We start from the raw sequence: 144,179 nt of genomic DNA, 5'->3' as shown, positions 1-144,179 counted from the left end.
TTTGTATATATAGTCACTCCATATACAAATGTCATTTTGTATATATAGTCACTCCATATACAAATGAAAGATATCAAAAATAAATTAAAAAACTAAATATCACAGGCACTAATGTAAGTACATGTACAGTAATTCCGTCACCTCGCCTCCATAGTTACTGCCATACGGCGTTCAATTTCGTTTTGGCACTCAACTGACCAACAATTTAGCCTTGTGTTATAGATAATTGGTTGTTTACTATCATATTAACAGTAAAGGCCATGCAAGCATCTCCTGTTTTGCGAGACTGTTTTATATAAGTGTTGTTTTTTAGTTTATAGTGCTAACCCACTGAAGCATGCCACCAACGATACCAAACAACACACCCCTCTAGGTCACGTTATACTGCCAACGGACAGTCACTTTTTGTCAAAAAGCAATTATTTGTCACCTCTGAAATAAGTTTCTTTAAGACAATGAGTACTCGTGTTCAAATGCCTGGCTTCACTGATGTAACTCTTTTTTGAAAACGATCTCAATGGCATACTGTGCCAAATAGTAAGACATTTCATTAACATGTTTAAAACCCAGTTATCATGTGCCGTTTTATAGCGACTAGTTCGGAGTCAGTATCGGTTAAGTTACATCGGACTTGAAAAAGCAGATTGCTATAAAATATTTCTTTTTTTTGTCAATGATGTTATATTTATTTGAAAATCAACATTAATTTCAAAGGATATGTCCTGTAGTGTGTGTGAAGTGTGTGGTGCGTGTTTTGGGAAAAGAAAAGAAAGAAAGACTGCGGTATATTCATGTTATTCTTGTATAGTGGAACTCTTTCCCTTTTATACTGCTATATCACTGAAGCTTGCCACCAAAGCACTCACACACCCAGCCCGGTCATATTATACTGACCGCTAAACATGAGTTGAAACTATCAATTTTATAAATGGTGGTGTGTCTCGGCCAGAACCCAGAGCCTACCCACAGGGCGAACGCTCAACAGAATGCCAAAGTGAAAGGATGTTAAGAGAAATGTAAGAAAGAAGAAAGTTAGTTAGGAAAAGGAAAGATATTTAGTCGCCTTTTACGATCAATCAATAGGGGCCGCAGGTACCATTCTAAAGCTCTACCTGCAGGGCCAATAGAGGGGGTCATCCTGAAATGACATATCGCTCTTTCCTCATCAAAGTGATATCAGTCTGTTACAGTATCGAGCTATTAAATGTAACTGATGGATATGATTTTTGGTTTCAAAGAAACATTATTGGTCTGCAAGAAGGTATTTACCAATCTTTACCTTGATGATTGGCTTTTTATTTTCCAGAAAGGTATCAAAAGAACATTAATTATCGGAGAATCAGAACAATTTAAATCAGTTTCTGTGCATTGAGATACTACATGTATATCATCATATGACTATTACAAGATTTACGCATACTTTTAATCACCTGTTGACCATATGCTGTTGTGAGTTGTTATCAAACTAATTAGCATTAGTCATGGAAGGTTATAAGCCCGAGGCATTCCATTGTACATACTTTATCATATGTACATATGTACATGTATATTAATTCGACTCCAAACCTGAACTTGTGTTCACCGTTGTTTACATTACAAATGTAAGCATGTATTGTAGGTTCCTATAGCAATACTATTTATAATTTATTAATACTTACCTTATTTCTTCATACATTGTATCAATGTTTTCGTAGCGTTTAGCTCAATGTTCTTTACAATCATAATTTGATGTTTTATCGTTGTCAACTACGGACACCTGTTGATTTTGATGTATCTTTATGGACACAACCGCAAAATACTTTCTTTGTTTATTTGTAAATTGAGTCATACTTTACGTGTTATTAATTTTATTACTATTTTGAAAGATGCACAATTATCTTTAATGATTGAAAATACAATTTTAGCAGTTGGCATCTCACCACAATGAAATATCTGCCTGTGAGTGTCATATACAACACGAATATACCACAACCTCCCTAAACATACAGACATCCACACCGCAATGCACATATGGGAAGCTGTCCTTAAAAGACCCAGGCTGTTAAAAGTACTAACCAACTAACGGACACAGTGACCTAAAGTAACGCATAGAGCGGAAATGCAATAAAACCGCGTCATATCTAATCCTTTTTGGACACCCTTATAGCAGACATGCCCATAGAAAACGTATGTGTTGTCTTAAAGTGGCAGCCTCATAGCATGTCCCCGTGAATCAATATTCTTTTCTAGATTGATATCCATTTTAGTCATTTTCAACGTTTTCTAAACCAAAAGTCATTTTAGGTAAATTCGCCCCATAAATAAAACTCTTAAACAACATGTCCTATGACACATGTATAATTCAACATATATCATAAGACTCTTTCATACAAAAAATTATGTATATGGGCGTTAGAATTGTACCTGCTGCCCCTATTGCATGATCGTAAAAGGCGACTAAATTTAGGATCTTATCTTTTCTTTTCTTCCTAACTGACTTTATCTTTCCTAATGCCTCCTTTGGCACCGCCTCACTTTTGGCCTTGAGTTGAGCGTTCGCCCCTGTGAGGAAGGCTCTGGGTTCTGTCCCCTGGCCGAGACACCAAAGTCAATAAAATTGGTTGTTTCTGCTCCTGTTTAGAGCTCAGCAGGGTTCACCCTTGACCTTAGGCTCAATGAGAGAAAAAATCTCCCTCTCCTTGTTTCAATGAGATTTTTCAGATGTGGATGGGATTTTTTTTCTCACTCCGCTATTTATCTTTTTTTTTTTTTTTTTTTTTGCAAGAGATCTTCAATGTTAATTGTTATGTCCTCTTATTAAAGATTGATTATGACAAGCGTGTCATAGTTTTATGTCAATAAAATAAATAACAAGGTATATGCAAATTGTTTGTTATTGTCTGCGGTTTGTATGTATACTGTATATTCTGCAAATATTGTTCATGAAAGAAAGTTTAGCTGGTTTCCTGCTGAATTTCTGGTCTTATCAATTATTAGTTAACCCACAGTCTATATGCATCTGTATTATGTACCACATATAATCTCTATCTAAGCTGATGTTATCTTTAAAAAGTATTTTTAATTAGCTCAGGTCAAATGCATAAGTAATTACAATATTATTATGTACGCAGGTAAGTCATTGTCAGTCAGGTGAATGGCAAGAAAATCTCACTAGAAAACGATCCTGATTAAACAATTTCTGAAAAAAATGTGTTTCAAGTGCATTACCATTTGACCAACGGTGGTGGATTTTGGATAAAACTAACCACAGTCGTTGTAAAAGAAACGCCTGCATGATGCATAGATCTCATTTAACGTGACATATTGCCATTTTTCATCCGTCGGTTTTCTTTCAACAGGCCGATCATTGACGGTAATCTTCAATATCTTTCAAGTATATTACAGTGTATTTTGTTTGAACAATTATATTATCGACTTCAATTTAAGCTTTCAAAAGGTGCTTCTGAAAATCAATTTATTTAAAACTGTTCATTCATGGATTAATTTCAACTTGCCTGGAAGTTAATTTCGTCGTCTGTTAACACGGCAGCCGGTCGCGTGGTTGTCTGCCTCATGTTCTGGACATACAATTATTCATAGGAATATTTTATGTAATGATGTCATCTATTAGTTCCCAATCTAAAGTATCTGACCCCTCAAAATTACTTTCGACATCTGACACATCGTTAGCAAAGAACTGTTCTGCATGTATCATCACTTCGATAGTCATGTACTGTAGCAGTATAGGGTTAATAAAGCGTTTGAATTAATTGGGAGAATGCAGAGGCAAGCGCCGCGGAGACACTGATTGGGACTCACTATCATTAGGAACTAAAACAGGATTAGATTATATTTCCGGAACTGCGATCGGTAAATATTATGTTATTTTTGACTGCGCGTTTTTTTCTCACATTATGTCAGACTTTAATGCGATTTTTATGAAAATAATGCGAGAATATCGCGAAATCGCGCCCAAAAGTGAACCCTGGCTCAGCATACAGGAAGTGGGACGACTGGTTCGCCCGTTGTCAGTATAATGTGACTGGGTTGGGTGTGTTGCTTGGTGTCTTCGGCGGCATGCTTCAGTGATATAGCACTATAAAATGGGCAACAGTTCCACTATACAAGAAGACATAACATGAATATACCGCAGTCTCTTAAAACACGCACCTCGCACAACATACACCCAACACACCACATACATGGGAGGCCGTCCTTACATGACCATAGCTGTTAATAGGACGTTAATTAATCAAACAAACAAACAAACAAGGATATGGATATTCTTCCTGAGGGTCACAAAATGTTGTGAACCCCGAGTCTTGCCGAGGTTTTACAACATTTTGTGATCCCGTGGGTAGAATATCTCTATCCTTCATATCGACTTATGAAGAGTATTTTGCTCTCATACCTCAACGTTTTATTGCAATTTTACCACAATGCTTTTCCGCCATTTTTAAATCAATTGGAAAAAAACGAGACTGCAAGTTAATTCTCCACTTATGGAAAATGCGTAATCTTTTAAACGCAAATCCCGTTGTTTGTATCTTTTAAAGTAAATCCAGCTTGGTATCTGAAAGAAATTGTTAAAACTGTACCGAGAAAATAGTAATTTTGTGGACAACATGACGTCACGAGGCTTTATTGAACGGGTAGCCATACTAAACAGCCTCAGGCGACATGGGTGTATTGCCTTAGACCAACCAGTATTACACGTGTGAGAGAAAGATATATCAATGTATTAAGAAAAGAAAAAGTCTTTATAAACTAGTAAAATCTTATTTTTTTATTTTTAGGATGTTCTTTGCTACTTATATCCGGTATATGCCTGGCATTATTCCAGAGATACTACTTTGATCCATTGACGGAAAGTTGCAATCTATTCGTGTATGGTGTATGTATGGGCAACTCCAATAATTTCGAGACCAAAGAAGATTGTGAACTTATGTGTCAATAAATTGAAAATATGAAATAGACATGAATTGGTTCATGTATTGTTGTAAGAGACTATGCTACAATGTATCGAGCATTTCACTCTTTTATGTGATGTCAAACATCATTTAAATGTAACCTACAAACGTAAATGGGGAAAAAGACGGAACAGAAAGGCTGCACAAATACGCGGCACTTGAGAGTCGGTCACATAATATTCAGGAGATGAAACCAATTTTATTCAAAGAACACTGATGTAATCGGTACTTGTAAACTAACTGAAAACGACACAGAAAGATAGATAAAGCGTTAGAAATCAAGAAAGGTCTGCTCATTTAGGTGATATCAATTAAATCAGTAATTTACGGAAATTATTTTTAAAAAAATGAATTGAGATAAGAAATTAAAAAATAAACAGGTATGATGTTTTATATGTATACATGCACTTTCATACTTAGTTTGTTCACGCTTTATGTATGTTTAGATGAAAGCATATCAGGAGAAGTCATTTTGAAACTACTAATATCATGATTATAAAATGTGAAATGAAATGATAGACCAATGCTTGGTTTAAATATGTGTACACATTTCACTCATTGTAGACGCCAATATCATGCATAGTGGTAATTAATTTTGAACTTTTCTATAACTTAATAAAATAAAAACCTATGCATTTTAAGTATTGTTATTCACAAAATTGATAAAATATGGTGATACATAACTTAAAATTTCACATTTGATTATTACGTAAGACAAATACGGTGCATTTAACTTAACGTGTTCAAAAACTTGTCTGACGAAACCTCCCCATAATTCATGTGTCTACTGTTCTGATATTGTTAATGTGGCAACGTTCGAAAAAGATCTGTATTCATTCAATTTCGGTTCTATATATTACACTTTAATGTAATAATCATAATAATACGGTGTGAGGTGGAAGAAGGCCGACATCCCACATTATTTCTCTAACAGGAGATGTTTTGTAATGTGGTAGGGGTAAATGATAATGGACTAGCAATAAATGAAATGATAAATATTGTCTTTTTGGCACAATTACTTCCAGCAATTGCCTTTTAGAAGTCGCCTTCTGTTTGTGGTCTTCCGATTTTTTCCCGCCGTTAACAATTCTTACTACCACAATTTTCATACAGTACAAAAGATATCTTTCTAAAATTCCTGTATATGTTCACCTATTACACTTATGGTGAATATTGAGTTTTGCGACCGATCGGTCAACAAGATGGCCGATAGGAAGCCATTTTTAATTTTGTACCGCTATTTTTCAAATAGAACTAAAAGGATATATCTCGAATTTTAAAGTGTGTTGTGCATTTTGGTACCGATCAATCAACAAGATGGCCGACAGGCAGCCATCTTGAATTTTGTTAAGGCTTTTGCTCGGAGAGTACATATGAATCTGTCTCAAATTTTATATCTACGCTCCCCTTGACTTGAATTAATATGTTGGAACCGATCAGACCTCCGAAAGATTGAAAGGCAGTCATCTTTGATTTGACCGTTGAAGTTTGTCATTACTCTTTCTGAAAAAAGTTCTGAAATATTCTGTGAAACTCTATAGTTCTGCCAGGTGCATTTTCCCGGTATGTATTCAATATATATCTTGAAAGAGGGAAAAGCGAGAAAAAATATGACTCTCCATAGCATAGATACTTGATAAGTTGACACTAAGAACCCTCTGGGAGTAAAAGATAAATTACATGTATTAAATTTAATAATGGTTAAGATTAGGCCAATTCTTTCACATGACCACGAAGAAAAAAGTGACGTAAAATATTGTTCAACAATCCGTATGATGCAAAGCAAATTACGTGGCGATATTGATAACTAATTCAATTGATACCGTTGGAATTCCAAATTATATAATAGCTATAAGATTAAGCGTATACAATGTGTACGATATACCCATACACGACCTGGCGTCACATAAGTATAACAAATGCAATATATTCACCGATGAATTTAAAAGATGGTCTTTCGGTCAAGATTGTGACCCTTAAAAGGTGAACACGTTACTGCAAGAGCAATTTGAGTGTTGCTAGACAAACGTCGCTTGCGGGTCTAGGGTTCGGCATAGTTTCAACATTTCGTATACTGACCGCGCAGTGGACATTACGTTGATGACAGCTTCTCCATCTTTCATTACAACTGGTTTGTTTCCAATATATATGTAAATTTCACTGCGCTATTAGACTGAATTGCCACTTTAATGAAACTAGAATCTGGACGTTGAATTAGTACTCACAGCGTTTTACGGGGTTAGTTATTACAGAAGTTTTGGCACATTGATCGTAGGCATTTAATCATTATGTTGTGATATGTACAAGATCGTATACCTGTCCATGACCTTAATGAAGAACTACAATAGCTAAATAGCCGAATGGTCAATTGGTGCATCCGCCAACACTAAAATAGCGGCCAAAGATGATAAACATGTGTGGTCATCACTCAAGGACGTATTATACACCGAGGATTATTCACTATAACGTTAACTGCAACTAAGTTTTTTAATAAATAAAGATTTTTAAAAGCAGCAGACAATTCGGATGGAAACCATGAAATGATGATTTGTAACATCAAAGCAAAATAAAGTAAAACACGTTTGAGATAATAATAAATGTTACCCATTGGCCAAATGGCATAACCGCCTTTAGCACCAATGAAACATACCATCATCCGTTGGCGGCAGACGTCCTTGAACTGTGCTACTACGCACAACCCAATGTTATATTGGGTCAATGATGGTAAAGAATTGTGTTCTTGACCTTAGACAAAAGTCCAATACGTTTTTTATTTTGTAATTTTGTCCAATGAAATGAAACGTAAAATTCACCTTAAACGCATTTAGATTAATATTCCTTTGAAAAAGATCACTGTCAATCTATTTTATCTTCTGGTGTGTTATATTCACGATAAATACAGCTCTAGATGATAGATGGCTCTTCAATATAATGAGAATTGTGTATTAGAAAAGTGAACATGACCTATGGATGGTTTACAGTGAAGTAAAATTAATGTAATATATTGTACTATATAATCACATACTTAACGAGACGGAATTTATTCACACATTTGAGTTTTGAATCATTATAACGCAGGTAAAATCGAACCATATGTAATATTTTCATTTTCTGCGTTCACGATATAATCGGTAAATTATTGACAGATTTTACTTTCAATACATGACTATACATTAATGTCAAAACTTATATGTTCGAAAATGGCGTGTACCAACACCATAAAAACAATATAAGCTGTAAGTAGGGCGTTAAGTACCACTATCGATTTATAATCATGCAACCAAAGTAGTTTCATTTGAGCAAATGAAGCAGTGATTGGTATTACGATTGAAATGGTGTTTAAGTCTATGTTTAATATGATGCATGTGTAAACATGTATTATTATATATACAATACAACACTAACAGAGGTAAAACTAATATACTGCAGACTCCCAAAACATGCATATTCCACACGAAACACAGCACAAGATGCCGTCCCTAAATTTTACAGAATTTTGATAGAGAGTCATGGATGATTAATCAACTAATATGTATAATTAGTTAGCTGATTGGCCATAACGTTCTGTTAAAAAAACAAGTTCCCTTTTTTTCAAAAAAAATATTCAATGAAACAAATGATTTGCAATATACTTCCCTTTCGCAGAAGGGCTCTCACTCCATTTTCCATATTTTTCAATCACAAACTTATACCAATCTTACTTCATTAAAAATTTCTTACGCTTTTACACTTGTACACATGTCAATCATTCAAGTCGATTCAAAATAGATAAATATATACTTAATTGAGCTTAATTTCAACAAATCAAATTTATATCACAATGAAACACATCTTGTATTATAACAATCAGTAGGGAGACAACTCTCGAGTTCATTTGAGGACGGCTTTATTGTACTGTGTGTGGATCTGAAACCATTTAAATAGGATTAATTTTGAAGAACGAAATGTCAACTTCGAGCATGTAACGCAAAGATAAATTTGCAGGATCAGGTTGTTTGCAATGGCAAACTTATTAAAGAAGGTGCATATAACGTAATCTTTATGCGCAACATTCCTAAGGTATTATCTTATGTGAAAGTGAATCCATATAGAGTAATAGTAATCTAATTACCATGGTCACTAGGGAGTGAGTCAATTTTACTACCGAAACAATAACACTTTTTGTGCAATATCTGATCATACACTTCCTATTAGTTAAATGTGTTTGAACTATCTGAATTAGATAGAATGTGCAACGTATGTGGAAATTTTAAGTCTAAAGCTTAAAAAACACAAATAATGTGTCGATACTTAAGTGATGATAATACATCAAAATACCTAGAGGACTTGACGATCACCTGTATGTTGACTCATGATCATCAGCAATAGCAAACGTGCATAAAGCATAATTATCATACAGTATTAAACAGTCCCTAGCTATTATCAAGCAAAATACAGGCTACAAGAGTCCAGTTGCAATATATTTTCACATACAATCTTTTACCGTTAGTTCATATCATGTTTGACACAAAGGTGGGGTAACAAAGTCTACCCAAGCTTTCAAGCAAAATATTTCAAATATTTGATTGGATAAGTTTGCTTCAAACATTTGGTATGTTATTGTTTTTTGTCCACACAGCGTAAAAGAAACCCGAGGACAGTATTCTGTATTTGCATATTACAAAGTTATCTGCCCTTGCGGGTAGGTATCGATTGTTACGTCATGTGTTTACGAGTGTAACGTACTTTTCGAAGAAAACGACGTGAATTGCTCTCACAAAATACTGACGTAACAATCGATACCTACCCGCAAGGGAGCTAACTCTATAATATGCAAAGACGGAATAATGTGATCAGGTGGTGCGTGTTGTTTGTGTGTTCGCCGTATACTTTAGTGGGATTATCAAAAGGACGACAGTCCCACAAGTACAAGGAGACACAACACGAATGTACAACAGCCTTCCAAAACTTAAAAACATTAAACCATGCAGCGCATCACAAAGGAGGAAGGGCCGACCTTATAGATGGCCTTAGGGTGTCGATAGGACTTTAATTTACGTAATAACCTAACTAACCAAAATATAGATAGTAACAGTGATATATAGAATAGCAAAAATTTACGGGGTTCTTATTATTTTACATTGATATGTTAAGAATTGCTTCAGTAGCTATATATAGGTTTTAATTATCCCGTTTGTTCATTTATGCTTTTCAATTGTTAACGTGACGCTTCCCATATTGAAACGCTACCAAAAATGTAATACTTTAAATATGTGACACAGAATTTTCAGTTTATAATATGAACTTACAATAACGCTTCTGAATAAAAATGAAGGTGTTGAATGGTAACTGTGACGATTGATCAGCCCTTTTTTTCCCTGTTGCTTATCATATCAAGCGTAAAAATAATGATATAGTTAAACAAAATCCGGGAGACGACACCGTGTGACAACGTTACAAACTCTGTAGCTTTTAAAACAAGAAAAGCAATTGCTGAATGAGATTTTTTTTAATAAATATGTGACTTAAATTTATGGAGTCCTTAATTTCTTAATAATTGAATTCGAACATATTTTATCTTGTCTGTACAAAATTATTAAACAGACTCTACTTAGGAAGTGTTGTTCCATTTGAGGTCCTCGAACCTACTGAAACACAGGACTGAACCAGATCTAGACCTGCTTCAAAGCTCTCTATTTAAAGATTAATGCACAGAGAAGTGAAAAGAACAATAAATTCAAATTGAGGGCATCATTTGGTGGAATTTTATGAGAATAATCTGGATTCAAGCACATGGTAAAAATGTTTGACAATTATTTTTAACCAGTGTTTCAATTTGGGAAACGTCACATTCATGGTAAAAACATAATCTAAAAACTAGATTGAATTCCAATGTAAATAAGTCGCCGGAAGAATATGATAACCATAGCAATACATAACCCACATAGCCGAAACAATTAGTAATATCACTTCTAAAACATAAAAGCAAAACGTTTTGTTTTTTCAAATGTTAAGGATTTAAAAATTTAGTATATATAGGCTTAATCTGTCCGACTACATTGTTTATAAACAGGAAAGGGACATGATCTTGCGCGGCACATGATCTTGCGCACACGCGATTTCGGCTAATTTTGTTAAAACAAAAAAAATTATACAAACGTGAAACGTACAGAATGGCAATGCAAATTTTAATACAATTTCAGTTTTTAGTCTAAGATGCAGACGTACAGTGTTACAACGGTGCGATAGTGGAAGAATGGTTGAAAGTGACGTCTGATTTTAGAAGTCGTCAACATTTTTTATTTGACATTTGTAAAAATTGAAAACTGATTTATACAATTATTTAGTTTTTATTGAAATTTAAATTGTCAGCTAAATAAATTGAATATCATAATATGAAAAAAATGGACTATATAGTGAAGTGCGCAAGATAATGTGCCATGTTTACTTCCAGTTCCAACATGGGGTATGGTCAATGTTTTTCGTTTATTTTTGGTAAACTGAAAAAATGCCATTTATGTTTGGAAGGTACTGAAACACAAATATTTGGTCCTTGCTGCCACAATTATATAACAATAATTAAATATCAAATTAATTATCTATCGGCTACGAAACTCTTGGTGCGCAAGATCATGTGCCGGCATTGTATCAAAATAAATGAAATATTAAAATTGATTTCATTTATAAATAGACAATTAAATAAATTGAAATAACTGAAATGTAAAAAAAAAAAAAAAAAAGCAAAAAAAACCCAAGTCAGCGGGCTAAACAAAAACTCTAATATTCGAATACTATGATAGTTACTTTAGAAGTAATAGTATTGATGTAATTGGTCACCGTGTAAATGTAAATATATAGAGGATATCCCTTGTTTCCTGACGTTTACAAATTATATTTCATCGAGTGAATTGGAAACTTTCGCACTCGTGAAAAAAAATCAAAATTGCCACCTCACGAGATAAAACATTACTGGTATTCATCACGAAATAAGCAATATTCTATTTATAATTTTTGTTTACTCGCTCCTATTTACAGAAGACCATCACTCCTCATTCCGCTAAAGGATATTCCGCCTTTTCATTGTACAGAGCTATTTGTCTTTGCCATTATTACGTCGTATTTTGTGAGCATAACATTATATTTCTACGCAAAATATGACGTATTTTTTGTGCACAAATTAATGACGTAACAATTAAACTTATATTTTCACTGTCAATGCTACATTCCGACTGGTCAAAAGCGAGTGAATATAACAATTTTGATATTTTTATTGGAGTGAAGTTTATCGCTTTTATTTTCACCGTATAACCTTTTATTAAATATCCTCTGATTTTCCACAGTTATCATTGGCCAATAACACGGTCACGTGACGTGCAACATACAGCATATTTACTTTGTGTTTTCATTTTTAGAAACACCGTGTTAAGATATTTTTGAGAACTTCTTTGAGCAAACGCTGTATTATTCAGGGTGGAGATCTTTGACCAATGTTTTTCTTGTAATTAATATACACATTAGAGATAGTTTTTGACATTTGCTAAAGTAACGACATATCTTACATTTGTTAATAAAAATTAAGGACCTTTGTTTATGTTCATATGGGGTTATATCGCCCATGTAGAATTTTAAATAATGACCTTGGGGCTATCAAATCGTGGTGTTTTTATGTAATTAAAAGAAATAGGCTTATCTCATAAGTTTCGAATCTTAGTATGATGTGACGTTATCTCATTATATCGCCTTGGATATTATTTATATGGTTGTTATTTTATCTTTACTGAAAAAATAATTTACAATTCACAACTTATCAAACGCTCATAGAAACACCATTTTTAGAAGACACATACCTATTTTTTATCTTACTGTGTTTTAAAAATTACATTTTTTTAAGATTTATTTTAAGTTTGACTCTCAATGACCTTGGCTGTCGATTGGCCGTTAAAATTTTAAAAAAATTAGAAGATATTTGTATTCTGTAACATTTAATTGAATGTCTGAAAGCAACCGTCTATATTACATTTATCTTATATAATTTCAATTGATATTTATCATTTTTCATACGCATTGTAGTACAACTGTTTATAAATATGAATATATTATGCGATAATAATGTCGACTGATATAGGTAAATATATACATACATGGACAACATGATCAAAATTGATTTATCGCCAGTGGCTAACGTGTCCGAATTTAACAACAACTGTTGCACGTGGAACCATACTAATAAAATAGCAGTAACATATGTTATCCGTCAGTGGTCAAGGACGCATACACTCATATCTATTTACGTTGACATAGAAATATTAGAAAACAAAACAAAAAACGACAGAATACAATAAGTATTTTAAAACCCGTGTTGGTTATACAACAATTACCGTTTAAACAATAACTTTTAATAATGTCATGAATTGTATTCGAATTGGGACAAAATGTTTCTACTGAACAATTTGTATCACAGCCTACATCTTGTGTATGGATCGGTGGATCATATATACATGTACATTATTTGGTGACTTTCGACGTCCTTGAATTGTGTTACGACTGATAGCTGAAATCGGTCATTATAAGTAATGTGAACTTACAATCTAAAAATCCGCAGAAAGTTCTGAGGATTATCTGAGGATTACACATTTGAGATTACGACGGTTATTCTGAATGTAAAAAAAAAAAAAAAAAAAAAAAAATCCCGATTCAAAATAATTCTATTATTCAAAACCATACCAAGAAATGCACTACTGTGTACTCACACAAGGGGAAATTCCTTCAACATACATAATTGACACCACATAATTTACCGTTTTTTATTGTAGTTTTTATGTATATCTTTCCTTCTAATTGGACATTTGTTTTAACAACATGCTTCAATAGAAAGTGTACCTCCCAGATACAATGTACTGGCTGATGACTTTGTCTCAACTAATATGTTATTTTCTATAGTGAGAATTAATGCTATAATAATTACTTATTTTTTTATTCAGTCAAATGTGAATCTAAAGTGTATGTTATTGTACTGTTATTCTGTTTATATTTGTGTATTGTATGTTGCTTTAATAGTAGTTCCATACACATTTCTACAGTATCTCGTCTGGCCAGTTAAATGGACGGGCCATCATTATAATGAGCATTAATGGTATTATACAAAAGTGACAATGATGTATATTTAGCCCGTGGTCTGGTGAAATTAATGATGCAGATACTACTATAAAAACAAGTATCAATGACATGATTTTATTCACGATTCTGGAATCATCGTATTCAGGTAAGGTTGAAACGCTTTCTTTAAATATAATTTAGGTAAATTTTTTGGCGGTTAAATCATGCTTTTTTTAGTAATAATTACCTGTGTTTCGAAATTCTTTCTTGTACGAAATTAAGTTGTTTATTTATTATTTTTGCAGTCTATGCAGTTTTTGCAGGCTGTGTAACCTTCTTGTTTAATACTTCGAAAATACGTACCTTATACTTTTTACATGCAACACATCGCATACATGAGAGGCTGTACTTACACGACCCTTCATGTTAATATTACTTAAATATAATCAACCAAACAAGATTATCATCGATACATAACTAAACGATTTTACGAATACATAAATTACATTATTGTATTAGATTTTTTTATTCATGTATATGTCTTTATACATAGATACAAACTATTATATTAAACAATAAAATATATAATATACGATGTGAGTAACGATTTTAAATTCAAAGGAGTCTGCGATATTCTATTTTATTTTTTTTATTTTCTTGGTGATACTCAATACATCACGCTATTCACAATTAAAGGTGCTATAACAGTTTACTTTAGATATCGCCGAATAAGATGAGACATGACGATATAGAAAATGATGAATGTTATTTATTTCCATTTCAGAGTTAACATTGAAATGAGGACCGCTCTTTTTGTTGTTGTTTTAGTCCTTGTGATGGTAGACCTGACAGTCGCCAGACGTCCAGCTCGTAAGTGGTACTAAAATAGGCTTCTTCAAAATGCTTACGTTGACAGCAATTTGTAAAGTATGTTTTAATGTATTTATCTTTTTTTTAAATATTGGTATATAATATATATTTGCACGTCAGATTTATCCCAGTAGTGTTTTGCTTGCCATGCAGGTAGGCCGTTAGAATTGTACCTGCTGTCCCTACTGCATGATCGTAAAAAGTGACTTGATTTAGGATCTATCTTTTCTCTTTTTCCTTATATTACTGACCTTAATCTTTCCTGATGCCTCCCTTGGCACCGCCTCAATTTTTGGCCTTGCGTTGAGTGTTCGCCCCTGTTAGAAAGGCTCTGGGTTCTGCCCCCTGGCCGAGACACACCGAAGTCTATAAAAGTGGTAGTTTTCGGCTCCTGCTTAGCGCTCACCATAACGGGAGTGGGACGACTAGTTCGCCCGTTGTCAGTAAAATGTGACCGGGTTGGGTGTGTTGCTTGGTATTTTCGGCGGCATACTTCAATGATATAGCACTATAAAAAAGGCAACAATTCCAATATACAATAAGACACAACACGAACAAACCGCATCTCCCAAAACACGCACTTCGTACTTTACACACGCTACACACTGCATACGTTGGAGGCCGTCCTAACATTACCCTTACTGTTAATAGGACGTTACGATAATCAAACAAACAAACAAACAGTTTTTGTTTGATCACGTACAGGTAATGTTCAAATAACACCCACTGATTGATAATGACCATCTGAAATGTGTTCACACAATTTGTTAAAAATCGCTTTTGTCTTGTAAAATATTCTGTATGTACAATATTCAGGCATAAGTCTGTCTTTCTCTTCCTCACTTTGTATGTGAATTGGTATTTTGAGGTAAATGACGCATCATACCTCTAAACACTAAATCTCATAAAAGCTGCCAATTGTACTTCTTGTTTCATTGCTTCATTATGTTCGTTTATTTGGTTCTGAAATTCACATCATTTACAGTTACAGTTGTCCCGTATTCGTTATTTGCATCCAATAAAACAAATTAGATCATGTTGACCGAACGAAAAAATAAAACTTAATACATTGGTATAGCAGTTTTATTTGAACAGGAACATTGATTATATGTTAACGATTTTAATACTCATTATTAAATTAAAGAAATATATCAGCTTGTATTAACATATAACATAAATCTGTTGCAGACTGTAGACTACCTGTCGACCACGGGTTTAAGTGCGCAAAGCACAGTCCAAAAGCACGTGTTTACTTTGATAAGCACACAAATACCTGTAAACCTTTTAATTACCGAGGATGTGGCGGAAATCGGAACAGGTTCAGGTCTAACCAAGCTTGTCGCCAGGAGTGTAAATAAGACAGATAATGATGTGTTTTCTTTGACCGTTTTTGCCATAAAGTTGGTTTCATCATAAAGAACACTTTCCGATTTCTTATCTTATTTGATGCAGTGATCGTCCTTAAAGGGTCGTTTAATTCAATAAAAGTCTAATATCTAACAAATCCTTGTATTTGTCTTTATATTCTGAGAGTCTAGATGTTAGTCTAAATTAATTGTGAATATCAACATGCTATCTAATGTATATGTTAATTACTAGACCAGTGGCCATAAAATGCCACCCTGACGAACTCAACATTTGGATACAAGTTCACAAGAGCAATATCAACCCTGTCTTGACGTCACGATCATTTTAGCAACTTGATAACTCAAAAATGGTTAATATGACCTCCACGTCATCATTTATTAGCTAAGACAATAGTTTCAATGACGCTTATTTAGTTATTTAAAAAGATTTTTCTTGTGACAGAAAGAAAGACAGACAGGCAAGTCAATTCGGTAATCTTCGTTGTGCGTGGTGGAGTGGGGTATAACAATATTTCAATTGTATTATATTTTCAAAAGGCATAATTCTGAAGTTTGTTGAGAACGAACAAAGTTTGTATGTGAGCCAACATAGAAATATTTATAAAACCTTTTGAGGAAAGGACCGATTTAATACTATTAATCAACTTTTCATGTGTATATCTAAGGTCATGCCTGTTTCCCTAAGCTTTCTCTAAAATGACCAAAATTGATTTGTTTAGCGATATTTTGACAAAACATCTATCTAAAAGTATTATAAAGCATTCTGCTATAAATAAATAGCGTACTAATGCTAAAAATAAAAGGAATTAAAAGGCGATCTACTTTTAAACTTGAAGGTCTGGCTATTAAAGGAGGTACATGTGTTATTGCATATTTGACCACATGACCTTTGACCCTTAACTTTGACCCCGCTGCATGGTCAAAACAATTGACACCATTTTTTTTTCAAAAAAGCATGATCTACTGAACATATGGCGTCAAGCTTCATCAAAAAAATGCCCACATAGCCCCCAAAATCTCAGATAAGTCGCCAGACGGAGATGAGAATAGACGAAATTGGAGCATAGACAAATACATCGTAGAAAAATGACCACATGGCAAATCACAAACGTTTTATTCTATGATGTCATTCTGATGAAGTTTGCGGAAGTTTTGAATGTCAAAGTATGGTGTTACTATTAATTATTTAATTTTATTTTCTCTAATGGATTTCGTAATGGATCGAGGAAATGGTCTCGAACCATAATCCTACTGTTGGTGTCACTGTAGTGTGGGAGAAAAGACATTGTTAACATGAACATGCTAAGTTGCTCACTCGGAATCATTCAAATCCTCTCGAATAAACAAAGAATTACTAACTTTAATGTTAACGATTATATATCCTAGCGCATGATGTAACTATCAACTATCAACACAGATACCCAGGGGCTATATTCTTTATTTGTCAATACTACTGATTTACAATCACACACATATGTGACGTCATGATCGCAGTCGCATGCTTTGTATGTAGAAATTCAAGACAAATTAATGCTGAAGCCGTCTGCTGTGGACACTAGTTAACGTAATCACATGGTTATATGGTGAACGAAATATGATTTAAACGTGATCAGTCAACAACTGTCTATCCGGATTAGACTACATGAACGAAGTTCTACTTCCTTTCCGAAACAAAAATTATAAATACAATAGTACATGTAACATAAGAATAAAATGTGATATGAAATTTGTCATTAAATTTATTTGCGTCTCTACAAAAATACCAATTTTGTTAAGTTTCCTATTTTAAAAGATAAAAGCCGTTTAGGAAAGAAACCGGCCTTTAAGAGTAATACCAATAAACTTTTCAAATCAATGTATCTTCCCCGCCATTGCTGAAATTTCCTCAATATAAAACGTTTCATGTCCTATTGATACGCAACATGCCATCAAGTTGTAAGATCAATCATATACAATCAAATATCAGCTCTAGAAAGAGAAATATAAGAAAACATATACCTCAATGTTCATATAGCAATTTGCATACTTTCGGATTTTTTTTAAACTCACTGACCGTGCATTTTCCTTTGTTATATCAATTTATATTTTGAATTATGAATGTTATATGGTCGCACGTAATCCGTGACTCATGACCTGTTTATAAATTACCTTCTGAACGTGTCATACATTTCTAGCAAGGTAAATCCTATCAATAATATATGTAATCGCATTCACAGGTGTTGGAATGTTCTTAAGGTTAGGTGTATGTTATACGTGTATTCGCTCTCGGATCTGTGGACATTTTGAAATAATTATGTAAAGAAGCGAAAATCAACCAGATGGCACGATATTGAAAGTATCAGAAAACTTCGGTTTAAAATAATCAGCCTGTTTCCTTCACCGTTTTTTGGCTTCTGTGACCTTGATGGAAATCAAGATGTCATTTAAAACAAATGCATAATACATCAACACTGTATACCATTAAAGCTCTTAAACTATTGATTGATTATCAAGTAGTCTTAATAAGTTTGTTTAAGTTTGTTTAAAGTTATCAAAGCTTGTTTTGTGAGATAATCTCATGTAACACCTTCACCGAAAGGAAATGTTAGAACTGTACTTACTGTCCCATTGCATGATCGTTAAGGCCGATTCAATTTGGAATCTTAATGTCATGGTTACCTGGATCAAATCCGAGATCTTTCATGTGGCTCGCAAAATAGACCATGTATTGAACATTAAGTGTACAGTGCTGACAGAAAAGTCTTCCTGAGAACGAAATCTTATCTAAACTGTTTGTTTGGCAAATTCAATATATTTGTGGATGAAAGTAGATGCAAGATCGATATCATATTTTATCGCCTTTTACGATCATGCAACTGGGCAGCAAATATAATTCTTTAACATCCTATTTGTAATATAGGTGATGCTCCTCGAGATTCTTTTCAAAAAATAATCCTAATCAGGTCATGTCAAAATCCACATGTTGTACAAAACATCAAATCGTTGCAAAATGAATGTATTCAGCAAAATAATTACAGTTTTTAATGCTTAAATAAAAGAAATACAACGTCTGGTTTATAAACTGGAATTCACAAACCTCAAACATGTAGTTTCTCCTATAATACTTGATTATCAGTTTTCCCTCTTTGACCTCTGCAACTACCATGTGTCCTTAAACCATCGAATGTTCTTATTAGCGCATACAATATGCAACTGACCTCTAATATATTATTATATATTTTGCTTATTACCGTTAAACGGCAAAATGTATCGCTCCTTTGAAACTTTGTTTTGTTTTGTGCATTTTATATAATTATGGGAGTTCTCTGCATTTGCTTGTTTATTCTTTTTCATTAAGGATTAACTTGAATAGATCTTTTATGTTATGGCGATATAACACAAAAATCTGAGTGTACTCTAAATAAACCACGAAGCGGTTTATGATGAGAGTACACTCAGATTTTTGTGTTTTATCTCCATAACATCAAAAATCGATTCAAATTAATCCTTCTAATACAATTTACTAAAGATACTCCTAATCTCTTTTTGGGACTCTTTTGTCTATGAAATTATTACGCGGTCATCTCAGCCAATCAGAAGTAACGTTACAAACGACCTCATTTTTTTCCTTTATGGGCTGATAAAGTAAATTTTTAAGCCAATGAAAATGCTCGTTACAAACAAATAACTCTACTTAAGTACAAACGTTTTTCAGCATAGATGAATAAATTACAGTCGTACATATATTTATAGTTGTATATACATATCGGTTGAGAACACAATTTTGAAGGGGATATTTTGCAGGATTAACAGGTGCAGAAAATGTATTAAATCTTGTCTTTGAACTTATACACGGTAACAGCTGGGTAAATGCATACAGTACTCATTTACCTGAAGGAGGCGCTTTTTAATATTAAATTGACGGAATAATAAACATAGTATTAGAATAACCATGTAAGCAGTCGTATAACAGCTGTATGATATTTACGTTTCAATGACTTCAAAATTATTAAAAAAACAGCTGCTCAACTTTAAAGGGAAATAATACATAAACTTGCAGACGTAGGTATAATAGTTAGTTGTATTAGTACTTTATTTTGATCTTTGATGTCCTGCCCGCCTTCACAGACTGTATATAACACTTGTAATCCTATTACCTATAGAAGATGTAATTTTTTATTTTTACGGCACTGATCGATAGATTTATTGGTATAAATATAACGGTTCCAACGGTTGTCAAATCATCTTCAACACTGTTCAAGATGATCCACAACCTACAAGCACTTGGTGCTTGCTTCGCGATCTGCGTCTTGACGCTGATCGGGACAACACGTAAGTATACTATAATGAAGCCGTAGCCTTTAACAGAGTTTTCACTAATATTGTGTTATAAACATGCATTATTCGCGGAATTAGTAGACGGATTTTTTTGGCGATATTTCCACTTGTTAAATTAATACATTGAAACGGCTTTTATTTATCCTTAACTACTTATTTATTTATATTTTTATTTCTAGAGGGAACCAGTTATCCAGCGCCCAAATGCTGTTCCATAGCTATCCCTATCGAAGGATTATGTATTTGTAAGCCTGGTTACCATGACGACGGTATTCGTCATTGTGTCGGTAAGGCTAATATCGGAAATCCATAGATATTTAATTAGTAACCTCTGTGGTCAAGTATTACAGCCAGATCATACAAAATTCAAACAAATTTAATGTTCCAGCACAGGCCAGGCTACATTCTGCCTATCAACAGCCAGGGTCATTTAGTTCCAACCTTAAGAGTAAAATAAAACAAACAAATCATTTCAAAGATATATTTTGGTAAAAAATAGGCAATGGTGTTCAAAAAAGACGATGTTTAAATGGGTTTTTGAAAAAAAAAATTAGATAATTTTTCAGTTTCAACTAAATTAAACATATTTATGAGAAATGGAAAAGCGGTAAACAGATAATGTCCGAATTCGATGTTTTTCTAGAAAAGGCAAAATTCCAATTTGCACGTTCAAGCTACATTGTCAAGGAAAACAGTGTAACAGTGAAACTCCAAGTGGATAGACTTCGTGGGGGACACTCTGGCCCCGTGAAGATCAACTGGAGAGCTACTGGTATCACGGCTACAGCCAACCAAGACTTCCGTGATTTGGCTGGTACACTTGAATTCAAAGCAAACGAAAACTGGAAGGTTATCAGCATTACGATTGTCGATGACAGGGTAACTAGCTCCAATTATGTTATTCATAAATATGAATATAACAATATTTCTAATACCTTGCTATCATTGAAAGATATTATTTCCCCAGAGAACAAATAACTACGATGTTAAGTAACAAAAAGGATTACCTAACCAATTAATATTACATAATTCTGAATATATAACCAAATGTGGTTATCATTTATATTTTTTCTGCTATTCAAAACCTTTACCATGCTTAAAATATTACAAATGTCACATGTGTTTTATGGTTCATTGACGCTTCTTTATTGATCATATTGTGACGAAACATAAGAATATAAATATCAATTTAATTAGTTTCGAATATCTAATTACTCTTGGTGTGAACTTTGTTTTATACCATATGAAATACTCACTTATTACAGCCCATAATTTATGTTATCAGATAGCAAGTCGAGTAATCGAGTAATTAATTGCTTTTATACAGATTTATGAACTAACCGAAAAATTCAAAGTAACACTTACCTCAACAAGCGCCACAGGAGAACTCGGTCCCAGAAGCTTCACTTTTGTTTCCATTCTGAATAATGATCGTAAGTTTTAATCTTACCTCTTAATGTTCAACATGGTAGTTTAAATAACGTCTTTTTATTTATTTCATGTTTCATAAACAAATCCTATATTTCAATCTGATTTGTCTTTTTGTAGCAAAACCCAAATTCCAATTTAAACTGACAAGTGTGCAGGCTAGGGAAAATTGCAAAACTCTTAAACTCCAAGTGGATAGGATTGCTGGAGGATCCACCGGACCTGCAACGGTGATCTGGAAAGCCACAGGCATCACGGCTACACCCGGCAAGGACTTTCTTGATTTAAGTGGGAAACTTTACTTTAAAGCTAATGAAAACTGGAAAGTAATCAGCATAAGGATTGTCGATGACAGGGTAACTCAGCTTCGTTATTACTACACTCATCAAAATCGTATAGCGGCACTTCAAATGGCCTTTTTCAATACTGTAAACCAAATAAGCGTGAAATTAAAATACGCGAATTCCAAGTATTTATTTTTTTAAATAGCAAAAATGTTTTAAATAAGGGTGCAGTTGAACCAAATAAGATTACATCGCAGAATCTAATCGCCGTGAACAAGTCGTTCGACCCGAAAATGTGCAACTTATACTGTGACACTTGAAATAGTACTTCTAGTTTGTCAGGCAATGGCTCTATCTGGAATTCCACTGACATTGGATAATGTATACACTTCATATTAACATTAGATATATAGCATCTTAAATGAGTTTTTATTTCATATGCGAATGTATAAAACGAGTCTGAAAAGTTTTATTTTTGCGAACCTATGCGAGAAAAACTTCAAACTTATTAAACAAAGGATGCCCTGTAAAATTTTGATTAATTTACTTGTAAAATATAAACCATTTGTCATTTGTACAGATTACCGAACCAACTGAACGATTCAGAGTAACACTTTTCTCTAGTTCGACGGTAGAAATCGGTCCGAACAGATTTGCTGACGTGTCTATTCTGGATAATGATCGTACGTTTTTACTATTACATGTCAATTAATAGTCAAGTTAAATGCAGACGGTATCACAGCTCTGTCATGTCAATGCTTTTGTTATGAATATCAAAACTTTAAAGGGACCATTAATGATTAGTATTCTTAGAGACCTAATTATTATAAATGTTTGTTTTTAATAATTGTCTTTAAAATGATAATATAACGATTACTTTCCTTTTTTTCTTTCGTTTTTTTAATCAATCGGGGATCCCTCTAGTCACAATTTTCGTTTTGAAGACAGGTTATGTTTTGTTTTACACAAAATATCATCAATAAAAAATGCACTATTATATTTTCAGCAATAGCCAAATTCCAGTTCGCACGGATAAGCCAACAGGTAAAAGAGAATGGTGTAACGGTGAAACTCCAGGTAGACAGGGTTCCAGGAGGAAACGCCGGAGCTGTTGATGTATACTGGAAAGCTGATGGTCTATCAGCTACATTTGGCAAGGACTTCAGTTTCACGAAGGCACCTCTTAAGTTCAAAGCTGGTGAAAACTGGAAATCAATCGTCATCAATATAATCGACGACAAGGTAGCTCAAGTTATATTCTACATGAATATTCAACAAACTCAATTAGCTAGAGCCTTTCCATCTTATAACTAATGATATGTTCACAATTAGACATAATAGATTCATACTTTTGAAGTAGCAAAAAGATTATTGATAAGATATATCCTATGGTTATTATACAGGGGAATAATTTTGGCGAATCAAACGTTGTTTTCAGAAAAGTTTGCATCAACGTATTTCAAATTATTTTCCAACGAAAGAATATTCGCGGAATGGTTGAATATGCTCAATACACTATTTATATCCAAGATGTGTTTTCTGTCTCATCTGGCCGTATGATTCAGTAACATAACGCTATTGTATCCAACATAAAGATTCACCTATTATGATACAGATACATGAAAACACAGAGCAATTTAAAGTCACCCTCACCGGTACAAGTGCAGGTGGAGGAGTTGATTCCAGAAGGGTAACTACAGTCTCGATTCTGGATAACGACCGTAAGTGTCACTTAATTGTTTTTAACAATATATAACTTATTATGTTAATCAATACTTGATTAGTTTAGTCATAGCATTTTTTTATATAATATTTATTTAGATAATGGCAGTTGTATTCCTCAAGAGAAATTGTATTAATATATATATTAAAAACATAAGGAAACAACTCTAATTGTCGAACCCGAATCTTTTCTCCAGTTTGACAGTACAAATCGGTCCGAAAAGATTTGCTAACGTGTCTATTCTGGATAATGATCGTACGTTTTATTATTACATGTCAATTATTGGTAATGGTCAAGTTTAAATACAGACGGTATATAACAGCTGCCATGTCAATGCTTTTGTTACATGTATGAATATCAAAACGTTAAAGGGACCACTAATGTTTAGTATTCTTAGAAACCTTATTATTATAAATGTTAAGTTTTAATGTTTGTCTTTAAAATGATAATATTACGATTACTTTTTTTCCTTCGCTTTTTAAGTATTGGAAATCCAACTATTCACAATTTTGGTTTTGAAGACAGGTTATGTTTTGTTTTAAACAAAATATCACAAATAAAAAATGCAATAATATGTTTTCAGCAATAGCCAAATTCCAGTTCGCACGGACAAGCCAACAGGTACAAGAGAATGGTGTAACGGTGAAACTCCAGGTAGACAGGGTTCCAGGAGGAAACGCCGGAGCTGTTGATGTATACTGGAAAGCTGATGGTCTATCAGCTACATTTGGCAAGGACTTCAGTTTCACGAAGGCACCTCTTAAGTTCAAAGCTGGTGAAAACTGGAAATCAATTGTCATCAATATAATCGACGACAAGGTAGCTCAAGTTATATTCTACATGAATATTCAACAAACTCAATTAGCTAGAGCCTTTCCATCTTATAACTAATGATATGTTCACAATTAGACATAATAGATTCATACTTTTGAAGTAGCAAAAAGATTATTGATAAGATATATCCTATGGTTATTATACAGGGGAATAATTTTGGCGAATCAAACGTTGTTTTCAGAAAAGTTTGCATCAACGTATTTCAAATTATTTTCCAACGAAAGAATATTCGCGGAATGGTTGAATATGCTCAATACACTATTTATATCCAAGATGTGTTTTCTGTCTTCTGGCCGTATGATTCAGTAACATAACGCTATTGTATCCAACATAAAGATTCACCTATTATGATACAGATACATGAAAACACAGAGCAATTTAAAGTCACCCTCACCGGTACAAGTGCAGGTGGAGGAGTTGATTCCAGAAGGGTAACTACAGTCTCGATTCTGGATAACGACCGTAAGTGTCACTTAATTGTTTTTAACAATATATAATTTATTATGTTAATCAATACTTGATTAGTTTAGTCATAGCATTTTTTGATATAATATTTATTTAGATAATGGCAGTTGTATTCCTCAAGAGAAATTGTATTAATATATATATATTAAAAACATAAGGAAACAACTCTAATTGTCGAACCCGAATCTTTTCTCCAGTTTCACAGTACAAATCGGTCCAAAAAGATTTGTTAACGTGTCTATTCTGGATAATGATCGTACGTTTTATTATTACATGTCAATTATTGGTAATGGTCAAGTTTAAATACAGACGGTATATAACAGCTGCCATGTCAATGCTTTTGTTACATGTATGAATATCAAAACGTTAAAGGGACCACTAATGTTTAGTATTCTTTGAAACCTTATTACTATAAATGTTAAGTTTTAATGTTTGTCTTTAAAATGATAATATTATGATTACTTTACTTTTTTCTTTCTTTTTTTAAGCTATTGGAAATCCAACTATTCACAATTTTGGTTTTGAAGACAGGTTATGTTTTGTTTTACTCAAAATATCACAAATAAAAATTGCAATAATATATTTTCAGCAATAGCCAAATTCCAGTTCGCACGGATAAGCCAACAGGTACAAGAGAATGGTGTAACGGTGAAACTCCAGGTAGACAGGATTCCAGGAGGAAACTCCGGAGCTGTTGATGTATACTGGAAAGCTGATGGTCTATCAGCTACATTTGGCAAGGACTTCAGTTTCACGAAGTCACCTCTTAAGTTCAATGCTGGTGAAAACTGGAAATCAATCGTCATCAATATAATCGACGACAATGTAACTCAATTTATATTCTTAATGAATATTTAACAAATTCAAATAGCTAGACCCTTACCATCTTATACTAAACAGCATCATATGTTCACAATTATACATAATAATCTAATACTTTCGAAGTAACAAAAAATATCGATTCATATATCCTATGCTTGTAATAACAGGGGAATGCTTTTGTAAAATCGAACGGTTTTAAAAAAACGTTTATATCAATGTATTTAAAATTATTTTCCAACGGAAGAATATTCGTGGGATAGTTATTTGATTTAATATGCTTAACACACTATCCATAGATAAGATGCGTTTATGTCTTGGGTTGTATGATTCAGTAACATAACGTTATAACAAAGATAACCATTTCTACTTTTTCGTAAAACACCACCTGCCATTCTTACAAGTATCTAACATACAGATTCAACAGGAATCGTGTAACATTAAAACGATATGTCGTAAAACACATTACAGTAACCGGTACATTGCATCTCCCATATTAGTATATATGAATACTCAAATGACTCAAAGGGAAGGGAATCATTATCAATAACATTTATCTATCAATATGGACCAATCCCCCATATAAGGAAGGTCGTTACTGGTGATTATCATTAAAATGTAAAAAAAAAATTACAAAAAATATTTTGATAAAGATACACTCAATATTAATGTGTATCGTAGATTGACCACCAGACCCCAAGTTGTTTATAAAATTTCATAGGCAAAGTTTTAATACTAGATTATCTTCCCTCTAGTTTGACAAAAAACTTCTAAAATCAGGTCTGTCGCAGAGACAAAAATATTATGCAAAATATTAGTTATTGTTTTAATATTCTAGAGACTGGTGGCCAGTCTATGTCTATTGATAAGGTAATACTAAATTAATGGATGGATAATACCTATTTTGCTACAGTTACATGAAAACACAGAGCAATTTAAAGTCACCCTCACTGGAGCAAGTGCAGGTGGAGGAGTTGGTCCAAGAAAGGAAACAACTGTCTCAATTCTGGATAACGATTGTAAGTGTCACTATGTTGATTTTAACAATATATAACTATATACTTTAATTAATAAATAATCAATGACTACAATAAGTTTAGTCATAGCCTTTTTATATAATATTTACATGTATTTAAATAATTGTGCTATAATTATTGAACTTACACGTTTGGAAATTGTTTCAATTTGATGTAAGAAGACCAGATGCATACAGTTTTCTACAGATGTAAAGAACCAATCGTTTGCTGCGATCATGATCCAAAATATGAAAATAAAATCATCATGACATTGAATAAGTTAGATATTTTCCCGGAATATGGAAGGCGAGAAAACCAACCACAGGGATATATAACCCTTGATGGAAATAAACCCTTAGAAGTCCCGCACATGACCGGAAGTAGACGTCATATGCAACGTCAATCAACAATAGCAACGATGTTGCTTATATTTTTGCAGCTTGACGCATTTAGCAACGTTGTTTGGAAATATCTTCATGGGTTCTTTTTTTCTTTTACTTGTATTCGGTGTAATAAAATGATTATGTCCCTATGTGTTGGGATACATCTAAAACTTTCAATTAAGATAAATCGAGATGTATCCCTCCACAGAGAGCCGTTATTGTATATTCTTTAATATTTATTATAACAATATCACCTTTTGTTATTACTAGTACCTTGTGGTGGAAAGTGCCATTTATACAAGAATTCTATCTGCGACGAACCCAGCAACAGATGTGTATGTAAGGAAAACTTCTATGGAAACCCCTACGCTGGCGGATGTAGATGTGGTGGTGGCGGCGGATATTAGCCCTACTGAAGCCTTCAATATTACGACAGTTATTGTTATACAGAAAATATACCAATAAACATATAGCAAATTTGGGCATTTTTTTCTTTCTGATAATTTATCTTGGATATTAGGCATTATTAAATTGTCGTTCTAGTAACCATCTTGGTCAGAGTTCTTAAGTTACCAAAAGCCAGTCATATTTTTCGAAAAACCATCATTCTGCATTTACATTTTACAGAGTTATCTGCCCATGCAGGTGGGTATTTTGGGATATTATATGTACCTACCTGCAATGGATATAATTCTGTAGTATGCACAGTGGATTTCCTGCTGGTACAGACATTGAAAATTGCTTTAGGGCATATATCATTAGTGACGTATACAAACTTATTACACGGGCGAAATCACTGGATAACAGGCGGATTATGTGATAGATCTAAATTAATATATTTTTTGGTTTAAAATGTTTTCCCGTTAGAAAAAAATAGCATTCCAAATGAATTATAGAACAAATTATACAATCGTTTTTTATAAAGATGAAGAATAAACATCTATGAATCTATTATTTCACAGGCAAATATCTTCAAAAATCAATACAAAAAAAATATAGATTGAACTGAACGGATTCAATAAAGTCACGCCTTGTTGGCATAAAGATATTTTACAAGTTTTAACTCCCAAACGAGTCTCTGTCCGAGATATACTATAGTCTATAAAAGTAGTAGTGTCTACACACTGGAAGACCATAAAGGCCTTTTTTTAAATTGCCCTAATTTTCAAAATAGCCCTAATATTGATAGAAAATTACATAATAACCAGAAAAAAGTCTAATTCTGAGCAAACTGGTTCTAAAAATAACCACCGTGGTACTAATTTCCGTCACCCCGGTCTAATATTTCAGCAGCGGTCTAATTTTCAGTGATGGGTCTAATTTTCAGTGATCGGGTCTAATTTTCAGTGATGGGTCTAATTTTCATTGATCGGTCTAATTATCAGTTATAGGTCTAATTTTCAGTGACCGGTCTAATTTCAGTGACCACAGTCTAATATTGCAGCGGTGATCTAATTTTCAGTGGCGGGTCTAATTTTTAGCGACTGGGTCAAATTGTGATGGCCTCAGTCTAAAATTACAGCAATGATCTAATTTAAGCGACCGGGTCGAATTTTGATGACCTCAGTCTAATTTTATAGTGGTGGTCAAATTTTCAGTGACCGGGAGTAATGTTGGTGACATCAGTCAAATACACAATTACGGTCTAGGGTCAAATATTGAAGGACCACGTACTACATCTGTCTAATTATTCAAAGGAGTTCACTGAAATTTCCTTATCTTGTGTCTTAAAGTTTCTCTACTAGTTTGAATTTTGACACCATTTTCTAAAAAATATCACTTATCATCTATGTTTTAAATATATTTGACGGCCGAATAACGACGACCTTATCTAAACTTACCGTCATTAGCTTGCATAGTCTATTTCATCGTGCACATGTCTTAAATTATAGCCAGGTCTAAATAAAATAATTGGTGGTCGATAACTAATTTGTTGTGACTTGCGTATTCATAAGACCGGTCGTGTGTACGTATAGTGTATCGTCTCTAATCAAGGATTTATAAGTGAGACAAACGTCCTTGTCTCTAATGTAGCTTACGACCGCTTTATAGCTATACTAATTTAGTTCCAAGAATTCATATGTTTACAACAAGAAATAATCGGTTTCTCAGTATGAGTTTCATACTCATTGTGTAATGAAGATGACCTTTATTTTAAGCTATTAAAAAGTGTGCAACCCTCATCCGCAGACTACACTCTTCAGCATCCCGCTGTGATAGACAGATTTACCTGTGCCCGGCCGGCTAATTATAACCGGTCATCGGAAGCAAGGACGAATAAATCCTTGTCGGAAGAGATTATCCAGAAGCCGTCAGTAGTATCTGTATGGCGTTTAAGTTATACGTAATGTTGTTCATTAATAAAATTCTTGCAATATTCCGGACGAATTTTACAATGTCGCGGTGGCCGAGTGGTTAAGATGTCCCGACATATTACCACAAGCCCTCCACCTCTGGGATGCGGGTTCGAATCCCATGTGGGGCAGTTGCCAGGTACTGACCGCTGGCCGGTGGTTTTTCTCCGGGTACTCCGGCTTTCCTCCACCAACAAACCTGGCACGTCCTTACATGACCCTGGCTGTTAATAGGACGTAAAACTAAACAAACTAAACAAACAATGTCGCCACGTGCCGAAAAATGTTCAAATATAACCACTACAGCTTGACAGGTATGTGTTGTCATAGCGACGGCTGCCCCAGATCATAGCCACGGGCGTTTACCTATAGACTTTTGTCAAAATGTACTCGTGTGCAGTCAGTTATGGTACATCGGTTTTCGGTAGAAGATCGAACTTACAGTTGGTAGTAGACTAAAGGTTACACCCTTGTGCACACGGAGTGCACACGGAGTGCACTACGTTTAGACTACAGGTAGACACGGAGTGCACTACGTTTAGACTACAGGTAGACACGGAGTGCACAAGATTTAGACTACAGGTAGACACGGAGTGCACAAGATTTAGACTACAGGTAGACACGGAGTGCACTACGTGTGAACACGGTATCCACTCCAGGTGGACATCGTGTCCAGGTACTTTCAGACCTAGACAGACAAGAATTATGGTGATGTGTTACAGCAAGGACGTATATGAATATACTTATAAATCCTTGGTTACAGTTAGGGATCGGGGAAGAATACGTTCTTCAATTTTTTTTTTAATTACAACATCTACAATTTAATATACAGTATGTATAACTATATAATACGATATTTATTTAGTATACATGAATAAAACCTTCTCACTGCAAAAGTTTAAGTATATCTATTTAGTTTTTAGGTCACCTGAGACGAAGTCTCAAGTGACCTATTCTAATCGCCTTTTGTCCGTCGTCGTCCGTCGTCCGTCGTCCGTCGTGCGTCGTGCGTCGTGCGTCGTGCGTCGTATGTCCGTAAACAATTTACATTTTCGACTTCTTCTCCAGAACTGCTGAAGCAATTTCAATGAAATTTTGCACAAACCTTCTAAGGCATAAGGCCAATCAAAATTGTGAATTATATGGTCCCCACCCCCCAGGGGGCTGTGGGAGGGGCCAAAAGGGGTAAAATTGAGTAAAATTTCAAAAATCTTCTTCTCTACTCACAGATGTGGTAGAATCAAATACTTTTCATAAATAGAAAGGTCTTAAGGTCCTTTACAAAAATTGTGAATTATATGACCCTGGGGTCTCACGTTTCCCCCTGGGGAGGGGGTCAAGTTTACTATAGTTTATATAGGGAAAACACATTTATGAGCATTTTTTGCTCAATTTTCATTGGAAACGAGTCAAACTTGGTTAAAATTTATGAGCCTGAGATAGTATTTTAATATCATATCCACTTTGGTTCTGGCCGACCCCCTGGGGGCAGAGGGGCGGGGCTAAAAAAGGGTCAAATAGGCTAAAACTTCAAAAATCTTCTTCTGAAATTCTGGAAATGGTAGAAACAAATACTTTTCATAAATAGAAAGGTCTTAAGGTCCTTTACAAAAATTGTGAATTATATGACCCTGGGGTCTCACATTTCCCCCTGGGGAGGGGGTCAAGTTTACTATAGTTTATATAGGGAAAACACATTTATGAGCTTTTTTTGTTCAATTTTCATTTGAAACGAGTCAAACTTGGTTAGAATTATTAGTCTGAGATAGCATTTTAATATCATATCCATATTGGTCCAGGCCGACCCCCTGGGGGCAGAGGGGCGGGGCCAAAAAAGGTCAAATAGGCTAAAACTTCAAAAATATTCTTTTTAAATTATGAAAATGGTATAATCAAATACACTTTATAGATAAAAAGGTCTTAAAGTTTGTTTATAAAAATTGTAAATTATATGACCCTGGGATCTCCTTTTCCCCTTGGGGAGGGGGTCAAGTTTACTATAGTTTATATAGGAAAAACACATTAATGGGCATTTTTTGCTGAATTTTCATAGGAAATGAGTCAAACTTGGTTAGAATTATTAGTCTGAGATAGCATTTTAATATCATATCCACATTGGTCCTGGCCGACCCCCTGGGGGTAGAGGGGCGGGGCTAAAAAAGGGTCAAATAGGCTAAAACTTCAAAAATCTTCTAAAATTCTGGATATAGCAGAATCAAATAATTATAGATGGAAAGGTCTTCAGGTGTTTTATAAAAAATGTGAATTATATGACCTTGGGGTCTTACTTTACCCCCTGGGGAGGGGTCAAGTTTACTTTAGTTTATATAGGAAAAAAATATTTGTGAACATTATTTGCCCAATTTTCGTAGGAAATTAGTCAAACTTGATTAGAATTATTAGCCTAAGATATAGCATTTTAACATCAATATCCGTCCTCGATGACCCCCTGGGGGACCAGAGGGGCAGGACCAAACAGGGTCAAATTGATTAAAATTTCAAAAAATACCTCTAAGTTCACAGGTTTGATGGAAGCAAATACTCTTCATAGTCTAAAAAGGTCAAATTTATAAATCACTGACCAACTTCAAGGCCCAGCAATAGAGCATATAGTGTTTTTATGTCTTTCATTTGTTTTATTATTTGTTTCATTATATATTCTAACTCAGGTGACCGTTAAGGCCCATGGGCCTCTTGTTTATCAGTAGTTTCCATTTCATATCTTAAATAGTCTATATTACGTTTTCAAAAGTCAATGTTTTATGGGTAGATAGCATTATATATATATATATATATATCATTTACATGAAATAGTAAATACAAGCATTTTCACAAGTCAAAAACAACTTTGAGTTGCAGCAAAAACCAGTCCTATTGTGCCTTTAAGACACTTTTTCTTTTATAATAAGCTATCAGTAATACGATCATATACTTGGTAATACATAGCTTTTAAATAAAAAGATTTGGTGCCTATCAATCCGTTGTCTAGCGATACCCTTGTAGATCGTCTTGCATTAAAATACATACACTTTTATAATACTTTTCTTTGCTATTTTAAGTTCTAAAAGTAGTGTACGTAAAAATAGCTCAATTACATATCCTTTATTAAAAACTGAACGTCTTTAAAAGATCATGCAGAAATTTGAATTAAATTGTCTTCAAACGACACTTATTATTGGCTAGTCTACCTACAAGTACTCAATTCATTTTGTTTTTATTCTTAATTACCGGTAAACATAATATGTTTATGATCCCAACCCCGCAAGTTATCTTGACCGTATATTGCGTCATGGTCAAATAATTATAACTTGTCAAACATACAGGTAAGCCACAGTATAATCCAGCTATACAGGTACCTCAAGGTGACCATCGATAGATGGCCAGAGGGCAGAATCGTTGCCTTCTGTGTTTGCACGGCTTTATGAGAATGGGGGCAGTATCATTGTACATGTGATAATAAACTTACCGAACGTATAAAAATAATCTTGTTCCGAAACCATATGTGACGTTAATAATGAACTATAAACATCGACAAACCTTAGCCAAATTTCGTTGCGGGAACTTGAAACTTTAAGTAGAGATGGGACGGTATTCTCATCCTGTTATACCTTTACAGGAGAGAAAATGTACTTTGTGCAATTCAGGCTCTATAGAAGATGAGACTCATTTTCTGATCGATTGTGACTTTTATTCAGATTTGAATCTTTCTCTATACAACGAAGCATCTTTTTATTTACTAAACTTCACAAACCTTGAGTCTTCTCTTAAATTACAATTTCTTATGCAGAATACGAACCTACAATCCACGTTAGCGTCCACATTATATAACATGTACAGACGAAGATTATGTTTTGATTTTGTTTAATAATAATATTTACTAATACATGCTTTTAAGAATCCCAACCTAGATAATAATACTGATCATGTATCTCCTTACTGATTTACGATAGAACTGATACCATTTTACGATTTTAGATACAGTGAAGTGAAGCTGTGCTCTTAACCCGTGACGAATTTTTTAACTGGATAATTTGATACTTTTTATATATATATATATTTATTAAGTGTCTCGTAAGTCAGTTCTGGCTGGGCATTTTTACTCTAATTGGTAAATTATTTATCATGGCTTTTTTTTACCCTGTTGTAAAAATTTGTGACACTCTAATAAATAAAATATTGTATTGTATTGTGATTTTAGAATTGTTTCAATGGAAGTTTGTTAAGACACATAAATACCATTCTTATTAGATACATGTACATGCATGTTGCAGAGCCTGGGTAAACATGTACACCGTTTCCCGGGCGTAAATCATGCATGTCTGTCACAATATTGAATTTACCAATAATACATGTGTATATTATAATCAAAATTAATTTAGATTAGGTACTTATTCAACATTTTAATACGGTATTTTATATACATAATCATAATAATCAGGTTTCTGATATATGTAAAAAGCCAGTGTACGAAAATAAATAAATTCATGAAAAGATATTGGATGAAATATGATATTCCCAATAATCTTGAAATAAATGTTTTAGTTAATTATACATTTGGTATTTTGATTATTTTTTAATTTTAATATATAAAGCTTCATTATCAAATAAATTAAAATGCACTACCAGTTAAAATACATATCCCTATTGACTAGCATTGTTGTATAAGTGTACGTATTTGTGTGATGAGTACAATGTAATGTTTGTAGAGAGGCTGCCACCTGCGTACAGCATGCTATAAATGGACCTCCTGGGGTTGGGACAAGGTACTTGTTGTTAGCTGTGATACACTTGGCTGAACATATTGAAAGGATGCAAAAAGAAGGCCCCAGGCCCCTGGCCCCACTCTGAAACAATGTTAGGTTAATTTAGATTATCATATACCAGTGTGCACGTGGTTGATGGAACAAGTATGAAGTCCAAGTGACCATGCATGGTCAACTGCAGTCCTAGACTAGGGGTCTACCTTTCGAGCAGGCATAATTTAAGTGTACATTATACTACATGAATGGATCATACAAGTTATCTCACGTAATTCACGCGGTTTTGTAAAAGAAGGTCACAAAAGGATATTGTCAAATTATCAGAGTTTTATAGAATTAAAATAATTGTGACAAATTCATAATACTAATTAACAAACTATGAATCTAAATGGTGTAGGAAGTTGGATTTTATTATCAGGCATGTGACGCTACATTTTAGCGATAGGTCCTTTGAACAGTGTTGATGCTCACGAGCAGCCCACATGGGTATAATATATATGCCCGATACTAAATTTTTGCTGCTTACAGGTTCCTCAATCGGTTGACACAATAAAATGTAATTTCTAATGCCGACTTTTAACATCTATGGACGATTTCTCATATTTTTCAATGCTTTGCAACGCGCCAGGTTCCATAAAGCAAATGCATACGTATTATATATTTGACAGGGTTAAAAACTATTTCCCGCACCTTGCCGTTTAGAAAACTATATTACATACATACATAGTTAAACATTTTTTGAAGAATTTAATTTATTTATGTTTATATGGCCTTGCTTTTATTATGCCCATCAATATATCCTTTTTAATCAAAATATTTTGCCGATCAAAATATCTCTTGGGCGACGATCTGCCAACACTGAAATTCTTACTCCACGCAAGGTTCATCATTTTTATGTGTTCGAAAAAGAATTTCATCTACGTCCTTGGTTTTAATTATCCAAAGTAAGATTTATTAGATAAAACATCAATGTTTAAACTATATATTATCACTAGCTAAGAAAAATAGTTTTTACTTGGAAAATGCGGACTTGAACTATCCATTGATGAGACAAAACCAGTACGTGGTTTACCGTACGCAGTTAATTTGCTTTTTATAACTTCTAATAAACGTCCTTATTTATAAATTAAATTGTATGATAATATGTATTGATACATTTTGCTTTATATGTATCTATTCAAAGAAACATTACAGTACGAATGATTTCCAGTAATTAACGGCAATTTTATGTTGCAATAAATATTATGTTTCTGATCGCAATAAATATTTCTATCTGTCAAAGTCCATATAGACTGCAGAATAAATATATATCTCATATCTCCTAACACATCATGTAGTCCTGTTCTGTGGTCTGGATGTAGTGGATATATTCCAGAATATATCTTGACATGATGTCCACCTGTAGTGGACACCGTGTTCACACGTAGTGCACTCCGTGTCTACCTGTAGTCTACATCTTGTGCACTCCGTGTCTACCTGTAGTCTAAACCTCGTGCACTCCGTGTCTAACCTGTAGTCTCTAAACCTCGTGCACTCCGTGTCCACTCGTAGTTCACACCGTATGCACAATGTGTAACCTTTAGTCTACTACCAACTGTATGTACGGTTAATGTGGTACGCATTATCCAGATTATCGAAGCTCCAATGTAGATCTGCTACATTTAAACATTTGTGATTTTAACTTAGATACAAGTTTTCGTTCACAATTAAATATTTTGATAACGAGTTTATGTACATGTATAATTACATCCTTAAAAATAATTTTATTATCGGTTAGACGATGTATTCTGTAAGTAATAATACACCTCAGTACATAATAGTTATGTACATGTGTTAATATTACTAAAACATATATTATAAAATAGACCTTTAATTAGAAATTATTTATGTCTCAAGGATTTACATGTTGCATGTCACTGTTCAAATTCACACTTATATTTGCAAGATTGCAATTTTGTAAAAAACAAATTGGCAGAATTGTTTACAGATGTTGTAGTTTCTGGTGTGGACAACAATGATGAGTATCACTACTTATATTAACATGATCTAATTTTAAATTGTTTTAATCGTACACGTTTTTGGTGTTCAACGACAATATGTATATGGTAAATAGGTATGTTTTTAATAATCCATCATGTTCCATGCTTAATATTCCAGATTCAATAATTTCACTTCTTGTTACACTTACAATTGTATCCAAGTGTAAAAACTCTTGACATCTTGGATCAGATGTTCAGGTACAATGCCTTTACAATATACGTGTGAGTTGGCAATGACGAGATCTTTGAATGACTCAATCGATTGCGGTAATGTAATTTCCCTGTGCTAAGAGGTATGAGATTTCCACAACCCCCCTGTGCCCCCCCCCCCCCCCCCCCCCCTCACACACACACACACAACCACCATTGTCTTGGTCACACAACGATTCTAGCAGCGAAATATATCGGCAGATTTAGTTAAATTAAAAATGATGCTCCACCGCTGACAAATGGCAATTTTTTCACTATCATAAGCAGGAGCAGACGATTTAGTATTTTTTCTTCAGTTTACAAAAGTTACTTACTTTTTACACCATTACCACCATTGAAAAGTTTGAGCTTCTATTTTTTCTTCAAGTTAAAAATGTGATAAATAATTAATTGCATCCCGAAAAAATTCCGTGGCACTATATCCTATATGGAATGAAGTACTGATTGCTCATGCACAAAGGCAAAATATATCATTTTATATTATTTTTATGTTAATTAGACATATATATACACGATCAAACACCAATTATTGTTCAAGTGATGAAAATCATTTATGCGCTGTCGGCGGTGGAGCATCTTTAAGCAACTTTAGTAACACATATCACAAACGTAACTGCCAACAGAAGCACACATTTTGACAGAGGGTCTACGGGTAAAACACCCGTGGCTATGATCTGGGCAGCTGTCGCTATGACTACACAACCCTACGACAGTGGCAATTGTCGTAGGTTGTAGATGGTTTTGTATGTAAGAGTCCATTTCATCCCAGCTAACGTAAAACTCTTCATAACCACTTTTGTAACTTGTACGTGACGTGCATCAATGAGTTCAGTTAAGCTCCGCCACACCTGTTGGTCTAACTTTGTTTGGTTTTGGCTTTTGTATTTTTGTACAGTGTAAGATTTTAACTAATGCTTACTTGCCTTCTTTTCGGACCGATCCTTACAATTGCTCCGACCGCCCGACAACGCATATAAATGTTCTGTTACTCATGATTGAAGAAAAAATGTTGTATAATCCGTGTATATATAATCGCCGTAAACTTTAACCCAGAAAAAAATTTTTATTTCGCCTTTCAGTGAGTGCGCAATCCTATTACTTGATGATCCACTCTTATGTGGTTATAGCACGGATTTATACGTGAGAAGGACTCGTGCGTGTCTCTTATACATTATGAAAACACCACCCGCAAAAGGACCGCCTATTGAAACCGGAAAAAAATCGTTTATCCCCCAACAAAATACTTGCCTGTTCTCGAAGTCGAAACGAAATACCGATGTAAAGTTTATTAAATAATTCACAACGATCTGGCTTACTTGCTTTAAGAACGGAATAGATTTAGAAGACGCCTTTAAATTTTTTTGCTTATCCGTGCAAACTGGAATTTTGGCTATTGCTTGAACAATATATTATTGCAATTTTTATTGTGATATTTTGTTGTAAAACAAAACATCAACTGTCTTCAAAACCAAAACTGTGAATAGTTTGCGCCCACTGTTAGAAAGACTCTGGGTTCTGTCCCTGGCCTGAGTGACACACCAAAGTAGTCTCTAAAAGTGGTAGTTTTTCTGGCTCCTGCTTAGCGCTCACCATAATGGGAGTGGGACGACTGGTTCGCCCGTTGTCAGTATAATGTGACCGGGTGGGGTGTATTGCTTGGTGTCTTCGGCGGCATACTTCAATGATACACAGTGCATACATGGAGGCCGTCCTTACATGACCCTTGCTGTTAATAGGACGTTACGATATTCAAACAAACAAACAAAAAGTGTTTTGTTGATTACGTACAGGTAGTGTTCAAATAACACCAAACTGATGATAATGTACATCTGAAATGTGTTCACACAAATTGTTATAAAAATTGCTCTTGCCTTGTAAAATGTTCTGTATGTACAATATGCAGTCATAAGTCTTGTCTTTCTCTTCCTCACTTTGTATGTGACTTGGTATTTTGATGTACATTTAAACGATGCATTATAGCTCTAAACACTAAAGCTCATAAAAGCTGCCATTTGTACTTCTTGTTTCATTGCTTCATTTCGTTCGTTTATTTGGTTTTGAAATTCACACCACTTACAGTAACTGTTACAGCTGTCCCGTATTCGTTATTTGCATCCAATAAAACAAATTGGATCATGTTAATCGAACGAGAAAATAAAACTAAATACATTCTTATATTAGTTTGTTTGATTTGAACAGGACCATTGATTATTGTGAGATTATATGTTAACGATTTTAATACTGATTATTGAATTAAAGAAATATATCAGCTTGATTTAACATATAACATAAATTTGTTGCAGACTGTAGACCTCCTGTCGACCACGGGTTTAAGTGCGCAAGGCACAGTCTAATAGCACGTGTTTACTTTGATAAGCGCACAAATACCTGTAAACCCTTTAATTACCGAGGATGTAGTCTGGAAATCAGAACAGGTTCAGATCTAACCAAGCTTGTCGCCAGGAGCGTAAAAAAAGACAGATAATGATGTGTTTTCTCTGACCGTTTTTGACATAAAGTTTGTTTCATCATAAAGAACAATCCGATTTTTTTATCTTATTTGATGCACTGATCGTCATAAAATGGTCGTTTAATTCAATAAAGAGTCTAACATCTAACAAAGCCTTGTATTTGTCTTTATATTCTGAAGAAAGTGTTTCTAACAATGTAGTCTAGATTAATTTTGAATATCAACATGCTATCTAATGTGCATGTTAATTACGAGAACTGTGACCATAAGACGCCACCCTGACGAACTCAACATTTGGATAATAGAGTTCACAAGAGCTGTACCCCTACTCGATTCGTTCTGAAAAGCGGCTACCGGCGTATGCCGGTCACGTGACCGGGCGATCTGGCAAAACAAGCATAACCGGCGTATTCCATCAATCTTCAGAGCTTTAGTAACGTTTAGTTTTTTGCATCAAACACAATCAAAGACTGAATTTTAGTTGATCTAATAATTAGCATGATTTTTTAATTCGGTTAATATTAAGTTATGGTAAACATAATTACGCTAAACTAATCGTTAGCACGAGTAAGAAAAATACTTCTACGTGTACGTTTACAACTTTTATATTTGACAAATTAAAAGCGATTAAATTGTCTCTGTTTGGTAATGAATGAGTGATTTTCATTCAGATAGTAATGGTAGAGTTATAATAATATAATGTGTATTTGGAAAAAAAAAGCGCGATATTGCCAATAAGAAATTTAGCTTTCAAATATTTATATTTTTCATTACTGAGCCAAGAATTTTAAGAAATTCATAAATCAAATATTAGAGTTCAATATTAATATGATACTCACAAAATCGCTCCGCGCGTTCCTGTTGTAATTCACATTTGACGTAATGTGTGGTGCATTGTAATTTGTATTGTAGGATTATATACATATAATATGAGATAAATTTCTAGCATTATAGCTTGGAATTTAATTACACATCACAAGACAATACGCGAAGCAACGGTGAGATAATGCGCGGAGTGACACTGTAACAAAAATACACTGTAGGTGCGACAAATATTTTTTTCTCGTTTATCGCACAGTCACAGTGAGTTCTGCAGGGTAGTTTTGTTCGCTCCATGCATTGTTTGCAATGGGCCGACACTAGCCTAATCATTATTTTTTCCTAACTAGAATTACAGTGAGATTCGTTGAAAGCAATGATTAGTAAAAGCATGAGGTATCGTAATAAAATGGGTTTACGATTGATACCCTGGGTGTGGCAAGTGTTGCAAACTTTATGTAAACTACATCTTGTATTTTATTAATTTTTTCTTACCACATGTCACCAGCTAGAATTCTTTTTCTCATGTCTTGACATTATAATTGTAGGAATTAACAGAAATGCCCGTAAAATCATTAAAATTCACTTTTGAGCATTATTTCTGAAATTATGTATTTACAATGTACATGTTAGGTAAAATACTCTACGTATAAACAAATTTCCTTATGTTACACTGTAATTACATATCATTTTGTTTGACGAAAACGATTCATTAAAACCTTTAAATGTGTTGCTTTAGAAAGTGTAAAAACCTCAGAATAAACCTTAAAATATCTTTTTATTGTTATTGATTAACTGTCCAAGAGAAGTCATTAAAAATTCATATACTTGGAATGAAACATTCAATTTTTATATACATGACATTAACAAAATTTTATTTTCATTAGACTAACAGAATGTACAATGCGCAGGCAATTGGTTCTATAAAAATGCTGTGACACCGTACATATCACATTATAAAGAGAAAAAATATCTATTAAAGAGCCAATATGCCTGGGGTACATATAACTTAGTCTATACCACACCTATCTTTTCGATTTGTTCGCTGCCATAAATTAAAAACTACATACCTGTGTTGGTATCAAAAGAGGTTTTCAATTCCTGTCCGTTAATTACAACATACCAACAACAAAATCATAATATTTAGGAGAATTTTATGATCTGAACGTGAATGGAGCTTTTGCATTTAGGAAGAGTTTCGTCAACAAAATTCTAACCATTTATTCCGCTCATCTTTGCGCCGGTGTATAGCCCGGTTATCTCTCAAAAAACGGACCTTGGGATCCGGCGTACGCCGGTCGCGCAGAACCGAGCACACTTTTTCATTGATCATATCGAGGGGGGTGGAAAACTTTGCGCGTGCCCTCGCAAAGTGTCGCCAGGCGGGCGCGCGCGCTCTATTGAACCGAGATCGTAGCAGGGGTATTACGTAAATATCAACACCTGTTTTGGACGTCACAATCAATTATAACATGGTATATCAAAATTGCGTTAATATGACCTCAACGTCAACAGTTAATTAAGCGAGAATGACCAATCAGGTTTACTATGAAGCTTTATTTTAGCAGTTAAGAAGTAGTTTAGTGAAAAGATATTTATCAGTGTGACAGACTAGAATGACAGACATGCAGAAGATCAATTCGACCAACTCTTCGTTTGTGCGTGGGTGGGTTATAGCATATAAATAAATTGACTTATATATATTCAAAAGGCATTATAATTCTGAAGTTTGGTTAAGAAGTATAAATAAGTTTGTATAAATGTACGAAACATATAAAAATTTATACAAAACCTATTTGAGGAAAGGAACGGAATTAAAACTATTAACTTTTCACGTATGTAACATAGATCATGACTGCTTACCCTAAAGCGTTTCTCTAAAATGACCAAAAATTGATTTGCTTTAGCGATATTTTGACGAACATCTATCTAAAAAGTATCAATAAAGCATTCTGCTATAAATAAATAACGTTACTTATGCTAAAAAATAAGAGGAATTAAAAGGCGATCTACTTTTAAAACTTGAATGTTCTGGCTTACCAAAGGAGGTACATGTATTATTGCATATATGACCACATGACCTTTGACCCTTAACTTTGACCCCGCTGCATGGTCAAATACAATTGACACCATTATTTTTTCAAAAAAGCATGATTTACTGAACATATGTGCGTCAAAGCTTCATCAAAAAATGCCCACGTAGCCCCCAAAATCTCAGGTAAGTCGCCAGACGGAGATGAGAATAGACGAAATTGGAGCATATCGACAAATACATCATAGTATAAAATAAGACCTCACAAGGCAAATCACAACCATCGATTTATTCCTATGATGTCATACTGAAGAAGTTTGCTGTGATCGTTTTGAAATTCAAAGTACGGTTGTTACTATATAATTATCTAATTATTATTTTCTCTTATGGATTTCGTAATGTGATACGATGCGCAAATGGTCTCGAAACCATAATCCTACTGTTGTGTTGTCTACTGTATAGTGAGAGAAAAAAGACAATTGTTAACTTGAACATGCCTAACTAGCCCTCACCCATTCAAAATTCCTCACACGTAAACAATGTGAATTAGCAAACTTCCAATGTTATCGAACAGATAGATCCTTGCGCAGGATGATGTAACCTATGTCAACTATCAAACACATATACCCCAGGAGGCCTAGATTCTTAATTGGCCAAATACTATTCTGGAATCACAATTCACACACATTTTTTATTTTTGAATACGTCATGGATCGCAGTCGCCATGCTTTGTATGTGGATATTTCAAGACAAATTAAAGCTGGGAAGCCGGTCTGCTGTGTGATCACCTAGTTAACGTACTCACGTGGTTATATTGGTGAACGAAGTTAGATGATGGTTTTAGAACATGGACCATTTACAGAACATACCGACTATCCCGGATTAGACTACATTGAACAGATAGATCTACTATCCTGTCCGAAACAGAATTTATAAAAAACAATAGTATACATTAAACTAAAAGAAATAAAAATTGATATGTTATATGAAATTTGAGTCCATTATAATTATGGATTTGCCGGTCTCTACAAAAATACCAATTATTGTTTAATGTTTCCATATTGTTTTAACAAAGTTTCCTATATTTAAAAAGTACCTGATTTAGGATCAAGAAAGCGGGGCCTGATAAAGATTAATACCTATAAACCTTTCAAAATCAATGTATCATCTCAGCCATTGACTTGAACATTTCGACTCAATCTCGCGAAAGTCTCAAGTCGATATTGATCACCAGTCAACATGCCTATCGTAGTTGTTAGTATCAGTCATATGACAAACAAATATCAGCATGTAGAAAAGAGAAATTATTAGAAAACACCTCTATATCCTCAAAATCTGCATAGTGTTCAGAGATTTTCTTAAACTCACTGACCTGTTGCATGAGGTCCCTTTGTTATATCGCAATTCTGATGTTATGAATTATGCATGATTAAAAGGTCGCATGTAAACACCCCCCTTGATATCTTGACCGTTTTTATAAATATACCTTATGAACGTGTCATACAATTTCAAGCAAGGTAAAACCTATCAATCTATAGATTGTAATCGCATGTCACAGGTATTTGGAAATGTGTCATAATGAGTAGGTTGTGTATTTTATACGTGTAGTCGCTCTCGGATCTGGGTTCATTTTGAAACAAGTTAGTTAAAGACGCTGAAAATCAACCAACGTGCACGATAGTTGAAAGTATCAGAAAACGTTCGGTTTAAAATAATCAGCCTGTTTCCTTCACCGTTTTTGTGGCTTCTGTGACCTTGATGGAAACCAAGATGTCATTTAAAACATATGCATAATACATCAACACTGTATACCATTAAAGCTCTTAAACTATTTATTGATTATTAAGTAGTCGTTGATATAAGTTTTTTTAAAGTTATCAAAGCTTGTTTTGTGAGATAAATCTCATGTAACACCTTCAACCTGAAAGGAAATGTTAGAACTGTACTTACTGTCCCATTGCATGATCGTTAAGGCCGATTCAATTTGGAATATTAATGTCATGGTTACCTGGATCAAATCCGAGATCTTTCATGTGGCTCGCAAAAAAAAAACATGTATTCAACATTGAGTGTTTCAGCGCTGACAGGAAAGTCTTCCTGAGAAGGAAATCTTATCTAAATTGTTTGTTTGGCAAATTCAATATATTTGTGGATGAAAGTGGATGCAAAGTTCGATATCACATTTAATCGCCTATACGATCATGCAACTGGGCAGCAGATACAATTATTTAACATCCTATTTGTAATATAGGTGTTGCTCGAGATTCTTTCACAAACAAACAATAATCTTAATCAGGTCAAGTCAAAATCACATGTTGTACAAAACACCAAATCGTTGCCGTCTGGTTTATAAACTGGAATTCACAAACCTCAAATATATCGTTTTCTCCTATAATACTTGATTGATCAGTTTTCCCTCTTTGACCTCTGCAATTATCTTGTTCCCTAAAACCATCGAATGTTGTCTTATTAACGCATACAATATGCAACTGACCCTTATTATATTATTATATATTTTTGCTTATTACCGTTAAACGGCAGAATGTATCGCTCCTTTGAAACTTTGTTTTGTTTGTTTGCATTTTATATAATTATGGGTAGTTTCTCTGCATTTACTTGTTTACCCTATTTCATTAAGGATTAACTTGAATAGATCTTTTATGTTAATGGAGATATAACACCAAAATCTGAGCGTACTCTAAATAAACCACGAAGCGGTTTATGATGAGAGTACACTAAGATTTTTGTGTTATATCTCTATAACATCAAAGATCTATTCAAATTAATTCTTCTAATACAATTTACCTAAGATAATTTCTTTTTGGGACTCTTTTGTCTATGAAATTATTACGCCGTCATCTCAGCCAATCAGAAGTAACGTTACAAACGGCGACGTACATTTTTCCTTTATGGGATGATAAAGTGAATTTTTAAGCCAATGAAATTGCTCGTAAACAAACAAAATTGAATTATAAGTGCATAACTCTACTTAAGTACGGACGGTTTTCAGCATAGATGAATAAATTACAGTCGTACATATATATTCATAGTTGTATATACATATCGGTTGAGAAACACAATTTTTGAAGAGGATTTTTTGCAGGATTAACAAGTGCAGAAAATGTATTAAATCTTGTCTTTTTGAACTTATGCACGGTAACAGCTGGGTAAATGCATACAGTACTCATTTACCTGAAGGAGGCGCTTTTTACTATTAATTGACGGAATAATAAACATAGTATTAGAATAACCATGTAAGCAGTCGTATAACAGCTGTATGATATTTACGTTTCAATGACTTCAAAATTATTTTAAAAAAAAAACAAAAAAACAGCTGCTCAACTTTAAAGGGAATTTATACATAAACTTGCAGACGTAGGTATAATAGTTAGTTGTATTAGTACTTTATTTTGATCTTTGATGTCCTGCCCGCCTTCACAGACTGTATATAACACTTGTAATCCTATTACCTATAAGTAGATGTAATTTTCTATTTTTACGGCACTGATCGATAGATTTATTGGTATAAATATACCGGTTCCAACGGTTGTCAAATCATCTTCAACACTGTTCAAGATGATCCACAACCTACAAGCGACTTGGTGCTTGCTTCGCGATCTGCGTCTTGTACGCTGATTCGGGACAACACGTAAGTATACTATATTGAAGCCGTTGCCCTTTAACAGAGTATTCACTAATATTGTGTTATCAAACATGCACATTATTCGCGGAATTAGTAGACGGATTTTTTTTGGCGATATTTTCCACTTGTTAAATTAAATACATTGAAACGGTTTTTTTATTTATCCTTAACTACTTGTCTTATTTATATTTTTATTTCTAGAGGGAACCAGTTATCCAGCGCCCAAATGCTGTTCCATAGCTATCCCTATCGATGGATTATGTATTTGTAAGCCTGGTTACCGAATGACGACGGTATTCGTCATTTGTGTCGGTAAGGGTCATATATCGGAAATCAATAGATATTTAATTAGTAACCTCTTGTGGTCTCATTTATTACAGCCCGATCATACAAAATTTTAAAGAAATGTTAATGTTCCAGCACAGAGCCATGCTACATTCTGCCATTCAACATCCAGGGTCATTCAGTTCCAACATCTTAGAGTATAAATAAAACAAACAAATCATTTCAAAAGAGATATTTTGGTAAGAAATAGGCAATGGTGTTCAAAAAAAGACGATGTTTAAATGGGCTTTTGAAAATAATTTTAAGATACTTTCTCAGTTTCAACTAAATTAAAACATATATATGAGAAATGGGAAAAGCGGTAAACAGATAACGTCCGAATTCGATGTTTTTTTCTAGAGTAAAGGCAAAAATTCCAATTTGCACGTTTCAAGCTACATTGTCAAGGAAAAACAGTGTAACAGTGAAGCTCCAAGTGGATAGACTTCGTGGGGGACACTCTGGCCCCCGTGAAGGTTAAACTGGAGAGCTACTGGTATCACGAGCTACAGCCAACCAAGACTTCCGTGATTTGGCTGGTACACACTTGAATTCAAAGCAAAACGGATAAAAACCCCTGGAATGGTTATTCGAGCATTAGCGGATTATCGTATGACAGGGTAACTAGCCTCCAATTATGTTATTCATAAATATTAAAGATAACCAATATTTATAATAACAATTCTATCCATTGAAATGATTATTAATTTACCCAGAGAACAAAATAAACCTTATGATGTTAAGTAACAAAATGGGATTACCTAACCGAATCATTATAACATTAAATTCTGAATATATATCCAAATTGTGTTGTATTCATTTATAGTTGTTCTGCTAATTCAAAACCTTTACCATTGCTTAAAATATTTCAAATGTCATTAAGTAATTTAATGTTTAGCATTGACTCTTCCTTATTTAACTTATTGTGACCGAAATCATAAGAAAATCTAATAACAATGTTTAATTAGAATTCGATTATAAAACCTAAGTACTCATTGGTGTGAACTGTTTGTTTTCTATACCATATGAAAAGCCAAACGCACTAATCACAAGCTCAAAAATTGAATTGTTAATACAGATAAGAAAAGCGGCTCGTAATCGTTATTAGAAATAAAGACGCTGTTTTATATCATCAATATGAACTAACCGAATAAACTAAGTCAAGGATATCACATAACGCTCGCACCAAAGCGCCACACGAGAGATCTCTCGCGGTCCCCATAATCATTCACTTTTGTTTCCATATTGGTGATAAATATCTAAAGTTTTTAATTCTTTACCTCTTAAATGTTCAACATTGGTAAGATTATAAATAACATCTTCTATATTTTATTTCATGTTTCGTAAAAAAGAAAATCCTATAGATTCAATCTTATTTGTTCTATATAGTATCGCAAAAGCAAAATTCCAATATTAAAACTGACAAGTGTGCAGGCTAGGGAAAATTGCAAAACTCTTAAACTCCAAGTGTGATATGGATTGCTGGAGGATCCACCGGACCCTGCAACGGTGATCTGGAAAGCCACAGGCATCACGGCTACACCCCGGCAAGGACTTTCTTGATTTAAGTGGGAAACTTTTCTTTAAAGCTAATGAAAACTGGAAAGTAATCAGCATAAGGATTGTCGATGACAGGGTAACTGAGCTTTCGTTATTACTACACTCATCAAAATCGTATAGCGGCACTTCAAATGGCCTTTTTCAATACTGTTAACCAAATAAGCGTGAAATTTAAAATTCGCGAATTCCAAGTATTTTTTTTTAAATGGCAAAAATGTTTTAAATAAGGGTGCAACTTGAACCAAATAAGATTACATCGCCAGAATGTAATCCGCCGTGGGGGAACCAAGTCGTTCAGACCCGAAAAATGTGCAACTTATATGGTTTACAGTATACTGTGACACTTGAAATAGCTACTTCTAGCGTTTGTCAGGCAATGGCTCTGTCTGGAATTCCAGACTGACAATGGATAATGTTACACTTCATATTAACATTAGATATATAGAATCTTAAATGAGTTTTTTCATTTCATATGCGAATGTATAAAATCGAGTCTCGAGAAGTATAGTTTAGTTTTGACGAACCTATGACGAAAAAAACTATCAAAACTTATTAAACAAAGGATGCCCATGAAAAATTTTGATTAATTTACTTGTAAAAATATAAACCATTTGTCCACTTTGTACAGATTACCGAACCAACTGAACGATTCAGAGTAACACTTTTCTCTAGTTCGACGGTAGAATCGGTCCGAACAGATTTGCTGACGTGTCTATTCTGGATAATGATCGTACGTTATTATATTACATGTCCAATTATTGGTAATGGTCAAGTTTAAATACAGACGGTATATAACAGCTGTCATGTCAATGCTTTTGTTTCATGTATGAATATCAAAGTGACGATAAAGGGACCATTAATGTTTAGTATTCTTAGAAACCTTATCTTTATAGATAGTTAAGTTTTAATGTTTGGCTTTAAAATGATAATATTACGTCGATTACTTTTCTTTTTTCGTTTGTCTTTTAAGCTATTGGAAATCCAACTATTCACAATTTTGGTTTTGAAGACAGGTTTATGTTATCACAAATAAAGATTGCAATAATATATTTTCAGCAGATAGCCAAATTCCTCTGTTCATTTGCACGGATAAGCCAGCAGGTACAAGAGAATGGTGTAACGGTGAAACTCCAGGTAGACAGGATTCCAGGAGGAAACTCCGGAGCTGTTGATGTATACTGGAAAGCTGATGGTCTATCAGCTACATTTGGCAAGGACTTCAGTTTCAAGAAGTCACCTCTTAAGTTCAATGCTGGTGAAAACTGGAAATCAATCGTCATCAATATAATCGACGACAAGGTAACTCAATTTATATTCTTAAATGAATATGTCAACAAAGTGTTCAATTAGCTAAGAGCCTTACCATCTTATACAAAACAGCATCATATTTTCACAATTATACATAATAATCTAATACTTTCCAAGTAACAAAAATATCGATAAAATATATCCTATGCTTGTAATAACAGGGAAATGCTTTTGTAAATCGAACGGTTTTTAAAAAACGTTATATATCAAATTGTATTTAAAATTATTTTCCAACGGAAGAATATTCCATGGGATTGTTATTTGGTTGAATATGCTTAACACACTATTCATACATAAGATGCGTTTATGTCTTGGGTTGTATGATTCAGTAAACATAACGTTATAACAAAGTATAACCATTTCTACTTTTCGCAAAACACCACCTGCCATTATACTTACAACTATATCAAACATACAGATTCAATATGGAATCGTGTAACATCAAAACGATATGTCGTAAAAAACACATTACAGTAACCGGCACATTGCATCTCCCATATTAGTATATATAGAATACTCAAATGACTGAAAGGGAAGGGAATCCTTATCAATAACATTTATCTATCAATATTGGCCAATTCCCCCATATAAGGAAGGTCGTTACTGGTGATTATCATTAAAATGTAAAAAAAAATAAATACAAAAAAATATTTTGATAAAGATACACTCAATATTAATGTATATCGTAGATTGACCACCAGACCCCAAGGTTTGTTTATAAAATTTCATAGGCAAACGTTTTAATACTAGATTATCTTCCCTCTAGTTTGACAAAAAACTTCTAAACTCAGGTATGTCGCAGACAAAAATATTATGCAAAATATTAGTTATTGTTTTAATATTCTAGAGACTGGTGGCCAGTCTATGTCTATTGATAAGGTAATACTAAATTAATGGATGGATAATACCTATTTTGCTACAGTTACATGAAAACACAGAGCAATTTAAAGTCACCCTCACTGGAGCAAGTGCAGGTGGAGGAGTTGGTCCAAGAAAGGAAACAACTGTCTCAATTCTGGACAACGATTGTAAGTGTCACTATGTGGATTTTAACAATATATAAACTATATACTTTAATTAATAAATAATCAATGACTACAATAAGTTTAGTCATAGCCTTTTTATATAATATTTACATGTATTTAAATAATTGTGCTATAATTATTGAACTTACACGTTTGGAAATTGTTTCAATTTGATGTAAGAAGACCAGATGCATACAATTTTCTACAGATATAAAGAACCAATCGTTTGCTGCGATCATGATCCAAAATATGAAAATAAAATCATCATGACATTGAATAAGTTAGATATTTTCCCGGAAAATGGAAGGCGAGAAAACCAACCACAGGGATATATAACCCCTTGATGGAAATAAACCCTTAGAAGTTCCGCATGTGACCGGAAGTAGACGTCATAATGCAACGTCAATCAACAATAGCAACGATGTGCTTATATCTTTGCAGCTTGACGCATTTAGCAACGTTTTTTGGAAATATCTTCATGGGTTCTTTTACCAGAGATGTTTTTTTCTTTTACTTGTATTCGGTGTAATAAAATGATTATGTCCCTATGTGTTGGGATACATCTAAAACTTTGTTTTCAATTAAGATAAATCGAGATGTATCCCTCCACAGAGAGCCGTTATTGTATATTCTTTAATATTTATTATAACAATATCACCTTTTGTTATTACTAGTACCTTGTGGTGGAAAGTGCCATTTATACAAGAATTCTATCTGCGACGAACCCAGCAACAGATGTGTATATGTAAGAAAAACTTCTATGGAAACCCCTACGCTGGCGGATGTAGATGTGGGTGGTGGCGGCGGATATTAGCCCAGTACTGAAGCCTTCAATATTACGACAGTTATTGTTATACAGAAAATATATACCAATAAACATGTATAGCAAATTTGGGCATTTTTTTCTTTCTGATAATTTATCTTGGATATTAGGCATTATTAAATTGTCGTTCTAGTAACCATCTTGGTCAGAGAGTCTTAAGTTACCAAAAGCCAGTCATATTTTTCGAAAAAACCATCATTCTGCATTTACATTTTACAGAGTTATCTGCCCATGCAGACTTGGTATTTTGGGATATTATATGTACCTACCTGCAATGGATATAATTCTGTAGTATGCACAGTGGATTTCCTGCTGGTACAGACAATGAAAATTGCTTTAGGGCATATATCATTAGTGACGTATACAAAACTTATTACGGTGTTTCAATGATATGAGATTTTGTACGGGCGAAATCACTGGATAACAGGCGGATTATGTGATAGATCTAAATTTAATATATTTTTTGGTTTAAAATGTTTTCCCGTTAGAAAAAAATTGGCATTCCAAATGAATTATAGAACAAATTATACAATCGTTTTTTGATAAGATGAAGAATAAACATCTATGAATCTATTATTTCACAGGGCAAATATCTTCAAAAAAATCAATACAAAAAAAATTATAGATTGAACTGAACGGATCAATAAAGTATAGCCTTGTTGGGCAAAAGATGTTTTTACAAGTTTTAACTCCCAAACGAGTCTACGGTCCGTGATTCATACTATAGTCTATAAAAGTAGTAGTGTCTACACACTGTAAGGACAATAAAGGCCTTTTTAAAATTGCCCTAACATTGTTCAAAATAGCACTAATAGTGAGATAGAAAATTACTCATAAGAACAAGAAAAAACAGTCTAATTCTGAGCAAAGAACTGGTTCTAAAAATAACCACCGTGGTACTAATTTCCGTCACCCCCGGTCTAATATTTTCAGCAGCGGTCTAATTTTCAGTGATGGGTCTTATTTTCAGTGATCGGGTCTAATTTTCAGTTGATGGGGTCTAATTTTCATTGATCTGTCTAATTGCGGTGATCTAATATTCCAGTGGTCCAGTTTTTATTTTCAGTGGTCTAATTTTCAGGATGGGTCTAATTTCAGGTTAGCTAATTGTGTTCTGGGTCAAATTGTGACCACAGTCCTATATTGCAGCGGTGATCTAATTTTCAGTGGCGGGTCTAATTTTTAGCGAATGGGTCAAATTGTGATGGGCACAGTCTAAAATTACTAGCATGATCTAATTTAAGCGACCGGGTCGAATTTTGAATGACCTCAGTCTAATTTTATAGTGGTGGTCAAATTTTCAGTTACCGGGAGTAATGTTGGTGACATCAGTCAAATACACAATTACGGTCTAGGTGTCAAATATTGAAGGACCCACGTACTACATCTGTCTAATTATTCAAAGGAGTTCACTGAAATTTCCTTATCTTGTGTCTTAAAGTTGCTCTACTAATTTGAATTTTGACACCATTTTCTAAAAAATATCACTTATTATCTATGTTTTAAATATATTCCGAATAACGACGATCTTATCTAAACTTACCGTCATTAGCTTGCATAGTCTATTTCATCGTGCACATGTCTTAAATTATAGCCAGATCTAAATAAAATAATTGGTGGTCGATAACTAATTTGTTGTGACTTACGTATTCATAAGACCGGTCGTGTGTACGTATAGTGTATCGTCTCTAATCAAGGATTTATAAGTGAGACATACGTCCTTGTCTCTAATGTAGCTTACGACCGCTTTATAGCTATACTAATTTACTTCCAAGAATTCATATGTTTACAACAAGAACTAATCGGTTTCTCAGTATGAGTTTCATACTCATTGTGTAGTGAAGATGACCTTTATTTTAAGCTATTAAAATGTGTGCAACCCTCATCCGCAGACTACACTCTTCAGCATCCCGCTGTGATAGACAGATTTACCTGTGCCCGGCCGGCTAATTATAACCGGTCATCGGAAGCAAGGACAGAATAAATCCTTGTCGGAAGAGATTATCCAGAAGCCGTCAGTAGTATCTGTATGGCGTGTATGACGTTTAAGTTTTTTCATTAATAAAATTCTTGCAATATTCCGGACGAATTTTGTTGGCCGAGTGGTTAAGATGTCCCGACATAATAGCACAAGCCCTCCACCTCTGGATGCGGGTTCGGAATCCCCATTGCGGCAGTTGCCAGGTACTGACCGATGGCCGGAGGTTTTTCTCCGGGTACTCCGGCTTTCCTCCACCAACAAACCTGGCACTCCTTACATGACCCTGGCTGTTAATCTAGGGACGTAAAACTAAACAAACTAAACCAAACAATGTCAGCCACGTGCCGAAAAATGTTCAAATATAACCACTACAGCTTGACAGGTATGTGTTGTCATAGCGACGGCTGCCCCCAGATCATAGCCACGGGCGTTTACCTATAGACTTTTGTCAAAATGTACTCGTGTGCAGTCAGTTATGGTACATCGGTTTTCGATAGAAGATCAAACTTACAGTTGGTAGTAGACTAAAGGTTACACCCTTGTGCACACGGAGTGCACTACGTTTAGACTACAGGTAGACACGGAGTGCACTACGTTTAGACTACAGGTAGACACGGAGTGCACAAGATTTAGACTACAGGTAGACACGGAGTGCACAAGATTTAGACTACAGGTAGACACGGAGTGCACTACGTGTGAACACGGTGTCCACTACAGGTGGACATCGTGTCCAGGTACTTTCAGACCTAGACAGACAAGAATTATGGTGATGTGTTACAGCAAGGACGTATATGAATATACTTATAAATCCTTGGTTACAGTTAGGGATCGGGGAAGAATACGTTCTTCAATTTTTTTAAATTACAACATCTACAATTTAACATACAGTATGTATAACTATATAATACGATATTTTTTTAGTATACATGAATAAAACCTTCTCACTGCAAAAGTTTAAGTATATCTATTTAATTTTTTATCAGTAGTTTCCATTTCATATCTTAAATAGTCTATATTACGTTTTCAAAAGTCAATGTTTTATGGGTAGATAGGGTAGATAGCATTAAATATATATATATATATATATATCATTTACATGAAATAGTAAATACAAGCATTTTCACAAGTCAAAAACAACTTTGAGTTGCAGCAAAAACCAGTCCTATTGTGCTTTTGAGACACTTTTTCTTTTATAATAAGCTATCAGTAATACGATCATATACTTGGTAATACATAGCTTTTAAATAAAAAGATTTGGTGCCTATCAATCCGTTGTCTAGCGATACCCTTGTAGATCGTCTTGCATTAAAATACATACACTTTTATAATACTTTTCTTTGCTATTTTAAGTTCTAAAAGTATTGTACGTAAAAATAGCTCAATTACATATCCTTTATTAAAAACTGAACGTCTTTAAAAGATCATGCAGAAATTTGAATTAAATCGTCTTCAAACGACACTTATTGTTGGCTAGTCTACCTACAAGTACTCAATTCATTTTGTTTTTATTCTTAATTACCGGTAAACACAATATGTTTATGATCCCAACCCCGCAAGTTATCTTGACCGTATATTGCGTCATGGTCCAATAATTATAACTTGTCAAACATACAGGTAAGCCACAGTATAATCCAGCTATACAGGTACCTCAAGGTGACCATCGATAGATGGCCAGAGGGCAGAATCGTTGCCTTCTGTGTTTGCACGGCTTTATGAGAATGGGGGCAGTATCATTGTACATGTGATAATAAACTTAGGACCTACCGAACGTATAAAAATAATCTTGTTCCGAAACCATATGTGACGTTAATAATGAACTATAAACATCGACAAACCTTAGCCAAATTTCGTTGTGGGAACTTGAAACTTAAAGTAGAGATGGGACGGTATTCTCATCCTGTTATACCTTTACAGGAGAGAAAATGTACTTTGTGCAATTCAGGCTCTATAGAAGATGAGACTCATTTTCTGATAGATTGTGACTTTTATTCAGATTTGAAACTTTCTCTATACAACAAAGCATCTTTTTATTTACCAAACTTCACAAACCTTGATTCTTCTCTTAAATTACAATTTCTTTTGCAGAATACGAACCTACAATCCACGTTAGCGTCCACATTATGTAACATGTACAGACGAAGATTATGTTTTGATTTTGTTTAATAATAATATTTACTAGTACATGCTTTTAAGAATCCCAACCTAGATAATAATGCTGATCATGTATCTCCTTACCGATATACGATAGAACTGATACCATTTTACGATTTTAGATACAGTGAAGTGAAGCTGTGCTCTTAACCCGTGACGATTTTTTTAACTGGATAATTTGATACTTTATATATATATATATATTTATTAAGTGTCTCGTAAGTCAGTTCTGGCTGGGCATTTTTACTCTAATTGGTAAATTATTTATCATGGCTTTTTTTTACCCTGTTGTAAAAATTTGTGACACTCTAATAAATAAAATATTGTATTGTATTGTGATTTTAGAATTGTTTCAATGGAAGTTTGTTAAGACACATAAATACCATTCTTATTAGATACATGTACATGCATGTTGCAGAGCCTGGGTAAACATGTACACCGTTTCCCGGGCGTAAATCAAGCATGTCTGTCACAAAATTGAATTTACCAATGATACATGTATATATTATAATCAAAATTAATTTAGATTAGGTACTTATTCAACATTTTAATACGGTATTTTATATACATAGTCATGATAATCAGGTTTCTGATATATGTAAAAAGCCAGTGTACGAAAATAAATAAATTCATGAAAAGATATTGGATGAAATATGATATTCCAATAATCTTGATTTGTTTGTTTGTTTGTTTGTTTAATTAACGTCCTATTAACAGCTATGGTCATGTAAGGACGGCCTCCCATGTATGCGGTGTGCTGCGTGTATGTTGTGCGAGGTGCGTGTTTCGGGGGACTGCGGTATATTCATGTTGTGTCTTCTTGTATAGTGGAACTGTTGCCCTTTTTATAGTGCTATATCACTGAAATAAATGCCGCCGAAGACACAAGCAACACACCCCCACCCGGTCACATTATACTGACAACGGGCGAACCAGTCGTCCCACTCCCTTTTCGCTTTTAGTTAAAGTCAGTTATACATTTGGTATTTTGATTATTTTTAATTTTAATATATAAAGCTTCATTATCAAATAAATTAAAATGCACTACCAGTTAAAATACATATCCCTATTGACTAGCATTGTTGTATAACTGTACGTATTTGTGTGATGAGTACAATGTATGTTTGTAGAGAGGCTGCCACCTGCGTACAGCATGCTATAAATGGACCTCCTGGGGTTGGGACAAGGTACTACATGTATACAGGTGTTGTTAGCTGTGATACACTTGGCTGAACATATTGAAGGATGCAAAAAGAAGGCCCCAGGCCCCTGGCCCCACTCTGAACAATGTTAGGTAATTTAGATTATCATACCAGTGTGCACGTGGTTGATGGAACAGTATGAAGTCCAAGTGACCATGCATGGAAACTGCAGTCCTAGCCTAGGGGTCTACCTTTCGAGCAGGCATATTTTAAGTGTACAATATACTACATGAATGGATCATACATTGTTATCACGTAATTCAGGCGGTTTGTAAAAGAAGGTCACAATAGGATATTGTCAAATTATCAGAGTTTATAGAATTAAAATAATTGTGACAAATTCATAATCTAATCAACAACTATGAATCTAAATGGGTAGAAGTTGGATTTATTATCAGGCATGTGACCTACATTTTAGCGATTGGTCCTTTGAACAGTGTTGATGCTCACGAGCAGCCACATGTATATATATATGCCCGATACTAAATTTTTGCTGCTTACAGGTTCCTCAATCGGTTGACACAATAAAATGTAATTTCTAATGCCGACTTTTAACATCTATGGACGATTTCTCATATTTCCAATGCTTTGCAACGCGCCAGGTTCCATAAAGCAAATGCATACGTATTATATATTTGACAGGGTTAAAACTATTTCCCGCACCTTGCCGTTTAGAAAACTATATTACATACATACATAGTTAAACATTTTATGAAGAATTTAATTTATTTATGTTTATATGTCCTTGCTTTTATTATGCCCATCAATATATCCTTTTTAATCAAAATATTTTGCCGATCAAAATATCTCTTGGGCGACGATCTGCCAACACTGAAATTCTTACTCCACGCAAGGTTCATCATTTTATGTGTTCGAAAAAGAATATCATCTACGTCCTTGGTTCTAACTATCCAAAGTAAGATTTATTAGATAAAAAGTCAATGTTTAAACTATATATATCACTAGCTAAGAAAAATAGTTTTTACTTGGAAAATGCGGACTTGAACTATCCATTGATGAGACAAAACCAGTACGTGGTTTACCGTACGCAGTTAATTTGCTACGCAGTTAATTTGCTTTTATAACTTCTAATAAACGTCCTTATTTATAAATTAAATTGTATGATAATATGTATTGATACATTTTGCTTTATATGTATCTATTCAAAGAAACATTACAGTACGAATAATTTCCAGTAATTAACGGCAATTTTATGTTGCAATAAATATTATGTTTCTGATCGCAATAAATATTTCTATCTGTCAAAGTCCATATAGACTGCAGAATAAATATATATCTTTTCTCATATCTCCTAACACATCATCTAGTCTGTCTGTGGTCTGGATGTAGTGGACATATTACAGAATATATCTTGACACGATGCCCACCTGTAGTGGACACCCTGTAGTCTACATCTTGTGCACTCCGTGTCTACCTGTAGTCTACATTTTTGTGCACTCCGTGTCTACCTGTAGTCTAAACTTCGTGCACTCCGTGTCTACCTGTAGTCTAAACCTCGTGCACTCCGTGTCCACTCGTAGTTCACACCGTGTGCACAATGTGTAACCTTTAGTCTACTACCAACTGTATGTACGGTTATGTGGTACGCATTATCCAGATTATCGAAGCTCCAATGTAGATCTGCTACATTTAAACATTTGTGATTTTAACTTAGATACAAGTTTTCGTTCACAATTAAATATTTTGATAACGAGTTTTATGTACATGTATATACATCCTTAAAATAATTTTATATCGGTTAGACGATGTATTCTGGTAAGTAATAATACACCGTACATAATAGTTAGGTACATGTTTATATTATAAAACATATTTTTAAAATAGACTAGTAATTAAATTATTTATGTCTCAAGGATTTACATGTTGATGTCTCTGTTTCAAAAAAAATGCACACTTATATTTGCTGATGCAATTTTGTAAAAACAAATTGCAGAATTGTTTCGATTTGTATTTCTGGTGTGGACAACGATGAGTGAGTATCTCTACTTATTTAAATGATCTAGTTTAAATTGTTTTAATAGTACATTTTGGTGTTCAACGACAATATGTATGGTAAAGGTATTTTTAATTATCCATCATGTCATGCTTAATATTCCAGGTTCAATAATTTCACTTCTTGTTACACTTACAATTGTATCCAAGTGTAAACTCTTGACATCTTGGACCAGATGTTCAGGTACAATGTCTTTACAATATACGTGTGAGTTGCAATGACGTGATCATTTGAATGACTGTCAATCGATTGCGGTAGGTATTTCCCTGTGCTAAGAGGTATGACCCCCCCCCCCCCCCCCCCACACACACACACACACACACACCCACCATTGTCTTGGTCACACAACGATCTACCAGCGAAATATATACGGCAGATTTAGTTAATTAAAGATGCTCCACCGCTGACAAATGGAATTTTTTCACTATCATAAGCAGGAGCAGACGATTTAGTATTTTTCTTCAGTTACAAAAGTTACTTACTTTACACCATTACCACCATTGAAAAGTTTGAGCTTCTATTTTTTCTTCAAGTTAAAAATGTGAAAAATAATTAATTGCATCCCGAAAAAATTCCGTGGCACTATATCCTATATGGAATGAAGTACTGATTGCTCATGCACCAAAGGCAAAATATATCATTTTATATTATTTTTATGTTAATTAGACATATATATACACGATCAAACACCAATTATTGTTCAAGTGATGAATATCATTTATGCGCTGTCGGCGGTGGAGCATCTTTAAGCAACTTTAGTAACACATATCACAAACGTAACTGCCAACAGAAGCACACATTTTGACAGAGGTCTACGGGTAAACACCCGTGGCTATGATCTGGGCAGCTGTCGCTATGACTACACACACACGACTGTGGCAAATGCGTACGGAGTTGGTTTATAAGTCCATTCATACAGTACGTAAAACTCTTCACTACCACTAGTAATTAGTGACGTCACAATGGTCAGTTAAGCTCCGCCCACTGATGGTCTAACTTTGGTGGTTTGGCTTTGTATTACTGTACAGTGTAAATTTTTAATTAATGATTTCTTCCTTATTTTCGGACCGATCCTTAAAGATGCTCCACCGCCGACAAAGCATAAATGATGTTAATCATTTGAACAATAATTGGTGTTTAATCGTGTATATATATGCCTAATTAACACAAAAAATAATTTATTTCGCCTTTAGTGAATGCGCAATCAGTACTTGATTCCATATAGGATATAGCAAGGATTTATAAGTGAGAAGGATTCGTGACTGTCTCTTTACATTACTAAACACCACCCGAGACGCCTATGAACCGGGAATAAAAATCGTTTATCCCAACAAATACTTGCCTTATCGAGTCAAACGAAATACCGATGTAAAGTTTATTAAATTTCACAACGTATATTACTTGCTTTAAGAACGGAAGATTTAGAAGACGCCTTAAATTTTTGCTTATCCGTGCAAACTGGAATTTGGCTATTGCTGAAAATATATTATTGCAATTTTAATTTGTGATATTTTGTGTAAAACAAAACATAACCTGTCTTCAAAACCAAAACTGTGAATAGTTGGCCCCTGTTAGAAAGACTCTGGGTTCTGTCCCCTGGCCGAGACACACCAAAGTCTCTAAAAGTGGTAGTTTTCGGCTCCTGCTTAGCGCTCACCATAATGGGAGTGGGACGACTGGTTCGCCCGTTGTCAGTATAATGTGACCGGGTGGGGTGTATTGCTTGGTGTCTTCGGCGGCATACTTCAATGATACACAGTGCATACATGGGAGGCCGTCCTTACATGACCCTTGCTGTTAATAGGACGTTACGATATTCAAACAAACAAACAAAAAGTGTTTTGTTGATTACGTACAGGTAGTGTTCAAATAACACCAACTGATGATAATGTACATCTGAAATGTGTTCACACAAATTGTTAAAAATTGCTCTTGCCTTGTAAAATGTTCTGTATGTACAATATGCAGTCATAAGTCTGTCTTTCTCTTCCTCACTTTGTATGTGACTTGGTATTTTAAGGTACATGTTAATGATGCATTATAGCTCTAAACACTAAAGCTCATAAAAGCTGCTATTTGTACTTCTTGTTTCATTGCTTCATTTCGTTCGTTTATTTGGTTTTGAAATTCACACCACTTTCAGTGACTGTTACAGCTGTCCCGTATTTGTTATTTGCATCCAATTAAACAAATAAGATCATGTTGATCGAACGAGAAAATAAAACTTAATACATTCTTATATTAGTTTGTTTGATTTGAACAGGACCATCGATTATTGTGAGATTATATGTTAACGATTTTAATACTGATTATTGAATTAAAGAAATATATCAGCTTGTATTAACATATAACATAAATTTGTTGCAGACTGTAGACTACCTGTCGACTTTATGTCTATGAATCTGTTATAAGTCTAAACAGTTCAATGGTTCTCTGCAAAAATGAAACAATAATTGTTTTCTTTGTTTTCACACCAAATCCGACTTTCCGATTGGCAATTTCTTTTTTCATATCTCTATGAAGAAAAAGTGAAAAAGTCTGAGAATGGCACAAAAACCTAACGCTTATCTTGACATCACAATAGAGAAACATCATAAACTGATTTGGAAAAATCAACTGAATGTTAAACATATTTCGTTTTATCAAGTAATCTGAAAAATTAGTTATAAGCGTTGATGTCACTATTTTTGTCTCTAAATTTTGTTTGAAAACTTGTGTGCCCAACCTCAAAGCCACATGGTGTACCAATGATCTTTTTGATGTACATCAGTGGGCCAACTCACCTGTGTCATCTATTGTCACACACACACAGGACCTTCAGTTTTTAGGTCATCTGACCTATAGTCATCATGCACCGTCCGTCGGCGTCCGCCGTCTGCCGTCCCGCGCCGTTTAAGTTTAAGTAAGTGCGCAAGGCACAGTCCAATAGCACGTGTTTACTTTGATAAGCACACAAATACCTGTAAACCCTTTAATTACCGAGGATGTGGCGGAAATCAGAACAGGTTCAGATCTAACCAAGCTTGTTGCCAGGAGCGTACAAAAGACAGATAATGATGTGTTTTCTCTGACCGTTTGTTTCATCATAAAGAACAATCCGATTTCTTATCTTATTTGATGCACTGATCGTCATAAGATGGTCGTTTAATTCAATAAAAGTCAAACATCTAACAAAGCCTTGTATTTGTCTTTATATCCTGAAGAAAGTGTTTCTTACAATGTAGTCTAGATTAATTTTGAATATCAACATGCTATCTAATGTGCATGTTAATTACGAGAACAGTGACCATAAGACGCCACCCTGACGAACTCAACATTTGGATAATAGATCTAGAGTTCACAAGAGCTGTACCCCTGCTCGATTCGTTCTGAAAAGCGGCTACCGGCGTATGCCGGTCACGTGACCGGGCGACGACCGGGCGATCTGGCAAAACAAGCATAACCGGCGTATTCCATCAATCTTCAGAGCTTTAGTAACGTTTAGATTTTTGCATCAAACACAATCAAAGACTGAATTTTAGTTGATCTAATAAATAGCATGATATTTTAATTCGTTTAATATTAAGTTATGGTAAACATTGATTACGCTAAACTAATCGTTAGCACAAGTAAGAAAAATACTTCTACGTGTACGTTTACAACTTTTATATTTGACAAATTAAAAGCGATTAAATTGTCTCTGTTTGGTAATGAATGAGTGATTTTCATTCAGATAGTAATGGTAGAGTTATAATAATATAATGTGTATTGGGAAAAAAAGCGCGATATTGCCAATAAGAAATTTAGCTTTCAAATATTTATATTTTTCATTACTGGGCCAGAATTTTAAGAAATTCATAAATCATTAGAGTTCAATATTAATATGATATGATACTCACAAAATCGCTCCGCGCGTTTCGTTCCTGTTGTAATTCACATTTGACGTAATGTGTGTGGATGCATTGTAATTTGTATTGTGTAGGATTATATTACACATAATAATATGAGATAAATTTTTAGCATTATAGCTTGGAATTTAATTACACATCACAAGACAATACGCGAAGCAACGGTGAGATAATGCGCGGAGTGACACTGTAACAAAAATACACTGTCGGTGCGACAAATTTTATTTTCTCGTTTATCGCACAGTCACGTGAGTTCGGCAGGGTAGTTTTGTCGCTCCATGCATTGTTGCAATGGGCCACACGCCAATCATTATTTTTTCCTAACTAGAATTACAGAGATCGTTGAAGCACTGATTAGTAAAGCATGAGGTATCGTAATAAAATGGGTTTAAATTGATACCCTGGTGTGGCAATGTTGCAACTTTATGTAAACTACATCTTGTATTTTATTAATTTATTTCTTACCACATGTCACCAGTAGAATTCTTTTTCTCATGTCTTGACATATAATTGTAGGAATTAACAGAAATGCCCGTACAATCATATTCACTTTTGAGCATTATTTCTGAATTATGTATTTACAATGTACATGTAGGTAAAATACTCTACGTATAAAACAATTTCCTTATGTTACACTGAATTACATATCATTTTGTTTGACGAAAACGATTCATTAAAACTTTAAATGTGTTGCTTTAGAAAGTGTAAAACCTCAGAATAAACCTTAAAATATCTTTTTATTGTTATTGATTAACTGTCCAAGAGAAGTCATTAAAAATTCATATACTTGGAATGAAACATTCAATTTTTATATACATGACATTAACAAATTTTATTTTCATTAGACTAACAGAATGTACATGCGCAGGCATTTGGTTCTATAAAATGCTGTGACACCGTACATATCACATTATAAAGAGAAAAAATATCTATAAAGCCAAATGCCTGGGGTACATATAACTTAGTCTATACCACACCTCTCTTTTCGATTTATTCGCTTCATAAATTAAAATCTACATACCTGTGTGTATCAAAAGAGGTTTCAATTCCTGTCCGTTAATGAATACAACAACAAAATCATAATATTTGGAGAATTTATGTCTGAACGGAATGAGTTTTGCTTAAACAGAGTTTCGTCAACAAATATCTAACCTTTATTCCGCCATCTTGCGCCGGTGTTAGCCGGTTAATCAAAACCGGCTGATCCGGCGTACGCCGGTCGCGCAACCGGCACACTTTTTCTTTGAATCGAGTGACTTTGCCGCCTCGCCGGGTCGCCGGCGGGCGCCCGCTCTTGACGAATCGAGCAGGGGTATACGTAATATCAACCCTGTTTTGACGTCACAATAATTATAACTTGGTATTTCAAAAATGGTTAATATGACCTCCACGTCATCATTTATTAGCTAAGACAATAGTTTCAATGAAGTTTATTTAGCAGTTAAGAAGGAGTTAGTTAAAAAGATTTTTCTTGTGACAGACAGAAAGACAGACAGGCAAGTCAATTCGACAATCTTCGTTGTGCGGGGTGGGGTATAACAATATCCAATTGTATTATATTTTCAAAAGGCATAATTCTGAAGTTTGTTAAGAACGTACAAAGTTTGTATCTGAACGAACATAAAAATATTTATAAAACCTTTTGAGGAAAGGACCGAATTAATACTATTAACTTTTCATGTGTATATCTTAGATCATGACTGTTTCCCTAAGCTTTCTCTAAAATGACCAAAATTGATTTGTTTAGCGATATTTTGACAAAACATCTATCTAAAAAGCATTATAAAGCATTCTGCTATAAATAAATAGCGTACTAATGCTAAAAATAAAGGGAATTAAAAGGCGATCTTCTTTTAAACTTGAAGTTCTGGCTACCAAAGGAGGTACATGTATTATTGCATATTTGACCACATGACCTTTGACCCTTAACTTTGACCCCGCTGCATGGTCAAAACAATTGACACCATTATTTTTTCAAAAAAGCATGATCTAGACTACTGCATGAACATATGGCTTCAAGCTTCATCAAAAATGCCCACGTAGCCCCCAAAATCTCAGGTAAGTCGCCAGACGGAGATGAGAATAGACGAAATTGGAGCATATCGACAAATATATCATAGAAAAATGACCACATGGCAAATCACAAACGTTTTATTCTATGATGTTATTTTGATAAAGTTTCCGGAAGTTTTGAATGTCAAAGTATGGTGTTACTATTAATTATTTAATTTTATTTTCTCTAATGGATTTCGTAATGGATCGAGGAAACGGTGTCGAACCATAATCCGACTGTTGTTGTCACTGTAGTGTGGGAGAAAAGACATTGTTAACATGAACATGCTAACTTGCTCACTCGGAATCATTCAAATCCTCTCGAATAAACAAAGAATTACTAACTTTAATGTTAACAATCATATATCCTGGCGCATGATGTAACTATCAACTATCAACACAGATACCCCAGGGGCTAGATTCTTTATTGGCCAATACTACTGATTCACAATTACACACATTGATGACGTCATGATCGCAGTCGCATGCTTTGTATGTGGACATTCAAGACAAATTAATGCTGAAGCCGTCTGCTGTGGACACTAGTTAACGTAATCACATGGTTATATGGTGAACGAAATATGATTTAAACGTGGCCAGTCAACAACCGTCTATCCGGATTAACTACATGAACGAAGTTCTACTTCCTTTCCGAAACAAAAATTATAAATACAATAGTACATGTAACATAAGAATAAAATGTGATATGAAATTTGTCATTAAATTTGTTTGCGTCTCTACAAAAATACCAATTTTGTTTAAGTTTCCTATTTTAAAAGTTTCCTATTTTTAAAAGCCGTTTAGGAAAGAAGCCGGCCTTTAAGAATAATACCAATAAACCTTTCAAAATCAATGTATCTTCCCCGCCATTGCTGAAATTTCCTCAATATGAAACGTCTCATGTCCTATTGATACGCAACATGCCATCAAGTTGTAAGATCAGTCATATACAATCAAATATCAGCTGTAGAAAGAGAAATATTAGAAAACATATACCTCAATCTGCATACTTTCGGATTTTCTTAAACTCACTGACCGCGCATTTTCCTTTGTTATATCAATTTATGTTTTGAATTATGAATGTCATATGCTCGCACGTAACCCGTGATTAATGACCTGTTTATAAATCACCTTCTGAACGTGTTATACATTTCTAGCAAGGTAAATCCTATCAATTATAGATGTAATCGCAGTCACAGGTATTGGAATGTTCTAAAGGTTAGGTGTATGTTATACGTGTATTCGCTCTCGGATCTGTGGACATTTTGAAATAATTATGTAAAGAAGCGAAAATCAACCAGATGGCACGATATTGAAAGTATCAGAAAACTTCGGTTTAAAATAATCAGCCTGTTTCCTTCACCGTTTTTTGGCTTCTGTGACCTTAATGGAAATCAAGATGTCATTTAAAACAAATGCATAATACATCAACATTGTATACCATTAAAGCTCTTAAACTATTTATTGATTATTAAGTAGTCTTGATAAGTTTGTTTAAAGTTATCAAAGCTTGTTTTGTGAGATAATCTCATGTAACACCTTCACCGAAAGTAAATGTTAGAACTGTACTTACTGTTCCGTTGCATGATCGTTAAGGCCGATTTAATTTGGAATATTAATGTCATGGTTACCTGGATCAAATCCGAGATCTTTCATGTGGCTCGCAAAAAAACATGTATTCAACATTGAGTGTTCAGTGCTGACAGGAAAGTCTTCCTGAGAAGGAAATCTTATCTAAATTGTTTGTTTGGCAAATTCAATATATTTGTGGATGAAAGTGGATGCAAGTTCGATATCACATTTAATCGCCTATACGATCATGCAACTGGGCAGCAGATACAATTATTTAACATCCTATTTGTAATATAGGTGTTGCTCGAGATTCTTTCACAAACAAACAATAATCTTAATCAGGTCAAGTCAAAATCACATGTTGTACAAAACACCAAATCGTTGCCGTCTGGTTTATAAACTGGAATTCACAAACCTCAAATATATCGTTTCTCCTATAATACTTGATTGATCAGTTTTCCCTCTTTGACCTCTGCAATTATCATGTTCCCTAAAACCATCGAATGTTCTTATTAACGCATACAATATGCAACTGACCCTTAATATATTATTATATATTTTGCTTATTACCGTTAAACGGCAGAATGTATCGCTCCTTTGAAACTTTGTTTTGTTTGTGCATTTTATATAATTATGGGAGTTCTCTGCATTTACTTGTTTACCCTATTTCATTAAGGATTAACTTGAATAGATCTTTTATGTTATGGAGATATAACACCAAAATCTGAGCGTACTCTAAATAAACCACGAAGCGGTTTATGATGAGAGTACACTAAGATTTTTGTGTTATATCTCTATAACATCAAAGATCTATTCAAATTAATTCTTCTAATACAATTTACCTAAGATAATTTCTTTTTGGGACTCTTTTGTCTATGAAATTATTACGCCGTCATCTCAGCCAATCAGAAGTAACGTTACAAACGGCGACGTCATTTTTCCTTTATGGGATGATAAAGTAAATTTTTAAGCCAATGAAATTGCTCGTAACAAACAAAATTGAATTATAAGTGCATAACTCTACTTAAGTACGGACGTTTTTCAGCATAGATGAATAGATTACAGTCGTACATATATATTCATAGTTGTATATACATATCGGTTGAGAACACAATTTTGAAGAGGATTTTTTGCAGGATTAACAAGTGCAGAAAATGTATTAAATCTTGTCTTTGAACTTATGCACGGTAACAGCTGGGTAAATGCATACAGTACTCATTTACCTGAAGGAGGCGCTTTTTACTATTAGTTGACGGAATAATAAACATAGTATTAGAATAACCATGTAAGCAGTCGTATAACAGCTGTATGATATTTACGTTTCAATGACTTCAAAATTATTTTAAAAAAAAAACAAAAAAACAGCTGCTCAACTTTAAAGGGAATTTATACATAAACTTGCAGACGTAGGTATAATAGTTAGTTGTATTAGTACTTTATTTTGATCTTTGATGTCCTGCCCGCCTTCACAGACTGTATATAACACTTGTAATCCTATTACCTATAGTAGATGTAATTTTCTATTTTTACGGCACTGATCGATAGATTTATTGGTATAAATATACCGGTTCCAACGGTTGTCAAATCATCTTCAACACTGTTCAAGATGATCCACAACCTACAAGCGCTTGGTGCTTGCTTCGCGATCTGCGTCTTGACGCTGATCGGGACAACACGTAAGTATACTATAATGAAGCCGTAGCCTTTAACAGAGTTTTCACTAATATTGTGTTATAAACATGCATTATTCGCGGAATTAGTAGACGGATTTTTTTGGCGATATTTCCACTTGTTAAATTAATACATTGAAACGGTTTTTTTATTTATCCTTAACTACTTGTTTATTTATATTTTTATTTCTAGAGGGAACCAGTTATCCAGCGCCCAAATGCTGTTCCATAGCTATCCCTATCGAAGGATTATGTATTTGTAAGCCTGGTTACCATGACGACGGTATTCGTCATTGTGTCGGTAAGGCTAATATCGGAAATCCAAAGATATTTAATTAGTAACCTCTGTGGTCAAGTATTACAGCCCGATCATACAAAATTTAAAGAAATTTAATGTTCCAGCACAAGCCATGCTACATTCTGCCTATCAACAGCCAGGGTCATTCAGTTCCAACCTTAAGAGTAAAATAAAACAAACAAATCATTTCAAAGAGATATTTTGGTAAGAAATAGGCAATGGTGTTCAAAAAAGACGATGTTTAAATGGGCTTTTGAAAATAATTTAAGATATTTTTCAGTTTCAACTAAATTAAACATATATATGAGAAATGGAAAAGCGGTAAACAGATAACGTCCGAATTCGATGTTTTTCTAGAAAAGGCAAAATTCCAATTTGCACGTTCAAGCTACATTGTCAAGGAAAACAGTGTAACAGTGAAGCTCCAAGTGGATAGACTTCGTGGGGGACACTCTGGCCCCGTGAAGGTCAACTGGAGAGCTACTGGTATCACGGCTACAGCCAACCAAGACTTCCGTGATTTGGCTGGTACACTTGAATTCAAAGCAAACGAAAACTGGAAGGTTATCAGCATTACGATTATCGATGACAGGGTAACTAGCTCCAATTATGTTATTCATAAATATATTTCTAATACCTTGCTATCATTGAAAGATATTATTTCCCCAGAGAACAAATAACTATGATGTTAAGTAATAAAAAGGATTACCTAACCAATCACTATTACATAATTCTGAATATATAACCAAATGTGGTTATCATTTATATTTTTCTGCTATTCAAAACCTTTACCATGCTTAAAATATTACAAATGTCATAAGTATTTTATGGTTCATTGACGCTTCCTTATTGATCATATTGTGACGAAACATAAGAAAATGAATATCAATTTAATTAGTTTCGAATATCTAAGTACTCTTGGTGTGAACTTTGTTTTATACCATATGAAATACGCACTTATCACAGCCCATATTTTATGTTATCAGATAGCAAATCGAGTAATCGAATTAATTAAATTGCTTTTATACAGATTTATGAACTAACCGAAAAATTCAAAGTAACACTTACCTCAACAAGCGCCACAGGAGAACTCGGTCCCAGAAGCTTCACTTTTGTTTCCATTCTGGATAATGATCGTAAGTTTTAATCTTACCTCTTAATGTTCAACATGGTAGTTTAAATAACATCTCTTTATTTATTTCATGTTTCGTAAAAAAAAATCCTATATTTCAATCTGATTTGTCTTTTTGTAGCAAAAGCAAAATTCCAATTTAAACTGACAAGTGTGCAGGCTAGGGAAAATTGCAAAACTCTTAAACTCCAAGTGGATAGGATTGCTGGAGGATCCACCGGACCTGCAACGGTGATCTGGAAAGCCACAGGCATCACGGCTACACCCGGCAAGGACTTTCTTGATTTAAGTGGGAAACTTTACTTTAAAGCTAATGAAAACTGGAAAGTAATCAGCATAAGGATTGTCGATGACAGGGTAACTGAGCTTCGTTATTACTACACTCATCAAAATCGTATAGCGGCACTTCAAATGGCCTTTTTCAATACTGTAAACCAAATAAGCGTGAAATTAAAATTCGCGAATTCCAAGTATTTATTTTTTTTTAAATAGCAAAAATGTTTTAAATAAGGGTGCAGTTGAACCAAATAAGATTACATCGCAGAATCTAATCGCCGTGAACAAGTCGTTCGACCCGAAAATGTGCAACTTATTTGGTTTACAGTATACTGTGACACTTGAAATAGTACTTCTCGTTTGTCAGGCAATGGCTCTGTCTGGAATTCCACTGACATTGGATAATGTATACACTTCATATTAACATTAGATATATAGAATCTTAAATGAGTTTTCATTTCATATGCGAATGTATAAAACGAGTCTGAGAAGTTTTATTTTTGCGAACCTATGCGAAAAAAACTTCAAACTTATTAAACAAAGGATGCCCTGTAAAATTTTGATTAATTTACTTGTAAAATATAAACCATTTGTCATTTGTACAGATTACCGAACCAACTGAACGATTCAGAGTAACACTTTTCTCTAGTTCGACGGTAGAAATCGGTCCGAACAGATTTGCTGACGTGTCTATTCTGGATAATGATCGTACGTTTTATTATTACATGTCAATTATTGGTAATGGTCAAGTTTAAATACAGACGGTATATTAACAGCTGTCATTTCAATGCTTTTGTTTCATGTATGAATATCAAAACGATAAAGGGACCATTAATGTTTAGTATTCTTAGAAACCTTATCTTTATAGATGTTAAGTTTTAATGTTTGGCTTTAAAATGATAATATTACGATTACTTTTCTTTTTTCTTTTGTCTTTTAAGCTATTGGAAATCCAACTATTCACAATTTTGGTTTTGAAGACAGGTTATGTTATCACAAATAAAGATTGCAATAATATATTTTCAGCAATAGCCAAATTCCAGTTTGCACGGATAAGCCAGCAGGTACAAGAGAATGGTGTAACGGTGAAACTCCAGGTAGACAGGATTCCAGGAGGAAACTCCGGAGCTGTTGATGTATACTGGAAAGCTGATGGTCTATCAGCTACATTTGGCAAGGACTTCAGTTTCACGAAGTCACCTCTTAAGTTCAATGCTGGTGAAAACTGGAAATCAATCGTCATCAATATAATCGACGACAAGGTAACTCAATTTATATTCTTAATGAATATTCAACAAACTCAATTAGCTAGAGCCTTACCATCTTATACAAAACAGCATCATATGTTCACAATTATACATAATAATCTAATACTTTCCAAGTAACAACAAATATCGATAAAATATATCCTATGCTTGTAATAACAGTGAAATGCTTTTGTAAAATCGAACGGTTTTTAAAAACGTTTATATCAATGTATTTAAAATTATTTTCCAACGGAAGAATATTCGTGGGATTGTTATTTGGTTGAATATGCTTAACACACTATTCATACATAAGATGCGTTTTATGTCTTGGGTTGTATGATTCAGTAACATAACGTTATAACAAAGATAACCATGTCTACTTTTCTCGCAAAACACCACCTGCCATTCTTACAAGTATATAACATACAGATTCAACAGGAATCGTGTAACATCAAGATGATATGTCGTAAAACACATTACAGTAACCGGCACATTGCATCTCCCATATTAGTATATAGGAATACTCAAATGACTGAAAGGGAAGGGAATCCTTATCAATAACATTTATCTATCAATATTGGCCAATTCCCCATATAAGGAAGGTCGTTACTGGTGATTATATGTAAAAATTACAAAAAAAATGATTGATTTTTATTTGATAAATCTTATGCTAAAGATACACTCAATATTAATTTGTATCGTAGATTGACCAAGTTTTAATACTAGATTCCCTCTAGTTTGACAATTAACTTCTAAAATCAGGTATGTCGAAGAGACAAAAATGTTATGCAAAATATTAGTTATCGATTCAATATTCTAGAGACTGGTGGCCAGTCTATGTCTATTGATAAGGTAATACTAAATTAATGGATGGGTAATACCTATTTTGCTACAGATACATGAAAACACAGAGCAATTTAAAGTCACCCTCACTGGAGCAAGTGCAGGTGGAGGAGTTGGTCCCAGAAGGGAAACTACGGTCTCAATTCTGGATAACGATTGTAAGTGTCACTATGTGGATTTTAACAATATATAACTATTTATTTTAATTAATAAATAATCAATGACTACAATAAGTTTAGTCATAGCCTTTATATATAATATTTACATGTATTTAAATAATTGTGCTATAATTATTGAACTTACACGTTTGGAAATTGTTCCAATATGATGTAAGAAGACCAGATGCATACAATTTTCTACAGATGTAAAGGACCAATCGTTTGCTGCTTTTGTGCAATCATGATCCAAAATATGAAAATAAAATCATCGGAGTTAATCTTGTAAATAAATATTTAAGCGTATTAATAGAAAGTATTGATAAATAACAACCATTATTATACCTCACTTTTATATAGAATGTTCTGATTGAATTAAGCTTGATCACAATAACAACTATTATTATACCTCACTTTTATATAGAATGTTCTGATTGAATTAAGCTTGATCACATGACATTGAATAAGTTAGATATTTCCCCGGAATATGGAAGGCGAGGAAATCAACCACAGGGAAATATAACCCCTGATGGAAATGAACCCTTAGAAGCTCCGCACGTGACCGGAAGTTGACGTCATCTGCAACGTCAACCAACAATAGCAACGATTTTTGCAGCTCGACGAATTTAGCAACGTTGTTTGCAAATATCTTCATGAGTTCTTTTACCAGAGATTTTTTCTTTTAATTGTATTCGGTATAATAAAATAGTTATGTCCCTATGTGTCGGGATACATCTAGAATTTTCAATTGAGACAATTCGAGATGTAACCCTCCACAGAGAGCCACTATTGTATATTCTTTAATATTTATTCTAACAATAGCACCTTTTGTTATTGCCAGTACCTTGTGGTGGAAAGTGCCATTTATACAAGAATTCTATCTGCGATGAACCCAGCAACAGATGTGTATGTAAGAAAAATTTCTATGGAAACCCCTACGCTGGCGGATGTAGATGTGGTGGTGGCGGCGGTTATTAGCCCTACTGAAGCTTTCAATATTACGACAGTAATTGTTATACAGAAAATACCAATAAACATTCAGCAAATGTGGGTAATTTTTTCTTTCTGTTAATTTATCTTGGATGTTAGGCATTATTAAATTGTCGTTTCTTATAACCACTTGGTCAGAGTTCTTAAGTTACCAAAAGCCAGTCACATTTTTCGAAAGACCATCATCCTGTATTTACATTTTACAGAGTTATCTGCCCTTGCAGGTGGGTATTTTGGGATATTATATGTAACTACCTGCAATGGATATAATTCTGTAGTATGCACAGTGGATTTCCTGCTGGTACAGACATTGAAAATTGCTTTAGGGCATATATCATTAGTGACGTATACAAACTTATTACACGGGCGAAATCACTGGATACCAGGCGGATTATGTAATAGATCTAAATTAATAAAAAAATTTTGGTTTAAAATGTTTTCCCGTTAGAAAAAGATAGCATTCCAAATGAATTATAGAACAATTTATATAATACTTTTTTATAAAGATAAAGAATAAACATCTATGAATCTATTATTTCACAGGCAAATATCTTCAAATCAATACAAAAAAATATAAATTGAACTGAACGGATTCAATAAAGTCACGCCTTGTTGGCATAAAGATATTTTACAAGTTTTAACTCCCAAACGGGTCTCTGTCCGAGATATACTACAGTCTATAAAAGTAGTAGTTTCTACATCTGCTATACGCTCAGCTTATAGGGAATGGTACGACTGGTTTTGCCGGTTGTCAGTATAATGTGACCATGTTACATGTAGCTTTATTTTGCGGTGGCTGCGGCGGCATCCTTCAGTGATATACATGTTGTACTAATTCAACGGCAGTATTTCCACTATAGCAAGGATACATAACACCCAAATACCGTTGCCTCCAAAATCATAAACATTCACACAAACACATTTTATATGTGAGACAACTTTAAAGATTGGCTGTTAAGTCCAAATTTATGAAACACTCTTGGCGTAAGCAGATTTTGTAACTGCGCCTTTCGGATATTTTCACTGAATTTAATTACACATGATGTTCCCAAAGTAAAATATGTTACATAGAACAATGGATTATCAGAGCAACTAAAAATAAATTGTTGTAAAACCAACGCATTCCAAGAATTCTATCTTCTTTTGAATTTAAAAGATGTATGCAATGTGCTGTGTCAGCGAATACCTCTGCTTTGGGAAGCTATGGTATATTCTGGGTACGTCTTCTGGCCCCGATTTCTCGAAACTTAAGTCTAGACTTAAATCAAAACTTAAGTTGTTCTCCTTATGTAGCTTATATGAAAATTTATGACTTAAGACAGTTTTTGACTTATGTTTGTTTCGAGAAATCGGGGCCTGGTAATAGTGCTATCTCACTGAACTTGCCACCGATGACATCGAACAAGCACACTTCATCCAGTCACATGATAATGACAATTTTTGTTTATAATTCATAAACCAGTTGTACTACTACTTTATGATGAGCGCCATGCATAAGCACAAATTAACACTGCCCATTGTTGTTCATATGGTGTATATTGGTAAGAACATTCATAGTAAATATCATATTCTAAATTAAATCACATTTTACAACCATGATTTGGATAATGCCGAATATCAAATAAGTTTTTTAAACGTCATTTCAGCGTAATATTTTCAGTTTTGCTGATTTAATTTCTTATCGCTTCCATAAAATTTGAATTTCAACTTAAAACATGTTGCGTTTTGCTTTGAATAAGCAAATATGCATGTTCCGATCTAAATACTGAAGCTGTTAAATCATGTATCGTGCAAATATATAAGGTGTAAGTACTAAGTTCACTAATTTCACACTAAATTCTCCATAGTTTAAATCAACAGTTAAGAATATAGCAAATGTTCAGAACTGTTCAGAACAATCGTTTATCATGATTGTACTCACTCATAGAATGTTGATTTTTCAAGTATTTATTCGTTATGATTTATGTCAAAAGCTCAATATAACATTGACGGGTTTAATCATTTTATAACTATAATCGCCTCCCATCCGCCTCCGCCCCCACCATCAATCGGTTTCCAACAATTAATAACATCGTACAACATTGTAGCTCTTATACAACGCTCTACTGCATGATGGGCAGCATTAACTTCCGTACGATTACTGTTTGAGAAGTAACGGTGACAAACTTTAACTATTAAAATCAATGATGGGTGTCTATCATCAACTTTTTAATGAATCTGTCCGAATAAACACAATATACACAACTACGATCCAGAGGGTACCTAACTTGAGACAGATCTGTTTAGCCCATTCTTCATAATGACAGAACAGAAACAAACTTAAACTATCAAAGTCCAGGATGACTTTATGTCGGCCATCGTATTGTCCGACCAATCTCAAATCATCATTTGCACAAGTAAAGCCCATGAAGAGCCTACATATGAAATTTGAAATAAACACCTTCTATAAGTTTTGTAAAATAATGGTGAACAACTACACTATCAAGAAACCTTCAGGAGTGAGTTTTACTAAAGGTCGTAAACGTAAACTTAGTCGTAAACGTAGACATAACTTACGACATTTTTGCGTTTTACTAAAAGTTGTAACTTACGTTTACGTCTACGTTTACGTGGAAATCTACGTATATACGGGTGCAAGGGAGTAGACGTAAACTTACACATAGCGAGTTTATATTCTATATCCTCCTGACAGTTATTTTATCATTTGTGACAGAGAAAATGAGGCATTTCGCCGGTGTTTAGAAATACACGTTTCACTTTTTAGTTAAATTATTTCTCAAAATCCCTTCCGGAGTCAATATTGACGCATTGTTTGGCTTATATAAACAATCACTTCGTTATTTAAATTTAGACATTGTAAGCGGAATTACGAAACATGTTAACTACTGTAAGTAGCGTTGAATATAAAGAAAAACTAACTACTGTAAACGCTTATCACAAAGCCATCTTAGTGTGAAAATTTCCCCACGCGTTATATTTGTTATATAATTATATTTTACTTGTTTTCATACTAAATTCAACTTTCTCATTGGAAGACTCTTTTTCTTCATATACTATGAAGAAAATATCGAGAATGCCGCGAAAACCCGACGTTATATCAATGCTTATTTAATGGTGGTATTTATCGCGAAATAAATTGGCATCCGAATCGTGGAGCTAAACGTTTTCGAAATTTGTCTGCCCTTATAAGGTCATCTAATCTTTACATGTAGTTATCATGCTTTGTCCGTCAGCGTCCAGCGTTCGGAAATTTCGTTATGTTTCAAAGACTTTTTCTCAATATGTTCCATCCTTTATATTTTAAGAGCCGAAACATGTCTAGAGTGACACTGATTTGATCCTAATTTTGTGTAGGTCTGACGAAGTCGATATTTTTGAAGTGTTATTTTCAAACTTCGCCAGTATCACCATTTCATATTACAAAATGGCATGCTACATGCAATCTTTCTACAAAACATACACATATTAGTACATGTACCACACCCGGCAAATTATATACATTATGAATAAGTTTATAATAAGCTATTTCTGACTGGGCATCCCTTTTATGTAAAACAATAAAACATATTAATTACATCTGTAAGTGAAACATGAGGCCCATGGGTCTTAACGGTCACCTGATATTGGATACAAATTAGTTTTGTAATTTACTATGAAACTGATGTTTTTTGTTCATGAAATAAGAACATACATCTAATAAGTCTACATGCAAATTTTCATTAAGCTTCATGCATATTTTCTCACATTATCGTGTTCACAAGATCTCCAAGATCTTTGAAAATGTTAACGGAAGACGACGCACGACGACGGATATCGCAATACTATCGCAAGAGGTCACCATGACCTATGGTCAGGTGACCTAAAAACCGGGATTTCAAAATATGTTGAAGTAAAAAATCCTTGGAATATATTTCTTATTTCATGAAATAGATACATTTATATGCAGGTCAATGCTACATGTATATTCGATGTACTTGTACATGTACCGAGTATTTATCAGAAGTTAGAAGATAGGATTTCATGAAAATCGTCGAATGTAGTTAGAGGTGCATTGTATATTTTTAATTGTCTTAAATTTAGTTCTGGTATATTCAGAAAATTCCGAAACTGTTATAAAAAATCAGCCTTTATCTGTCCATTGATGCGAAACACGCAAATGCCTGCCGTCGGAGGATGTGACGCAACATAAAGAAAACTTATTGATATTTGAAATCAAAATAAAGCTCATAAATCAATGTATATATTATTGTTGTTGTATCTACAATACATGTATGCTTTATAAATGTACATGTTCATTGAAAAAACATTTTCATAGTAGCCTAAAAGCGATTTTCTGAATATTGTATGAAAATGTAGAGAAAAAAGCGATATCCTCCATTAACTATATAAGTACAAATATCAATATAAAATTACGCTAGATATTTATTAGATCTAAATAACTAGTATATGTTTTTTAATAATTTGACTGTTAATCAAAGCTACGACAGTTACGAAATGTAAATCAGTCTACTTTGGCCGTGTGCTAAGTGTCTTTAGCCAATCAATTGTCGCATTACAAAATGATATTCACATGTAAGTTTTACGTCGACTCCTACGTTTAAGTGCATAGTTACATCCTGTCGTAAAACTCAATTTACACGTAAAGTTAGACGTAAAGTCTACGTTTACGTCTACAACCTTTAGTAAAACTCGCTCCAGTACTTCAACAATGCATGCATGGTGGATGTACTCCTACGTGATGTTGACTCAACTGTACACGCGCTAGTATATGGCAATATAAACAGCTGCAATTAGCTAATAAATAACCTAAATATGCACTAAACAATGCTCTCATCATATTCTTTGCTATAAAACATTAATCCGATATGTTTTACTATTGTTACTACTCGCATGCTAATAAACACTAAATACATATGTGTATATTTTTGAACTTTAACGTATTCATTTATAGTGTCAACTGATATAAGTATTGTTGAGATTTAACCTTCCGACACACCCAATTGGATGAATACTATTGTCGTAACAGATGAGGATTGATCCTTCTTAATAATATAATTGTAATATAATTTGGTTTAAATGCGGTAGATCGATAGCATATGAATAAACACACAAACAAATCGCTAACTGCGAGAATAACGTTTATTAAATGCAATCGTTTTTGTTTGCAATAACAGTTAGTAAGGTACACATCCAGCGTAGGGATCTCCATAGAAACCGGTATTACAATTACATTTGTTCTCGTCATTGCAGTATGAGTTGTCCTTACAGAGACCATAGCAGGGCCCTAGAAAATCATTGAAATATTCTTGAGAAAGTTCATATACATTAATTGATAAAATATTTTCATTCTTAAATTTATTCTTAAATTTAGTTTTACATCCAGCCTGTACATATAAGTCGGCTAATGTGATCACTATTTAGCAGTATATCACAGATGCATAAGTTACTTTATTTATCTTAACGTTTTAGCAGTTTATTTGATTTCAGTTTATTTTGAAGGTCAATGCTAATAAAAGCAACGGGGAATCTAAATCAATTATCGTTCCGTTATAAGACCATTTTAAACATCTGAACAAGCCTAATGATGATGATATTTACTGTGACAGTTTATGTAAGGATCTCCGACCAGCCCAGGTTTACAGTGGCATCTATCATCTACAGGACTACAGACGGCACTGGAACAACAGCGTCCCCCGCATGGACCTATTACAGACATGGAAGACTAATAGAATATAACATCGGTCTGTCAGATGGACAGGGATATCTCAACCCGAGTGGAAGATTTTGGCTTGTCAACCCGAGTCTTGCCGAGCGTTTTGATATCCCTGTCCATCTGATAAACCCATGTAAAATTATTTTTCTCCCATATTTAACAAAACATTATGAAAATACAGTCATATAGAAAGATTTCCAAAGCGCCGCCATGATATAGGAACGTCGCAATGCGACAAAATTAATGACGTCGTCTACAATAGTCACTGCATATAATGATGACGTCACGTATTTTCTAGCTCGTATAAGCTGTCTTTCCATAACCCGGTAAAAACAGTTATCTTTCCCCTTGCAACAACGTGATATCCATGTGAAGTATGGGAGACAGGAGTATCAATGAGTACCAAATGTACCGTGTAAATGGGTGACATGTAAGCAATCATCATAAGTGTATTCTAAAGCTTAACAATGAGGAAATCCTTGTATGGCGTATATGGTTTCAATAACATACTAGAAGAGGTCTTAATGGAATTTCGCATGCTGGTCTGTAGTGTATAATAGAATCTTACATGGGTCTGTGAAGTGGACAGGGATATCTCAACCTGAGTGAAAGATTATGGCCTGTCAACCCGAGGCTTGCCGAGGGTTGACGGCCAAAATCTTTCACGAGGGACATCTCAACCCCTTTGCCGAGGGTTGACGGCCAAAATTTTCACTCGGGTTGAGATAAAACAGACCCATGTTTGATTCTTTTTCTCCATACTTAGTAGAAAAATGATGAAATTCTTGGTTTTCAGCTTTTTTTATCGTGCCATGATCGCAGGAACGTCGTTATGCGTCAAAATTGATGTCGTCATCTACAATGCGCGCCGCAGTTACGCCGCATATATTGATGACGTCACGTTATTGTCTAGCGCGTTGGAGCTGTCTTACACCTCCTGTGTAAGATAGAGATATCTTTTCCCTAGCAACCAGGATATCCCTGTGAAGTATGGGAGAATAGCATATCTTGAAGCCGATCAAAGCAATAGGGGCCTAAATATTTCACAGTGTCAGAGAAATAGGCAGATTCCTTTTTTAATGACTGTCAAATGATTCATATATACAGGATGAGCGTCGCATTACTTTACTCATAGGAAAACCGGAGTACTCGGTAGGATGGAAGGTGACCTATCAACAAGTACATTAGTATGTGCTACAAAGGTTTTGAACTCGTATCTGCAAGACATAAAGTACATCAAACGTCAAATGGTTGAAAACAAGCTGTGTTTACGTTTACATCCTAAGTAGGGATCGCCGCTATATCCAGACTCACAATAGCACATGTTGTCCGCCTTTTTACAGAAAGCATGTTGCTTGCATTTATTGTTGCATGGCTCTGAAAATAGAATATCTCGTTATGGCAAAGTTAAAAAGAATGTTTACGAACAATTATCATAGGAAAACGCAGCATCTATTGTCACAAAATTCAACCTTATCCATTATGTCGGAGTCAACAAATATCAATATATTTGATAAAAGTATTAACGATAATCTTAATAGTTTGTCAATTTGAATATTTCTCCCACTCGTGTTCCTCATAGCTTATTTCCTGTATCAAAATGTTTCCTCACGTTTACAGCCATTGTGTGGATCCCCAACGAAGCCCGCTTTACAATGGCATGTATTGTCCTCTCCACAATATGCGTTTTGTTTACATTTACCCTCACAAGGAACTGAAATAAACAGATAAATAGCAACCAGTCTAAATTGATGTGATCCTCATAATCTCAAGGTGATTCCAGTAGACATTCTATTCGTTAAGAGGGTATAAATATATACGTTACACTTAGTGCTGGATGCATTACACGGATTGCGAAAAAAAAAATCAAACTAAATTACACTTTTGAGCGAAATGTACTAAACGTACTATTTCAAAACACTTAAATATCTTTTGTAACATATTTTTCTGAAAACGCAGGTATTACCTTAAATTGATTTTCAAAATAAAACAAAAGTGGAAAATCAAACGTCGATAATAAAATATCAATTATCAATTTTGTTATTTTTGTATCGACAAACAATATATGACTCCCATTTAGATTTATTTATATTTCATTGCATTGAATATGTTCCTTCGTAGAAACATGATTCCGTTACCTGTCTAATAAACAAACAATTGGATGCAATATCTGGGTACTTACGCTTGCATGCTACGTAGGGATTTCCGATATATCCGTGTTTACAGTAGCACCGGTTGTCTGCGCCGCTACAGTATGCGTTTAACTTACACTTCCGATTACAGGGTTCTAGAGATAATGGCAAAGAGACATACTGTTTGATACATAATATGACCGTAGATAACTAATGATAAAAAGATATAGCATAATGATAATAAAATAAACTTTCCTACATTAAAACCTAACAGGGCTAGTTTAGCATTATGATATATGTTTAAAAAAACATACTTCTATATGCAGTTGATTTTGCAAAAAAGCATTATTGTGTGTTTTAATACGTTATTTTTACAGCTGCTCTTACGATTAGTTTCGTATTTCCCTAACATACATGAATATTATTTGAATAATTATAATGCTTATTGTAGTAAATAGCCTAGTATCTCCGCTCCGATAAAACTAATTACACAAAATAATGGTGGATGGCAATCTTAATGCAAGTTATATAATACTTACTTTCACATCCGTCCAACGGATCCCCAATGAAACCAGCGTGGCAGTAACATTTGTTGTCGGAAATTCGACAGTTAGCATTCTTCTTACAACGGTTATCACAAGGTGCTACAATGAAATATCAAATTTAACGTACCACTAACAATACCATATTTCTTCTTTTAAACAAAACAATGGCTGTTGATAGGACGTTAATTAATCAAACAAACAATCATGAGTATGAAACATACGGCACATAACATTAAATGAACATTAAATGCTTCTTACACATTATTTAGACACAAATATGTTATGTTTTATTCTTTTAAATTAAGTATAATAAAGCAATTCTCGGTGTACACAGCTTGACATTCTGAACAAAACTTTGCCGTCAGTTAACGGCACTGTAGTCTTAATGATTACCCATAATGTTATTTATAACTTCAATATACTTTTCAAGTAAAGCATAACACATGCTGCTGCATCTTTTTTTTGTTTTTTGTTGTTGTTCAAAATATGATAAAAACATATCTGTTTACTCTCATTCCGTTTCATAAATGCTCTGACTTTCGCATGCTCCATGCACGTCTTTTAATGGAAATTACTTATCTTCAAATATCAACTGAAAAGGGAATTTTACCATGGAATGTACTTTCTATAAACAATTTTGTATTTTTTCTACAAACAATACGGTCAAGATTATAGAAGCAATGCCATGATTTAATAAGCCAAAAAGACAATGCCAAAGTACTAACCCTTGCAACCTTTGTATGGATCACCAATGTAGTCGATCTTACAGTAGCATTTGTTGTCCATGCTCTTACAAAACGCATTCTTTTTGCATTTACCATCGCAAGGTTCTACAAACATTTAGTAAGACATGTGAGTAAGATATAGTGCAATACACGAAAACTGATTCATATTAGTACTAAATGTGTGAGTATGATACGAATGTAGGTCTGATGGTTGTGATACAGAGTAAAACAATAATTATAATATTCATAATGTTGATTGATATGTCATTTGATTGGTGTAATGCTGAAAACACATTACTTGTACATCCTCGAAGTGGATCACCAATATAGCCAGCGTCACACTGGCACATGTTGTCTGGAGTGTGGCAGTTAGCGTTCGCCTTGCACAGACCGTCACAAGGTACTGTAAAATCAATACAAAATAATACAATACAGATTAATGTCATTGAAATGTTGCAAAATTCATGACATAAAATGCAGGTAGGCCATTTACATCGCACCTATCCCTTGTCACTATATCGTAAAAAGTGACTAAATAGTGTCTTTTCTCTTCCTAATATCTCCCTTGACAACGCCTCACTTTTAGCCTTCTTCTGGGCGCCCGCCCCTGGCTGAGGCAAACCATAGTCTATAAAAGTGGCAGTTTCTGCTCCTGATTAGCACTTTACATAAAGGACGTGGGAGGACTAGTTTGCCAGTAGTCGGTATAATATGACCGGCTGGGATGTGCTTGTTTGGTTGCCTTCGGCGGCATGCTTCAGCGAAATCCATGTAGTATTATAAAAAGGGCAAAAGTTGCACTATTACGAGGAAACACAACACGAATATACCGCAGCCGCCCAAAACAAAGAGACATTCATACACCGCAATACATTGCACACATGGATGTCCGTCCTTAAATGACCCTGGCTGGTTACAGTACATTACAAAACAACCAACCATTTAAAAAATCACTATGCTTATATTTAGACTGACAGCACTTTTTATAAACACGATTTGCTTATTCAACTGTTAATGATATATATGTTGGCTACCAAAATGTAATTTTGTTTTCCAGCTTTTATAAGTTATGATATGGGTCGTATAGGGGGCGGACTGCATCAAAGAATTAGACAATATTTTGTCAACACAATTGGAATCACTTAATTCTTTGGCCAATATGTAATACTTCACGTACTTCGTATTCAACAGACCTACGTTTGTGTAAGGATCCAGTGGTACATAGAATGCAATCGTTGACCCGTGCGGATTATGCATGATTGATTATTTTACTTACCAGTACATCCTATATGTGGGTCCCCAATGTAACCTACATTACAGTAACACCTGTCATCCTCACTGCTGCAGAAAGCGTTGTTCTTGCACATCCCTTCACACGGCACTAAACATAAGATTTTATAAACGAATCATTATGATTTAATCTTATAAGCTAGAAGAAAAAGCTTTTCAGCTACACCCTGACGAAGGAAATAGACAGTTGATATTATACAGAGCTATAATTCATTTAGTGCAACAAAGGTAAAGCTACAATTCTTGTAATGCAATTATCAGTTTCACAATTTTAAAGTATGTCTGTATCATCGATTTCCAATATTGCATTTGCTTTTGATAATTTTGAGGATTTTGGTGTTAACCTAATAGGTATACGACGGATATATAAGCTAATGCACTTTCCCGATAAGCAATCACACTCATCTTCTTAATCATTTTAAACATTCCACTTGTAAATTTTGCAATAATTAAGACATTTAACATCACATGGTCATACGCATTGACAAGCCAATTTAAATCCATAGAGTTTGTTGGAGGAATAAGGAGAATATAAAAAAGCATGTTTCTCACCTGAGCATCCAACATAAGGATTCCCTTTGTAGCCAGCATTACACTTACACACATCCTCTTGTACATCACAATAGGAAAATTCCTTACACAGTCCACTACATGCCTCTTGAATAAAAATAAATAGATATTAAACTGTCTAACTATTGTGTTAACAATGGCTTGAACGCAATTGGTTAAAAGCATATGCAATGAAGCGCATAGGCCCGGGCTGGCACTGTTGGGTTGTCTTCATACCTAGTTTCGTTTACGGTTACCGTAATTATAAAGCATATAGCTATTATGCAAGATGTATAGGTACAAATGTAACTATACTATTATAAATATTAAATATTAATAAAAAGGTGGATATTTCTTTTGTCATGAATTATTCATGTGAACGGTATAATTTGAGGGCAAAATTATATAATGCTAGGTTAGATATATCCCCATATTTTTGATATCGTGAATATCAGGACATTGAAAGTATTCACAATGGGAGAATGATACTGGCGCAATATTTAAATATATTTGTAGATCATCGTTGTATACTGTATCTTATACTGTTGTTAAGAAATTATTCGATACAGATATTCTGAATACGCATATATGTTCATATTTATTGCACTTGCCCCAAGTATTTACGGGAAATCATACAAGTATACATATCCAACATAAATATAAAGTAATCCGACAACACAAGCATAGGATTCCCGAATATCTAGGATTATATTGCATACATGTATGTAGTTGAGGAAATTTATATCTTAACAACAATAACATCTCAACATGGAATAATTTTGATTTGTCACTCAATCTCACACTGCTTTAAAATATTGTATTGATCTTTACCATAACCCTATCAGTAACAACGTAATGTAAAACATTTATTTTAGTTGTAGTTTTAAGATCTTTTGCACTCTCTTTGAAGCTTTAATTTATGTTCAGGGCCAAATGTTGTAAGATGGTATTTCCAGTACTGAACCACTGACTCGCACTAATTGATATCAGGGGTATTAATTATAATTAACATTTTTTTCAATTTGCGGTAAAATAAGTTTACAGTATACTATCCCATCACTAACATCATAAACACATTTGAATATGTTAAAATGAGTTTAAAGATTAAGCAATATTCGACTTTAAAAACGTAATGCAGAATGGAAAGAGAGATAAAAAAAACCAATACATTATTAAATTATAATTAACACATATATAATTCGATATTCAATTTTCTATCCTTGCATGTTTATACTTCTACATATTTAAGCCATAAAGTAATTATTCGTTTCTACATATTAAAGCCATAAAGTAATAATTTGTTTCTACATATTTAAGCCATAAAGTAATTATTTGTTTCTACATATTTAAGCCATAAAGTAATTATTCGTTTCTACATATTTAAGCCATAAAGAATTATTCGTTTCTACATATTTAAGCCATAAAGCAATTTTTCGTTTTTGTCAAAAATATCTACTTACCTTCGCATTCATGAGTGCCATCTCCCGCATATCCAGGCTTGCAAATGCACCTATCTTTCACTTTAATTGCATTACTACAACATTGCACTGAACCCGCTATAACAAATGTAATAATATACATAATCTCATATAGACAACACAGGAGTGCAGGCCAATTTTAAGTGCATATTTAAATTTGTGAATTTAACGTATATTTTATGCATTTAATAATTATATTAGAAGTAAACAAACCGTCCTTTATAAAACCAAAAGGTTAACACTTTCGTAGTTTATTAAAACTGTTATCATGACAACTGGGTATAACACTATAGTATAACACTATAGGTCCTATAGTAATGATTTGTATGTCGGAACTATGTAACATAATCAGGGAACTCGTACTAGCATACGCTAAGGTCTTGTAAATCACTGTAAACGCTAGGAGGACCACACTTGATATCAAGTACTTTTGAACCATCCCCATCACAGAAGAAATATCTACGAACGCTTGTTGAACATACCAGGCACTCGGACATGTGTTGACATGTATTGTATGTACCACCACCGAACCTAAGAGCACTGAAACAGGTAACATTTGCGTCACTCAAAGAAGTATTATCGTCCCTTACGTAAAACTAAGTTAAATCCGTCTATTCATTGCAAGCAACCTGTAGCAAATTAATTCAGTAAAGTATGGTTTATAATCAACATAACAATGCCTGAATAGCGGTAATATTTTTTGTTTTGATCCTGAGTTGGCAGACTATAATCAAAGAAAATGTGTTAATAATATTGACGAAAAATATCAAATCATATGTTTGTCCCATCTGAAAAACCGTTTTCTGTATTATTAACTTTGAACTAAACTTACGCTTGATCGACGGAAAATTAACAGCTCACATTACGGCATGGTCACACCCGAGAATTGTTGACAATAATTATATTTAAGTTTTCTATGATATTTAATTTTCAAAATTAATAAATCAGATGAGATAACCACAGTCTTACATTTACTTATAATTTATTTTTAATTTGAATGATGCAGCGTAATTATAAACTTACGTAACTGAGTATATTATCTTACTAACCTTTGTACGCTATAGTGTAATTCATAAACCAGTAATGAACATTTGACCAGATGTCGGTTACGTATGTGATATCTTTTTAGCTTAAACCGTCTCTTAAATTAAAAACAGAATATGGTTATAGAATAATGGACTCAAAAGCCGTATTTACAATAACAAAACCAATAATTATAATACCTGTATTTAGCTTCAGACGTGACCTATATGCTAAACTTGGTTATATCGAAATCGTGATAGAGGTATGCGCTGTACAAGGTCATTACCAAATACCTAATTAAAGATGAGGTTAATTAATTAAAATTACGTAGCTGTTAAACGTGTAATGTTAATGAAAATATTAATATACTAAATATTGGCGTTATTTTGTCTCCCATCAAATGTTGTTCACTATAAGACAGTTAAACAATTTGAATATGAACTCGATTCACATCGGAAAGATCAGCCACAAAAATATTTATACACTGAAAAAATAAATCCGTAAATTTCTAAGAGCTGACTATTATAGGACTATAAAAAATCCTGTAGATGTTTTCATGTATGTTGTCAGAATAAATCTATATGTATCTTTATGTATCTATGGTATAAATTACCCCATTGTCAAATTTAAGATATTTGTTTTCACTTTGTTCCGTGAATTCAATGACAACATCAGCGAAAGTTTAATAAAAGCATTATTTATATAATTATTTATTCATCTTTTTTAGTTTTTATTTATTTTGAAGAGTATGTGTAGTTTGAAAAATATGTATTCGATAGAGAGCACATAGTTACACTAAAACAAATCAAGATACATTTTTTTAAACATCTTTGCTGCTTATGATGTTAAATCCTTACACCAGGTAAGAATAAGTAAGCGGTACTTATTTAGGAGTTATCCCCCTTTATGATCATTTAGATGACTATCTGTGACTTTATACAACTGACGTCTTAAAAGAGAAAACTGTGCGTTCAAATTCGCTAGCCAAGGATAATCTGTCTGATAGTCTCTGTTGCAGGGAGAGCATCAAACTGAATACCCTTGGCTAGCGAAGCTGTATGTGCGTTAAAGTTGCGTTCAATGCAATTTTATTTTGCACCGTGACTCTCGTCATATTTGTGCAAACATAACGTGCCTTTCATACAGAATGAACAGATATGTGTTAGAGACAGTTATATATAACACGAAAGGACTGAATGTATATATATAATGTAAATAACAGTTGAATAAGATGTGTTTGTGCGTGTGTCGTCCATAAACCAACTAAAGAATGCTGGTTAACTTTATTAAACATTATCAAACTTCCTTCATGTGGGATTTATGATTCTACAATTTTGCAGTTCCTCCAGGATTGCAGATATACGATAACTATTTCCAATTCACAAGTTTTTCTTGTCCTTTACGTGGAGTGTTTTTGATATGGTCTATGTAGACATTCTTCATATTGTGTAATGAAATGATACGCTCAGACATCTATATATTTTTTTTCTTTTTTTTTTCATTCATTTTCAAAAGTTTTGTACATACAAATACAATACAACATATATGAACGATGTATGTTGGAGTTAATTAATTTAAAACAAAAGTAGTCATGTATACTCATAATATACATCAATCAATGAACGACACATTTACACTAACAAACTCACTGATAATTTATAGAGGATAAGTTCACAAACATTGATATTTTTAAGGTAATATACATTGTTAAGTATCAGAGAGATGCAGGACACACATACATACATACAAGGTACCTCTGTCGAACCTAGGTCAAATATTTATTTTACAAGATTTTATTGGTTTTTGTATATGTTTTTAATGCTTTAAAATTTAAAATTGGAGCCAAAGCTGTATTTCTGTTAAGACCTGTTGTTTATTTTTAAGTTTCTATTGGTTATTAAAATTTTATGAGCTTTCAGTTCAAATTTGATGTGGTTTTTTAAACCAATTAGGCAAAGATCTTCTTCAAGACATTTACAGTTATAAATATATTGTTTGGTTAAAAGTAAGATTAAGTTGTCTAAATTAAAATGTGAATGTTTATTGTTAACTTTCTTGCCAAATATAAATTCTTGTTTACTGAATCTAAGTCCTAGAATTTTTGTAATAATTGCTATTCTCAGTTGTTCTATCAGATTTGATGTTTTATCACAGTCCCATAGTATGTGTGTTATGGTTTCGGGAGAAGTTTTACAAAATATACATATGTTATTATCCGCTTTACCTATTCTTAGTAAAAATGTCTTAGTAGTCAGGATTCTATGATTTATTCTATATTGTAGCCACTGAAGTTTTGAACTTGTACATGTGTTAAAAGGGTGTTTATAAATCTTTTTCCAATCTTCTTCATTTATATTAAAAGTTTGATTCCATGTTGTCATCCGGCGTCAGCGTTGGCGTCCCATTTCACGTTAAAGTTTTTGAGCAAGATTCTGTTTCGTCAATTGTTTAAGCTTAATTTTTATGATTTTATTTTCCTAATGTGTATGGATGCTGAACGTGATAATACAACCAATTTGGGGCCCTTTAGGGTTTTTTGAGTCTGTTAATTTGTCATATTTCCATGTTAAAGTTTTTGAGCAAGTTTCTATTTTGTTAATTGTTTAAGCATAAGTCATCATAATTGTTTAAGATTTTATTTTCCTAATGTGTATGGATGCTGAACGTGATAATACAACCAATTTGGGGCCCTTTAGGTTTTTTTGAGTCTGTTAATTTGTCATATTTCCATGTTAAAGTTTTTGAGCAAGTTTCTATTTTGTCTATTGTTTAAGCTTAAGTCATCATCAATGTTTATGATTTTATTTTCCTAATGTGTATGGATGCTGAACGTGATAATACAACCAATTTGGGGCCCTTTATGGGGTTTTTGAGTCTGTTAATTTGTTATATTTCCATGTTAAAGTTTTTAAGCAAGTTTCTATTTTGTCAATTGTTTAAGCATAAGTCAACATAAATGTTTAAGATTTTATTTTCCTAATGTGTATGGATGCTGAACGTGATAATACAACCAATTTGGGGCCCTTTAGGTTTTTGTTGACTGTTAATTTGTCATATTTCCATGTTTAAATAGTAAATACTTGAACATCAACTTCTTCTGAATAGGCGAGCTTTGCTGTTCTCCAACAGCTCTTGTTTAACATCCGGATACTACTGATTAAAAGAATCTTACATGGGTATGTCATGTGGACAGAGATATCTCGACCCTCGTGAAAGATTTTGCTCCTCAACCCGAGACTTGCCGAGGGCTGATGGTCAAAACCTTTCACGAAGGTTTCTTTTATCCTCATATCGGTAGGCCTGATAATAGCAATATAAATACAAACAATAGTAAACAAGAGAAAGCATACATCAGATTGAAATGAGTTGCAAAAGTTGTAGTACTTATTTATAAATTTGGATGCGTTTATTGTTGTAAGAAACAGAGTAGATTGTTTAATTGATGTCCCGTTTTGCAATGTAACCTTCAACTCACCATCTTGAAGACTCAATGACAATGCTATATTCTAATATGATGTTTATTATTCAAATTATCGTTTTGATCCCTTAAAAATTTGGATAATAATTTGCCAACCCTTCTATAGCATCGATCCTTTAAACGACTTTACAATAATCGTTAAACAGACTATTATATATCATATTAATCACCTTGTTAGCTCGGGCGTAACATTCTTTAGTTACTATCGCGTTTCCTTTTAAATTGTTAAATTTTATTACCAACGGAAAATTTCACCACTAGAAAACAGGTGTGCATGTAAATTTAATGGTTTATATTCAGTTTCTACCACAATATGTGACAACGATATGCTAATACATTGGAATATAAATGACACGTAGTTCAGTGAATATTGAAAACTCATTTTAGTTAAGTTTAAAAGTGTGTTTGCATTTTTAACATAATGTGGATATTTCTTGATGGTCACTCGCCCATTCCAGCTGGATACTGTCGAGGAATACAACTGATGTTTTGAATATGTGATGAACAAAATAGAACAAGAAGGGAATTTTCCGCAGAGATACCTTCCAAACTGTTTGTACCTACTACCCCTATTTCATGATCGAAATAGGCGACTATAGAAATCGATCTTGTCTTTTCTTCCTTTTTTTTGTTTGTTTGATTATTTTAACGTAATATTAACAGCTAGGGTTATGTAAGGACGGCCTCTCATGTGTGCAGTTCATAAATTATTCTTCCTAAAGTCTCCCTTGACAGCACCTCACGTTTGGCCTTCTGTTGAGCGCTCGCCCCTGTGAGTAGGATCCGGCTCTGACAGCTGGCCCTGGCCTTCGCCCGTTGTCAGTATAGTTGCTTGGTTCTTTGGTTGCATGCTTCAGTGATATAGCACTATAAAATGAGCAAAGTCCACTGAACAAGAAGACAAGTTATAATTACTTAAAAATCTTTAAAATCTGTTTCAGCGTATACAAAAGTATCCTGAACGCTACTGCCCTGTTGTTAGGGCGTTAGAATATGTAGAATATGCCCCTATTGCATGATCATAAAAGGCGACTAAATTTAGGATCTTATATTTTCTCTTCTTCCTCACTCACTTTATCTTTGCAATTGCCTCCCTTAGCACCGCCTCACTTTTGGCCTTGAGTTGAGAGTTCGCCCCCGTGAGGAAGGCTCTGGGTTCTGTCCCCTGGCCGAGGCACACTAAAGTCTATAAAAGTAGTAGTCTCTGTTCCTGCTTAGCGTTCAGTCAACCCCACGTGTCATACTTTCGGGTAATATCGAAAAACCGGGTTGCATCGCGTGACCGACATCGGCAATTCGCGTAGAGATCAGAACATCCCGAGCTATATCATGTGGTCAATATCGGCAATAACCGTACAGATCTGAATAAATCGGAACACTTCGGATACTTCCGAATTATTTTAAACGTGTACACGTTAAAATCAAAATTTTAATTTGATATTAAGTTAAATAACTTTGTGAATACGAAATTTACAAAATTCGGTAAATATCGAAAGCTCGAAGCTTAGAGAGGCGGAGAAAAATATGTAGAACACTCTAAATACTTTTTCTATGCCAAAACTTTAAAGGTGATAAAAAAACAGATTTAAAATGTGCTATTTTTTGTTGGTATTTGTTTATTGTGATACCACTTTATTTCCAACAACAAATACAGGTTGTATTTGACGTAATTTTAATAAACCGTGCTTGAAACGATGTTCACAAAGACCCTTGTCTTGAACGATCGCATCGCTTATCGCCCCTGATAACACCAGGTGGACGTAGATTCGTGAAGTCATCTGAGACCAACAGCTGTGACAAGAGCCGTGAAATTCAATGGAGCACTGTTGCCGTATTGGCGATTATGAGTATTTAAAACAGTCGCGCTACGTGTAGTTGCTATATTCAGGGTGGGGAATCACGTGACTCAAAATGATATATTTGACGGAAAGATGACGAAAATCCTGCCACTTCAGGCATATTTTTTGGGTATAACAGTTTATATTATCATTCCATCCTTACAATTTATAGCCTAAAACCATCAGCGTGTTGGTATTTATTTATCTTAGTAGTTTTGGAGAACATTCTGCAGAAAGATTATGTGATCGACGATTTCTGCTTGGATATGCTTCACGGACAGAGGAAAATTAACTTACAAATCAACATTTCCTCTGCTTTTTCACATAATTTCACATATTTTTACTCGATATGTTGTTAAGATATATGATTTCGTTCTCAAACAGTGAAGTTTTAAATCATTGCAGTGCAAATTAAATCTAAACGATGCGTAAATGTGGTTTTGATAAGCTTCACGGACAAAATGTGTATGGTATAATTCCACGGACAAATTATTAAAGTCCATGATATATTTCTATTTCATTCAATACGCCCGTTTTTTGTCGTTTGTTTAAAACACAAACTAAGTTCCAACATAGAACATGACCTATATAGACATACCAAACGTTTTGGGGTTCTTTTTGAGCACAACAGAATGTATTTGTACATTTCCTTTTTTTTTTATTACAAACATGTTTCAATATACAATGTATGTCAAAAAGATATTGGTCTACATTTAGTGTACAATTCTGTTCATAATGAAAACTTCTCATATGGTCATTCATTCCAGATCGTAAATACACATACCGTGAGACAAAATGCATGTAGAAAGTTCCGCGATCGGCACACCGCCTTCCGGTAGTTGATGGTCTCAGTAGACGTCACAACTCATTGGAACTCAATTAAGGCAAAGAAAAAATATGTTGTCAGAAAGATGTGACGATTTCTTTTATTAACTTTACTATTAAGAGACAAAATATAAGCAAATATCAAACCTTCTGTTTTGATCCTCTTTAAGTATCAATATTTTTGCATAACTAAAAAACAACGTTACGGAATTCTGATATAGGTAGCTATTTCTGAGTGGATGATATTTTCGCTGTATCTCTTCATTAACCTGATGATTTGTAAGAAAGAATATCAATACTGTGCGTTTTTCTACAGCGAATGTTTGTTGTTTTTTTAAATTATTATTTGTTTTTGGTTTGGTTTATTAAATCAAAGTCCTATTAACAGCCATTGTTAAAGACGGTCTACCATCATTTTATTACGCTCGTCAACAATGTATCGCACGTACAGAGAATAGAGCAGAAAACAGTACAATAACTACAAACAATTAACATCTTAAAACAATAGCTTTATGGTAATCATTAGGATTACATTACATATTTCCTTAAACCTAATAAGGTCATTATCTAACTGTCATCGTCAAATCATGTATCATTTTAGTAAGACATCATTTACGGCCAGTAGGAAATGAATTATTGGGCTTACATGCAAAATGCTATCTACATGTTTGGTTTGATTAATTAACGTCCTATTAACAGCTATGGTCACGTAAGGACGGTCTCCCATGTATGCTGTGTATTGCGTGTATGTTGTGCGAGGTGCGTGTTTTTGGAGACTGCTGTGTATTCTTTTTGTGTCTTCTTGTATAGTGGAACTGTTGCCCATTTTATAGTGCTATATCACTGAAGCATGCCGCCGAAGACACCAAGCAAAACACCCAACCCAGTCACATTATACTGACAACGGGCAAACCTGTCGTCCCACTCCCTCTATGCTGAGCGCTAAGCAGGAGCAGAAACTACCACTTTTATAGACTTTGGTGTGTCTTGGCCAGGGGACAGAAACCAGAGCCTTCCTCACAGGGGCAAACGCTCAACTCAAGGCCAAAAGTGAGGCGATGCCAAGGGAGGCATTAGGAAGGATAAAGTCAGTTAGGAAGAAGAGAAAAGATAAGATCCTAAATTTAGTTGCCTTTTACGATTATGCAATAGGGCAGCAGGTACAATTCTAACGCCCTACCTGCAGTGCAGCTATCTACATGTAGTTTTAGCTGAATAAGCATGGATTCGTCATTATGGACGCCCTAGACCCATTTCAGGGAAAACTGGATAAAGCAAGAGAAAGGGAAGTCTACCAAGCGTTCATTAGTGCCGTCTTTGATGGAAAAGAACATATTATTTCACCAGGTATTTGGTTTTAATAATAGTGTAATTGTTGTAAATACCAGACATTAATAGCTAGTAAAAACAAAACTATCCTACGATAGAGACCTCTTTGGGTGGGAACATGGTTATGATGTAACCTAATACTGTCATCTTTAAATAGCTCTTGTTATCACAACAATGCGTTCTGACAGTTTGATGAATGGACAGATAAAATACACTCAAAGTAATATATCCATCGTTTTGGTGAAAGGAGGCAGTACAAAATATCAGTGTTGAAGGACATCAGGAAAAAGCCGTTTTTCAGCAGGTGATTATATTTTAGTGATTTAGCTAGATGCCGTTATTACGTTACTGGCAGGTTGTAGGAGTATTATTAAACATAAACGCAACATATATAATAATTAATACGCATGACATGTATTATTTTGGCACAAAATTGAATAACACAAATTGCAAACATTGAAAAGTAATTAGATTTAGAGATTTCTTTTGCTAGTGACAATTTTCTTTTTTTTTTCCAATATCTAGATACTTGTGATGCTATCGTCATATAAGGAGGCTGTATGAATGTGCATCTGCCGTGTGACTGTCTTCGAGAGGTCTTGTGTCTTGTTAAACCAGGTAATAAAAATGTAAATATAAACAATAGTGAGCAAGAAATAGCAAATGCGATCGAAATGAGTTGCAATATTTGGAGTAATTTATTTGATGTGTTTACATGTATGTAAGATCGCTTAATTGATGTCCAGTTTTGACGTCTAAACTTCAACTCTCCACCTTGGATATGCCATGACAATTTTTATACTCTGATATGATGTTTATTATAATTACAATTATTGTTTTGATCCCTTAATGGTTTGGATATTAATTTGACAACAATTTTTATAGCATCGATCCTTTAATCGACTTTACAATAATCGTTAAACAGAGTATTATATATTATATTAATCACTTTCTTAGCTCGGGCGGAACATTCTAACTATCGTGTTTACTTTTAAATTATTAAATTCAACTACGTACGGAACATATTTCACCACTAGATAACAGATGTACATGTAAATGTATTGGTTTATATCAGTTTCTACCACAATATGTTACAACGATATACGAATACATTAGGAAATAAATGACACGTAACCAGACAATATTTTAGTTAAATCATTTTAGTTACATTTAAAAAGGGGTTTGCATTTAGGTGGATATATCGTGATGGTCACTCGCCCATTCCACCTGAATACTGTCGAGGAATACAAGGGACGATTAAAATGTATGATGGACGAGATAGAATTTTTGTTTGTTTGTTTGATTGATAAATTAACGTCCTATTAACAGCTATGGTCATGTAAGGTCGGCCCCCATGTATGCGATGTGTTGCGTGTATGTCTTGCGAGGTGCGGTTTTTGAGACTGTTGTATATTTCTGTTGTGTTTTCTTGTATAGTGAAACTGTTGCCCTTTTTATAGTGCTATATCACTGAAGCATGCCGCCGAAGACACCAAGCAGCACACGCAATCCGGTCACATTTTACTGACAACGAGCGAACCAGTCGTCCCACTCCCTGTATGCTGAGCGCTAAGCAGAGGCAGAAACCACCACTTTTATAAACTTTGGTGTGTCTCGGCCAGGGGACAGAACCCAGTGCCTTCCTCACAGGGGCGAACGCTCAACTAAAGGCCAAAAGTGAAGCGGTGCCAAGGGAGGCATTAGGAAACATAAAGTCAGTTAGGAAGAAGAGAAAAGATAAGATCCTAAATTTAGTCACCTTTTACGATCATGCAATAGGGGCAGCAGGTACAATTCTAACGCCCTAACTGCAGGGCGGACAAGATAATATTACGTCATAGGACGAACAGAAAACATTGAAGGAGGAACGAATTATTCTTTTTAATAAACAAATACAATGTCCTCATGTTCTCAAAAATATCCTTGGAAGGTATATCTGCGGACCATTTTCTATTTTCTTTCACGAGATAGAACAGAAAGAAAAGAGAAAATGGTCCGCAGAGACATGAGGGCATTGTTTTTTGTTTACAAAAAAAGAATAATTCGTTCCTCCTTCAATGTTTTCTATGACGTAGTATTAGATTTAGTGTGTGATTCAACACCATCAATCAGATACCCTCTTTTAATATTACATGTTTGGAATACAAAACTGAGCGTTTAATCATCCGAGTTAAAAGGTAAATTTCGAGTAACATGATCATTTTTATAATTACTTCAGGAAATACCATGACTGACAACCTACTTCTCGAATAATTGCTTGGAAGTATAGCCTTGGTGTGTGTTGACAGTGACATGTACTGTGAACACATTTAGAAGAATCCAATTTATTAAGTTTCTAATATTTCGACACTCAGGATCTAATTTGCTAGTGACAGGCGATTCATTTCCCTATCATATCATGTTATGACAGAATACATCTTGGGTTATAATTCAGCTTCCACTCCTAATGTTTTTTTACTGTCCCTGTCACTAGTAGTGTTGTTTGTTTTTGTAATAGACATTTGCACCATATTCTTAATTGGTTAAACTTAGAATTACACATGTGATCAGCGCCAGATAGAAACTACGTCCACGCTTAACTATTTAACAGCATATATAACATGTTTAAGGTTCTAAACTTTTTAACACCCCAACTAAAATAAGGCATACTTTATCTAATGGTCGGTAATTTATCATATTTATTATATACTTTTTTACCCACCAGAAAATAGTTAATCAGAAACATGCAAACCTATAGCAAAATCAATCCCAGTGTAAGTTAACTTTTAGGTCATCTAACCCGAAGGGTCAGGTTGACCTATAGTCATCGTGTTTCGTCCGTCGTCATGCGCAATGCCGTAAAGTATTCATTCAAACGACTTTTTCTAAATGACGTAACCTCCAGGGTACTTATCTAATATACTGGGATGATAGGCTACCAAGTGTGTTCAAATGACTGAGCCTGACCTTCATTCAAGGTCACAGAGGTCAAAAAGGCTTTAAAAGATTTGAGAATAACTAAGATACCTAAAGACCTAATATTGGGCCTGTGACATTCATTGATACAGGGTTACCAAGTTTATTCAAATGAAAGACCTTGAACTTCATTCATTGACCTTGACCTTCATTTAAGATCACGGGTTTCTAAAAGGCTATAACAGTGAATAGCTTAGATGTCTTAATTGCGATATTGATATTGGTCTTGTCACATGTTGGGATGATGAGCTACCAAGTTGTTCAAATGAATGTACGGGACCTTCATTCAAAGTCACATGGACCAAAATGGCTAAAATATTTAACCGACTTCTTATGAATAACTAAGAGTTCTAGAAACCTGATTTTGGAACTGTGACATGCTGGTTTGAAGGACTACCAAAAGAATGACCTTGAACTTCTTTTATAGGGTTTTTCAGAATACATACCCCTGTAGAAGTGTTATTTTAGTGTTTTTATTTTAAGGTGATGACAATAAAAAATACCAAGGCGGTTTTTGTAAAATGATTTACGCTCTACGGAAAAGTTTTAACACAAGATGGCAGCGTTCCGCTCTGATGCACATCTAACCATTACAGTCTATAATTTTGTAGTTGGATGCATTATACAGCTGTATATACATTACAATCAATAAACATATGACGTGCTCTTGTCTCAATGAATATATAGTAGTTGACTTGATACTGAACTTCATACACTCGTTACCAGCCATACCTGAAGGTAAGCTACAAATATATCTACCTTGTATACCTATTGAATTGATACATTATGCATTTTTGAAATTGGTGTAAAATGTATTACATTGATATGTAGCATGTCGATCGTCTTGATATAAATTGGATAGCCTTAGTTCTAATTTACTTATCTGTATCTATTAATTGAAAAAAATTCTCTGTTCCCGTTTATGAATTATGACCATGCCCAATTTATTTAACAATAATTTGCTGTTAGAGTATTTTACACAGCAAGTGTATGTCTTTACATATGTATATAAAGGTATAAACGTTGCAATATATGGGGTGTTATGATTCCATACATAGAACAGGAAACATTGTTTGCCAATTAACTATTGTTTTACTTCATTGTGTTGTTCATTACATTGCACTTAAATACTACTATATTTAAAACCAACAAGTTAGATTTAATGTGGATGGAAAGAATTGTAGTCGTTACAATTAGACTACAAAGTTACGTGGACATTTTTGTGCAATTAAAATAGTCATATGTTCACACACACGATTTTCCTTCAAGAAGTCATCGGAGAAAAATGAATAAAAATATAGATTAGTACTGAGGCATTCACTAACTGAAAAGTGATGTCATATTTGTAATGTGTCTGAATATGATTTTAAAACCTTGAAATAATTTTTCAAACGCCACTGAACGTTTGATATAGTTTCCTATCCAGGTCATAGTTATGCAAATATCATACTACTACACTAGAATCATTGCGGCGGCAGATTAGATAAAAACGCATTTGTTTAGAAATGATCCTACAGATTGTCCTCATAACAATTACGATATGAAACCTATTTGATTATTTAAGCATATGACCTTCATTGTAAGTCACGTAAACTGACCTCTTTAAAACTAGTGTCGCCGTCAAAATTATTTAATACTTTGACCGTTAACTCAAACACAACAAAACAATCCACATATTGAGGTCATCAATGTGTTTACAGAATATTAACCAAAAGTAGAGCGGCATAGGGAAAAATCATGCATTTTTTATACAAGCATGAAACTTCATGAAATATGGTATGCGAGTAGCCTGGACTACCAAAACAATATTTAAACCGGGAACCATTGCAAAATGTACCTACTTCCGATTCTTTTTCAAGATGGCCACCATTTATAACTAACAAAGTAATGAAACAATATGCTGCGCGTCTTAATAAAAACATGAAAATTGGCATTTTTTTTAAGGGAATTACTGATGACAAATTGGTGAAAATATGATTATTATACAAAATTTGTATTTATATACCATTTATACACATGTTGTACACTTTTTTTTCTGAAATAATTTTTTTCTTGTTAAAAAAATATTAAAATATATCTCGAGGAGATTTTTTTATGTTGAGTTAAGTGTCTATTTTATAACGCCCTGTGAACAACCAGGGTCATTTAAGAATATGTTTGATAAAATATGTGGAGTACACTGGAGATTCTGGGGAAAAACCATCGACCTACAGTCATTAATATGTCTGAAGACCTTAATGATTTAAGGTTTAAGACCCTGTTTAGTTTCCTATGTGTGATTAAATATAATTTAGTTAATAAAAAGTGTATATGCAACAGTCCTAATCTTAGATACTATTGTTGACTCTAAGGTTGTTGTATTGTTTATAAATTTTGACAATATATGTAAAACATTGAACATTTTAGCTTTGCAAGTCCACAGGCTTCCGTTCATATTTCTGTCACCAAATAATCATGCTATTATGTTTACTTGTGTTTATAGCATGTAGTAGGAGCGCTGGTATGACCGGATTCTACTTTCTATAGTATTTTCAGTGATTGTTAGTAACGTTTATAAAGCCGTATATATATTTAATAATTATCAGGTTAAAGAACGATTTTGATACCCTTAACAATTTATTTATTTGTAAACATTGCCTACACATGGCTTTGATACGTCTGCTCTAATTCTCCGAAGGTTTCGACACGCTCTCACTTATTGAAAAAAATCTTTGGTTTATTTTTTTAATGTTATGATTCTAAAATCTAAAACTATGAATTTATTGAATATAAACATGCATCAGATGTTTAGATTAGAGCTTCATTTTGCCGGCACATCATATTTGTAAACAATTTTTATCGACACTGTTATGTTGTACTCTAAAACTTCCAGATATTTTTATTTTACACTTGTGGATAGTTAAGCAGATGTAACGATTTTTATATTTCTATGTGAAATCGAAAGATATCAAATGTGAGGTGCAAATCCTGATGGTTACAGAAATGAAATGGATCGACATTTTTCTTCAGAAATAGCAATTACGATTTACGATAGTGTTTGTTTTGACCCCTGATAAAAAAGTAACGTGCATTCCTTTGGTGAAATATTTAATATTTTTAAAGGACCTGGTATTTGTAATGCATCGCCTAGCAGACCATACAAAACATATTCATTATGTTACTATCTGACCTGTATATATTTCGTTATATGTTTCACACAACAATTTGTGTAAGAACGACTCTTGTGTGAAATTAAGACGGTAAAGTACATACATTGGGGCATTATATTGTAGGTCGCTTTGAAATGTGTATTGCATTACAGCAGAGCTATTGTTTGTTTTTCAACTAATTGCCACATGAAAAGCTGAAAAAATAATCAGTCTTGTAAAAATGGTTTGTCATATAAATTGCTCTCAAAAAATAAAAATAAAAAGATTTAAAAAAAAATTGGCATGTTTGTAGCGAAGACCATCAAACTAATATTAAAAGCGGGAGCCAATTAAATGATTACCTACTTCCGGTAATTCGAAGATGGCCGTCATTTTCGTAGGTAAAACTAAATAAAGTAATGAAATAACATACTCCACAACTCATTAAAACATAAATCTTGGCATATAAGTAGCGAAGACTGCCAAAAATTATATCAAAATCGGTAACTATTGCAAAATGTGCCTACTTCAGATTTTTTTGCATGATGGCGGCCATTTTCATAGGCAAATTAAGTAATGAAATAACATACTAAACGATTAAAGCCTGAAACTAGGCAGGTTAGTTGCCAAGATTACCGAAATTAGATTTAAACCAGGAGACATTGAAAAATGTTCCTACTTCCGGGTTTTTGTTCAAAAGTAATGAAATAACATACTGCTCGTTCCAATAAAACATGAAACTTGGCATGTTAGTAGACAAGACTACCAATATAATATTAAAAACGAAAGCCATTGAAAAATATACTTAGTTCCTGTAATTCCAAGATGGCCGCTGATTGAATAGGCGAAATTATGAGAATTCATGAAAAAATACGCTGAACGTTTTGATAAACGCATTAAACTTGGCATGTAAATAGCCAAGACTACCAATCTATGATTAAAATTGGGAGCCATCGCAAAATGTGTCTTTTTCCGATTGTTTCTCAAGATGGCGGCCATTTTCATAGGTATAACTTAAAGTAATGAAATAACATGTTGCACATCTCAATATTTCAACATGAAATCGGCATGTTAGCAGCCGAGACTACCAAAATAATATTAAAAGCGGGAGCCATTGAAAAATGTACCTACTTCAGATAATTCTAATATGGCCGCCAATTGATAGGCGAAACTATGAGAATTCATGAAAAAATACACTGAACCTTTTTATAAACGCATAAAATTTGGCGTGTTAATAGCCAAGACTACCAAAATATGCCTACTTCCGGTTTTTCAAGATGGCCACCATTTTTGTAGGCGAAAAAAGTACCTACTTCGGTTAATTTCAAGATGGACGCCTTTTTTACCAGTAAAACTGTACAATGGTCATTACAGAAACACATATGATTAGTATAACACGGTATTTTCATAAAAATTATGTATATAGTTTTAGGTCATCTGACCGAATGTCAGGATGACCTAATGTCATCGTGTTTTGGCCGTCGTCGTGCACCATCCACCGTGCGTCGTGCGTAAAACTATACAACAAAAGCCTACTCCTCCTAAACCCTGGAGTGAATTACATCCATATTGGGGAAGGACAATCATATTTTATATAAATGAGATAGGTCCGACCCCTAGGGGCAGGGCATTAAAAGGGGAAATTTTCTTAATTTTACCTTTAAAATCCTACTCCTTCTTCATCCTTGGATGGATTTCATCCACATTTGGTGTGAAATATCATTGGGAAAATTAATTATTTTTTTATATAAATGAGCCTGGTCCGACCCCTAGGGGCTGAGACGTGGGGCCCCAAAAGAGGAAAATTTTCTTAATTTTAGCTTTAAAATCCTACTCCTCCTTCATCCTTGGATGGATTTCATCCATATTTGGTTTGAAACATCAATGGGTAAGGCAGTAATATTTTATATAAATGAGTTAGATGTGACCCCTAGGAGCAGAGGGGCGGGGCCCGAATAGGGATAATTTTCTTAATTTTAGCTGACCCACTTCCTGTTTTCAGGTTTCGGTCTCCGCGGATCTCAATGAAAAGTGGTCTATAGGGGTTTTAAGAGATGGTGAACAACATGCAAACGTTTTCGTAAAGATTTTGGTATTCCAAGATGGCCACTGGCCAACTTCCTGTTTTAAGGTGTCGGTCTCCGATCTCAATGAAAATTGGTCTTTAAGGGTTTTAAGAGATGATGAACAACATGCAAACATGTTCGTTAAGATTTTGTATTCCAAGATGGCCGCTGTCCCACTTCCTGTTTTAAGGTTTCGGTCTCCGATCTCAATGAAAATTGGTCTATAGGGGATTTAAGGGATGGCGAACAACATGCAAACAATTTCGTAAAGATTTCTGTATTCCGAGATGGCCACTTGCTCATTTCCTGTTCTTCAAGTTTCGGTCTCCGATCTCAATGAAAATTGGTTATAGGGGTTTTAAGTGATGGCGAAAAACATGCAAATATTTTCGTAAAGATTTTAGTATTCCAAGATGGCCGCTTGGCCAACATCCTGTTTTTATATTTCTGTCACTGATTTCAATGTAAATTAGTATATAGGGGTATTAAGGGAAGCTGACCAATATGATAAAATTTTTGAAAGAATGTCCCTGGGCCAATCTCCTGTTTTCAATTTTTCGTCTGCAATTCATTGAATATAAAAGTTCCTCAAAATTTCTTCCAAGATGTTCATACACTGTGCAACTGCATTCTTGATTTGTTGCAGGTGGGGAGGGGGAGGGAGAGGGTCGTTTGAGGGATTATGCAATGGTGTCCATTACAATGAGAACTTGTTTTAGCTTTAAAATCCTACTCCTCCTTAACCCTTGAGTGGATTTCATGCATATTTTGTGTAAAACATCATAGGGGAAAGACTATGATATCTTATACAAACAAGTAAGGTCCGGCCCCTTGGGACAGAGGAGCGGGTCTCAGAAGGGGGAACTGTGATGAAGTTTGGCTTTAAAAGCCTACTCCTTAACCCTTGAGTGGATTAATGCATCCATATTTTGTGTGAAACATCACTGGGGAAGGACAATCATATTTATTATAAACGAGTTAGGTCCGACCCTTGGGGACAGAGGGGCGGGGCTCAGAATGGGGAACTTTAGGTGAGGACAATCATATCTTATAAAGGACCGAGGTAAGACCCATGGGGATAGTACAGCAGGGGTCCAAAATTCGAGCTTTGCTGAAATTTGGCCTTAAAATCCGACTCCTCCTTAATCCTTGAATGGGTTACAACCATATATTGAAGTTGAAAGACTACCAAGTTTGTTCAGCAAATGACATTTACCTATTTCAAAAACTTACAAATTCAACTAAGGAGTTCCTTGTGTTGTTTATATTAATCGTTAACCACTACTGTGACTGTCGTTTTGTGCCATGAGTCAGATGACCGTTAGGGCCCTAAGGCCCATGGGCCTCTTGTTTATTAGAGACACAACTTACATATTTGGGTAACATCTATTCATTATTTAATTCCATTTCCTGTGTTTTTAAAATGGTGACTATGTGAAAGTCGAAATTTGGATACAAGAAAGTGTTGAAGTATTGATACGTTTACATTATTTGAATGTTTATTTTCATTTCAAGTAACAATAGTAAATTACATATAATTGATAACAAAAAATAAATTAATAGATAACAGACATTAATTCCCGGTCGCTTCATAATAGCCCTTGGTGGTAATATCGAAAGGTCATAGTACATTTAAAATGATACATGTGTACGTTCATATTATAAATACACTTTGTTATTAAATCATTCATAATGCAAAACCGGAAGTGCGTTGTTGTTTGGCAAAATAAAAGACAGATTGTTGTTTTTCTTGGGCCTGCAGATAGGGCGTTAGAATTGTACCTGCTGCCTCTATTGCATAGTAGTAAAAGGCGACTAAATTAAGGATCTTATCTTTTCTTTCATTCCTAACTGACTTTATCTTTCCTAATGCCTCACTTGGCACCGCCTCACTTTTGGCCTTGAGTTGCTCGTTCGTTTTTGTGACGTCATTTCATTGTTAGCCAATACAATCTTACTTTGATTGTCTTGGCTAACAATGAATTGACGTCACAAAAACGGCGAAGAAGACGATTCATTGAGGTCACGTCATCCTCGTTTGCTTGAGTGACACTTTTATTAGAGGCACAAAGTGGTGCAAGGGGTAAGATAAAAATAATCATTCACCCTCTTTTGGGTGAGACAGGAGATCTAAAGAATCTTACCCCACGAGCTGGGAACCTCCTGCCTCACCCCAAAGAGGATAAAAGATTCTATTAATATCAACCCTCATGAGAGATTTTGACCATCAACTCTCGGCAAGCCTCGGGTTGATTAGCAAAAAATCTTTCACTCGGGTTGAGATATCCCTGTCCGCCTGACAGGCCCATGTAAGATTCTATTAATCAATATTTTTAACGTTTGGCGTGAAATCCGCGAAAAGAAGTTTGATTCAAAGTCAGTCGGGTATTAAGATTTGCAAATTTAGTCATACATGATTTTAAACTGTTCATTTGAGATACTTGCAGAGTCGGTTGTCTTTAATTTAAACGTATTTTAGTGGTAATTATATTTCAGCGCTTTTCGCGCTTGAAACTTTGCGTTAATTGTGATAAGTGGATCAATTACTACGTCTGTGCGCTAACCTGCCCATAATATCCCTTGCACTGAAAATAAAATCTTCGGAGACCCAATGGTCATCGCACTATACTACGCTACAGTTTAGTGCGATCACCCGTCGGTCTCCGACGATGTGAAAATAAACACGTGTACAGCATGTTGACACATGGATCTGAATGTTAATAGGACGTTGATTTAAGAAAAGAAACAAACATTTCTCATATTATTTCTTCATGTCATTAATAGATAAAGTTTTTTTATTTAATTTATTTTATTTATAAGTTAAGTTTTATAAGCAACGTTACGAAAAATATTGCTTTTAGAGTGAATTAGGGCGTTAGAATTGTACCTGCTGCCCCTATTGCATGATCGTAAAAGGCGACTAAATTTAGGATCTTATCTTTTCTTTTCTTCCTCACTCACTTTATCCTTCATAATGCCTCCCTTGGCACCGCCTCACTTTTGGGCTTAAGTTGAGCGTTCGCCCCTGTGAGGAAGGCTCTGGGTTCTGTCCCCTGGCCGAGGCACACTAAAGTCTATAAAAGTGGTAGTTTCTGCTCCTGTTTAGCGCTCAGGATAACGGGAGTGGGACGACTGGTTCGCCCGTTGTCAGTATAATGTGACCGGGTGGGGTGTGTTGCTTGGTGTCTTCGGCGGCATGCTTCAATGATATAACACTATAAAATGCACCTCGCACAACATACACGCAGCGCACCTCATGCATGGGAGGCCGTCCTTACATGACCGTAGCTGTTAATAGGATGTTAATTAATCAAACAAACAAACAAAAGGAACATATACATGTCTAGACCGAGGTTCGAACCCGGGACCCTCCGAACATTAACCAACTACTCTTCAAATTGATCTAGCTACCAGATGGCCGGAGATCGACCTGATCCAGAACCGTTACACTCCTCCCTCCAGTCTTAATCATTGCACTGAAGACATAATCCTCAACTCAGGTTCGGGTATCCCCCTGATAAATATACCGCCAAGTTTCAACCAGGATTTTGTCACAGACACGTTGCGCCAATTGAATGGAAAATGTACCGCAATTGGAGCAAATAAATGCATACCTAGGCCAGATTTTGCTCCGTGTACGGAGGGTATATGGGGGTTAATCGTCGACGTCCACTGTTCGGATGTATATTATGTAATGTTATTGTTAGAACTTATTTGGGTCGACAAATGAATACATACCATAATATCATTATATATTACATATTATATGAATATCATTGACATAAATATTTGTTTTGTAATAAACACCTGGCTTCCGCATGAACCGTATGTCTGAATACTACAATGAAATGCTCTACCTATGCACATGAATGTTGGCCTTCCGTTGATTTACTTAGTGAACATAAACTTGACCTTTTGTTGTAGTAAACCTATACATCCGCGTTTCAATGCTGGGATAAATATTAAACATTAAAGAAACTAAATATTCTAATACGATAACATTTTTTTTTAAAATGGTAATCGATAATCATGCCTCTGGTACAAAGATGGTATATAAGCAAATTGTTGGCAAGCTCAATTTATATTATATTACTTCGTATAATATATTATAACAAAACTTATTAAACCTACCCATGGGTTTATGATTCAAACTATAACGGTTGTAATTTTCATAGATTCTTTTATTTTCTTACATACAAAGTAAATCGGCATATAAGTTATACCAATCGAAACTTTACCTGGGCTTATATGATACGGGGACTATATACGAAGATTGTAAGGAGCCAACGCATTTTCTGAACAGGAATTATGTATTCTCCACGGAATCAACATAGATATAAAATCTCTTAATAACTGTGAAAAGTTCGAGGATGTTTGTGCTTTTAACAAACAACAATGTCAAATTAATTTTTGTTACGTTGTGACCAGGAGTTGTAGTTTCGTAGATCTCTTTGATATCATAATTTTTATTCATTTTTTCTTTTTTTTTTCTCTCTTTTCATTTAGAATATGGACATATGGTTGTTATTACGAAAACTGTTTGCTTATTGTTAGTGTTTAACAATCGTCCTTTGCATTATAGTTGTTATTGTATTTTCCGGTCGAGATTTATCAAAGGTTGGATTATTTGTTAATTCTTTAGTAAGCATTATACATGATTCTCGACTGTTATTTATCGGTAAGCTTTCTGCGTAATAGACTAACCCTTAAATGTAAAACCATTAAGTTATTTTTCAACTTCAGCAGTCATCTGTCTGTGTTTTACTACTAACTTTGTCCTAAATACTACCACCATTTAATGATACTTTCATTTTTATTTTAATGTTTTTTTTTCAAATATTCCACATACTTATATCCTACATCACGTTTGTAATTGTTATACCCCTCTTGGCCTTTTCTTTTGATTGCCGATGCCTGGCTTTTGTGACGTTAGTTCCTCCGTTGTTGGACACAGTTGGACTAATTTCTGATTGTGATGTTGCGGGCAATGTTGGTGTTTGTGTAGGTTTTAATGTTGTTGCTTGATTGAGTTGTTGGTTTGTGTTGTTGTAGGTTTAGTTGGTTGTTGTTTTAGCTGTTGTGTGTGGTTCAGGAGCGGGCCGGAGTCGTAGGTTTGGGATGTTGCTTTGTTTGTAGGATTTAGTTGTTGTTTGGTTTAGTTGTTGTTGGTTCAGGTGTTGTAGGTTTGGTTGTTGTTGGTGTTGTTGTTGTAGTTTAGTTGTTGTAGGTTTTAGTTGTTGTTGTAAGTTTATTTGTCGTTGTTGGTTTAGGGTTGAAGGTGGGGTTGTCAGTTTGGCTGTTGTTGTTGGTTGGTACAGGTGTTGTTGTTTTTGTTGTTGTTGTTGTAGATTTGGTTGTCGTTGTTGGTACAGGCGTTGTGGGTTTTGTTGTTGTTGTAGGTAGGTTTAGTTGTTTGTGTTGATTCAGTTGTCGTTGTTGGTTCAGGTGTTGTAGGTTTTATTGTTGTTGGTTGAGTTGTTGTTGTTGATTTAGTTGTTTGTTTTGTAGGTTTAGTTGTTGTTGTGGTGTAGGTTTAGTTGTTGTTGGAGTTCAGGTGTTGTAGGTTTTGTTGTTGTTGTTGATTTGAGTTGTTGTTGTATGTTTAGTTGTTGTTGTTGGTTGTTTGTTTAGTAAAGTAGTTTGAGAGGTAGCCATGGGTTGATTTTTGATGTTGTCCTTGATGTCGTTGATTCCGACGTTGTACTTGTTTCTGGAGGCATTAGTTGTTACTGCCGGGGCTTGTGTACTGCTAGTTTGTGGTACGTATTCTCCACAGGCACCAGATGGATTCAGTTACATTTCCATAGCAATTTGGACCATTCGCCCACTAATAAAGAAAGACATTATCATAAGTCTCATAATTAAAAACAAACTAGCATTTCATACGTCTCCAGGAAGCCTGATTATGATGCAGCTGATTTCAAAACAATAATTATATATCAAATATATTACGATATTTGTCTGTTCTTCATACAATAATGTGTAGGTATCTTCCGTCTAAATGTGTGAGAGAACAATACACAAAACACATTTAATACCACATTATAAGTTCAAAGTACTATCTTTGATTATTCCCTTACGAATATTGTCCTTGTGTATTTTATTGACCATTTTGTGTTTAATTTATTACCTCTGTAACATGGTAATAGATAACGCCGTTTAGTTCTAATAATGAATTGGAAATTACTAACTAATAAAAATGCATAATGAATGTCTTACCTAATGACAGGCAAACCAATACAGTACTCATGGATATCGTTGGGGTCCGTTCTCCATGGTGGTAGCTGAACGTCGATAGTGTCTCCCCATTGTCCTACAAACCGGTATTACGAAGATACAAACACCTCTGCGTTGAGGAGTAGTGGTTGCCTTTAGTGAGCACTATCTGACTGACCACAGTTGGAGTTGTTTGGTTTCATGGTCTACGTGAGGCGACGAGGGAGATATCAGGTGGAGGAGAACGGTTTCCAGCGGTTGTCAGGTTGCTGTTTACTACTTACAGTGTGGACTCGGTTTCGGTACTGGTCCATTTCGGCATGTATAAGGTTATCAATGATCACCCTCTTTCACGGATACCTCAATGGTTGGTGAACATGGAGGCCCACTAGGTAAATCACCAATTAAAATGCAAGAATAAACATAGAGCATTTTTATTATTCTTAAAATGATACTTAATCAATTTTTCCTTACATCAAAATAACACATTTGTGAAATTTATTATTCTTGCTATGGATTCCCAAATTTTTTTATCAGCGTTGCCAAACTATATTATAACAATATTTAATCAAAATTAGTACCCGGGGGAAAAATCATCAAACCATAGACTAATACATGTTTTTATTCCTACAATTGCTTATAATAAACTTAAAATCGAATGTTAAACGCCATGTTGTTTGTCACCTAATGGACACATGTATGAAATGGATGGTAGGTCAATTCTTGACGTCGTCATCTTGTAACAGTCGCACTGATTGGTGGATTCGGCGCGTCGCCATGGTTTCGAAAGAAAACAAGTCTCTATTTTGTTACTTAATGTTATGAAATTATACTCTCAAATCTGAGTATAATTTTATATCTCATCTTAAAACGTTTCGCGGTTTACTAGAAAGTGCACATCAAAAAGATATTATTTCAACTTATGAAATTACATCCAAGTACGGTGTACACTTTTTGGTGTTTAGCCTTCTGAATATTCATGTTTATTCCATTAGATTCCAGTTTAGGGTATCCAGGTTCATGGCTTGCTATACCTACAAAGTCACCACGATAAAACCACGTAAACGTAACCCTTTCTTAAAAATTTTCACACTATAAGTTATTGATCATACCTATTAGCAGGGGGGAAGAAATTGTTGTTTATTGGTTACCCGTGCATATTCAGATTCTGCATATTTCTAAGGAAAACACTGAAAAATTGTAAAGTATACCATAGATGTTGTGTCAAATCGCAGTGTATTACATAACTTCAATCAATCGACGATGGATCGTTATAAACAGAATTATTAAAGAACTTTAGCTGAATGTAGTTTGTAATGAAGACTCATTTATGTATTAAACACCTGCATTATCAGCCAGCATGCTGGTAAATGGGACACATACTGCTGTTATATATTTTCTGTTGAGTACCCTGTTGCACGTGATAAAAACCTTATAAATCAATACGTAACAGGGAAAAGGACAAATTCAGATACTGCCATTATGGTCTAAATTACAGATGTTTTTTTACCTGAAACACAACCCTATAAAATATTACTTCATTTATTTGATCGATAGAATACTGTAAATGACAAATGGTGTGCAATACTCCTCTTTGTTTTCATTGGAACAGCTTACATTTTTTTTATTGTGACATGTTTCGTAAAATTGGCAATGGGTTCTGACATTCTGAACAAAACTGATGTTATTATTATCTTTTTTTATTAGGAATAACAGTGATGATGGCCATGCATAAAGAGATTTCACACTCTACCGTATTACCCATAAACATATTCCAAAAATAACTATCATTCACTAAAATCATGCAAGTTAACACACTAACCATTTCCAAAGCAGCGTAAAACCTATTGTTCATGCTTTTATTCTCTAAAGATCATAAATACCAGCTTAATAAAACATAAGGGACAACGAGTGTCGTATTTTGATGAAATTACAATAAAATATTTTTGGCTGAAAATGTGAATGTGACATTTCCCCATTTGAACAAAAACCCTAGTAATACCATTGCAACGTAACCATAACCTTGTGACATATTATGTGGTGAACATGTTACAAAAAAATTACCTTCCGGGACAGCTAAGGCAGGGCAAGATCAGTTAATTAATTACTTAATGTTATACTTTATATTACGTTTTTTTTATTCATTCATTTTTCATAATTTGTAATGCGAAGCTATATCGTTAGAAATTAATTACTTTTTGTAATATATACTCATTAAATGACAAAGTAAATTGTCATACCATTAACATTCCATATAAGATATTCGCATATCAATTGTGACTGTTTTACCAAAATAAAAAAGTAACATTAGCAATATGAATAATTCAACGTCATTAAAACCATAAAATATGGATGTATACCAATATAAACTATAAGAACACAATATCAATATCAATGTTTAAATTTCATTTTCTAACATAACTGTGACACATTTGTAATGATTACTAATATGTATTAATGTCTTTCTTCATCTGTTGTTAAAATCTGTTATATAAGGCACTAAGGCATAAAATATCATAGAATACGATATAACCTACATGGTATCAAACCAGAACTGTCTGCAGACATTCCAGCGTAAAGTAGCACATATCGTCTGTCGTGCACATAAACATCTATAGTCAGAAAGAAAAATCGAAGTAAACAAGTACCTTTATCAGTTTGCATTACACAGAGAAAAAATTAAGATGTCATAATCTTTATATTTAGCGATCACGAATACAGGAATATTAAAATGAATTCCAGCTGACAAGGAAAAAAGAAATGAAATACATTTCACATGGTATCGCAATTTGCATTACCTTTTAAAGAGAGAGTTGTAAATATATCATAAGAATGGAAAGCCTATACTTGATAGCCGAGGTAATCTTTTGGTAAAACTTACTGGGTTGAAATGTAGAATAAAGTAGTATGTGATCCAAATTATCAATTACATCAGTACATTATTTTCTAGAAATTTGGTATGTATCTTTATCTGTTTGTTGTTCAACCTTTTTGAAGAATATGATATTATATGAACAGTTTACTAGTAATAATTCATTATTCTTTTAGACATGCTAACCATTTATTGAATGCAATCATTATGAAAAAAATAATAAATACACAGAAAATGTTTATGATATCGAACGCACCAGCTAACCGAATTATAGCACAACGTAGCGTTGAATATTTGTTGTAGTGGATGTCTATTGTGTTTCCTATTCAAGTGCATATCACTAATTCATTGGTTCGTATCAAATATTCAAGGACGGGGTATGTTTTATTTTATTTTATGGACATACCAGAAAATATTGGGCTGTAAAAGCAAGGAAGTGTATAGGCCATGAATCATTGTAGTCTTGTGTTGACAGTCACCTGCACATTGTCCGAAATCACACGTTTATTTAACACGGGTGAGGAGAAGATAGAAAGTACAGGTATGATTTAGATTTTTACCTGCACTTTCAATACAAACAGTTTAACGGGGCTCTGTGTTATATGGGGCATTGTTAAGCTGTTGTTCGCGAACGCGCCGTAGACGTAATTTACTATCATTTTACACACATCACAAAAACCCGTGTGTCATCAAGTTTGCTCTTTATGAAAGGAAAGTTTGAAAATTCTAATAGATGAGTTTTCGATTGCTCCTTTGTCCAAATATTTGCTCGAATTACTACAAGTTTCTGTTGGCAACTATTCAAGGTTTCACACGTTACAAGTGTCTTTATATGTGGCATGTGCTGACTGTGTCTTGTTACTTTTCGACTTGTCATTTGTATCCTAATACAATTACCTTTATGTTTATTTCAATTCAAAATAACTGTTTTTAAAACCATCTGAAAGGGGTCATTTTAAATTACACAACTTTCTATACAAATCATGTTGTAATCATGTGATGTTAGATTAGAAAGAGGAGGCAGTGTATTTGTTGAATAAACGTTTCTTGTTGCTTACCTATATAAGAATAAGACAGTATAAATCGGATTGATAAAACAAACACTACTGGAGGTACACTGTATCACTTTTTTAATTTAAGTGTAGATCGCAATTGGTTTATAAAACACGCAGTTTAATTCAAATCAAAGATGTTGATCTCAGACAAGAAGTTCGTGTTATTCTGTTAGGTTGGTCCGAAATAGATTCGTTCTCTATTCCCTTTTGACTTTCACTATCTAACGTGAATTATTGATAGGATTTCTCGGTAATTGTTGCCATGTCTACGGGAGTGAGACAGGCTAGGTTACCGAGACCGATACCCGGCTTTACCTGCTCCTATTCTATCTTTAGGTATGACCTGAATCACTGACTCCGGTCTGTCTCCGAGTGCGCCATGTGTTATTCTTTGGTATAGGAATCGATGGGGACTATTTATTGAGTTAATAATTTAATTGGGCGAATCTCTCTTTACTCTGAGATTTAGATAAGACAGATGTTCCATCTCCTATTGACAGGACTGGTAACATATGGTGAGCCGCATCACACAACGTGTCGGTCTATATAATGGGAATGTAAACCGTTGTCATTTTATGTAACTGAAACATATTGCTTTTAACCCTGAATTAAAACTGAAAACACATTTAGAACAAAATGCAAACATTTAAGCTTAATTAGGCTTTTTAATGGAGGAAATATCTTTAAAAAGAATATAAACACTTGCAGCTTAATTTCAGATATTGACTGGTATATTCCCAGTTCTAAATAGACAAATTAATACTGGTCACCGTCATTGAAGTGAGATAGCATCATCCGACCTCCGTCCTGTCTTCACTGGTTAACTCATTACAAAGCAACAGTAATATATATTTTCCGTTGTGTGAATGCTAAATCTTTCTTTTTTTTCGGCTTTTATAGCACGACTGCAGCATCTGTTATTTTTAAGTATGTGCTTTTCAGCTAACATATCTAATATTATATCTACCAAGATCTGTATTAGATATCAATATGGTAAGAGTAACTTTTTAAATATTGTAATGTTAGATAGTTAAACTGTTACACGCCAACATTAAACAACATTTAAAACAGTTAGTGTCCCTAAAGCATTTCATTATATTATTCATAAATATCGATTTGTACATAAATAAATATCGATTTAATAGATACATGTATGAATGAAAGGAATATGTAGTGAATTTAGAGACTCTATTATGTTTTCAGAGAGTAGTCCTTGGAATGTCAGTAATGATTTGAACGTAAAACTCACCTTCAAACATAAGTAGTACCCACAAAAACACAAAGATGCCGTTATGCATGTTGGCTTCCAAAACGTAAAGTGATTTTTGTCAGAATTTAACTAACCAGCAGGGCGTCGCCGGAAGTTCTACCAATCCACTAGTATATTAGGAATACCAATCCTAGCCGTTCGGTATGCATGTGACAGACCTTGAATGGGTAAATCACCACCTATAGTTCTACCGTTCCAGGGTGCCGAGGAACAAATGGTGCAGTATTCCTCTATTGCCTTCCATTGTTACACAGACATACTAACACATACATTTTAAATGGGTACACACACATCGATCTATACACGTTTCACTCCATTGGTTGCTTGTCGTAGACTAGTATGGCCCAGTTGACGGTTTGTAGCATTGAATAAAATGACTTTTTATTCAATGGCTGTTGAGTTGTTCCATGCCGCTCTATTGTTTAAGACGATCTATGTATTGGTTTTTTACCGGCGACATAGTCCCGTACATATATCCTTGTGTATAATACAATAATCTGATTGTGTGAATAATTTAACGGTAATTATTCGTTACGATAATAGGATTAAGATCGTATATACATCTAGTTTCTGTGATAGCTCTCAACACAAACTTTACCACCATGGGTCCGGAACAGAGTATAATACTACCGTTACAACCTATCACATTATCACATGTACACGTGTACTCTCAGCCTGACGTTAACGCCAGGACTGGTGATTTAATTAATTATACCGTACTAGATGTTTATATATTTATTTACATTTTGCCTACTAACCAGTATGATAAATGACCACGTTTATGACCAAATAACCTAATGTTATATTACTGGTAAATAGTCGGCGTTATTATACAAACCATTGTTTAAAAAGACTTGTTTGGTGACCTTGGTGTCATGCAAAGTTAACAAACAATGACAGGGCCTGGACATTATATAACAGCAAATACTAAGTTTTTATTGGCAAGATGATAATAATAAAGAAAAGAAGAAGAAAGAAAAACACTCGACACGGACTTAAACCTCCAAGAAGACTTGCTCTGAATCCGTCTTCAATAATGCATTAATTGTTTTTTAAACTGCTATTTAATAGAAATACTTAAAGTGTTTGTGTTTCCTATAGTTTTTTAGACATCTTAGTCGAAGATCAGAGAATGGAAAATTAACCTTCAAGATGTTATTCGTTTATTTCATTTAAGATTTCTTACTTCTGATTAATTTATTCCGACTATTGCTCTACCTAACTTTATATAAATGAGTATTAAAATATGGCATTAAAACAATTACTTGTGTGTTTCCCTTTATGTACTGCTTTGTATAACCATAAATGATATCATTACATGGGATTCTGAGACTGAAATTGTTCGCAGTTCCCTCATATAAAACTAGATAGACGACGTATATATCAATTTTAAGTAACACCGATTTTACCCATAAAATATTATAAATCTATCAAATGAACATTTAGCAAATCGGCTATGCTTTGATTAAAATATAGTCTGATTTATTTTCAATTAACGCCTTCTAAAGACTGTGAAAATGTTCCAGAGTTTGGTAGCAGAGGAAAACTTGCCGACCTGCTAACAGAATCTGGCAACTACGCACAAACTTGCTACTTCAAAATAGAGAACTACAGGTTAACTGATGCTTTGAGATAGAAATTGGTAATTTAAAATAAATCAATATCAAAATATGTTCCGTTGACGTACATGTAATATTTAACGTGACATTTGGTATACATATCAAAAACATCTTAATACTAGTACATGATTGATGTAATTTATGTCAACAGGAATAAGAAACACAATATTTGGTTGTCGTGAAACTTTAGTGTAAATAACAATATGCATGACGTTAAACATAATTCCATGTTGGACGGGTTACGGTATGGAATATCATAAAGCAGACAGCTATAGACTATATCAGGTTGATACAGTATCGACCGGGATTCTTCCGAGTACTATAAAGCTATATCCGCTATATAGGTAGATCCCTACATATATATACCGTATATGATTAAGAAGTAGATAAAGCTGTAACGGGAATGCTCCCAGTCACGAAACATTTTGAATAATGCATTTCATGAAGCGCAAGCAAAATTACATTTTATCGCGAAAGAACATGCCGTTGTTCATTTATTTCCAACGAAAGGGCGAAACATATTTGGTTATATCTGGACTTTTTATTATTTACCTGAAAGAATTATTGATGTACAAAGGACATGACATAGATTGTGTAATATACAATGTATCTGATACTTTGTGAAAGGTAACGGGTAAAGGTAATATCCATACTCACACATCTAAAGGGACTGACACATGAAGGGTGAACTGCTTCCAATGGTCTATCTTTGAGCCACGCATGATAATGGATCACTTCGAACATTTTCTTTCTTAACAATAATTACATCACTCACAAATTTGATTTGAAGGAAACTTTTAATGCAGTCTAATTACTTTAATACTAGTACTTTAATAATGTGTTTGATACCCTTAGTGTCTTTTGTAAAACATTTGCTGTATTAAATTAGCATACAGATTCATCTCTTACAGCAGTTAGCATACGTACAGCACTTTTTTAAACCGCGTAATTTTGTTATACACATTGCAGAAATTAATTTTAGTAATTCTTATAATTTCTGTACTTATGCCTAACAAATAATGACATGAAACAACAATACTATTTGATGAAGTTTATTATTATTATATTTTACATTTTCAATGCGGTCCCCACTATGTAACCTTACCGAGCGCAGTTGGCAGTCATATAGACAATGAACTTCAAGCGCTTATCATGACGTAATTATCATTGTGACGTCACAATTGTCGTGCCAGTGATCACGGAAGACGGCTGTTCAAATGGCTGTTCCATCCATGACGATAACGAATGATTAATTCATTATAGATGCAAAATTCCTTGGGATTTCGTCATAAAAAGTGTAACCAAATGTAAATATAAGCATTGAACGTCTTTCATTTGTCATTCATAGCCAATATGAATGCAAACTGGACAGAGGCAAATTCAACATGAAGCGCTACCGCCCTTCATGGAATTTGCCTCTGTCCAGTTTGCATTCATATTGGCTATGAATGCCAACTGAAAGACGTTCAATGCTTAAGTCATTCAAATAATAAGATAACTTTACAAATAGTATTTGTAATATCTTTGTAGCCTTTCTATTGGTGAACTGTATTGTCAATTAACACGTCAATTTTAATATAGATGAAAAAATAAAATGTTAACCAATTTTCGCGACGAAATGATTTCGCGTTTTCTTGTCCAACGACATTTTCACAGCGGTTTAATTTCACGAAACAGGTAAAACGCTCTGTTGTAATCGTATTTGACTTTTACGCGGTAATCTATATTAATGAATTCTAAGTGATCGCAAAATACGCGAAAGTAACTTGGTGTACAGTATATCCTCTGTGCTAAATTTCTAAATACTTAAGTTTCCATGCACTTCATGTATGTTATCAATATTCCGAAATCTGTGAAAAAAAGTTCCAAGACATATGCATATGGGTTCATGATAGAATATTTAGAATATTATTTAAAGTCAATAGCTCGGAAAATGTAATAACTGTAATATTAATAAAGCCTAAACTTAACGTGACAAAAATAACATACACAATGTAACAAAAAATATTTATCGTAGCTCTGATAACTATACATGTATGTCTCAGATAATTATTTATGAGTTACATGTAAAGCAAATTCAGTAAATGCTGATTATGGTGAATACTATGAGGACATTTCATTGCATACTTTATAGACAAGCTCTAAAAGCAAACTATGTTAGATCAAGTAAAAACAAAGAGCTTATATTATATCCCACAATCGTAATAAGATAATTTGTTTATGGTTTGCATAAAGACTTAACGAGTTCTAGATTAACAAAGTTCTTACTAAGACACGAACAGATTATTTTAATACAGTTGCATTGTTCTATTATCTTTAGATCATGTCATTACAATTTAAGTAGCACGAGATTCATAATAACATAAGGTATATTAATGTAGTAGATATCACAGCAACAAGCTAATTACAAAAAAATGACGTAACGTCAAATGGCACAGGCAATTAATAACCAGTCTTGTAAATTATCTGTACATAAAATGTACTAAAAGTATTAATGTTTGTTTTTTCTTTTGCATATAAACACATTACGAGGGCAAGACAGTTTCTTCGTGTACATTTCATGTGCAAAAACCATAAAAACTACCGTCTAAACCTTACTTTCAATATATGATTTAAAGCTATGGAGCATCATCTAGGTTATACTAGCTGTGCGTTCCATTTGCGGATTCGTACCAGTTGCACTAAAGTGATACAGCACCGCCAAATGGAACGCGTTTTTTTGGATTTTTCCATGATGGCGGCACCCATATGAAAGATACGCTTCAAATATAAAAGCATATTCGGCTATTTTCAGTATTTTCGGTGTTAACAATGAAATGGATATAAAAAAATACCTAAATAGAAATAACAATTCATGTAATTTTATCGGATATAAAATCCGCTCTGCTTTGTTTTCATAAAGAAAACATTCCGGTGACAAATGAAGAATCTCGGGTCCGCCATCTTGGATACAAGTGGTACGCTTCTGAAAACGAACCACTTGTTACCGGTACAGTTCTGCTTGGTTACGGCACGTTCCATTTGTGATACAGCAGATTCGTATCGATACAACTGGTACGAATCTGCAATATGGAACGCACGGATATGTAGTGAATTTCACATATGGGTTGATATGAACAACACAATCTGATTAAAAGCATATGTTCAAGGCTTCGTTTAAATAACACACCTGAACAACTGAAGGAACTGCGATGTGGGTCAAGTTCATGCAACGAACAAGACATGAACATATGATTCTAATTAGATTGAATACAAATTTCATATGTAAATCAATAACTGTTAAATAATAAAATGTTAACAGTGATACTTCGACTTCCACTGACAACAATCAGAACCATACTTATCATTCAAATCACTTTTGACATTGTTCACATAGTACTAAAATGTAAAACCGTATAATGCATCATCTCACAAGAATTGGAAATCAAGATATGACAAAACTGAACAAAAGTGGACCTCGTTTACATCAACTTTAATAACTCAAAGACCTTGTTTAATTCGAAATGGTATTTGGTCATGGCTTTTTTTACTTAAGTTCGTGTAATTCGGATAACTCATTTTTCACAATGGTCCATTCTACTTTGTGTCAATGAGGTTGCACTGCATTTACCTATTAATGTCAAGCAATTAACCATCATATAAAAGTACGTGACCAATAAAAGTATTAAAGAATTAAATGTAGTTTACGTAAGAATAAAAGACAGTATGTTTCGATAAAATCGTTATGAAAAATCCTAAATGATGTTATTTCAATCATGCGGTTTAAACCCGACATTACACGTAGCCTTACTTTACCCATCTGATGTGAAATCGTACTACTCCACTAAACGGAGACTACATGCCTTATAAGCTCTAAACCGTTCACACGCACTATTGATACGACAAATCCTAATTTAAATATGTATAATGGGGTTATTATTGGTCAATGAAAAATTAACTATGTTCATTTGAATCCTGAATTTAAATGTAAGTCATTATGTCCACTGCTTTGAGCTTATCTTTATTGTGAGGATTTATTCAGGATGTAAGTTTATTATCATTATTTATTATTTTTTAAGTTTCTTATGATATTGCAATATTACAGTCTATCGGCATGAACAGCCGTTATGTAAAAAGGACATATTATGTTTCTTGCCTTCCTTCATGTCTCATGTAATCTATGTATATTTTGTCATACAGCTCATCTGTTTTAAAGCATAACTTAAACTTTATAATGTCTATATAAGAATAATTTCCACACATCATAATCTATTCTACATCCAACACATTTTTTTAACTTAATCGTGTTGCTTATACATGGATCAAAAATAACATTATAAACTATCATTTTTGGTTCGGAACGGAAAAAGTGGCTCGCCAACGTTCGCGAATTTTCTTTCTAAACCCTCACCAAAATACAGCTTATTTTTTCAGACACTATAACCATGTATTCTCTATTTTTACAATGAGTATTTTATAAAAAGTTTACTAACTCTGAAAAACACGTATAACATAACAATTGTACTACAGGTTATATATACATTTAAAATTTTGATATGTACCTTTACGGCGAACAATAGCTAATGGGAAATTCTCAGCGTCGGATATGTGGTTAAGGTGTCTGACATTCTATTTCTTGCCTCCAACTCTGGATTCGAAATGGAATTTGAAACAAAGCTAGGCAAAAACACTTTTTCTTTCACATTTTTCGGATGCAAGAGTTGGTTTCTAATAGTATTTCTTCTCCTTTAACCACTTAGTCAATATAACCCTTCTAGAATTTGTGAATTATTACCTACAACATTACAACAATAGATGACCTTGCACTTGAATAACAAGTTTTTTTTTTCTTGCCTAACACAAATGTTATAAATTCAAATACCAGTTTTCACTTCAGCATACACAACACTCTCTGAGTCTACTTTCGGTTTTGGACTAACCGGGGGCGGTCCTGACTTCACACACGTGTGGATGGGCGTACTGTTCCATCCTGTACACCTACTTCCGCGTATACTAAACCGTCCGCCGCCTTGTATACCGAGACAGATTGTCCACAGTCTCACTATTGTTTTGCTTCTTTGATTTGTTAACAACAGCATAGACATCACCCTTCGGAGTTTCCTCTAATTCTAATATCTCATTTTCTCTGTCATCGCTTACAGTTTGTTTACCAGGCTTTTGCACCTGTTGCATACACATCTCCCGCCTCCGTAACTATGTGCCTGGCGTCCGGATCTCGTGGTCCGGCCGACTGATAGAGTGAGTTATGGGTTAATGTATCCCCGTGATCGTTGACGTATCTCGGCATTGTACCATTACAAGTATTAGGTTCAGTCTCTTCTACAGGGTCAAAATGTGAATTGCCATGTGCTAGGTCTGCAGACTCGTTAGGTTTTTTGGTTGTTTTTTTCCTGTGAAATAATACGGTGGTACATTAGAATTAAACACAAATAAAAAAGGTCGCGTGGATCAGATAAATATTTAACACACTTTTAGAGTAACAAGATTAAGCGTTCAGTAGATTTGAACGATTTTCATATATATGTAAAACGCGATGCAATAACAGACAGGATCGGCGACTTGTATGGTCAATATATCCAGTGGTGAAGAAGCGACAGTATGAGATGTTGTCGGTTGAGCCAAACCTTGCTTGGACCTTATCTCCTGTACTATAAGGCATATCTACATTATATACTACACGATCTTTGGACTTCCTACTTGGTATGTGGTTCTACAGAGGTGAGATGGAGTTTAACATACTATACTATGTCATTGTGATCTATACTACTGATTTTTTATCATTAAAAAAAGAGTGAGCGACATATCGTCGAATTTTATGATGTGTATTTAACACACAACGAAAACAATTTTAGTGATGTTGTAATCTTTCAAAACTCTGTATGCATGTAACTACATACAATGCAAGGGTAGTAATAGATCAGAGCTGCAAACTAAACTCATACGACAGTAAACAAAGACATTAAAGCGAATAGTCGGGCAAGTGACTGTAAAATCGGTAAAAATGGTATTAATATATCCCGTATAATTTCTTATGAATTAGAAAAATAAAAATTTCCGTCAAAATCGCTGTACATGCGAAGAAAATAATAATATCTATGGGAATCCTAAAAGTCCTCCCGACCGGCTATGAGTGCAGGTCAATCTTAACGCATGCGCAACATCACCACTCTCCGTAGTAAACAAAAACATGGCTACCGTAGTTTTGAACCAAAAGGTTTCCGCCAAAAAACCAACTGACTCTCACCTAAAATGCGAAAGGGAAAGGAAAGGCAATGGGAGCAGCGACAATCCAACAACTACTAACTCGGTAAACATTACGACGCATGGAGAGTGTTAATATAACTTGTTATAGTGAAGAGAACAGTTCAAACGAGCACGCGGCTTCGGACCGCTACTGTACGTACAGTTGGTAGTAGACTAAAGGTTACACCCTTGTGCACACGGAGTGCACTACGTTTAGACTACAGGTAGACACGGAGTGCACGAGGTTTAGACTACAGGTAGACACGGAGTGCACGAGGTTTAGACTACAGGTAGACACGGAGTGCACAAGATTTAGACTACAGGTAGACACGGAAGTGCACAAGATTTAGACTACAAGGTAGACACGGAGTGCACTACGTGTGAACACGGTGTCCTACTACAGGTGGGAACATCGTGTCCAGGTACTATTGAGAGCTAGACAGACAAGGGTGATGTGTTACAGTTAGGGATCGGGGAAAGAATAAGTTCTTCAATTTGAAAATAATACATAATTATAATTTTAAGTGTTTATTTTTTTAATTACAACATTCTACAATTTATTGTACATAGTATATATAACTAGTACAATTTACAATTTGTGTTTAGTATACGATGAATAAAACACTTTTCACTGCAAAAGTTAATAAGATTGATTTATATTCAAGTATAAGTATATGTCTATTTAATATTATATCAGTTGTTTCCATTTCTTATCTTATATTGTCTATATTACGTTTTCAAAAGTAAATGTTTTATGGGTAAATATATATAATTCACTTAAATAACATCAAGCATTTTCACAATGGTTCATAAATACAAACTTGGAATTGCAGACAAAAACCCCAGTCCTAATGTGCTTTTTGAGATACTTTTTTCTTTTATAATAAGCTTTCAATAATACTATCCATATAACGGGGTAATACATAGCTTCTAATCAAAATGATTTTGGTGCCTATCAATCAGTTGTCTTAGCGATAACTTGTAGATCGTCCTTTCATTTAAAATATATACACTTTTATAATATTTTTTCTTTGCTATTTTAAGTTCTAAAAGTATTGGTACGTAAAAAAAAAACTTAATTACATATTCTTTATTAAAAAACTGAACGTCTTTAAAAAAAAGATCATGCAGAATTAAATATCCACTTCATACTATATGACGTCCTCCACTAATTGGTGGCTAGTCTACCTACAAGTACCCAATTCAATGCTTGTTTTGATTTCTTAATTACCGGTAACACAATAAGTTTATGATCCCAACCCGGAAGTTATCTTGATCGTATATTGCGTCATGGTCCAATAATTATAACTTGTCAAACATACAGGTAAGCCACAGTATCCAGCTATACACGGTACTCAAGGTGACCATCGATAAGAATGGCCAGAGGGCAGAATCGTTACCTTCTGTGTTTGCACGGCTTTATGAGAATGGGGGCAGATCAGTATCCTTATATAATATGTGATTTTAGAATTGTTTCTATGGAAGTTTGTTAAGACAAACAAATATACTTTACCGTTTAAAAATCACATAGGTTCATGGGTTTGAAACACATAAGTACCATTCTTATTAGATTACATGTACATGCTTGTTGTAGAGCCTGGGGTAAACATGTACACTCGGTTCCTGGGGGGGGGGGGGGGGGGGTGAAGTGGAGCTGACGGTAGCTGTACAATGCGTAAATAATGCATGTCTGTCACAAACCTTGAATTTAACAAATAATACATGTATATATTATAATCAAAATTAATGTAGATTAGGAACTTATTCAACATAGTCATTTATACATAGATGTAATCAGGTTTCTGATATATGTAAAAAAAACCAGTGTAAAAAATTAAATTAATGAAAAGATATTGGATGAAATATAGTATTTTCCAATAATCTTGAAATAAATGTTTTTAGTTTTAGTTAACTATACACTGGTATTTAGATTATTTTTAATTTTAATATATAAAGCTTCATTAACAAATAAATTAAAATGCACTACTAGTTAAAACATAACATATCCCTATTGACGTAGCATTGTTTGTATAACTGTACGTATTTGGTGTGAGATGACTAACAATGTATGTATGTAGAGATGGCTGCACCTAAGTACTTGTACCAGCATGCTATAAATGGACTCCTGGCGCGCTTCGATAAGGGACTACACTGTTATATAGGTGTTGGTGTTAGTCTGTGATACATCTTGACTGACAACATTTGAAGGGTGCCCTAAGGAAGGCCCAAGGCCCTGGTGCCCACTCTGACCACATGTTAGGTAATTTAGGATTATTCATATCGTGTGGATTGTTGGAACAAGTAGAAGTCCAAAGGGAACCATGGCAACATGCAGTCCTAGCTAGGGGTATACCTTTCGAGCAGGCAAAATTTAAAAAAAATTTAAGTGATGTGATACATATAATACTACATATGGTTCATACATTTAGAAGCATAATATATATATTGTCATATATAACTCAACGCGGTTTGTTAAAAGAAGAATGTAAAGTCAAAATAAGGATATTGTCAAATTTCATAAAGGTTTTAGAATAAAAAATTCATTATGACAAATTCAGAATCCCAACAACTATGATCAACACAAACAATTATTTGAAAAGCGTATTTAGGGTAGAAGTTGGATTTATTTTGATTCTATCCAAATTGATTTAAACATGTGACCTACATTTTAGCGTTCGGTCCTTTTGAAAATTTAAGTGAATGTCCACAGCAGCCACATCCGATGAATGAAAAATGGCAAAATTTATCCTGGCAAATCTTAAGCCCAGGTTGCTACATTGGTTCTCAATCGGTACTTCTTAACTGAACCATATGGATCTGAATTTTTCATTAATACAATTTATATTGTTAATTAATTATCATCCCGTAATGTTGATAACTCAATTTCACAACTGCGGTTTGTAAAAGAAACCATTATTACTTCTTGGTCATCCATTTCATAAGGATGGTCAAAAATTTTTTTGTCAAATTATCAAGGCTTTCTAGAATTAGAAAATACATTTTGACAAATTCAGAATCTAATCAACAACTATGAATCTACAGTTTAACTGGGTAGAAGTTGGATTTATTTTGATTCTGTCTGTTTGATTTGTTATCAGGACATGTGACCTACAATTTTTAGCGATCGGTCCTTTGAACATGTACGCAGTGTTGATGCTCACGAGCAGCCCACATGCCGATAATAATAAATTTTTGCTTTCTTAAGCCCAGTGCTTACAGGTTCCTCAATCGGTTGAAGTGTAATAAATGTGTAATTTCTAATGCCGATTTTTAACGTACTATGGACGATTTCTCATTTTTCCAATGCTTTGCAAACGCGCCAGGTTCCATGTAGCAAATGTATATACGTATTATACAAACTATTTCGCGCACCTTGCCGTTTTAGAAAACTATGATTCCATACATACATAGTTAAATCATTTTATGAAGAATTTTGATTTGTTTATGTTTATTATGTCCTTGCTTTTTGATTATGCACAATCAATTATATTCTTTTTAATCAAAATAATTTGCCGATCAAAAATATCTCTTTGGCGGACGATTTGCTTTTACTAAAAAATCTTACTCCACGCAAGGTTCATCACTTTATGCGTACGAAAAAGAATTTCAGCTTTAAACTACCTTATCACTAGCTAAGAAAAATAGTTTTTTACTGGGAACTATTCATTGTTGAGGACATAACCAGTATGTGGTGTAATACGTACGCAGTTTAATCTGCTTTTATAAATTATATTATTATTACGTCCTTATTTATAATAATTAAATTGTATGATATGATAATATTTATTGATACATTTTACTTTAATTATGTATCTATTCAAACATAAACTTACAGTCAGAATGATTTCCAGTAATTAACGGCATATTTTTATGTTGCAATATATATTCATGGTTTCTGATCGCAAATAAACTATTTCTATCTGTCAAAGTCCATATTAGACTGCTAGAATCAATTCTATATTTTCTCCTTATATTTTTCTGTGGCACATCATATAGTCCTGCTCTTGTGGTCTAGATGTATGTGATACATTTTACATGGACCACGATACCCACCTGTAGTGGGGACACCGTGTTCACACTGTTAGTGCACTCGTGTCTACCTGTTGTCTAAATCTTGTGCACTCCGTGTCCTAACCTGTTTGTCTAAACCTCGTGCACTCCGTTGTCTACATGTAGTCTAAAACCTCGTGCAACTCCGTGTCTACCTGTAGTCTCAAATCCATCGATGCAACTCCGTGTCCACTCGTAGTTCACACTCCGTGTGCACAATGTGTAAACCTTTAGTCTACTTACCCAACTGTACCTATTGGCTTTACTACCCGGTACTCCCTGCTCAGCTGATAGTGAGTGAGTGTCTTCGTATTTTTGATCATTATGTAAATAGTCCCTAGCAGTATTTTTTCATAAATGAGTGGTCACATATGGGTCACATGTTTCATACCTGTTCCCCAATCGCGTAAAAGACGTAACCCTGGGGTAAATAGCGTTCTTTCGTGGGGCCTCTTTTTAGGGGTAATGAATGCCCTGTAATATTTTTATCTAAAAATGTACCGTTGTAATGAGCCATGTACAGTTAGATACTGTAACCGAGGGGGGCTAGTGCATTATCAAGCTAAGATTTGTTTCAATTAATCTATAATTATTATGCTACCGGTCAATTCATACAGTTCTGATGTATATATTTATAGATTTTTAATTTGTAAATTTTTGTTCTGTACATGTTTCTGGTAGTGTTATACACATACATTGTATATAGGATTTACATTGTAGGTTATTTGCCAATTGGTAAAAATTGTATATGTTCTGATATACACATATACATATGTACATGTAGGTTTTAGCTTGTTCTTTAGATATTCTTTGGAGGACACATACAGTATTATTTCTGGTCATAATAATAAATAGTGTTTGTATATTTATTACAAACTGTACCTGGTTCATGTGTATATGACAAACTTTACAGAGTTGAAATGTACTGCAGCCATGTATCATTTATAATTATTCTGAATTTTTGTTGGAACTATAGATAATGAATTTTGTATCTTTTTTGAAACAAATATTTGATTCTATCAAATGCATCAGTGACACATTCACAACTTATAAAATGTTTTCTCTAAAATAAAAAAAAAAACCTGTAGAATGAACCTACATTTATTCATTTATATATATTTGAAATTGATCATTTCAATTTTTGTCATATTCAAACAGATATAAAAAATTGTTGGTTCTTTTTTTCAGGCACCATGCATGCATAGTGACATGAATACAGAAAGTTCATCCCTTGGACCTGTATACAAGTGTATGGTATACATATACATACAATTAGCATCATATGAAGACTGAAGAATGTTGATATGAGTGCTCTTGAAAGTAAACTTTTCCAATATGGACCATATAAGATCATGAACAGAACATTTAAAACAGTATTAATTTATTAAATGTTCCTTTCAACTGTAATCATTTAAATAAATTATGATGCAAATACTTTTTCATTGTTTAACTTTGTAGAAATATTTGTTTATATTAGTCCTCTAGATCCAGTGATTATATAATTCTTGCATCCATATGCCGGCCCATTTGTTTGTCAGGGCTTGTGGAGATAGCTTTTCAATTAACTTTTAAAATATTAAGGTTTTTTTTTTACATATAGCAATATAGATACCATTGTCTTAGCATTTCTAAATTCTACTTTACAAAGAGAATAGACTCAACATATAAATAAAACCATAAAACTAGCAAGTTATCTGAAATGTTAAAAATCTTTTTGTCTGAACCAAATTTCACATTTATTGTCTATGTGTAACTTGTACATAGACCATTTATGTATTAATACTGTAGTAACAGTGATTACAAACACACATAGACGTAAAATTGTAGTATGTAGTACTATGTAGATCTGTCTTTGATTTGAGTTCTCACAACAAAAAAGTGGTACCTATTGGGAAGTTGTGACTTGGGCGGAGGGTGAAATACAGAAGAAATAGCTACACATGGAAAATCCTAGCCTATTTCTTCTATATTTCAACCCCCCACTCAAGTTACAACTTCCCAACCTCATGATTCTTCTGTCTTTTAGCCCCCCACCCCCCACCCCACAACACACACATACCTGATTGATTGTCATGTTATTTCAGGTTCCTATTCAGGTATTATTCCTAAAAACCAAAAAGGGTATACACACTGTGTACTCTCAAAGGAGGGGAAACACTTCATTCAAAAATGGAATTTACAATTTACATCTTAATTTTGAAATTTTCAATTTAATCATTTAATTACTGGACTATTTAAAACAGTATAGAACTCCTCGGCTACAGACAAAGTACTGTGGTACACATTTCTCTTAATTAATTACTTTTCTTCAACTCAATCATCTTTTTCTCCAGAGCACAAAAAAGAACAGGAAACAACAGAAAAGGAAAGTAACATACATGTAGGCCTATATGTTTTCTGGAAATATATATGATGTGTTAATTCTCACAGCATAGGCCTACATGAATGTGAAGAATTAAATATTATCAATGTTTGAGAGATTTTCCTAGTTGTAATTCTATAGCAGCTACATTGAATGTACGTTTACATATATACATTGTACGATACATATACATCATAAAAGTTTCTTTCCTTCCAGCTGGACATTCATGTCATCTCTCTCCAGAAACTCAAATATTGTTTACAAAAAAAAAAAAAAAAAAAAAAAAAAAAAACAGAGACATAGATAATTTAATTAAATCTCTGCAAAAAACTACACGAATAATTGAACACATATATTGTACTTGTAAAATATCTATGTATGAGCTAATTTATTTTCACATCTTTGACAGCTACATGCATGGACGTTCTATGGAACGTTTTCGTGTGGTTTTAAATGGGAAATTATGTTACGATTATTTGTTACTTAACCTTCATGATTCGGTTGATGTAAAATACGACGAATGCGATGCTGCAATAATTGCCCCTTGCCGGGGCCCCATCTCTGCATCGGCCGAATATTTGTGTCGATTTCCATGTACAAGATGCTTTTATCGAAAAATTATTACAAAGCATTGTCATTAATGTAAGAATACTTCATTTGCATCAAATGTATCATCTCAAAACAACAATTTGCATACCGCATTTAGTGGTTTATCACACGAAACGAAACCGACACGACTGAGAAACACATGTCCATGTTGACATTTCCACGCAGCCTCGTTTTAAAAGAGTTTGGCGAATTTATATTTAGAACTGTGCTAAATTTACACGGGGCTTCCCCAAAATTTCAATGGTCAAAACTGGACACCGTAAGCAGAACTTGACCATCATTATGGTATACAATGACTTTTGGAAGGCCAAAGAACGCATTTAGATTGGTTTCCTTTGCCCGACTATTCACTTTAAGGTAAAGTGTACCACCAAAAAAATGTAAATAAGAAATAATATATGGTATAAATATTTGCCTATGGGTCCCTCTAAAGATACAAGCAATAAAAACATTTGCCCCTCACCAGGCTATTTTGAAAGTTATGATTTTTTTAAATCAGAAAACTGAAATTAAAAACAAGAGGCCCATGGGCCTTAGCGGTCACCTGATATCAGATACAGAATGAAACAAAGACATGCATATAAACACTATATATTTGCCCATCAGGCCCTTGAAGTCAGTCAGTGATTTTATAAATTTGACTTTTTAATCTATGAAGATTATTTGGTTACATCAAATCTGTGAATTCAGAAGTAAGATTTTTGAAATGTTATCCATTTTGACCCCTTTTGGCCCCACCCCTCTGGCCCCTGGGGGTCATCAATTTGGATATGATGTTAAAATGCTATCTCAGGCTAATAATTCTAACCCAGATTGACTAATTTCCTATGAAAATTAAGCAAATAATGTTCCTAAATGTGTTTTTCCTATATAAACTATAGTAAACTTGACCCCCTCCCCAGAAGGGAAACATGAGACCCCAGGGTCATATAATTCACAAATTTTGAAAAGGACCTCAAGACCTTTCCATCTATGCAGAGTATTTGATTCTACCAGTTCCAGAATTTCAGAAGAAGATTTTTGAAGTTTTAGCCTATTTGACCCGTTTTGGCCCCGCCCCTAAGGCCCCTGGGGATCAGTCATGGAAAATTTGGTAAATAAGATTCAATGGCCATCACATAGGGATAATTCTGACAACAATTGACTATGAATTTCCTATTATAATGACTAAATAATGCTCAAAAATGTGTTTTCCCTACATAAACTACAGTAAACTTAACCCCCTCCCCAGGGGGAAACCTGAGACCCAAGGGTGATGTAATTCACAATTTTCATAAAACACCTTAAGACCTGTCCATCTATGAAGAGTATTTGATTCTACCATTTCCAGTATTTAAGAAGAAGATTTTTAAAGTTTTAGCCTATTTGCCCCTTTTGGCCCCACACCTCTGCCCCGAGGGGGTTGACCAGGACCAACATAGATATTAATATTAAAATGTTATCTCAGGCTAATAATTCTAAACAAGTTTGACTCTTTTCCTATGAAAATTGAGCAAAAAATGCTCATAAATGTGTTTTCTCTATATAAGCTATAGTAAAATTTGACCCCCTCCCCAGGGGGAAACGTGAGACCCCAGGGTCATATAATTCACAATTTTCATAAAACACCTTAAGACCTTTCCATCTATGAAGAGTATGTGATTCTATCAGTTCCAGAATTTCAGAAGAAGATTTTTGAAATTATAGCCTATTTGACCCCTTTTGACCCCGCCCCTAAGGCCCCTGGGGATCAGTCATGGAAAATTGGTTAATAGGATTCAATGGCCATCTCATACTGATAATTCTGACAATATTTGACTCATTTCCTATTACAAATGATCAAATAATACTCAAAAATGTGTTTTCCCTATATAAACTATAGTAAACTTAACCCCCTCCCCAGGGGGAAACCTGAGACCCCAGGGTCATATAATTCACAATTTTTGTAAAGGACCTTAGGACCTTTCTATCTATGAAGAGTATTTAATTCCATCACATCTGTGAGTGGAGAAGAAGATTTTTGAAAATTTTAGTCAATTTTACCCCTTTTGGCCCCTCCCCATAGCTCCCTGGGGGGTGGGGACCATATAATTCACAATTTTGATTGGCCTTATGCCTTAGAAGGTTTGTGCAAAATTTCATTGAAATTGCTTCAGCGGTTTTGGAGAAGAAGTCGAAAATGTAAATTGTTTACGGGACATACGACGCACGACGCACGACGGACGACGGACGACGGACGACGCACGACGCACGACGGACGACGACGGACAAAAGGCGATTAGAATAGGTCACTTGAGACTTCGTCTCAGGTGACCTAAAAAATCTATAAAAAATGATTTTCTGAAATATCTATGTAAGTAATTATTGCTGACCAAAGAGCATTTTACAATGCATTAACAAACATGTTTGTACAACAAACAACCATTTTGTCTAAAATAATGGTCATTTCAAACAAAAAAGGGGGGGATAACTAAAATGTTTCTTGGATACTTTTAGTCTATAAAGTCTATATATACGACCATACTTCAGCGAGAAGGGAGGTCACTCTAAACATTAAAAGTAACACGTGAGATTAGAAGCTCTAGTTGCCCTGAAGTGTAACTGCCATAACTTGGTTGTGTTACACTTTACCTTAATAGTTGATTGCTTAAAAAGAATTAGATAATGGTAATTGATATGTAACTTGTCTACCTGTTTGATGATGATTGATGATGACAATGATGACAATGTGATGATAGACGGAAAGCATCACACCGTCCTGATGCCCCGGCGATAGATTATCAACTGACAGATGAAAAGGATAAACCAATCAAATTAGGGTGGCATATCTCGTAAATATAGTACCTGTAATTAGATAGTTTCCAACATAATACAAAAACAAAGATTTCTATAAAAGATATATGTAGGGTTGGAACTATAATTGGGCATTTTCGTTTTAAAACATAATGACCGTTCGCATAAACATCTTTCCAACCAGCCAATGGGACACATATTGTTGTTCATTGTAGCAATTGGGCCTGCATAAGAGTAACAATCATTATTGTAGTATGGCATGCTAGTAAGAGGTAGTATACTTCCAACTGTCAAATTATGTTAATGACCAATGTTGACCACGTTGTGTGTTGGATATGTTCTAAATCGATAACAACTGCCTCTGCCAAAAGTTATGTTACATATGTAAAATTCGTCAGTTGAATCCTGCTAGAGTAATGTTAGAAAGCTTCGAGCTGCGAAACTTCTACAAAAACAATTAAAAGATAAAGAATGATAAATAAGTTAATAAATGAAGTATATACTGATGTCTGTTTTAACATACTTGGACGAAAAATATGTTTTAAATTATTATTCAAGTCACTGTAGTCGTGCTCAGGCCTCATTTAGAATATGCCTTGATTGTGTGGAGCCGATATCGAGTGAAGGACAACGGAATTGCAGTCGAGAATAGTTCAGCGGATGAGCATCAAGGCTGATACCAGGGTTCAAGGACCTACACTACCCCCGAAAGACTCTACCCACACATCAACATCGACGGATCCGAGGAAATTCATTTAAAACACATTTAAGATCGTGATAAATGATATACATGATAATCGTGTAACAGGAGATATTTTTCAAATATGATGTATAATAGCAGAACAAGGAGCGCACTAAAAAAAACTTTTACAAAAAGCGATGTCAATTGGAGATAAGAAAAACCTTTTTCAGTTTTCGAGTGATTGACCAATGGAATAGTTTACCTCAACATGTTGTGGATGCCAAGAATGTGAAACATTTAAAAATACTATTAGACAATCACTGGAAAAAATAGTTGTTTTTTATATGAACACTGATTTAACTAAGATAATGTAAACGAAAAAGTTGTACACAAGAAGTCACTGTTAGTTAATAATTATTGTATACTTATATGATATAGGAGACATAGAGGCTTACAGCCAATGTCCATCATTTTTCGTATCAAATCGTATTAAATTCGTTAACCGATAATTTTTTGTCGCAAAAGTTATTAACTTACCGTTAATACTACACTCTTCATCTTAGGTCATCGATATGTGTATTTTCTTATGTTATTAATGTTTTCAAGGAAAACTTAAATTTTTGCTCCGGAAATGGTAGTGGCACCTTGTAAAGGATTCGGTAATGTTGGTGGTTAGCATAATATTATTCATATGCTCTGCTTGATTCGTCGGTATGAATAATACAGCACATATAACTTCATATCCGGGACGGCAGAAATAATGACTGAATTGGTACCTAACATTGCCTCTTCTTAATAACTAGACAATAAAAAATAAAAATAGCATACTTACTGTGTGTGTCCTGGATTTCGTTGGGCGTAATCACGAGCATCATCATCTGTAGTCAGTTTATGGTGAATTTATTAAGGGCTAGATTGTGTCCCCCCCCCCTGCCCCGCTATTGAGGTTTTCTCCTGTTTGTGGTACATTTGGTGTTGTGTGTTACAGTTTCTAGCGTTGCGGGACAGTTGAGGTGGTGTTCGTTGGTTGCTGACGTCTCCTTCGTCGTCATGATCGCTGTTGATGATGATTTTGAAGGTGGATGGCTGTAGATGGTGATGTCGATTTGGTGGTTATAACTTCTGGATCTGAGCAGGTGACATAGACATCAAGCTCACTGTTACCTATGATACATGAAAATGAATGTCAGTGTTTAACCTTCCAAAGCATTTGTATGGTATTTTTATATAAAAAAATTCTTTAAAAAAGAACACTTTGCCTTTTAATCGTACCTGATACAACTGAAATGCAGTGTCCTGACTGCCAAGGTTTACTATATTCTGCCCTAGTTAACGCCAGTGTCAACACGTCTGTAGTCCTAAAGTTGTCCACTGTGGTAGCAGTGATCGGTGTACAGCCAGTCTCAGTAAAACTATCGGATGTAGTGGAGGTGATAAGTAATTTACTACCACAGGTTGACCATGGCTCGATTCTCGGATATTCTTTCACTGTCACTGTTGTTGCTGTAGGTGGTGCTTGTTTTGTACCCAATGTAACAGTACAGGTACAGCTGTATACATCCGAGCCTCCAGTATCCCACGTGTCTATTACCACATGTGTATTGTGTAAGGCCCCTCCTGATTTACACATTGGTATGACTATAATAGTAAAAACTACATGTAAATGCATTTTATCACACACAAAACTGGCAACAGAAAATAAAAGTACAGTTGATGTAAGCACAGAGGAATGGCCTTATGATATTTAAAAGATGCAAAGATGAATTAGGAGGCGTGTGAAGATATTTGAATTTGTGTGTGTGTGTGTGTGTCTGTGTGTGTGTGAGGGTTAGAGGGTGTGAGGTGTGGGGTTTGTTTTGGAGGGGATCTGTGTTTTTGTAAGATGTCAGACTTCTCTCCACAGAGTGCAAGGAGAAAGACTAATGTTGTAAATGTAATATATATGTAGTGTAGTGATTTTGGAGATACAGATTGATTTATTAGAGTGGTAATATGTTTGGTAGAGATAGCGTGTATATTTATAAGATGCGGGAACATAGATTAGTTATTGTCAAGTTAATTCTACTCGAGTTGCTTCCCTCTAGGTGTAGTGCGTATATTGTTAAAGGCCCACTACCTTTCCGGAGCAAAATTTAAAGGTTTCTAAAAATCATAAATAACATAAGAAAATATATACGGATGGCCTAAGATGAGGCTACAACGCCAAACATATGCAAGTTATCCTGCGTAATATATGATAACAGTTGGGTTTCATCCCGCTATTTTGCCTTCTGCTGCAGTGATAATCAACTACCGCGCGGTATTTAGCACGACGGCGGGAAACATAAGACGACCCGCGTTATGAAAATTAACATTTTATTTATCTAAATTAAATTGTTCAGAAGACGATGATAAGTGTAGCATTACCGGTAAGTTGATAACTTATGCGACTCTATAAAATAATCGATCTCGTTTTAAATTTCCATTTTAAAAATTAAAAGCTGTTTCGGAAAGGTAGTGGGCCTTTAAGGTAGCGCTGTAATTAATGGTACGGTTGCTAGGACGTCTGATATAGGTTTACGCATCTCGCTCAGGTTCGCGAATAGCGCTCTGCCACTTAAACTCTATAGTTTGCCGATACACTGAAAGTCAGTTGTTCACAGGTAGTTGATTTTTTGTATAGAGACGTATATGGTCAATTTCGGTCAGTGTCGCATTGCGGACAAAAGCCTTGGTCCATATTAGGCATGATGCTGATCTATCAGGAGCACGTGCATACGTTTAAGGTTTGGATTGGTCAGTAGAATTATTTGGGAGTTAATGAATATTAATTGTTATTGAAGCTACCTATCAGAGTTTTTCCTGTAGTTTTAGAAGTTAGTGGAAGTGCCGTTACTTTGTGAGGATGGACTTGTAAATACTTATGTGAAAATGGTGTGAACGGACTTGGCCAAGTGTGAATGTACGATCATGGAACAGAGTGAACTATTAACTGTGTTTTGAACTTGCTGTGGATTAATAAAAATGTGAACTTTATCTATTGTGTCCATTAGTATCGCACCACATTTCATCCAAAAAAGAACTTATACGTTTCGTCGTCGCTAACATTTAGGCGGCCGACGTTACAGTAGTATAGAGTACTGCAAACAAGATACAATAATAGCATACCGTGATTGAAATTCTTCAACTTTAGTCTCGTTTAAACATTCCGTCTGTCGTTTTCCTGTAATGTACATATTCACAAATTCATAAATAATGATAAAATAGATGGACTCAACGACGTGTTGATGTCGCCTGTGCCTGTAAAAAAACAGCCCACACAAATTTTGCAGACCTTAGCGAAAGCACTTTTTTAAGATTATGTTTCGGGTCTGATGCTCAGAAATGAAAGTTATTGCTCCTAAACTTGATCAGTGGTTGAAATCAAAATCACTATCAATTACAAAACAAAATAAATAACGTTTACGAAGCCGTAACATATACTAGGTTATCGCGATGTTTACTAACGTTGGAAATTGAGAACTACTATTGATGAGCAAGGAAATTTGAAAAATGCCCTTAACAAGCGTTGTATTGACCATGCTAACTTCAGAAACGCTGTTATTGTATATGTGTGAAATAAAAACTATCACTAAAGTTTAATTCGTTAACATTCCAATTGTGTAAAATTACGTTACGACTAATCAATGATATAATTGAAGATTTTTATCCACATCTTGAATTAAGAATCTACCAAAATGTTGTTTAAATATATAATGAATGATTACGATTGTACTTGTGTTCACAGGGACCTGGCACGAAAATTTTTAACCAATAGTATACATATATATATTATAGTATCAAGGGTATGAACTCGGCGGTCTAGAAAAACTGAACTATTTTTTTAAAACCGTGATTATTTGAATAAATGGGTTCTAAACAACATTGACGGATATCTTACCTTAAAGAGAAATAATTTATCTTTCCATTGAGTGCTTGATGATCAAAATTGGCATAAGTATTGACGAAGTTATGGCTCGATGAATCGGGAAATTTACGTCAAATATGCTAAGTAGACATTTCCCTGTCCGGTCGAAATGTCGTCTCGGCTCTAATGGGTACCTCACAAACCAAGCCAAAATCACAAAATCTACGCTTGTGGTGGTAAACAGTACCCATAACTGTATTCATCCACAATCTCCTTTGGAGGTGTCATGACCCGTACTTTGTAGAAACTCCATTTAAACATCGTGTAGCTCATTAACTTTAACCGTCACCGCCATGTTCATTTTTCTCTCGGAACGCTCCTCGACTTTACATATCGTGACTACATTATGCAAATTATGTAGTGTTGTGCTTGTGGGTAAACTAGAGAAGCGTTCCGAAAAACAAATGAACATGGCGGTGACGGTTAAAGTAACAGAGCTACACGATGTTTAAATGGAGTTTCTACAAAGTACGGGTCATGACCCCTCCAAAGGAGATTGTGGATGAATACAGTTATGGGTACTGTTTACCACCACAAGCGTAGATTTTGTGATTTTGGCTTGGTTTGTGAGGTACCCATAGAGCCGAGACGACATTTCGACCGGACAGGGAAATGTCTACCTAGCATTTTTTCGTAAATTTCCCGATTCATCAAGCCATAACTTCGTCAATACTTGGCCAATTTTGTTCATCAAGCACTCAATGGAAAGATAAATTATTTCTCTTTAAGGTAAGATATCCGTCCATGTTGTTTAGAACCCATTTATTAAAATAATCACGGTTTTAAAAAAATAGGTCAGTTTTTCTAGACCGCCGAGTTCATACCCTTGATACTATAATATATATATGTATACTATTAGTTTAAAAAAAAATGTGCCAGGTCCCTGTGCTTGTGTTTGACATTCAATCTACATAGACTTGCAGTTTATAGGTTATGCTAACCATTTACAGTGTAATCCATTTTTCAATGATTAGGTTCTCTTTTGTCAGCTTTTAATCTTTGGTACTGATGTACACACTTCAAATTATTCCATTTTTTTTCAAGTTGAATCCTCAAAAACACTTTAAAATCAGACAAATAGTAGTTTTATGCTTTGAAAATGTTCAATATGCGGCAGCCATCTAGGACGTCATCTTTTGAAAATGAGCAAGGGTGTGAACTATCCACTTACATCGATCTTATTATATATATATATATACATACCAATAAGTGTTACAAAAACGCAGAGGAAAAAAATATCAGATTATTTGGAGTTTTTTCACGTGCCATCCAGACTCTAGTATTGACAAGAAAGGTACGTGTAGCTGGTGAGCTGGCAATTCAGTTCAATGTATTATGTAATCTTCGAAATGGGGGGAATTAAGAGAATAATGGACGCGACAGTTTATTTTTCAAACAGCGTAATATTCATAATGATATTGTACGTATCCATTGTAGAAAGAAAGTATAGGAATTATATACACCACATATTGTGAAGGAAAGAATTTGTTGTTTTTCCTGTTGTTACCATCTGTAGGTGGTCGTCGTTGAGGAATTGGATTTGATTCCTTTTTCAAATACTGACTGTAATAATTCTATGGGTAAACAAAGTGCAGTGCAATTTGCACCTGGGATCGAGAATCTATGCATTTGCGTTATGCATTATCATACAGTGTATATAAAGTGTGTTTACTGACTGGTCACCATAGTTTTTACTAGAGATTACCTAATTCAAACTCGCTAAAGAATTATTCAAAGTGTTGGTGACAGGAAAGTGCTTAGTCTGATTACTTTCAATAAATATCTGCATATTTGATATGTGAATAAAGAGATGATTATGCACCGCGCAAAACATATCACACCGCGTATGATTTGAAGCTAACTTTGGGAAAATAGCAACAAACGAAAATATCCACGTTTACAGAATTAGAAACCAACCTACTAAAGCTTGCCATTCCAATCCTTGGCTTTCACATTAATTTGTAATGAATGTAAAATAAATTATAAGTATCAGTTCTAGCTTTTCTAGTGATCGAGCCTCGAAAATCGTTAACTATATGTAAGTTTCACAACCCCTTTTTCTGAAACATTTACTAAGAAATAGGTATTTTCATTATATGCATGCCTTGTATATATTTCATATAGTTTCATAAATTGGTATACATGTTCATATGCAAATAATTGAATGATTTTCATGTACTTAGATATCACATACAAATTACATATGTATAATGACGAATTTCGGAGAGGTTTCATTGGCAACAACGACAAGGTGTGCGACATTCTAATACCAGCCCTTTTTTCCCCGAAATCACAACTTTGAGACCTACGCTGAGCAGTAATATGGTACTAATCATAGGTCGGTAGATTTTATTGTAGAAGTTATCATCCTAACATGTCATCATAATATCATGTATTTAATAAAACATCCTCGATATTCCAGGGGTTCCGATCGAGGTTGGTAATAAAAGGATTTCAAACACAAGCAAACAGAACTAATGTTTGAATACTGGTACAATCGTCTGGTCAAACTAAGTAATTAGCGTTAATAATGGTAATTGGTTTACGTTTCAACTTCGCTTTCAAAATATCGCAGCATTTACCGGTATTAATAACTACCGAAGCATGATCGTAAATATTTATAGAGGTTTCTCATACAATACACATCTTATGTAAATACAGTAACTAACGTTTGAGTCCACGATGAAATTCAATGAATGCATTTATGCTTAGTATGTGCATATCTCGCATCATCAAATATGAATAGCATGTGAAGTTTTGATTTAGTAATGACTTCAGTCATAAAAAGTAAATCATTTATGGTTTAAATCATAGATTTACCCAAGAGAACATCCACATAATCTCGATATTACCTTTAACACACGTGTTCAAGACCAGGCACACATACATAAACCGTTGATATAAATAATTTTGTCCTGTCTCCCTTTCATGGTTCCCAAGGATGTTCCAGAGGAGTATGCTATTCTGTTCACTTAGGTAATATTTCGTCGCTCGTGTTTTGACTCCATGTTATTGTCTGAAAGTAGACTTAACCAGGAAGTTAAATCAATGTGTATTGAACTAAATATAGCATGTTCTTCCTGTAGTCAAACCGGTTGTACATATTTAGGTATGGAACGCCATAGCTGCCTTAAGACTAGATGTTTTATTGCATAACGTCACCATTTTATAGCATCGTGTCACCATTTCATAGCATCGTGTAACCATGTTATAACATCGTGACACCATGTTATAGCATGATGTCACCGTGTTATTGCATCGTGTCACCATGTTATAGTATGATGTCACCATGTTATTGCATCGTGTCACCATGTTATAGCATTGTGTCACCATGTTATAGCATCGTGTCACCATATCATTGCATCGTGTCACCATGTTATAGCATGATGTCACCGTTTTATTGCATCACGTCCCCATGTTATAGCATCGTGCCACCATATTATTGCATCGTGTCACCATGTTATAGCATGATGTCACCATGTTATTGCATCGTGTCACCATATTATAGCATCGTGTCACCATGTTATAGCATCGTGTCACCATATCATTGCATCGTGTCACCATGTTATAGCATGATGTCACCGTTTTATTGCATCACGTCACCATGTTATAGCATCGTGTCACCATGTTATAGCATCACGTCCCCATGTTATAGCATCGTGTCACCATATTATTGCATCGTGTCACCATGTTATAGCATGATGTCACCATGTTATTGCATCGTGTCACCATGTTATAGCATCGTGTCACCATGTTATAGCATCGTGTCACCATATCATTGCATCGTGTCATCATGTTATAGCATGATGTCACCGTTTTATTGCATCACGTCACCATGTTATAGCATCGTGTCACCATGTTATAGCATCACGTCCCCATGTTAGAGCATCGTGTCACCATATTATTGCATAATGTCACCATATCATAGCATCATATCTCCATGTTATAGCATCGTGTCACCATGTTATAGCATCATGTCACCGTATTATTGCATCGTGTCACCATGTCATAGCATCATGTCACTAGGTTATATCATCGTGTCGCCAAGTTATTAAGACGTTTTCCATTAAGACTACTCGGAATGCATTTGGATTTTACCTTACAGTCAAGCGAAAAGAACGATCCCGATCACCATCTGCTAGCCGGAAATTTATCTTCAGTGTTGTTTGGCGGGAGGACGTTTGGTAGGTATGATTAGATCTATTGTTAGATCTACAGCTACAAAATGACAATTTGCTAATGACTTTTTTAATGACTAATGAAATAGGTAGCGAATATATATTCTATTTCGTAATAGTTTCGTATCTTTGAAAAGGTGTCTCTCCTTTTTTATTATGATACAGTCGCTCTATTTTTAACGGTGTACAGTCAAACAGAAGTGCCTAGTTTAAAAGGTCCCACTGAAAAGATTATACACAACGGTTCTGTTTCTATTAAAATTCAAGAAACATATAACGGCTTTGTTGTTTATTAATATTTCAACTGTTTACGTTGAATAGTTCAAAGTATTGTGGTATGAAAGTACATGTACATGTAAATAAAACAATAGAAAGTAAAACGATCCATTAATAGTTATCGTGTTTTTCATCTTTTTTTTCATATAATTGTCTTAAAATACTAAATTTATCTTAATGTCTAGAATTGATGTTTTATTGCTTCGGTAGTAATAATCATAAGCATAAATATATTTGTCACATTTTGGCTGATTCGAAGGTATCAAGTGAACAAGTTAGGCCAAAATTTCGCACGTCTCTCTGAACAATCCTTCCTTGAAGTCAGTAGATAGAGAAAATGTGGAAAATATGGGTCAAATATAAAGTGTTGTTTTTTTAAATTACGTATCTCTATTAAGAAACTGATGTCCGATAGTTGTTGTCTTCAAATTTCTTGTGGTAACGCGGCATTTTAGTTCTTCAATCTACAGATACAGTCATTAACACTCAGGGGCGTAGGAGGCGGGGGGAGGGACAATCCGATGGTGTGAATCCGGTATACATGTACATGTTCAGATCGAGCAGGGTTGCATAATGGTATGACGACATTTACAATTATCATTTCTAAATGCAGGTACTTTAAATCGAAAAACCCCTCGACCTTCCAAACGACAAAATCTCGCGTGTCGGCGCTCCAAAATCATCAAAATACATCTTAAAACTCATCTCAGTCACAAACCTAAGCATTAAATGGTAACTAATTACATTGTAGTGTCTCTGATGAATGCGATACTGTACTTATAGCTATTTTAGACAGCGATAATGGACCGTATGTTTTAATGACATCAATAATTTTGTTGAAAGTGAACGTTTTATAACAGGAATCTTATATCTTCACTCTTCTCTCTGTGAACTGCCCACAGACAAAGGAAAGGTCTTCAAAGATAGAATTTTGGAGTGGAAGTTTGACCCAAAAAATGCATATTACTATATCTATAAGGCAATTAAATCAATAAAAATCAATCTACCAGTCCGGTAAGTCACCTAACTGGTACCTACCCTCGCCTATAATTAGAAGAGGCATTTGTAATATTTACGAAAATGTTTCCTTAATTGTATATATTGATGTATATATACATTGTATTTATAAATTATTTTCTGTGGAATACATTTCTTATGATATATTAATGAACTGATGATGCATCTGTCATATCAAAAAAGTATCCCCCATCAAAAAGTACCCGGATACTTTTTCTGCCCATCAAAAAAGTATCCCCCCCTATCAAAAAAGTATCCCCCCTTCGTCTGTTTATGTTTTCCTAATAAATATTGGTAATGTTAAGAAAATAAACAGAAAATCAGCAGTATATGCCTATTTAGGTATCAAGGTAACTGTACAGGTAGTTAATTACACCTGGTCTACCTGTATTACATAACAGCACAGTGGGGGTCACACCTGACACTGATACAGGTAGAGGGCACCTATAAAAAACTACCTGTGGGTATATATTACCACATAATCAAAACAGTGAGAATAAACATCAATCCCAAACCAAACTATGAGATAAAATTTGTTTTGAAAATTTAATTACTATACATTTTTAGTGTACAAATCTATTATGGAAGTTGCATTATAAGCTATAGTGTATACTTAACTGCATGCACTTGCAAAAAAGTGTAATATAGTAAGGAAATAATAGTGATTTTAGAGAATTGATAATATCTAAAAACAAATTTTAGAAATTCTTCACAAACAATTAAATTAAATGGAAAATCAGAAACTTTATTAATATTATGCTGATAAATATGCATGTTCCAACATGATTCGATCATTAATATAATGAAGCATTATTAACATGTCTACAGATATATATATTCTTGCAAATTGGAAACATTATTTTCCAATAAATAAATGGTGTATATATATGCATTCTCATCTGTACATGTGATGTATATATTTTTTTAAATAATTTGTTAAATCAATTAGTTTGTTAAAGTGTCATGCATTGATCAACATCAAATATGTACATTATACAATTCAATGATCAATACTTGACATTAATTTGAAATATACATATAGAAGAAAGGATATAATTATCAGGGATTATCTCAGGGCTATAGCTAGCATTGTTTTTATCAATATAAATGGATGTGTCACCTTCATCCACACAACACTTAATACAATAGGTGGTGACCTGATGTTGTTTTAGCAATTTTTGGATGCAGACACAGAGGCAGACAGAAGATATTGGATGTGTTGAATATTGGGCTGCCAATATGAGTTTTGAAAAATTACCTGTACAAATTTTTTTAACATCATTCGGCGCTTTTGTGTTTGATGGGTCAACATGGATGAAGAGGGTTATCTCCATATTGTTGAGTATTATCAAAGTGATCCAAAGAGAAGAAAATGGCCAGAGCAAGTTCTTGTACGTATATATTAAATACTGCAATAATTAATGTTCTGAACCCTGTATAAGATATTTTCTTAAATTAATTTTTAATTAATACATATGCTTTTATATTTGTATTGGTATAGATTATTAAAAAGTCTCTCATATGTAACTGTAGTCATATAAGGACCATGTAATGTGCATGCTGTAACATGATATATGTTATATATAATATTTTATCAATGTTCAAACAAAGGTTGAAGTATGAAAGACAAAAAAAAGAAGAGGAAAATCAAGTCAATAATTTAAAGAAAATAATGATGTTATTATAGAATTCTCACAAAATAATACTGTAGTTCATGTTTATAAGAGTTCATTTATCAATAAGTTGAGGAGTTATTTGATCCTTCTAAATTTTACCATCTGACTATCTGCTGTTTTATATAAATGAATTTGAAAATTAATTATATTCAATCATTATAAATTTTCAATGAAATCATCTTTAAAAAAAATATTGTACATGCATGTATGGTGCTCATCAAGAAAAAATTCTAGGGGGAGAATATAAAGTAAATATATATCTTTAAAATTGTGCTGTACGTAAAGAAGATCGAGCTTTTAAGGATGTATTCTTCTGAGGTTTCAGTCCCGTTGAAGTCTCGTTTCGACAAAGATCAAAGAAGTTACGAGATTTTCAAATGCAATTTATCAATATCTGTAGCAAGTTGCCAGTTGCAAATTTTGTCAAAAAATTACAGTTCTAACTTTAGCCGATTTTTTTATACGGGGATTTTAAGAAATGGCCCATTTGGCGGCCATTTTGAAATTGTGTCTTTTTTCGCTTCAAGTAGAGCCACAGTTTTTTACATTTTTTACTGAAAATGTTTTTACTTAAATCATCACTGCACCAGCATTTTTAGCTGTATTGAGCTAATTTTTGCTGTAAATCTTTACTTGGTTCGTGATAATTAAAATATTGAGCATTAATGTATGAAATGATTCACTTTTTTCACTTTATTTTTACATTTAATGGTAATTTGAGCACTTATAATTTTTACTCTAAAATACTAAAAATAACAAATTTTCAAGTGGGGCAAAAAAGTAAGCACACGGACCCCCCATTTTTCTGCCTGATTCTGAAAGAACAACCCTTTTCCTATTGATATGCAAAATATTAACAAAAGTTTAATACCAGAACTTTTTCTATAAAGGGTTAGATTTGGCAAAAATGGCTGAAAATGGTGCATTTTGTAGCTCAATATTAAGGGGTAGGGGTAGCTTATCTTGTTATTCTGAGAAAAAATATTAGTCCTTTTGATCAAAACTGGTATATTTTAAAAGAAGACTACTGGAAAATAAATTATACAAACATAAATACATATCAAACACCTCATTAGGAAATTATGGCTTTAATATCTTGTGTATATGGTCAAAACGGCAAAATTCCCATAAAATCCAATATTTTGTCAACTAGGTATCTTTGAGTGACAGTAGCTCAAAAACGAGCACACGGACATATGCTTTTTCTTTCATTTTCTTTCATGGTATGAACTCCTCTTTCCAAAAATCTATATAAGAAAAAAAGTTTAATACAAGAAAATTTTGACTTCTCAGAGGAGTACATCCTTAATATATTTTCATCACCAAAAGTTACCAATATTTTGAGAACTAGGATGCTTATAATGCATATCTTGATTTATGTGTACAAATCATAATTTAAGAGTTAAAAATGAATTTTGGCAGTAAATTAATGTACTGCAAATATCATACATTAACAGCTAGGGCAATTAATGCAATGTGTACTTAAATGTATGCATTAAAACATTGAAAACTAATTAAAAAAAATAATGTGGTCTACAAATAGCAATAATGTGAATTGACTTCTGCAGGTATGTTTTCATCTAAACCTGCATAAATTATAATTAAGGCATGCATCAAAAACTTTGAAAACTTCACTCATGCATGAATTCTGCGTTCTATAAGTTATCACACATGCATATGTTTATCGTTCAATTTGAATGGAACTAGTATAATATCAAAAGGGGATACAAATTTGATGGCTATCAAGAAAGTAATATTTCTAGGGAGATATAAGAGTAAATATCTAGGGGGAGGGGATACATATTTGATAGGCATAGAAAAAGTATTTAGGAGGAGAATAAGTGTAATATTGATGAAATAAGAATATCTAGGGGGGATACATATTTGATGGGCAT

General features: G+C 34.1%; 2 protein-coding genes, 1 long non-coding RNA gene and 1 pseudogene across 3 annotated transcripts; 2 read left to right on the top strand and 2 right to left on the bottom strand.

Annotated features, from left to right (window-relative positions):
• Positions 1–25,908: 25,908 nt before the first annotated feature.
• On the top strand, positions 25,909–27,958 carry LOC138316913 (uncharacterized). Its single transcript, XR_011207678.1, has 3 exons — positions 25,909–26,137; positions 27,045–27,150; positions 27,801–27,958. It is a non-coding gene; the product is annotated as an uncharacterized lncRNA (long non-coding RNA).
• Positions 27,959–67,362: 39,404 nt separating this feature from the next.
• Positions 67,363–69,887, top strand: LOC138316508 (sodium/calcium exchanger 1-like). The gene is made up of 6 exons (XM_069258197.1): positions 67,363–67,432; positions 67,620–67,727; positions 68,082–68,317; positions 68,755–68,860; positions 68,978–69,213; positions 69,738–69,887. Exons 1-6 carry the CDS (start codon positions 67,363–67,365, stop codon positions 69,885–69,887), a joined length of 906 nt encoding a protein of 301 aa, XP_069114298.1.
• Positions 69,888–79,675: 9,788 nt separating this feature from the next.
• On the bottom strand, positions 79,676–112,882 carry LOC138316506 (multiple epidermal growth factor-like domains protein 11). The gene is made up of 8 exons (XM_069258196.1): positions 112,834–112,882; positions 84,782–84,877; positions 83,325–83,429; positions 82,759–82,863; positions 81,781–81,885; positions 81,483–81,587; positions 80,752–80,856; positions 79,676–79,794 (listed from the first exon to the last, which is right to left on the bottom strand). The coding sequence occupies exons 1-8, from the start codon at positions 112,880–112,882 to the stop codon at positions 79,676–79,678; spliced, it is 789 nt and encodes a 262-aa protein (XP_069114297.1).
• Positions 112,883–119,299: 6,417 nt separating this feature from the next.
• Positions 119,300–132,860, bottom strand: LOC138316505 (uncharacterized; annotated as a pseudogene).
• Positions 132,861–144,179: the final 11,319 nt, after the last annotated feature.

This window comes from Argopecten irradians, chromosome 2 (genome assembly GCF_041381155.1).
Source record: "Argopecten irradians isolate NY chromosome 2, Ai_NY, whole genome shotgun sequence".
NCBI lineage: Eukaryota > Metazoa > Mollusca > Bivalvia > Pectinida > Pectinidae > Argopecten > Argopecten irradians.
This window is presented reverse-complemented; position numbering and strand designations above follow the sequence as displayed.

Bases quoted from the DNA above. Each gene is read 5' to 3' on its own strand.
- LOC138316508 (XM_069258197.1), top strand. From the start codon at position 67,363: ATGATCCACAACCTACAAGCGCTTGGTGCTTGCTTCGCGATCTGCGTC. The intron at 68,861-68,977 runs GTAAGTTTTAAT...GTCTTTTTGTAG, and splicing joins TTCCATTCTGGATAATGATC to CAAAAGCAAAATTCCAATTT. The intron at 69,214-69,737 runs GTAACTGAGCTT...TCATTTGTACAG, and splicing joins TAAGGATTGTCGATGACAGG to ATTACCGAACCAACTGAACG.
- LOC138316506 (XM_069258196.1), bottom strand. From the start codon at position 112,882: ATGCATAACGGCATCTTTGTGTTTTTGTGGGTACTACTTATGTTTGAA. The intron at 81,886-82,758 runs GTAAGTAAAATA...TTGATTTTACAG, and splicing joins CCCACATATAGGATGTACTG to TACCTTGTGACGGTCTGTGC. The intron at 81,588-81,780 runs GTAATGTGTTTT...AAATGTTTGTAG, and splicing joins TCCACTTCGAGGATGTACAA to AACCTTGCGATGGTAAATGC.